The following is a 121,896-nucleotide window of genomic DNA, read 5'->3' as shown; positions in this document are numbered from 1 at the left end:
CGTGTATCCCAAACACTGAGCTCAACTCCATCTGAGATGACATTTCGCTATAAACTCCCCTTAGCACATTCATCAATAACAGTGTGGAATAACAAGTGAAAAACAGAAAGCTTATGGTCAACACAATTCTTCACTTTTGTATCTGGACCCATACGGCTGTCTTTTAAGAAAGCGCCGAAAATGTGCTGTTTTACAGCGATCAGGCACAATTTACGTGAAAATGACTAACAACGGGAAGGAAAAGATTTTGCACATTTAGTTTCATCCTCACACATGGAAATACTGATGTTCATACTTTTATTTAGTTATATACACATATATTGGCACACAAGAATATTGAGTTAATGGGCTTTAATCGATTACAAAAATCACTATATTTATGTTAAAATAGAAATATTTGTCATCTCTCTGTGCTGTTTGCAGTGATGTGCTTTTAAACTAAGCCCTCTGAACGTCACATTTTGCCAGGTATTATTGTAGGGTAGAGTGAGGGATTCTCCCACCTGGCTCTACTCTCCATCTGTTCTTTACATAAGATTCAGATTCAGTTTCGTGATGGAGGTATCACAATGGAGTCAGACTTTAGGTCCTGCAAAATGGAAAACTTTAGTAGCAGGAGAGAAAAAAAGATCAGTGATTGTCAAATGTAGCTTATACACATTTCGAATAACATTACAAAATGGCACAATATATTTAGCATAAACATTTATAGAGCACCCAGATTAATACTATAACGTTTGGACATTGTCCATGTCATATGAAAGTCTTAAACTGGGTATAAGGAGGATCAATAACAAAAGCGGAATGAGGAACTAATTAAATACAGAGTTCCCACATTTTTTGGATGTTTCAGGTACTATCATATACTTAAAGGGATAGTTCACCCAAAAATGAAAATTCTTTCATCAAATTCTCACCCTCATGTCATTCCAAACCCGTAAGACTCGATTTTTTTGATGAAATCTGAGATAGCTACGCAACTAGACGCGTCAAAGTGTTCGTAAAGAGATCGTAAAACTAATCCATATGAATTGAGCTGTTTAGTCCAAATTTTCTGAAGAGACAAATTTGCTTTATATGATGAACAGATTGAATTTAGGCTTTTGTTCACATATAAGCATTCATCAACTCACATTAGTTATGGTAAACAGAAGCTCTAGCATGTTTACTTGATGTGTGAGAACCAGTGAGGTTCATTCTCGTGTAAAGCTTCTGCAAGAACCAATAAGGTTTGTTCTCATGCATCAAGCAGGTTCGGTTGAGCTTCTGTTTATGTTCACTGATCAATGTTTAAATGTGAGTAAAAGCTTAAATTAAATATGATCGAATCGCTTCATAAAATTTTGACTTTGGACACTAAATTCATAGTCATAGTTTTTACGATCTCTTTATGAACTTTTTGAAGCGTCAAAGTAGTAGTTGCGTAGCTGTCAGTGGAGGGACAGAAATATCTCAGATTTCATCAAAAGAAAATTTGTTCTGAAGATGAACGAAAGACTTACGGGTTTGGAAGGACATGAGGGTGAGTAATTAATGATAGAAATTACATTTTTGGGTGAACTACCCCTTTAAATTGTGCAAATGTCCATCAACCAGTGTGGTAAAAATAAAGCTGCATTTTTAGCTGGTGAAATTTTATTTCACATGACTAAATTTTAGTAATTGCCATTTTTTCAAGACTGGAAATCATAACTTTAAAATGTCCTGATATTTCAGGCTTTCCATTATTGTGGGAACCTTGTAAATAAAATAAGAAAAAAATGAAATGTAAAAATGTTTTTTTATTTTTATTAAGCATGCAGTCTATGAAACACTACATTCACTTAAATAATAACCAACTGGTTAGCATCATTCACTACACAATATTTAAAAGAAACAAAAGTCAAACTGTTCATGAGGTTATTAGATATGTCTAGTACTGCATGTGTCAGGGCTGACTGATTCTCGTAGGGGAAAATATAAACAAAAAAGTGAGCCATAAATGTATGAAATATATTTAGTGATGGTAAAAAAAAAGTAGTTAAGTTAGCCAGACCCTGCAAAGACACCATGAATTATACTTTGTTTGCACAAATATTTACTATTTCAACAAACTGGCTGAAACAGATTCTCTTAGATGGGAGAGTAAAGATATAAATCAAACAATTAATAAAATAAACACTTAAAAATGAAAAATAACCTTAAACTGTCACAACATGAAATAAATAAAGCATCTTCTCAATTTTCACTCTTTCTGTTCAGTGCCACACTTTCATTTTTCCTCAAAATACGATTGTAATGAATTCCCTTTTTGAACGTGACCTCACTGTAAAACAGCATGAACCCACCTCAGGCCGTTCAAAAAATAAATCCGTTTCAGAGACATCAGTCAGCCCCAGTGCTGCCTACCAAAACACTGCAATGCTGTGGAATAGGCAAGGTTATGAAATATGGAAATACAGACAACAATGTACCCACTCCAAATCTAGCTTATGCATATCCACAACTTCAAACGCTGTATCCTTCATTCAAGGTAAAAGTAAACATGTTATTGGCTTTTATTTATATCATTTTAGTTCTCTAATAGTTTTCTCAGTCCTTGGTGCAAAAGTGTGGTCTGTAACATCTGGATGTCCATCTTCATATTGCGTCCTTTTTTCGGTCGCACCACTCGCCTGTGAGCACGGCCTGTCATTAGCATGGTTTGTATGCAGTACGCTGTTCTGAAGTGTAAGATTAGCGCTGGTGGGCGTTGAGAGGTGGAGGAGAGAGAGACCGAGGACACGTTCACTCAGTGTAGTGCATGATGGACTCAACGTAGTTTCCAGGGAAGAGTCCCGTAGTGCCGCTCATCACGCCTTCATACCAACCGTCATCATTCTTTTTAATCACATAGATGATGGCCCCCTCATGGAAAGACAATTCGTCTTCCTTGTCTTGCATGTAGTCATAAATTGCCACCACTAAGAGCGGGAAAAACAAAGAGGCCGGCAAGTTACCAATGGCCCATGCAGAAATTTGAGTACCCATCATTCACAGTTCTACACATTCCCACCACTTGTGTGTTTGTGTTCATTTTGTCAGCTTTTTAGTTTTCATATTTAGTCAAGTAAATAAAAACTTCACATTTTCACATTAGAATCATGACGATTGTTTTCATTTGAGAAATCTATTTTTACATTTCATCAGGATTACTGCACTTTCACCTATAGGAACAAATCGAGCGAATGTCAACCCATATGCATGGTTTATTTTACTCGTCTAGTTTCCTGATTTATTATAGGCTATGCCATACATGAAAACTCTGTCTACATTATGAAAACTAGTCAAACAAGAAACTTATCTCAGAAATTAATTTCTAGTAATCCAATAATTCCAAACTACATTAATGTTTTTCTATTAAAACGACAGCAAAAGACTATTTTCACACAGAGGTGCAGTTATTACACAAATATAGTCAAGATCCATGTTTGGATTTATTACAGTTCATCACTGAGAAGGTTTGATCACAGATTTAGTCGCAGCAAACAGCACAAGTGGCTCGTGAAGAAACACAGACTGGCTGTATGACAGAATATCTAAAATGGAGATCGCTGAACTCCAGCTTACTCGTTTGTTGGTGTTTTCAGATCATCTGCGCTGCTTCCGCAGTCTTAGTCATAGAAAAAAAGGTCGTCAACAAGCTTTTTTTCATCATAGATTTCATTAACTAAATTAACACTAGTGTCTTTATTATATATTTTTTTTGCTAATTCAATGATGCTTTCAGTTGTGAATAAGATAATACTCTATCAGTGCCATTTAACACCAACCTTTTACAAATCATGTCAACACTGAGCACAAGGTCCCTCTTTATAACAAGTGTCTTTCAATAGCATGTACTAACATTTAAATTAATCATTTGTTACAATGCACATATTTTGTACTTCTATTTAAAAAATACCTGCTTGGAATTACAGCTGTAATTAATTTCTGTAATTACATCTATAATTAGACCCTGCAGACCCTTCCTTTACTTATCCTCAACCCACTAGACCAGTATCCCACCTCAATAGCAGCACAAGTGTTTTGCAATATAATATGAACACAATAAGTACATTTTACCTAACAATTTCTTTCTTTTTATTTACGCATGCACAAAAGACACCTAATATAAAGTTTAACCGAGCACATTAAATTGTCCTCATGACCATCACTGTTATGCCCTAGTTAGCCAATAATATTGTGAGATTAATCTAACCAGCATCTTTTCAGTGTACCTTTCTCCAGATAAGTTTGTGGAGCCCAGGGTGGGTCTTCTTCAGCATAAGGGTCACTGTACTCCACCACAGAAGACTCTCCTTCCTCATAGTCTTCAGGAGGAGCTGGATTTTGTGTCTCCTCAAACACCGGCTCTTCTGAAGGGGGAGGTGGGGGAGGCGCATCTGAAACTGAGTGAGAGAGTAGAGAAATGAACAGGAGACACACGACTCCAGATGAGAAGGCCATGCAAGCTCATGGATCCATGCAGAGAGAGCAAGTAGTTCTGATGTGATATGGATGGTTTACTGTGAAAAAGAAACAGTGATGAACGTTACACTCCTAACATTCTCAGATAGACAGATGCATACACACATGAATGCACCTGTATTCAGTGATTTACTCATCTGCCACAACGTTGTCAGCTTGAGGGCTTTTTCTTAGGAAATATTGATATTCATTTAATAAAATGTAGATTTGTAATCAATTGACTAACCTAAAACAAGTATTATAGGTATATTTTCATGCTTTCAACAGCAGCTCTTGTGCTTTTAGACAAGCTGCTTTGAGCTGAATGTGTGTATGTGTGTGTCTCTGAATGCTGGAGGGTCTCATTGGAAAAGCTCAAAGCCACTTACTGGTTTCCTGTACGCGAGCCACAAAACCCGTCAGTGGAAGCTGGGGTGTGATCTGCAGTATGGAGGGGGGAGGGGGGGCCACTGAGGCTAGTCCACAAGACCACAAAAAAGCACAGAGGAAGGGGGGAGTGTGAGCAATGAACCAAGATAAAGAAAGTGAATGTGTAAGGGAAAAACAGAAGACAGTAGATAGTTAGTTGAGTGTGCAAACAGGAAGTGGTTACCTCATTGCAGAAAGGATGGATCTACACCAGATAGAGAGGTTCAAACACTAACCCATTTATACATTAAAGTAATACTCTAAACACTCTGTTAATACAACAATGTATCATTAAAGGTGAAGTATGTCGTTTCAAACAACCTTGCAAACGCCTCTTTGGCCCGTTGCGCCTCACCCAACTCAAATCACAAACACAGCTCATAAGGGTGCATGTCTCAACAGGTAAATGTAGGCTACTTTCAATAATATACTTTCCAGCATATTAGGAATACTTCTAGATGTGTTGCGGTGTGTCATGAGTAAGCAATTTAGATAAACACTGTCTAAAGCAAACTTAAGCATCTCGCTTATTATAAACTCAAACACATCTGCACTGCGTGCAGTTTTTGACATGATGTGCCACAACTGTATAAGACTACACTGGACACAAAGAAAATATTATAAACTGGTACATTTGTCATTCAGCATGATGATGATGCTGTGTGGTATTGAAGTGTCCATTAGAATGAGGCATTTATATAGAATGAGGAATTTATATAGCGCTTTCATATGTACTACTGTACACCCAAAGCGCTTTAAAATCATATCAGGGGATGTCTCCTCAACCACCACCAGTGTGCTCACCACACACCAGCTATAGGTGGAGAGAGGAGAGAGAGTGACAGAGCCAATTCAATGTAAGGGGGCCATTAGGAGGCCATGATTGGTAAGGGCCAATGGGTGGAATGTGGCCAGGACACCGGGGTTACACCCCTACTCTTTTTTACGAGAAATGCCATGGGATTTTTAATGACCACAGAGAGTCAGGACCTCGGTTTTACGTCTCATCTGAAGGACGGTGCTCTTTGACAGTATAGTGTCCCCGTCACTACACTGGGGCGTTAGGACCCACACAGACCACAGGGTGAGCGCCCCCTGCTGGCCTCTCTAACACCTCTTCCAGCAGTAACCTGGTTTTCTCAGGAGGTCTCCCATCCAGGTACTAACCAGGCTCAGCCCTGCTTAGCTTCAGTGGGCAACCAGTCTTGGGCTACAGGGTGATATGGCAGCTGGCATTGTAGTGTGTTGCATCACACAATGCCCTGGTTTTTTTCTTCATGACCCTTTAATCTTTGAAGGTTTAAATGCAGTGAATTTTGGCTTGCACTTCTATAACCGAATGTCTTTTCCTATGTAACGCATCATCCATGATCCCACAGCCTAGACACCCTCTGGCCACGCCCCGAACTCTTGCTATAGGTTGAGCTGGAAAGAGATTGACAGATCTGAGTGGACCGCTCTTATTGGTTAGATAGTGCCTGATAGGCTCAATGTTTACACTTTTGGGGGAGATAAACATATGATTGGCTTACTAATAGTAGTCAATGAACTGTAAACTGGGATAAGAGAATGTAATTTAACAGAAAAATCATACATGCTTCACCTTTCAAAACATTGACAGAAATATTACTACAAAATAAAAATTAATGTGCAGAAATATGATGGTGTCAAAGTAAAATGCAGGTGGGGGACTATGAGGTATTCATAATATCAAAGAACAAATTAAACTGCCTTTGACGAATAAGCAGAACTGGGTGTTTTGACATCCTTTCTGGGACGTGAGGTATGAATAGTGAGAGCAGTACCTTGGTTCTGATTGTAATAGGGCCCTCCATTCTGTTGGCTGGAGGGCATGGACGTCTGACCCATGATTGAGGGCGGCCGGCGGTACGGCAGCGAACCTCCCACTGTGGGTGAGATCTGTCTGGGGACGGGCCTGTTCATGCTGTAGAACTGAGGAACACCTGCACGAACAACACACAGTCATGAGGCAAAAGAATGACTGCAGACTGATCATGTTCATTTCTGAGAAACACCACCATAATTCCTTAGAGTTAAAAATAAATGAGAAGAATGTTAGAGGTTTACAGTCAGACCTTTTAAGGACAAGCATTTTTCCATAAAGATCAAATGGATCAATGGTACAAAAGCAAAGTGTGAATGTCATGAAAACGTCATGATCTAAAACCAGGGTTTCTCAAACTCGGTCCTGGAGGGCCACTGTCCTGCACAGTTTAGCTCCAACCCTGATCAAACACACCTAGCTGTGAGTTTCTAGTGATCCTGAAGACATTGATTAGCTTGCTCAGGTGTGTTTGATCAGGGCTGGAGCTAAACTGTGCAGGACAGTGGCCCTCCAGGACCGAGTTTGAGAAACCCTGAAACTGATCTGGTTTTCACACTAGCCACTGGTTTCACAGACAAGGCTTAAGCATAGTAGTCCCAGACTAAAATGCATGTTTGAGCTGTTTTAACTGAAAGAAACTTGCACTGACATTTCTTAAAATATGCCAGTGCCATTGTTTTGACACAAGATGCACACCAGCTTTCTTTGAAAGGACATTTTTACATACATTTGCATGTTTATAAAAGCTCCTTAAATATCCTAATTAAGCTAGGGCCTAATACTGGCTTAAGCCCTGTCTGTGAAACCAGGCCTAGATCATCTTGGTGTGAACCAAAATTGGATTCATTTGGTTTGTGTGAAAGACACTTGTTTTGCTTGACAATGGGCCCTGAAGTAAAGTTTCACAAGGACAGTTCACAATCATTATTTATACGTTTTGGAAATGCTGTACAAATTTTGGTTACACTGATTGTGTTAGGGGTCAAATTGACAACAAGGTAAAAAACAAACATTTATTGTAACTTGTCATGAAAAGTATGAGAACTTTAGAAGAAAAAGGTATGATGTTTATTTTTCTACTTGAGTTTTAGTCCAAAAAAAAAAAAAAAAAATCTGTGAAAGGATTTTTTTGTTTTTACATAAATTGTTGTTACTTCTCACCAAATTGCAGGGAAACCAATGAGGTTTTTAACACAAAAGATGCTAAATTTATACTTGTATACAACAGTTCTTTAACCCGTCACTGTCAGCAAAAATAGTTCCAAAAAGATCCCACAGCCACTTTGTGGGGATCAAGCAACAGAGAAACATGCTGCTAGTAGAAGTCACATTGGTACTTTTGTTGAGGACTCAAATGTACCAAGTTAGAATTGTAACAAACAAACAATGAAAACAGCTTGAGAGACTCATGAGGAAACAATATGAGCAGGACACAAAGACCAAAAATTCACCACAGAATAGCATGATGTCTCAGCAGGTGTGGAATGACACGAGGGTAGAAGGTGTGACTGATGGACTGGAGATGATTCGGACAGTGGCGGACTCACCTGTCCCAGGGTCGGTGTTGGATGTAGCACTAGCTGCAGCTGAAGTGAGGGGTGGCTGGGAGGTAGGAGAGCCTTTCTCTGGGGTCAGAGAGCTCTCAGTGGAGTCGACAGATTCAGGGATTGAGGGTTGTGTGGGGGTTAAGTTAGAGGAAGTGAAAGAAGGCTGAGTGGAGTTAGTTGGAGCTGAAGGTGTGCTGGCACTAACAGCTTGAGGGTAAAACGAGGAGAGAGGAAGGAAACCAAATGAGAAATGCTTTTGCATTTCACATAAAGGGAGGTAATGTGGGGGCATGATTTAAGAAGCTGAGCACAAAATCACAATTCTGCTTTTCTGAAGACTATTTACATCAGGGGTGTCCAATCCTGCGCCTTGAGGGCCACCTTCCAGCACATTTTAGCTCCAGCCCTAATTAAACACTTTAACCAGTTAATCAAGGTGTTCAGGATCACTAGAAACACCCAGAGAGGTGTGTCGCAGCTAAAGTCTGCAGGACAGTGGCACTTCTGGAGCAGGATTGAACAACCCTGATGTTACTGTTGCATTTTTTTAAATGTTAATTTATAGCCTTATTCAGAAAATTCCTTGTTTCAGTCGTTTGAGAGGAAATACAATAGAAACTGCTGAAATACACCAATTCCCACCCCCAACAGAAGCAATTCAACCTGTCATCCAAGCTGCTTTTTCCATTCCTGAAGTGAATAATAAAGTGAAAAGAAGTCTATTTTACATTATTCTACTAACATGTGTTATATTCTACATCTGAAGCTATATGATAGTTTTGTGATAAGACCAATATTATATTTTGTGATATGACCACTGTTGTATTTATGAAAAAAAAATTCTATCAGTCGACACAAAAGAACAAGAACTACAATTTCATTAGTTATTGCTTGTAATATCAACAGACTAGATTTTGAATGCAAGTTTTTCAGTGGAAATTTAACTAAACTCCCTTTGTATTCAAAAAACAAAATCCATAAAAGTTTGGAACAACATGAGGGTATATGGATGAACATTTTTATCTTTTGCATGAAGAACGTTTTCTAAATGATCAAAAAAGAAACGATTTTAGCCAGAGAATGTATGTGGTATATATGTTAGGTGAAGTCAGAGAGGAGATGAAGATGTCACCTGGGAAGGCGCTGGGTGGAGAGGGTGTGGGCACAGCGATGGGAACACCCACACTTCCGCTCCCGCTGTTTTCACGACTGCTACTGCGGCTGCTGGGATGACTGCCGCCACTGCTCCCACTGCTGAACAGATTACACACCACGTGAACATGTGCCTCATGTTAAACACACTCACGTCATGCAAGCGCTCTCAAACACACACACACACAGAGAGAGAGAGATCTCCATACATGGACCAACAAAAGCACACTTGGACACTGTTGTTTGCACCAGCCCATGCCATGTTGCTATGACAAAGAACATGAGATGGCAGCATTTGTGAAACACAGAATGAACAGAAGCAACAGCAGAGACTTTGTGGCCAGAAAGAAGCGCACTCACTAGCCCACACTCAATACTAAAAGGTAAAAGGACACAGACTGCATGAAATAATGTGCTTGAGATGCAGAGAAAAGAGCAAGAAGAAATACACAAGTCAATCAGTAATAAGACTAAGGACTTGTTTTGTAAGAGAGATGAAAAGCAATGCCAGGTGGTTATAGAGCTGAAGCAGCTGAAGAAAAGGAGCAAGACACATGTTACATGGCTGAAGAAAATAATTAATTGTCTGCGTCATTAGATCTAGCAGCAATAATTATTTTGTTAAATGTTGGCATGAAATGGAAATTCACCCATCTATTTTTGAAATGCATATTATTGTTCTGACTGCTTACAACTGATATTTATTTTTTTACCTCATTATTTATCAAAATGTCACGACTTGATCTTTCGGTGAAACAACTGAGTTCTCTCAGGTAATGTATGTCGGACTTCTCCCATCTTTAATCCTCTTAAATCCCCATTTCTTAAGATCCTGATATACTCAGGGCGAAGTTCTTTTTCGTTCTTTGCTTAGAGCAGTGGTTTTCAATCATGGTCCTGGAAACCCACTGCTCTGCACATTTTGTATGTCTCTCTTATATGACACTCTTAGTTCAGTTCATGGAGCTCTCAACTAATGAGCTGATGATCTAAATAAGGTGTAGTAAATAAGGGAGACATACAAAATGTGCAAAACGGAGTATCCCCAGCACCAGGATAAAAAAAACCCACTAGCCTGGAGGTAAAAAGAAGCTTGAAATACCTGGTATACTATTAGCAAACATCCCGAAGCCACCTACACGGCTGAAAGCGGCGTTTAGATGATTATGTAAATATGTGCTGTGTGTTTTCTCTCAATAACAAAATAAACACACACCAAAAATGACAGCAGTGACAAAACAGCAGTTAAGAAAGCATCTGATCACAGATGTGGATATGTTTACATCAGCTCTGCAATTCAGCGCACCAGTCGAGACATGTCATGTTTATTTAGCACTTTATATAATCGATTGCTTTACAGCAAGCAGCTTTAAAGATTAAACGTGTAAAACAACTTCAATCTCTACTATAAAGCAGCTCTTCAGTGCGTTCATGTTTTTACTCACGTCTGACATTAACGGACTGAACAGAAAAAACGAATCGGAGAAGATTTCCACGACAAAGACGGCGGAGTCCCAGAGCCCATCTACAGATTACGTAATCGCCATGGACCATTGGTAGTTCGAAAGGGTTTACCAGCCAGAAAAGTTCACTGTTGTTGCTTATCCACATTGTGTGTACAAAATAGACACTGAACAGCCATCGTGCTAATCATTGATTTGCCCTCCAAAACCAAAAATAGCTGTTTCGCCTGAAAATCTTAGATAGGTTTTCAGTGCATCCCTATAATTATGAGGGGAAATGGGATTAGGACACAACATAAACTGGACTCAAAACCTCCATCCTTGAAGTGCTACAGCTCTAATGTGTCAAGAGCATGTGTGTCTCCATTGTGCCAAGGCTCTGACAACTCCAAACTGTCTGTAGCCTCTGCAAGATTTCTAATGATATTAAAATGTTCTCAAATTTGAATTAAAATTTATATGATACAAATGATCAGTCCCTCTAAACTTTAGGAGGGAACAACCATTGTCATTTGTGTCATAGTCAAGATGTTCAATAACATTTCCAACTAGCAGACAGATGGGAGAGTGCTGGGAAAAACAGCATCAAATGCTGAGTGACAAGCAGTGATCCAGAGCATGTGGGAGGACTCCAGCATACACTCATTGCGCAGGATGAAAACTAGAGAAATGCTTAGGAGTGTATTAAGAGGTGCTCCTGTAGCTAAAAAGTAGTAAAAAATGGGCCGCTAACAACAACAAGGGCAGGGGTTTTATCCTCAGGAAACACCACTATAAAAAAACACTGGCTAAAAGTGTCAGCCAAAAACATAAATGAAGATTTTACAGGCATCCCTGCAGATGGTACAGAGATCAAAAGAGAACAAGTGAGAGCGGTTACATAATTTCAGGCACAGAAGAAAAGGTCGGAGCTTCAAAGACCTTGTTCTGCAATGTACTGGACTTGATCTGAAAAATCCTCAGGAAAAATGAAACGGAGAAACTAAATTTGAAGATGGGAGACATCTCGAAGAAAGCGAGGCTGTGCAGTCATTTGAGAGCATCTTCAGGCGTCTTTATCCTCCATGACTGATGATGCGTTTATGTGAGCGCTGCTAACGTCACTCGCAACTGGTTGCCAAGGTTTCAGATTATGCAATTGTGCAGACAATCAGCGATGCTTGTTTTAGAAGTGCTGGGGGGAAGCAATGTCTCTCAGCAAAACCAACTAATCAATGCTAGCTGATAAATACATGTACATACAGTGACTATAATGCAGATGGAGAGCAGTGCGAGAGAAGCGTGAGATCTGCTTCGACAGAGAGGAGGATGTGGGTAATGGTACCTGTAAGTGCGGTTCCTGTGATTGACAGATGCTGTGCGTACAGGACTTTGCTGCAGGATGGGCACTGTATTGCGTGTGGGGCTCGGGACATAGTCATTAGGCACCACAGGAGGCCTCACTGGCTCAAGTGTCCTGTAGGGGGAGTGTCTCCTGTCAAGAGAAACATATAATTTCCACAAATGTAACAGATCTTTTTTTTTTTTCTGTACTACAATACTACAGACCAATTACTATATTTTTTTTAATCAGCATACATTAAAGTTAGTACAACAAATAATACTTTTTTCTCCACACAATACAATAATCCAGTAAGGAATGTGCTTAGCCACAACCCTCTATGGACAAACTGAAACTTGAGTCGCCATTGGCTAGTAAAAAGGGAAAAAAATTTAAAAACAATTTGTTTTACATGGAATGCGAGAACACTGCAAAAGAAAAACATTCTACATAAATATAACTTCAAATATATTTCAAACACTATTAAAGTCAAGTAAACAGTCTGTAATAAAATAAGAACAAATAATCGAACTATAAGCAATAGCACAAATAAACACAATAGAACAAAGATGAATTAAATTTAAAAATTAAAGTGTTTTTCAGGTTTTTTTTCAATACAAAAAAAATCTTAATGGTCCTAAAAATAGGCTTTGATTTTTTTATGACACTGACAAATATACAGCATTTAATGAGGAAATATGCTTTAGTTGTGTTATGTTGCAGACCTGTCCACAAGTGCACTATCTGGCCTGCAATGACCAGCCATCATGAGGCTACACAGGAAACCAAAAGAGCACCAATCTGCACAGCTAGTGTTCAGAAAACAGGGCAGGACACAGAAATATCAAGCTCCGGCTTAATGAACACTCTTTAAAGATAGCATATCTGATCCGTTTCATAATCAGTTTCACAGTTCTCAATTTTAGATGCCAAAGCACATTTAACACGCTTTTTTATTGACCTAAATGTAAATCTGGCTGTTCACTGGCATAAAAGTAAGCAAGGGATGTGAAGGATAATGTCATCTGTGGGGATGAGGCTGAGTTTTCCCTGAGGACAAAACAAAAGACATGACCCTACACAACTCAACTAGAGACACGTCACATCATGCTGTGTGTGACCTACACTGAAAAACAGGCTTTTACTAGGAAATGAAAGCCTCACTGATGTTGCCCTAGAAAAATCGTTACGAAAAACACTAAATGATCTGATCAGATGAAAGGACCGAGTATAAATTATAATAAACAAATTCTTCAAATGAGTGGTTCACCACCACAATATCAGCGGCCGATTCTTTCAGTCTTGACCCCTAGAGCTACACGGTCCGTACACATACCCTATGGTGCCTTTGCCTGACATCGGCGGGCTGGGAGGTTTCTGTGTGGGAGGTGTGGTGCGAAGAAGGCTGCCCATCTTCATGTTCTGGGTGTTGACCTATGACAAAATCAACATCATAAACAGCCTTCAGCTGTGAAAGATAACATCTCAGTTTCACGGAAGAGGAGGGAAAACCGCATCAAAGTTGACAATGGCCTAGTACAGCCGTAAAAAACAGCTACAGAGAGAAAGACAGTGATAGATAGATAGATCTCATTTAGTTTTTAGAGAAAACAAAGAAAAGCTCAAACAAACAGAACAATCAAACACGCCAAATTCTGAGCCACATGCAACAATTATAAAATGGTAAGGATGAAAGAAGAAACAGGGATGATTGCCAAATGGTTGTTCAATTTCGGACCTGCAAAATTCGCTAAGTCAAACTCCTTCTCGATTTCTCATTAATGTATCTATAAAAAGGATTACAGAATCTCCAAATCAGCATTGACTAGTATTTTTGGATTTCATGACGGCTTAATACCTAAAACGGATCAAATACAGAATGTCAGTGTTTAGGTCATAAGTATGAACTAAGGAATCAAACCTTATTCCTTCTCCATTCATGTCACCTGATCGTAGGACAGCTGTAAAAGCCCTTACCTTGAACTTAAGCAACCACTTAAACCAAGAGCGAAGCAGAGAACAGAGGTGAGAGGAAGCACAGAGAGGTTAGTGACACATCTCAGACACACAGAAAACCCACGTTAGATTTTGCCATTTGTTAGTTCAAAACAAACATGTTAGTCAGAAAAAGGTTTTCTCCAGAGAGCTTGTATCCTACCTTCACACCATGACCAATATCGTCCAGCGCGCTGTAATCGATAGGTTTGCGAATGTACCGCACAGGCCTTTCGGGATTGGCTGGAGCAATGATTTTATGCGTGCGGGAGGTGTTCTTATTGGTGGTGAGGATGCCGATCTCCCGCCTCGCCACCTTTTCTTTATGGATGTCCACTGTCTGAATAGTAGAGGAACAAAGAAAAACGTTTGAAAAGATCTATCAAAACTAATCTGGATCATTCAGAAATCAGGTTTGACGTGATTCACAACTACAACCATATTCACAAGCCAATGCCAATCATAATAGAGGTCATTTCCAGTACATATTCAGAAGTTTTAAAGCTACAGTGGCAAGAATTAAATTACGGCATTGGAGCAGGAACAACTTGAGGAAAAAGGATGGCCTGAGTTTGGCCTCATATTTGTGAAAGCAGGTCACAAAACACAATATGTAAGGCCAAAATATTAAAGCGTGCGGTTGTGAGAGGCCTGAAATCTCTGTCGGCGGAGTACGGTTTCATGTCACACGGCGATTCTGGGAGAGGATCGTGTCAAAAGCACTTCACGAGAAGAGCTGCATTAGATGTTGTGGTGCAGTTTTAATCGCTTTAGAGCCCATGCTGTTGACAGCTGTTAAATAAATAAAAATATGACGAAACACAGAGGGGGATAAGCCTCTGCTGCCGGCATCTCAAACACAGCTAAATGATTTTCAGCATTAAGTGACAGTGATATAGTAAATAGGGCTCGAGTCCAGAGCAGCAGCTGAGTCCACAGATGAGGGCAGTGGAGAGAAGACAGATCAGAGAAATGGAGACAAAAGAAAGCAAGCATGAAAAGTGGATGAGAGAAATCATCCATGAGAAATGTACACTTTCCAAGTTTAGGATCTGGTTTGCATCCATTGCTGCTTAAAAAACAGTGGACCCCGCAACTGTGCAGTGCTACCAAGTAAATAAGTAAAGTTAATTTCGAGCCCTGTATATAAGTTTGATCATGCAATGCATTCTTGTTTTTAAAAACTCAAACTCCCTAACATTCACTCATATCTTTGGTAGGAACAAAACACTACAGCAGTCGCGCTAGAGCCCTGCAGTTACACTGTAGCTGAATTACAGTCCCATGCAGACTGCGAGTCTGTGGGATGCTGTTTAATTACAGAATCAATGAGATCGACCGAAAACTGACTGGACACGGGTGCTGTCTGATCAGCAAACCAAAGACAAACAAAAACAAGACAATCATTAGTAACCGTACATTAAATGTGTGGTCATTCATGAAAACAATGTTTGATCAAAGCAATAGGCCACATTACAGTGATTTACCGTCAACATGTATGATTTGCACAACATGAAGCGGATTTACCACAGTCTAAAGATTTCTACACTTATTTTAGGGTCAGAACCATTTATGACAGATCGTTTTATAATTTCTCTTTTACCTAGTCTTGTGTAGCCAGACCTTCAGACTGACGGCAAAGGACCGGCCAAGAGGACGGCTGACCGACATGTAAAGCAACCAATCACAGTTCGTTTTGTTCCGTGTCATGTTTAGGGCATGAACATGTAAAGTCGATGTCCTAAGATAACAAACCGATGTGCATCTAATAAATGATCAATTCAAGAACGTTGTGCAAGTTTACTGCGACAATGGCACGGTGAACTTCAGATACTTTTGAAAATCCAGCGTTGAACTGATCCTGATAAGCGCTCATTGTCACAGTTGTAAGCATGACAGCTTTCTTCTTCCATGAGGGGGTTTGGCATCACGACGGCTTTGTTTCCAGATGGACTGTTAAAGAATGCAACACACATATCCAGGAACTCTTGTAGAACTCAACCAATCAGATGACGACTTCTAAATTCCCAAAGTGTTTCCCATTATGTGTGCCTTGTGCATCAGACGTTCAGCCAACAGTCCGTGGGCATGACTTCTGAGGCTGAGACTACCTATTACCTAAACCAGGTAACCGTCATTTACTTTTCACCTCTTAAAGCCTTCTTCAGTAAATATAGCCCAGCCTGTGAGACTGTAAAGCCCTATTCGGACGGGATTAACTTTACAAGGATAGATGGAGTAATGTAATTTTACCACAGGACGTCTGTAATATTAATGGCCAATTCGCACGGGACAAGATATCTCAGTAAAACTAGCAGAAGTGGGAGGGGTAACTCGATTTGCGCATCGGCGTCAGCTTCCTGTCGTCATGTGCGTATTACGTTGCTTCCTGATATTACGTGCGCAAACACATATAACCTATATTTATACAATATATTTTAAAACATAAAACTAGAGATGCACCGATTGATCGGCTGGTGACCGGAATTGGCCGATTTTCACGTGATCGGCCATGACCGGCGACCGGCCGGTCAGTCTGACATATGCCGATTTTATGCCGGTCAAATGCACTCGGGCGCCGCATGATTAACCTTTTGAGCGGTACCGTCTCATATATGGTATTTTTATTTATGTGCTCCTGCCCTGAGTAATGTTACGGTGCCACATTTAGGATGTTCAGTGACGTCGCATAACTGCCAGATTCAAACTGTGCTCTCGCGCGTTGGCTGGCGCTGAGCCAGAGTCGGACGCGTTCAGCGCTGTCATCACAACTAAGCAGTGTTTTCAACCTCATAATGTTTATTTTAGGTTTCAGATATTTAAATACACATAAGCACGAGTAAAACAATACATTTGGAGTTTGTAAAATACACACTGATGTCTGTGGAAGCAGCAATAACAATCTATTCAAATATAATTTGCCGACATGTGTTATTCATATCAGACAAACATAGTGAAAGTAACTTAACTATAAAGTTTACTCTATTCTTCTCAGTTCACCGGCCACTTTCTTGCATTTATTTCGGGAGAAACTGATGAATTCACGTGCTGTAAATCCGACTGACAGGACAACATTGCGGCGCCCATCTCATGTTATAGATCAAGATTATTTATAAAGGTTTTTAAACGACCAAACACACTCACTTACACGTATTTGAGAATCGGAATAACAGGCTGATTGATGACATGATAAGCAAGTTTGTGAATATTTTGAATAAAAAAGGAAAAGCGGAATAAAAGCGACACATCTGTCATACAGTATTATTGTGGCTGCGGTGTATCGCGTGACGCATCGCTATGGAAACATTAAAAGGAACGTTCGCCTCGAATGAAAAAACTCACTCTGGGGGTGGGGGTGTCAGTTAGAATATTTTAAACTTACGCGTGAAAGGGTTAAAGAAAAGATCGAAAATAAATATTTGTGTGTGCTGTAAAGTGGTTAGAATTTTTTTTAATCGGAATCGGCTAAAATCGGTATCGGCAGGTCAAACTCAATGAAAAATCGGAAATCGGAATCGGCCTAGAAAATTGTAATCGGTGCATCTCTAAATAAAACAGTTATGTCCGGTCAAACGATGTATTAATTAACTTCAGATTGGATTGTGTTGGTAAAAGGCACATGCGTAACGCTAAAAGATGCCTCTAACAAGTACTTTCGATTTTCTTTCTGATCTGAATTGTATGTGGAAAACACTTCGAGTTTTGCCACAGACTTGTCCCAGCGTCTAGAACGCAACTGAATGCTTTTTCAAGCGTCTACATACTTGAAAAACCGCGGAAAACTACTTTTAAACAGGAAATTACGAAATATTTACATGCATATTAACAGCGGGTCTATTCGCACGGGATTAGTAGCCTATTACCTGAGGTAATTTTTCCATACCTTTTTACTGAAGGTAAAAGTCTCCGTAATCTTTACTGACATTGTCCGTAATGATTACTGAGTTGGCACATTCAGAATTCACATTCTGAGTTGACATATTACTTTACCCCACCTCTCCATGTTAAAGTAGTCCCATCCGAATAGGGCTTAAGAAGGGTGTGGTGTATCGCCAGGTTACCTGGGAGATGTGGTTGATGGAGGATTCCATGCGGCGCAGCTGGGACGCCTGAATGTCGAGCATTTGGAGCACATTGTTGGCAAGCGTGTTGATCAGGTAGGCTACGCTGGCCAGGGACTGAGTGGTGTAGTTCTTGGTTTCTTCTAAAGCGACATGCTTGTCTGGAGACTGATGGAGAAACAAAATAGTAACAGTCAGTGTGCCATTAAATTTGTTCAGCCATTAAAACAGTTTTTAGAGTCAAACTGTGCCACTGGAGTACCTGGAGTGATTTGTGCTGGACAATTAGTCTGAAAGTCTTACTTCAGTGCATCAGTGACTGACTTTCACTAAATATTTGTAGCATGTCTCCATTCCTGTGGATTAACTTGAACTACGCTTTTGCTGAAGCTTTTCTTTTGAACAAATGAATGAACAAATGGCAGGAGCTGTTCTCAACATAGTTGTCCAAAAACCTGACAAAGCAAAATGGGACCTTGTAAGTCAGAATTAAGCCAAATCAAATGGATGAAAAAAAAAAAAAAAAAAAAGATTTGTTCACAAGCTGTAAGCACAATAAAGAGCTGCTTCATTGCTGACAAATGGTTTGCAAGTTTAATTTATTACAATGGTTTCATTTATCTACCTCATCAGTGCTTAAGTGAACTGTCCGGAAGAATTGCAAACAATTCCAGAGCTTTTTACAAAACCGTTTGATCAATTACATCAAGCAACAATTTACGAATTTTGCAATTCTGGTTCTAATTCTAAGCAGCTGATAGAAAACACATGAGATGACTGCTGAAATATTATCAGGGAAAATGATTTGCAGGTCTGTAAACCGTAATATCCACCATCAGACAAGGATTTATCAGTAATATTTCACTGGGACACAGTGCGAGTTGTATGTTACTGTGACTCATGCCCCAGTAAAAAGGGTCTAGCGACGCCCCTGGTGTGGAATGTCAGGATCTAAGCAGTTCTTCTGTGACATCAAGCTGCACAGTCACATGACCCAGGCTTTGATCCCAAGCCTGACAGAGAGAAAGCGTACGTGAGTGTCTCTGAATACAATTCCTGTCTTTGTCCCAGGATGGTACCAGGAGGGAACAGTCACCACACATAACCAGACATATTTTTGACCGTGCACTATATTACTGAGCACATATATATGTAACAGACCACTCAACGAGAGACCACTGTGGAACCCAAACTACCCCAAACAAGCACACAATTATTAGGTCGACTAATAAAGAGTTTTCAGTGCCAGACAAGAAAGCAGTGTTGCTAATGCTTTTATTGATAGGTTAGCAGCAATATTAACCAGTTAGGCCTATTTCATAGTGTAATTTAATGCTATGCCAGCTACCATCGCTAATTTAATGTCGAGAAATGTAAAAATATATAAAAAAAATTTTTTTTTTTTAAAACCTACAAAAGTTGATTTCTTTGACTTTGAAAAAAAAATAAAAAATTGAACTAATAGTCCAAGTGATATGTGAAAATTATGTTCACTTTTTCATAAAAGCATGAAACTTGGTACACATGTACAGTTTGCGGCCCTGGACATTTTCAGAAATGGAGTCCGCCATGAGGCGTTTTTGCGATGACTCATTTCTGAAAATGTTCAGGGCCCCAAACTGTACAAGAGTACTAGGTTTCATGCTTTTATGAAAAAGTGAACATATCACCTCAAATTTTGCACATATCACCTGGACTATAAATCAAATTTTTACCTATTCAGTCCTAGAGTTAAAACCATCACACTCCATTAAAATACACTTTAAAAATTGTGATAACAGCAATATGATTAGACACCCATGCTAAATAGTAATTAATTGTTATTTGCTTATTAGTTATTTTAATAATAATAAAATATAATTTTTTATAATTTAAAGTCAGAACTCTTCATGTATTATATACAAATAACTAATAGCAAATTTGACAACAGATGAAATTAAATTATTTAAAAGAGCAGTGGGCATGATTATAAGCTGATGCAATATCAAAATGAGAAAATATCGGCCAACTTATCAGTCAAGCTAATAAAATCAGTTTATCAGCAAAAAAAAACCTCCATCCACTCATAATCTTAAAGGGGTGGTTCAGGATTTTCGACATCGGACCTCATTTTTAAGTGAGCCTGGTTGTTATTCATCAGTGGAGACAGTTTTCAAAAAAATTCATCCAGTCCTTACTTTTGGATAGTTCACCTATGCTAGGCTAGCACGAGTCAACGGTGCACGCGTTAGCCTGCCATTAAAACAGTTTTACCCACTCCACAGTACACCAAAAGCAAATAAATTATAACGCCAGACTATTGATGTAAATGTCTATTGAGAGAATAATGTTAGAAATCAAAGTACTCTTGTATCTCAATTATCTGCGGCAGGTAATACACTTGCGTGATTGTTATGTGGACCGGCTCTCTCGGTTTCCTAGGTAACCAAATATAACTCCGCCGCTGCTGTAGACTGCTTATAAATACAGGGAACAAATTATAACTAATGCAATGTGATGAAAGGGTAGTTTGATTTCTAACATTATTCTCTCAATAGACATTTACATCGATAGTCTGGCGTTATAATTTATTTGCTTTTGGTGTACTGTGGAGTGGGTAACACTGTTTTAATGGCAGGCTAACGTGCACCGTTGACTCGCGCTAGCCTAGCATAGGCGAACTATCCAAAAGTAAGGACTGGATGAATGTTTTTGAAAACTGTCTCCACTGATGAATAACAACCAGGCTCACTTGAAAATGAGGTCCGATGTCGAAAATCCTGAAGCACCCCTTTAAGGGCTGTTCACGCAGAACACGTTTTCCCATTCCACTGTGCTACTTTTCCATTGTTTTTCAATGTGAGCTAGATGGACATCTTTAACCGTCGCGCTCGTGTCTTTTGCAGCGTCTTGCGCATGACACGGCATTCTAAAAACTTGGCGCTCAAGTTCAAAGCACAAAAACGCGTCTCTAGACCTTGCACTGACGTGCGTCTCGCTTTAACAGCAAAAACGCATTCTGTGTGAACCAGCCCTGATTTGAATCTCTTTTGCTGCACCATAGCAGAGCAGTTAACAAGCAGCCAAACGCATGACACGAAAAATAAATCATTCATTCGCATGGATTAACTTATTTTCATAAAGATTTGCACCACTGCATGCGTTTACTGCACTGAAACACTGCAGGCCCTGAAGAAGCCGTGGGCTTACAGTGGGCAGGCATAGGCCAGGAAGGCCCGTTCTCCCCCAGGACACACAACGACACACTGACACTAATATGCAGACGCAGTGCGCTGACCCACGCTGATGACATCTGAGCAGAGGGAGCGGGGGAGGAGAGACCCTCCTACACAGAGCTGAACCTTCAAGACAATGAGAAGGACACATCTGGAGAGAAAACACATCCCTCACAAACGCTGTAAAGCACCGCTCATGTAGAGACGCTCAGGTGGACAAAGAGACACAGAGGACAACTACTGAATATATTATCACACCTACACTTTTCAGTAGAGATCCGGGAAACTCAATAAAAACACACAGTAGGAACAAAAAGAGAAAAATCAAAATATCTCAGAACAAGTTCCAACTAAAACCATTTTTTCACCACAGTTGGGTATTATTGTCAGGCTGGGAACCATAATGCCTATAAAAGAAATATAAATAATAAATAGTTTCCAAATCCCAGATATTTAGCAGTTTTCTCAATACAAATCGTTCTCGAAATCTAAGCGCTTTCCCCCCACAGGCCCACACACACAAATAGCATTAGATGTCAATAACTTGGGCCTTCTCTCATGTGAGAGATGACAATCGCTCTGACTATTTGTTGCATTATATATGAATCTGGACGACTGGACAGACAGAAGTAAATGAGCATTTCCACACTGGGCAGTCGTTATGACATTCAGTTAGCATTAGCATGTGTGTTCTGTTTATTGGTCCCTGTGCGCAAGAATTAAGCTGCAGAAACACAGTTTCACTGTTTCCAGCAATTTGTGTAAATACTGTAGTCTACACTATGTCTATGCTATTTCTATGGTATATGGCACTTCAGATAAACAAAAGCACTGTCACTGTGTTTATAATTGTATTACCTTGAATGATTTGCAATTGCCTGAGGAGCAAATAATATAAAAAGTGATAGACATTACTTAAACAGGTGTAGTCTTTAAAATCTGTGACCCCTGCACTGACGTGGGTCTGGGAGAGGTGATGGACGTCTGCTCATTGTTTCAGCTGCTTTGATTTGAAATGAACAGCACTGGAAAAGAGAGCAGGTACAACAGGAGTCATTTACTGCTCAGCCCACTAATAAAGTACATCTCTGTTTCTGTCGCACACAAATGGAGAAAGGGCTCGTGGGTAATTACACGGTAGTGTGCGCATTCATTTATGCTCACAGCACTGGCCACAGCAGAAGGACACTGAGTTTTCAGGGATGACTCAAATAATTACACTGAAAATGAACAGGTGGGTAGAACAAGAGATGCTGATGACACTTTTGTTCCTCATGGTAATGCACAGTGCTCAAAGCTCTTTTCACCTCATCAGAGACCTCTTTCAACAGCAAGAGCTTTTCAAACAGGGTGTCAAGACTGCCGGTGACATTACTGACTACGATTTCAGAAGCGTGACTGTAGCTCAGCACAAATGAAAGCAATGAACCTTACAAATTAGCTGAAGCAATAATCACACTGTCAGAGGATGTCTCAAGTAGTGCTGTACAATTCAACTGAGCAAATCTGTTCATTCAGAGGGTTCTTATCAATAAAGCTTTCAACAAAACGCATTTCAGCAAGATGTGTGTCTAAGTGAATTTTATATATATATATATATATATATATATATATATATATATATATATATATATATATATATATATATATATATATATATATATATATATAGTGAGGAAAATAAGTATTTGAACACCCTGCTATTTTGCCAGTTCTCCCACTTAGAAATCATGGAGGGGTCTGAAATTGTCATCGTAGGTGCATGTCCACTGTGAGAGACAATCTAAAAAAAAAAAAAAATCCAGAAATCACAATGTATGATTTTTTAACTATTTATTTGTATGATACAGCTGCAAATAAGTATTTGAACACCTGAGAAAATCAATGTTAATATTTGGTACAGTAGCCTTTGTTTGCAATTACAGAGGTTAAACGTTTCCTGTAGTTTTTCACCAGGTTTGCACACACTGCAGGAGGGATTTTGGCCCACTGCTCCACACAGATCTTCTCTAGATCAGTCAGGTTTCTGGGCTGTCGCTGAGAAACACGGAGTTTGAGCTCCCTCCAAAGATTCTCTATTGGGTTTAGGTCTGGAGACTAGCTAGGCCACGCCAGAACCTTGATATGCTTCTTACAGAGCCACTCCTTGGTTATCCTGGCTGTGTGCTTCGGGTCATTGTCATGTTGGATGACCCAGCCTCGACCCATCTTCAATGCTCTAACTGAGGGAAGGAGGTTGTTCCCCAAAATCTTGCAATACATGGCCCCGGTCATCCTCTCCTTAATACAGTGCAGTCGCCCTGTCCCATGTGCAGAAAAACACCCCCAAAGCATGATGCTACCACCCCCATGCTTCACAGTAGGGATGGTGTTCTTGGGATGGTACTCATCATTCTTCTTCCTCCAAACACGTTTAGTGGAATTATGACCAAAAAGTCATACCACATGACTTTCTCCCATGACTCCTCTGGATCATCCAAATGGTCATTGGCAAACTTAAGACGGGCCTTGACATGTGCTGGTTTAAGCAGGGGAACCTTCCGTGCCATGCATGATTTCAAACCATGACGTCTTAGTGTATTACCAACAGTAACCTTGGAAACGGTGGTCCCAGCTCTTTTCAGGTCATTGACCAGCTCCTCCCGTGTAGTTCTGGGCTGATTTCTCACCTTTCTTAGGATCATTGAGACCCCACGAGGTGAGATCTTGCATGGAGCCCCAGTCCGAGGGAGATTGACAGTAGGGATGGGTATCGTTAAGGTTTTAACGGTATTACTACTCTTACCGATACTCCTTATCGATCCGGTACTTTAACGGTATTCTTATCGGTTCTTTTTGTTATATTAAAAAAAAGGAAAAAAATAATTTAGAACATAATTAATATTGCTTTATATTCTGAAATGTAAAATAAATATCTATAGCAAAAGAAAAAGCAATGCTTTAACAAAACAAATAAAACATGTATGTTATGCAGAAGGGTGCAGGCTTTTGTGCTTTATATACAGAAGACATAGGACACCAAAAACAAAGTACAAACACAAACAGTACAAACAGATGTCTACTGACATTACGGTTCAGGAGTAATATGGGCTAAAAAGACATCTAATAAAGTCAGATGTAAAATAACACTGCATAGTTTATCATAGATAGATTAAAGCTTACAAAAGCCAAAATTATTCATTTAAGAGCTGCGACTGATTTTCTCTTTGCGTTTTGTTGTTTGATTCACATTAATGGAGCAATCGTCAGCAGGTTTATTAGACTGCTGCCTCTTTAAGACCAAATGCAGATCTAATCATTATTGCGCATCATATTTTCTCCCAACTATTTACGCCCATTTAAGACATAAACTGTATTTAAGTGAATAAACTGTTTAAGTGAATCTGTGAAGACGGCCATTTTGACATATTTTTGTGTATATTTGATCATTTAGATGCGCACACGAAGCCCAAAATATACGTTGCTTGTCTCGTTGCGGTGTGTTTCGGAGCGCGCGCCGCATTTGGAACAGCGTCTATTGCGTCAATTTTGGTACTTTTAATAGCCTTTTATTATCAAACGCGTCCCGCAGTTTAGCAACAGTATAGACTACATTTTACAACAATCACCGATCGTGCAGATTCTGACGTTACGTTTGGGATTTAGGGAGAAATGACAGCGCACTGCTGTGAAAGGAAGGAAGTTGCGCTAAACAGAATGAATGCGGCTTTAGTTTTTAATGGTTATAGCCTACCTCAAATATCTTTTTTATAATCATTGGAAGCCAAAATCTAAATCTAAAATAAAATTAGTTTAATATCAAAGATCTAAAGTGTAGCCTAGCCGTTAATGTTTAGTTCTGTCCTCAACGTCACTCATTAAGCAGGGCTGTTGTGTGTTGTGCGCACCGTCGCTCCACGTGAAAGATCTCTCTCTCTCTCTCTCTCTCTCTCTCTCTCTCTCTCTCTCTCTCTCTCTCTCTCTCTCTCTCTCTCTCTCTCTCTCTCTCTCTCTCTCTCTCTCTCTCTCTCTCTCTCTCTCTCTCTCTCTCTCTCTCTCTCTCTCTCTGTATTTCAAAATTCAGCACCGGGGCCCATTTAATACCGGGTTTCGGTACCCATCCCTAATTGACAGTCATGTTTAGCTTCTTCCATTTTCTAATGATTGCTCCAACAGTGGACCTTTTTTCACCAAGCTGCTTGGCAATTTCCCCGTAGCCCTTTCCAGCCTTGTGGAGGTGTACAATTTTGTCTCTAGTGTCTTTGGACAGCTCTTTGGTCTTGGCCATGTTAGTAGTTGGATTCTTACTGATTGTATGGGGTGGACAGGTGTCTTTATGCAGCTAATGACCTCAAACAGGTGCATCTAATTTAGGATAATAAATGGAGTGGAGGTGGACATTTTAAAGGCAGACTAAGGTCTTTGAGGGTCAGAATTCTAGCTGATAGACAGGTGTTCAAATACTTATTTGCAGCTGTATCATACAAATAAATAGTTAAAAAATCATATATTGTGATTTCAGGAATTTTTTTTTTTTGATTATGTCTCTCACAGTGGACATGCACCTACGATGACAATTTCAGACCCCTCCATGATTTCCAAGTGGGAGAACTTGCAAAATAGCAGGGTGTTCAAATACTTATTTTCCTATAAAATATATATATAATTTTATATATATATTAAATTAAATCTTGTTAACTGTGTAATTAAAAAGATAACAGTTTATATAACTGCTTCAGCTTGACTACATGAATTGTGAGTTTGAAAGCAGCACCCACAACACTGATGCGTAGTCATGTGAACGAGCAGTTGAGGATGTATTATCACAGATGTGGAAGACTAAACTGAGACTCAAAGCAGCCCACACCGTCTCTCCTCCTACACACACAGACTCATCTCTCTTTCATCTTCACCAGCATACGAATGCAGAACTGGCCAAATTAATATAAGCATCTGTCTCCCAGCACGATGTTCTCTCGGTATTGCAAGAGAATTATGGTTCATGTCACTATAACTGCTGCCTGTCAGTATATCAGCCACATACAAGACTAGAGCCGGTAATGATGACAAACTCACACAGAGAGAGAGAGAGAAGCAGCAACCAAATGTGGAAAGCAAGTGTGTGGCTTCAGCGGAGTTTATAGGTGATCTGTGTCATTTTTAAATGACTGTTATTGTTATACCAAGCATGAGTTCAGAGAGAGACATGAACAGCACATGGATTTAAATACATGTACAGTACTACAGGTTATGTTTGGTATATGGTTTCAATGCCTCAAATGTGAATAGCCATCTGAGTGTAATTACTGCATCTGTTGTCAGGGAAACAAAGATTTAATGAACCCAACATTAAGCACAGACAATGAACCTGACAGACGACAGACTGGCCATGCTGAAAGTAAAGGATATATGGCACTGCACACACACAACATTTTCAATAAATTTCTTTAAGAAATAAAACTAGGGATGCACAATACAGACATTTTAACAAAACCAATAATTATTTTGTATGTGTACCCTACCATTTTGCGTTTAAGGATTGAAATGTTTCTGATTTAAAATAACTGTTTTGAATATATTTTAAAATGTAATTTATTCCTGTGATGGTAAAGCTGAATTTTCAGCACCATTACTCCAGTCTTCAGTGTCACATGATCATTCAGAAATCAATCTAATATGTAGAGATGGAACAGGCCAATTTTCCACATGAACGGCTCGGACCGGTAACCGGCCGGTCAGTCTCACGTCTTACCGATTTTGAGGCAATCCATTTTGTTGCCAGCGGGCAGCGGCACATGCAATAACGTCAGCTGCGCGTTCTCGCTCTCTTCTCTCCGACGGCGAAGTGACAGACCCGTCTCCTCTCACTCACCGTCACATTTGCTCCAGTTAAATACTGCTTGTGTTGCACATTATTTTAGTAATTCCCGCAGGTTTCGTGCTCACACCACTGATCTATATAAGTGGCGCTCATAAGCCGCCTCATAGGGCACTCAAGCAGCTTGTGAGTCGCAAGTACCAAAATGAGTGGCTTACTGTATTGTTAAACACAGTCAGTTTTGAACCTAACTAGTTGAGAAAGATAATGCAAGATGTGTAACAGTATCTTGTATCCGTGCATAAGCTCTTAAAGAGACAGCAGTCTAATATTCCTGCTGCTGTCTGTCATGTTAATCAAAGAACATAAGACAAAGAAAATCACTCTCTGCTCTTGATAGAATAACTTTTGTTACTTTAATCTGTATTTAATTTTTACAATGAAGACTAACCAGTGTTATTTTACATTTGATTACTTTAATTTCTGTAGTATTTCTTGAATATACTGTATACTGAAAAACTTAAAGCTGTGTTTATTTCATATCTCTTTATTCTATTGCATTTATTTGTGCTGTTGTTTGAAATTAGTATATTTGTTATTGTATTACTTGTCTTTGTACTTGTTTTTTATGAAAATAACATTTTGCATTAAAGAAAAGTCCATATTTCTTTGTATATGCTATCAATTGTAGTTCTTTGAAAGGAAATCATAATCGGCAAAAATCGGTATCGGTATCATCACACTTGATTGATTTTGATTAATAGAAAGTTCAAAAGAACAGCACTTATTTGAAACCTCAATGAATTACTTCGAGATAGAAATTTACTGACCCCAAACTTTTGAAATTCAAAATGATTACATAAAATACATTGAAAATGTAGTTAAAGGGATAGTTCACCCAAAAAATGAAAATTGTAATTACTTACTCACCCTAAAGTTGTTACAAACCTGTATACATTTCTTTCTTCTGTTGATCACAAAAGATCAGAACACAGAAGATATTTTAAAGAAGGTTAGTAACCAAACAGTTGACGGCAGTGGCACCCATTGACTTCCATAGTATTTTTCCCCCCATACTATGGAAGTCAACTCTCAATTTATCCAGAATCGTGTGGCTCTAGCGCATGCTGTATAACAGGTCACGAATCAAACAGCTGTATCAAACAAAAATATCTTATATTTCTCACTGTAAGATTGCGCTCTATAAATAGTCTGAATTGACTTGACTGTGGACTCTTACAAGCTCCCTCCATCCCCCTCTCTTTCTCTCCTTCTTAACATCTCTGTCAGTTTCTTTCTGTGTGTGTATATGTGTGTCTTGCTCTCTTAGCCAGTGTTTTGCCTGCCTGTTCCTGACACTCTGGCCTAGTTGGTTGTCTGGTTTCTCTGGCCTGAGGAGAGGGCAGCACTGCACCATGAAGCTGGAGGACAATTCACAAAGAAACGCCTGCTTTACATCTCACTAAATTCACGAGAGGGGTGAGGGACAGAGTGTGGAGGAGAAGGACGAGACAGTAAGGCCTGACTGCTGAGTCTGGATGCAAAAATCTCCTAATATGCTGTAATCGCTCTCAGATGGTGAATTAATGCACAGTGAAACTGAAATGTGAAACATGGGCCTCGCTGTCCTTTTTCAAATGGCAACATACATCTGGTTCACACTCTAAATGTCTCCATGCCATTAATGATGCAATCAAGATGACTAAGCACTAAAAAGCATGCCTGAGAAGCCATTAAAAAAAAAGAAAAACTATAATAAACAAATTACTCTGGTATGTGATTACTGCTAAAACAATCCAGTGTGAATTATAATTTGCTCAGATAATTACTTAAATAACAACCAAAGTGAAGCAGCATTACTTAAAAAATAAATAAATAATTCAGACTTCGAAACGCACAGCATGAAGACATCACAGCCAAAAAGAAAATAGCCACGACAGGCTCAGGGTGTTTAGGGGCCCAAAATAAAGTCTTGTGTGAAAAAAAAAAACACTTTAATATTCAGTGTTGCTCAATATAGAGCTCAGATATATTGAGCAACACTGAATATTACAGTGATTTTTTCGTACAATATATTGTAAGCATATGGGCCAGTATTCAACATTTGTTTTAAATTTATGTGTCAATCTTAGATGTGTAATTATTCGTGCCCATTTCTTCTGTTTTTACATTTAAATGACCTTTGCCATCTAACACTAATATAAAGTTAATCTTTAAAACGTTACTGATTTTATAATACTGTTAAAAGGAATCTTTAGCTAATCTCAAAAATGAATACTAATACTGTATAAATGTTGTGATGCCTAAAATCAAATACATTTATTTTGTGGGAAAACACAAAACATAGGAGTGATAGCAGAGACATGAAACCAGAGATGCATTGAAATTTTGGCTGCTGAAAATATTTGGCCATTATATAGAGGGCCATCAAAATGACAATTGGTAGGTGCATTAGTAAAATCTGTTGACTTTAGCAATCTTTGTTGAATAGACCTTTCAGCTTGAATGCCACGAAAAACAGACAAAACAAATCTAAAATGGGAAAAAGCTTTGAGGATGACTGTACAAATAGATTTGACAAGAAATCTGAGGTAGGCTATATTTTTACAGACTGCTGAAAGCTACAGAACAGAGAAGCCAATGCATCTCTGCAATTCATAGAAACACTGGACTCCAGGCAGCGAAACGTCATCATCATCATTGTAGTCATCATTTTGTGTCAATCTGTTGAATATTGGGGTAAAATCATACCCTAGCCTATAAAAATAAAATGTATTGTTATTGTGTTGACAACTCATCAATTCAATCATCAACACTGACAAAAACTATACAAGCTTTAGGGCTGGACGATATGCCGATATACCAACCTATATTGTATTTTTATAGAAAGCGTTCACAGGCAAATTTGCTTTATGTATTTTCCCGGCGTCAAAATTAGGCACATATAAAGTCAGGACTTAGGAGACATGAAGCCTGGCTGCATGTCAATATCCATGGATCACTGGATCTTTGGTAAGTTGTAAGGAACACTATAGAGTCCAACCTTTAGTTTAAACTGATAATCTTTGTGTTTTCACAGTTTCCCCTATTAAATCCAGTCATGCAGCAGCTCTTTTGCCACTCCGGCGGGAAAGTGACGTCAATGTATCCTCTTTAATGATCGGATGAATATTATTCCTTACATAACATATGGACTGATTTGATACACTCTGGCCCCCAACAGCACACACAGACACACAAACAATACAAGGAGAAGAAAGTAAGCAGAGCGACAAGCAAATATTTGTTCTCCAGTAAGTAGTCTTAGAGTTTGCCCTCACAGAAAAGAGTCCTGGTGCCAGGAGATGAAAGAAACCAACTGCCATCCTGTCCATAAAAGGAGAAGCATACTTCACGAAGACTCACACTGACATCGACTTGACAAAACTTTCCTTTGGGATAATGTCCTGGTCAGAGTACAGAGTACAGCCAGTGCAGTTCAACACATACAAACCCATTCTTTGAATAATAACAAATCAATCACACATTCGGAGAAGATAAACCCAGGGGTTCATTTACAGAGAGTTTTAACTTGTCTGTCCCTTCTAGACTGAGGGCTGATATTAAAGGGTGCTCCGATCAAGACATTTGGAGACGATCACAGATTGTCGATCACAGGAGTCACATTAATTCAGGGCCTGAAATTCATTTTTTAAAAATGGGGGAAATCCCCGCTTTTGGTGAGTTTCGTGGGGGGATTTTTTTCTCTTTTGGGTCTAGGGCGGGGCAGCAGCAGGATTATTAGGCTGCTGTCACTTTAAGACTGAATGCACGGATCCAATATAATGTTACACATTCATTTTCTATTTTAACTGTTTACGTTCACTTAAGACCAAACCAACTATGTTTACGTGCATAATCAAAACGGTGATTTTGTATACATCTGTGTGTATTTGGACCATTTAAGGGCAATTTATTGCAATTTGGTACTCGCAAGCTGTTTGTGAGGTGGCTTTATGTGTTCATGTTTTGAATGTGCATGAGCGCACCATTTTTAGGGAGAGCAGTTTAAACACCGGCAAGACAACCGAGAAAGTTGGTAGCACCAGTGCAACTAGTGGAAAAGTAGTCGTGTGAGCGAGTAACCCAGTCTGCTTCGAAGCATCATTTTGGAAGCAACAGCAAGGGGCCTAATTTACCTTTAAGCAGGTATTGGCTTCATTTGCCCTTGTCTTCATATACTGTGAAAGATTCAAGAATGTGGTGTTGAAGCACTGTGCTCTTTAGCCCAATGAATCAAAACCTAAATCTGATGATTTCCTCCCAATAAATAAATTCTGTCATTTGCTAACCCTTCTCCTTGGGGGAATATAAAAAACTGCTATTTTTCAAGCGCCTTCTCAACTTGGAAAAGAAACCCAAAGAAAAGTGTGTTACATTATCTCCATGGCTGCCATTAAAACAAACATTTTGGAAGGGCGTCCCCACCTTCCAAGATTCCATTAGGATTCAGAGTGGGCCATTGAGCCAGCTCACATCATACAAACATGGATCCAATTAAAAATGGGACTCTTAATATCGCAAGAGATAATCGAAACAAGCTGGAACAACCTGGAATGGATACGACACCCCACCACAAATAACTTAGATCTAAATACATAAAAATTTGCCGACAGGCCTTTTATCTTTCTATGATGATCCAAGTACTGAAACTTCACACTTCAGCCAACGGCTGATGTTCACAGACACGCAGGCCCAGAAACCTTCATTGAGGGAATGAAATCAAGCATACGATTTGTCTAATAAAGATAAGCAACTGATGTGATGTAGCCAAACAATCAGACATCTCTTTAATTAACAGAGCTAATAATCTGTACAAGCACGTAACCCTGACTCCTTTTTCACTCCTATCCTTCTCTCTCCAGCTCTGGTACAAATCCTCTGAGCTACCTAGGACAGCATTTTTAGGCATCATAGGCTTGTTCCCAATGCAAACTATTCTGAAAGGTAAGAGTAACACTCGTTACAAAGACGTATGTTCAATGTTCAAGTTCAATTTACATCTACTTCACTCTAATCTAAGTCAAAAGTGTGTTACATTATCTCCATGGCTGCCATTAAAACAGACATTTTGGAAGGGCGTCCCCACCTTCCAAGATTCCATTAGGATTCAGAGTGGGCCTTTGAGCCAGCTCACATCATACAAACATGGATCCAATTAAAAATGGGACTCTTAATATCGCAAGAGATAATCGAAACAAGCTGGAACAACCTGGAACATCATAGTGATGAACATCATAACATGGAACATGGATGAACATGGAACATCATACGTCACTCGCACACGGAGAACCTCTAATATGACTACATGAAGATGGCATAAAATACGCTTTTGAAACCAAGGGCAAGATCAGACAAATAAAAAAGTGACTTGTTGCCTGTTCTAATAGGCAGCATTAGGATCACTCCCAACACGAAGGCTGTTACCGAAGGCAGCTAGGACTAAATCATGCTGCTTTGCTTAGCCAAATTCAAAGACACCACTGCGTATATTGTTTAAAAAGAAGCCAGTTCCAGAACGCTCTTAGTGGAGAGCTCTTTTTAACTTTCTATTCATCAAATGCAAATGTATCCCATTTTCCACTAAAATATTAAGCAGCACAAAAGTTTCTTGAGCAGCAAATTATATGATTTCTGAAGGATAATGTGACTGAAGACTGGCCAAATGATGCTGAAAATTCAGCTTTACCATCACAGAAATAAATTACATTTTAAAATAGGCTATATGTGGCCTTTTGAGAGATTAAAACATTAAAATATATTACACAACCCACATTATAGGCTAAACTGCTGCAGAATAAATTGACTTTTACATAATATCTGTATACAGTTTTATATCTACATATAGTTTTATGCTTTTATTAGAGGATGAGATCATTAGCTTAGCAACATGCTAACAACAAACACTACTGAAATCAGTTAGTAGTCTAGTCTCTCAAGTGTGTTTTGTTTGTGGACTGTGGATGCACAGAATTGCTCCAAATGGTCACTTATGACGTGGCATTTCAGTTAGGCTTGTGAGTTAAGTTTACTCATGTAGCCTAGATGGTCAGTCACTGATCACTAATAACCATTTCAAGTCTATAATATCCAAAAGCACAGTTAGTTTATAAGATCAGAAAGTAAAATGGAAAATACAACAGAAGGACCATTAAAACGGCCTTCAGGAACACTACCCTCGTTTCATTCACGTCTCTGTTCTAAAAGCCAAGAAACTAGGCTAAATATTTAAGACTGGGCCTCGCTACTAAGAAAATATTGCCATGAACTGTGATGTATCAGTACTGAGAATCACAAAAAAACTGCTTTAGGTTATCGAGCACAAGTGGCAAACAGCTTCAGGAATGTATTGCAGATGAAGAAAAGATGAAACATTTTGAACACTAGACTAGCCCTTTAACCACATCTTGAAGTCTTTAGATTGTACAAGTCTTCTGTCCTATTTGAACAGTAGCAAAATCGACTTTCCTAAGCAAATAAACTGATTACATGCAATTTTATCAAGGTGTGTACAACCAAAATACCGTATAACCAAAATTTTACACTCACACAAAGTAATTTATAAAAGAATCTAAACATAACGACAATATTCATTATATAAATATGACTTTTTTCTTTACTTCAGTGGCTAGATATGACCTTTCCCCCTAATATTTCCAGGGTTAACTGGTCTCTATTTGAGAAAATATGATTTCCAGTGCACACAGACTAGCCAATCTGTTGAGTCCACTGTTTGTTACAGTGTGTACCTTCTTATTATTGATGTTTTTAACCATTTCTGACTTTGTGAAAAATACTATAATGATTAAAGAATCGAGGTTGACATCTAAGTATCTGGTTTATTTTACAGGTTTGTTTTTTTTAAGTTAACATTTTTTCATATTGGTTGATTTTCAAATTACTTGTCTAATTAAGTAAAAGTTACGTAAAATAAAATAAAAAATACAGCATGTGTTATCTACCATTTTTAAAGGAAATAGAGTGATATATAAATCAGCTTTATATCAGCCGTCGGTAACCCTGCTAAAATATCGGCCCCCCCAAATAATCCATAATGGTCGACGACCAAAACTGACCCTATGCATCACTGTCCTAAAACATGACACTACGTCAATGAAATCGTTACAGCAACATTTATGCACCGATCCAGATATGATAGTGTGCCCATAAATAATAAGAATCCCAAGAATTTATTATCAATTGTGTTCAAGCACAATTAAAATCCCTGAGGACTTTTTTTCTTTCAGAAATCAGAGTTAAATAAACCTATGCCATAAATTACATCAGTATGGAAGCATCCAGTAAGCATCTAGCAGTCTGTCAGATTCCTCCACCACTTGTTAGTGCTGTTGCTATAATGACTAACATCAAGTGTCGTCTGTCTATAAAGCCAAAATGTAGGTGACAAACTCCATTTGAGTAGTTTAGAACTGTAATTGTCAGCATGTTTTACTCGCGTAGAGACAGAACAAAGTTTTTCCAGTGCGTCAGATCATCATGTAACGTTAATCATTACTACCAACGCGCTGCAATCAGTGCAAACCTGAGCGCATCTCTTGCAAAAGTAGCACTCGCTTGGTTTACAGCCTCAGCTACGAGTGCTCTAAACTTTTACGGTATTTCTCAACCAGGAGAAGCCGCAGTTGCGTGTACGCATTTAGTAGTTGGTGCTCAGCTTCAACAGATGACCAACAGCCACCGCAGACACTTCAGCACACATCAACTCCAAAAACAGCGCGTATCAGCATTCCTTCGCAACGCTTCGCCCGCTCACCTGTACGTAGTTACTTTCGCAGTATTCGGCGACTCTGTCGAGGTTGGTGAAACTGTCCAGTAACGCTCTGCGACCCGCTGGAATTTCCTCTTCCAGCAGCATCTGCAGCTCCGCCATCTTTACATCTCTCTCTCACTCACTCACTCCACGCGCGCGCCCGCCCGCACAGCTCAACTATTAGCGACAGGAAGTGCAGCGGCTTCACCTCCCGCTGAGTTTTGGGGAAAGCAGGGAAGCGCGTTTACGAATCATACTATGGTGAAGAGTTTGCGTATTTATGCAAGTGATGTTGCGTTAATATAATATAATATAATATAATATAATATAATATAATATAATATAATATAATATAATATAATATAATATAATATAATATAATATAATACAAAATATAATATAATATGGACAATCATTTTGATAGCTAAATTAACCTCTAATAATTATATGATATATAATATGATAATATAATATAATATTTAATATGATAGCATAGCATGTTCAATAACTATCTTATTTACATGTAAATGTGAGAAAATATATGGACATATGATTTAAGAGTTTCACAATATTTACAATAGCTAAATTAACCAACGATCTAAGCATGATATTATCATAATATTTTTTAATGTTATTCATTATTTTTTCAAAATGCTATCTTTAATTTATTCATAAGATGAAGATGAAACAGCAGATAAACAAATCTGTATTACTAAGCATTTTTCTTGTTTTACTGTTTCTATGTTTTTATTTAAATGGCTAGATCACCCAATGTTTGCTGAACACAAAATACGATATTTTGAATAATGGCAGTAACCAAACAATTGATGGGCCCCATTGTGGAAGTCAATGGGGCCCATCAATTGTTTGCTTACTGCCATTATTCAAAATATCGTATTTTGTAGTATGGAAAATAATAACAACATGGAAGCCAATGCAGTCCATCAACTGTTACCATATTCCTCAGAATATCTTCTTTTGTGTTCAGTGGAAGAAAGAAATTCAAACAGTTTTGGAACAACTTGAGGTTGAGTAAATGATGACAGGATTGAATTTTTTGGGGTGAACTATCCCTTTAAATAATGCCTAGTTTGACAACTATAACGTTTCTTGTTTAAAATGACTTATCACACATAATGAGAATACCTGTAAGAATGCATTACACTTCATCAACTGAATGAAATGTGCCTCTTAAAAATAAAGGTTCTTTATTGGCATCTATGATTCCATGAAAAATCTTTAACATACTATAAATGGATCTTTCCATTGCACTAAAAGGTTCTTTATAGTGGAAACTATTCTTTATATTATTAAATTGTTCTTCACACACACACACACAAATGGTTCTTTTCAGAAGTGTTCACTGAAAGGTTCTTCGGGGAGCCCAAAATGGTTATTCGATGTCATCGCTGTGAAAACCTTCTTTTGAATCCTTTATTTTGCACTTTTCTCTCACATTCCTTTGGAAATTGCGCCCCCTGTGTTGTTATAACGTCACAGTTGTCATCAGGAATTGACTGGTCAAATCACACTTTAATCACTAGTTAAAAATGACTATTAAAATGCTCTTTTGTGATGTGGCAATTTGACTTACAAATTGTACAATATACCTGTATGCAGTGCAATACTTCCATTAAATTCTAATTGTTGCATAAGTATATTAAACATACAGTTCATATGCATACTTTTTGCAGACATGGAATATTTGTGTGGGGGGAATAAGCTAAAAGGTGATTAAAATAGTGATCAGTTACATCTAAAATATAAACTTATAAGACCCAAAACAAACTGAAACCAGAAACTTAAGTAAAAAGTTTATTTATATATGTTATATATATCTATATAACAAGCTTAACAAAGTAATGCCAAAACAAGTAGCACAAAACAATGTTCAATGTTAATTTCTGATTGTTGATAAAGCAAGTCATGTGTCAGTGTGTCAGGCTGCCAGCTCAGTTTTGTCATCGTGACGTGGATACTCCTCCACCTCCATTGCCATTAAAAACTCTGAGAGTAAAGACAGATATTAGGACATATGTTAGGATGTGGACTATAGGGGAATAAGATCATTGACAATAGACACATGAAGAGGATAATACACACACACACTCAAATAGGTTTATTACCTTCAGTGTAGTCCATGTCTGGTCGTGTGGCGACAAACACCCAGGCCAGTCCAACCAGAAGAGCTATGACCAGGTTTACCACGATCCAGGGCTGTAGAATCTGATGCTCTGAACCTGGGGGCCTAAACAACAACCACTGAATGCGATTTAGTGAAGTATGATGAAACAATTCCACTTAAAGAATGATGTGGTGATTGTTTCAATATTTTTTAAGGACATTATGTTGGATTGCATTACGTTAAGTCTGACAAACTCACCAAAGTGTTTCATTGGCTGTGGGGTAGAGATGTATGCGATCACTGGTCATCTGCTGGCTCAAAGACAAAATGAGAGCAGCAAAGTATACTGGGACCAAACAAAAAGAGAAAAAGACAGGAGGTTACCTTATAAATAGTATAGCCCATTCTGTTTTAGCTTGAGTTGTTTTAATACACAGCTAGCCGTGGATTATCCCTTATTTATTTCTGTTAATGTATGGTTACATTTTATAATAAGGTCTCATTTGTTAGAATTAACTAATTTGTTAACTATCATGAACTAACAATGAGCAAAGTTTATTGATTTTCACTCACAGAAGGAAGCAAGAGCCGCTGGATCAAGAGTGAGAAATCCTCGTAGAGCCATAGAGGCTTTGGCCAGATTCACCCTGATGTGAAGATGGTACAGAAACTTACTTTCACAACTCAAATGGCATGAGCTACATTTTCAAACACTCCAAAAAAAAAAAAAAAACCTATACAGTTTTGAAATATTCTCTTAGCAGTTGTCTTTTATTGTATGTCAATGATTTGATCTTAGAGCAGGTTTTCGAGTTGATGAAAGGCAAATAAATAATTAAATAATGAAAATGTCAAATGAAATATTTTTCACACAAAACATTCAAAATAAAACACTTTACTAAAAATGTTTTACATTTTATTTGTTTACTGCACGTCATGTGACCATTAACCGACATCAGAGAACCATTAACATGAAAATGTATTGTTAATGTATTGTAATATTACTATGGGTGTACTTCAAATAAATATTTTAGATTTTAGGCTTGGCTGACAAAAAAATGTTAGGAAATCGCTGGTGGAAGGACAAAATTGAGTAGAATGGAATAAATTGCTAAATTAAATAAAATGTTAAACTGACTGGAGTTTGATTACTTATTGTATGTACTGTTGTCAGTTACATTCACACTTCTCTTATTACAGGTTCTCTTCCACACCTGTCGAAGGCAGACACAGTGCTGATGGCCAGCAGGAGGTAGAGCAGAGACTGTGCTGGGTAAGCCAGACTGTGGTACTGCTGGAGAAGGTTGGGTAGTGTGGTCATCTGCTCTCCAGCTAACACATACACAACAATGATATTCCACACCGCATATCCAGCCAGAAATCCATGAGAGAAGAGTCCAATGATCCTACAAGAACAACAGTTGAGCTCCGATTTGGAATTACTACACATTACATGTCATTAAAGACGCCATTTTATGCCGTTTTACAAAGTCTTGATTTTGTTTTCAGGGTCTACAAGAATAGGTTTTCAAGCTTTAATGTTAAAAACATTATTTTTCATATATTTCACAATGTTGCAGCACCTCTTTTCCCAGTCTGTCAGTAATGCTTTGTTTAGTTCCGGTCTCTATGAAGCCCCTCCTTCCGAAAAGCACAGTGTGTTTCAGAATTGGTCAGCTGGACAAGTGTGTTGTGATTGGTCAACCTCTTCGAGTGTGTTTCAGAAATGTCACTGTCCTTACCATAACTGCGAGCTTCAACACACTACTAACGCAACTCAACCAGACCTCGCCCATTTTGCATTTGCCTTGGGCAGGAATTTTTAAAATGAGGAATACTCTGACGTGTCCGTTCCAGGAAGAAAACTCAAGACTACAATGGAGGCGTTTCAGGGAGTTCAGAAACAGTGTGCACTGATATAGAGAATAACTCCCTTTGGAGGGACTTTGTGTTTTGTAACTTTGCAGACTTTTTTCATGCTCAAACAGCAACATCACACACTAAAGAATGTTGAAAATAAAAAAAAAGCACCTGAAGCTGAAGCATTAAGCTCCACAACATGAAGAGGCAGGGTCATGCTGAGTACTGGACAAACTAACTTTAAATCAAACTGAAACTAAAAAGTTAAATGATAAAATAAAAGGCTGTTTGGAAACTGAAACACATTTGGTTGAATTAGCGTTGACAAGAGCTATAAGACCGTTTGAGACCATCTCCCAACCAAACTCACCTGAAGCCGCTGTGGACCCTCATGGCAACGTCTCGTGTATTCCACGTGGGTCTGACCTCCATGTACTCCTCCAGATGTTCACGGGATAAGTTCAAACGATCAGTCGCCTGGAAGCGGCCTAAGTTGGATGTCATATTTCATTGGTTACATTTATGTATAATTTATACATAATACTTGATATTATATCTGCAATAATAAAGAATATAAGATTTTTTTCTAGAAAGTAAGCACACTCATTGTCTCTTAATTAATGTAAAAACTAATTATTGTTGGCAAACTATATCATTGTTAGCGTATATTAAATGTATAATGATAGTATATACACAAAAAAAGGGCCAAGCCCAAACGTCTTAACCACAAATTACTGGTCAAGAAACGAGCTAAATTTAAGCAAATGAACTACTTAAAATGCCATCGCTGTCTCAGAAAAACATCAAAGACAGAATGAAGTTTTTGGCAGAATATGGGAAGTTGTGTGTGAAGTGATGAATCACAATGAAACATGAGTTGCATGGTGATGCTCCAGAGCGGTGTCTTCAAAAATCTGCTAAGGAATATAATAATAAATGCATCTCTACCACAGTGAAGGAGGAAGATGTCATTGTGTGGGAAGACTTTTTAGCTGCTGGGATTGATGAGCTACTTTACTGTGAAAAGTTATTTAATGCTTTGGAGTACAGGAGAATATTGCAGAATGGCTTGTTTCACACAAATAAAAAAAGTTGTTAGAGGAATGATCAAATGTGATTTTTTAACAAGACAATGCTCCTGCTCACACTGCAAAGACAACCAAGAAGTTGCTTGAGAACAAGGCCATTAACATTGAGTGGAACAACACTGAACTCTTCCTGTAAAAAGCTGTCTGCAAGTTGGGGAAAGCTATTCCAAGTTACTTTATCTACAGTATTTGTGCAATTCTTGCTAATTTCCTGACCAGTGATTTGTCATTAAAATGGTTAAGATCACTAAATATTTTGCCATTTTTGGCTTGGCCCATTTTTTTTTTGCCCTGGAGTGTACTTCAGATATTTCCCCCATCTCAAAATGAAACTCACGGTTCTTTTCGACAAACACTTTTCCCATTGGATGACTGTGGCCCAGAGGGGCTGAGAATAGAGAGCGCTGAGATATGGGTGCGTGCACATCAGTGATGATGTCATCTTCCTCCACAGCTAGCTCGTTATGAGTCTGGTTTTCCATCGTCTTAGCCTTCCTTCAAAAAGAAGGGAACATTACTCCCACTAGAAAACAATACAATCACAATTGCCACGAAACTACTGCTTTTAGTTCTATTCACTTTCTTTTCTAGAAGTTTTTGCCTCTCACTTTTTTCTCTTGCTTTTTTTGGTGACTTCCTCGCCATCTGTATGGGGCTCTGGAACATCTCCATTTGGATGGTCTTGCTGCTCACCCTCATGGTCTTTTAAAACAATGAAAACAAGAACATCTAAAAAAGTAAAAAAAAAAAACATCCATCCCTTAAATGAAAAGTGAATATCATACAAATGAATGAATTACCCAAAGTATGTTGTGCCTTCTTTTTCTTCTTCTTCTTCAGTGGTGGATTGTCTGGAGGCTCAGGGGTCAGAGGCTCTCTGCTTTCAGACTGTCTGCGACTCTCCAGACCCTCCATTTCTATAGCTGCCTCAGGCCCTGCTGTTGCTTATTGGGCATTATACAAATATAAAGGAGACAAATGCTGTAAGGAAACAAAATGGCTAATTACAAAATTGATCTCACTTTATATTAAGTGTCTTTAACCATTATTATATTTACATAAAAATAAAATAATAATTGTTAGGTAAAACGCACTTACTTATTGAGTTCATGTTGTATTGCAAAACACTTGAGGTGGTGGATACTGGTAAGGTTAGGGTCAGGTTTGGTGGTATTGGTAGGTTTAGGGGTGGGTTAAGGAGTAATGGAAGGGTCAACGGTGTACTGTAAATTATAGATGTAATTACAGAAATTAATTACAGCAGTAATGGCATGCAGGTTTAAAAAAATATACCTATAAGTACAATGTAAAAACATACCCAGTAAGCGCATTGTATTCAGTACACAGTGGTTAAAGACACTTAATATTAGATGGGACCACAAAATGTACTAACATCACTAAGCCTGTGTGTTTTGCACAGGTATTTGAACTATTCCACTGCCTTCCCTGCAGAGGTTGATGTTACACATAAATGAGCTTTCATAAGAATGTTTTTGCCCGGCAGTGTAAATAAAAATGTACAGTATTTGATCCGACATCACTCATGATAAGAAATGCCATCTTGTTAAGATCGAATAAGTAGTTTATCATTACCTTCTGGTTCCTCGACCTCATTGATCTCCTTCTTGATTTTCTTTTTCTTGGCTTTGACACTTGGCATTTTGTCTATGTAAAGGGAAGAAATAGGACAGTCTGCTTAGTCTACAACACTAGTCCTATATAGTAATTCGATTAGAAATCTATAGGACTCAACTCAAGTACAATAGAAACTGTTGTCGAGTACAGGCTTTGAGGATTTACTAGGACTAAGCCAAATAATTAAATTGATTTTATTAAAACTTCCGGTTCAACAAGAATAACTGACCTCTGGTGTCTTGACGTGACAGACCCGAAAATCAGGACTGAATGGAAACAAAATGAAGAATATGAGACTCATTTCACTTCTTCCAATTGAAGTGTGAGCAAACAGTGAGCATGTTCCTTTAAATTAGCCTCATGCTGGATATAGCTCTTTACTGAGAGAAGATTATGAGGCCAATTAGGTAAACAACATTGAACTGCTTCTTTCTGCCTGACTTAAGCTCTCACTTTTAACCAGTTAGCTAGTCAATGACACTAAAGCTCGCTGATAGCACACGCACATCTCTGAGACATTTATTTGATGTGCGTGTTTTCATCTGCAAGATTTTTTTAAAGAATGTTTGCTCATCTGCAATACGTCTCTAAGACATTTCCTGTCAGATGTTAAATAGACATTCAGAAAACATCTTCAAGATGTTTATGATTTAGAATGTATGTAAAACTGACTTTTTAAAGATGTTTAGACTTTTAGATGTTTGCACACAGCAGATACTTTTCATATGAACTGCTATTTAACAGATATATTGAAGACATATGTGTGCTATCTGGAAATCACAATAAAATATTATGATACAAATAATATAAATTAATAATACAATCCAATTATTAATTCAAATAATAAATATTATAAATAAATAAATAAAAATAGATAGGTCTATCTCTCTCTCTCTCAATAATACAATGAATAATTAAAATAAATAAAATTATAGGAAAAAATAACATCAATATCTCAAATAATAATAAAAAAAACTATAGGCATCTCTCTCTCTCTCTCTCTCTCTCTCTCTCACTCCCTCCCTATATATATATATATATATATATATATATATATATATATATATATTAGGGCTGTCAAAAGATTAATCGCGATTAATCGCATCCAAAATAAAAGTTTGTGTTTACATAATATGTGTGTGTACTGTGTATAATTATTTTGTATGTATATACACACACATGCATGTATATATTTAAGAAATATTTGCATACATATACTGTATATATTTATATATAATTTATATTATATATAAATATAATTTATATATATATATATATATAAATTACACATTTTTCTTAAATATATACAAGCATGTGTGTGTATTTATATATACAAATTTAATTATACACAGTACACACACATATATTATTAAAAACAAACTTTTATTTTGGATGCGATTAATCGCGATTAATCTTTTGACAGCCCTAATATATATATATATATATATAAAGAGTTCAGATGCAAAAGCTTCTAAATGCCATCTGAAATTTTCTTATATATAATGAATATTCTATTATATAGAATGATCTTTTTTATCAAGCTCGTATATTTAAATTCAATAATTTCACTTAAATGGCAATGAAGATTACCTATTAATTGTCATTTAAGTGAAATTACTGAACTTAAATATACAAGCTTGATAAAAATGATCATTCTAGAAGAAAATTTCAGATGGCATTTAGAGGTTTTTGCAACTGAACTTATATATGATATATATATATATAAATGCCTCATTCATTCTCTCTCACTCTCTACACACACACACACACACACACACACACACACACACACACTATAGGCTATGTTACAGTTAAATCTTCAACACGTTGAAGTGCAACATCCAGACAATGCAAATTCAACAGGTGATTTGTAATCACAATTCAGCGCAATGTCTAATTATACCACATAATAAGCAGGTCACATGGTCACACGATGTAAACACATCAGTATGTAAACACATCAGCCACATATTAAATACACAGCCCAGTTAACAAATGACCAAGATTTGTTAAAGAATAGGAAGTGTTAAATGGGACTGTCGTTGAAGTCCATTATGTGTAAAAGTAAACAGACCACTCAACTAATTCTGACAGATTTATATTTAGGCTACTATTAAAACCTTATACTAATATAAGTTTACAAATAAATCCAACACATCTCGCTCTTATAATCAACGTAAAGAAAGACGAATTTTACACACATTAGTTTAGAATAAGGCTCAGCACGGAGCACGAGACACGTTATCCAGTAGGCTACTCTTTGTCTTTATCATGTTTACATATCAATCAAAGCTCACGCTGCTTGTCATAATGACTGATGGTAGGATCTGCTATAATCGTCGGTGGCATAACTTACTGTTTGTTTTCTTCCCATTCTTCTCTGGCTGCAGTCGTGTTGCAGGAGCTGATGGTGTGAGAGGAGGAGAAAAGTCTTGGATGTGTCGTCAGGCTGTCTAATCCTGGGCTTAATCCTCACAGACGCGCATCGGCCAAGGAGGGAATTAGTGTGGCATAGATCGGTGAGTGGGACACCCTGAGACAACCACACACACACACTGTGACAAAACCTCTTATATACACACCATTAGTCACTACAACTGTTACATCATACTCATTTATCCAGTATGTTCAATTAATTCGTACAATAAAACACATAGGCTACACAAACAAAGAGATCGAAACAAATAAGTACACTCAGTGTTCCTTTTTAAAATGGATTTATTTTTGAAAAGAGAACCATTTTTCTCAACATATAAAATTGTTAGGATGACATGCCAACAAAATAGGTATAGCCTAATAATGATATGATAAGAAATGCTTAAAGTCCCTGTAAAGTCAAAATTAAGTAGGCCCTATGTGTTCTGAGTTTGTCACACCACAGAAAAATGTGTTATCAGCCACCCAGCCAAATTTGAATGATAAAAAAAAAAGCCACCAAGTAAATAAAAGAAGAGCAGATTCATAAATCTCTCTAAAATGAGTTAAAATGTCTTTGGTATATTCTTTAAAACATCAAAAACAAAATCTTTTCCTCCATCCAGTAGTTTTAAACATTTTTTATTTTTTTTTATTGAAAATCAAGGCTTCTGTTTATAAATAAAGACATAATCTACCACACCACAAAATGTTTATTGGAAAAGGCTAAATGATTAATCTAGATCAAAAATAAAGTTGGAGAAACAACCACATGTGACTGTTCTTGTTGGACAAAAATTAATTGCATTTGCATTTCTTCATGTAGCTAACACTTTTTTTTTAAATTCTTCTACACCAGTGTAAACAGTTTAAATCACCAGAATAAACCTATAAATCTCAAGATACAATTTAGATCTAGTGAAACCATTAAGGCCTAAATGTGTGTTTACCGCGATAATCCAAATGATTACTGGTGACCAACAGGATTTTACTTGAGGACTACAGTAAACTACACACAAAAGGCATTGGCTTTTTTGAAATTCAGTTATTTTACATTCGTTATAACGATTAAAAAATTCCCTGCTTTGTTCTAAAGTGTGTCATGGATGAACAGGAACAACCCAGCTGGCAGGAACCCACTGTGGTTCTTCTTGAGCATGTTGTATAGCTGTGAACAGATCCATGCATGAATCTTGCAGATCATCGTTCACAATCACGCAGTCAAAGAACTGACGGTACTTGCCCTCCATGGCCCTGCTTGCTTCCTCGATCTCCTCAAAGTCTTTATCCTGAGAAAACCAGGAGGAAAATGTTGCATTACAATCAAAATGCATGAACACACTCTTTTCCTTCTGTACGTACTGTAGCAGCTTATCGATCTATTATCAGAAAGAAATGTACCACAAGAAATCTTACCTGAAAGCATCTCTTAATGTAGCTGTTGGCAAGAAAATGTGGGTCTTTTCTGGTTTGCCTCATGCATTCAGGGGACGGAGGCCGCACATATATGATGTAGGGCATCAGCTTCTTGGTTCTGACTGAATTAATGCACTGGAATAAACAGAGACGTGCATGTGCATTAGCAACCTTACTAATGACAAAAACATAAGTTTGGTTTTGATAAATAAATGACACTTACATTAGGTTCAAGGTCAATAACACATATTTTCCCATTGTCCAAAACATCTTTGACTGAGTCTAAGCTGGTGCCGTACATGTGTCCATTATCCTCTCCATACTCAAGGAATCTTGACATAGTTAAAAACACACACACACAAAAAGTTAAATCACAAGAACAGATGAACAATTACATGTGTTTTTTAAAGTATTTAAAACATAAAAGATCAGATTACTTGTTATTAACCACCATGTACGCAAACATTTCCTTGGGCACAAAGTGATATTCACGGCCATTCTTCTCACCCATATTTTGGGGCCGTGTTGTGTCTGGAGAAAAACAAGAGACATGTTGTAACTTCAGACTGTTTTGTTAAATAATGCAAGGTGCTGTAAGCAATTTCAGGCGATCACGTGGCCTCTCTCCAAAACCCAGCCCTCCAAACTATGGCTGAATCCAAAATCGCCCCCTATACCCTCAAATAGGGCGTTATTTGAGGGGACAGCCATTTGTAGTGGTGTCCGAAACCATAGTGGACGTTATTGAGTGCACTTATTCAATCCCACATTGCACTGCAAACAACCGATGTACACGCAACGAATGTCCGAATTCGCGCACTCCTTCTCATTCACTCCTTCAAGTGAGCAGTATTAGTGGACTAACGTAGGGAATAGTGAATTAGGGGTTTAAGGGGCAATTTCAGATTCAGCCTATACGTTTAGATTAGCGAACTGCTCTTTGTATTTCTGCAATATATGTTTACTGTGCATACACAGTATGCAAACTTTCTATATGCATGGAATACCCAATGACCTACTATTTTCACCAAAATGAGATGTGGTATACAACATGAAATGCTGTGTGACGAATGAACTTAACTTTTACAGTTTTTACTATTACATCTGCCGAGACTAATTATCAAAAGTGTTGATTACAACATTATATTTAGATCTATTCCCATTGCATAATAGGTTTCAGTGCTGAGCATTGTAACCGATCAGTCAAGTCTGTTGAGCACAAGAATGCAATGATCTTCGCCATTGCAACTAATCATTGCATTGCAATTTCATCATATCCAGCACAGTGCAACACAATGCAAATAAGATGTCCATTGTGCAGCGTAGACAGCTTCAGTGATTGATACAGGAGTTTTGAGTCAATTCATGACCCCTTTAAAATAATGGCAGCCACAGTTTTTATTTTGACATATCAGTGATATTTGAGAGTAGTAGGGACATTATTTGCATTCCCAAAAACTTGTTTATAACACCTTTAAGTCATAGATAAAAGGGACCAAATAGGCCACATACGAGATATTGGTCCCTGGTACGTATTAGGGTTGATTTTGATTAGCCTCCTGCGTAATTCATTTACACCAACTCCCGATGGACCTGTGGAAAACATGGAAAAGCATTAAGGCACATGTATAAAACTCCGGCCATGGAGTGCCACTGTCCTGCAGAGTTTAGCTCCAACCTGCTCCAAAACACCAGCCTAGAAGTTTGCCTGGAAGTAATCCTGAAGACCTTGATAAGCTGGATCAGGTGTGTTTAATTAGGGTTGAAGCTAAACTCAGCAGGGCTGTGGCCCTCCAGGAACTGAGTTTGACACCCCTGCATTAAGGCATTAATGGGTCAAACTCTGATCAATCAATCCCAAATGATAGTTATTGTCAGTTCATCTATAGGTATGACCGTGTATAACTTAGGGGACCCTACCAATGAGCACAATGAGACGAGGGGGATCGTCTATGTGGCGCTGGTAGTGGACCACCTCTTCATAGAGGTTGGCTGAAGTGTCATGGCAGATGCCGACTCCGCAGGAATAACACGACGGCTTTCGTCTAAGGTACGATTTCCTCCTCCACACACGCAGACTGTGCCGGAACCCCGCTGATTCAAACAATTCACTTTTCATATATGTGTATGGGTTTATATGATCCAAAATGGAAATTTACCATGTACATTCATTTAGATTTCATACCTATGTATAAGCCCTGCATGTGTTCACCATTCTCACCCTCCTCTGAAACTGGACAAAACATACAGTTGATCAATGAAAAGACAAAAGACAAGGACTACACGTCATAATAACAAATCAGAGATCATAGAAAGGTGATTTCATCATAAGCACGTTTCATTATTTGTCAGTTTTTATCAACTACTGCCAATGTCAGTAAATAAATATGTATTATGCATAATATATACATAGGTAAATTTCGTGGTAGACACAACCCCCTTAAAAGGTAACACTCCACTTTAGACATTCTACTAACTATAAGTAACTTTGCAACTACATGTCAACTAACAGTCATTAGAGTATCAGTAGACTGTCTGCTAAATATCTGCTAACACTTTATCGTGATGGTCCCCCAATAAAGATTCTACTGACTATAAGTTACTTTGCAACTACACGTCAACTTAACAACAGTCTACTAAAACTCAAATGAGAGTTAGTTGGCATGTAGTTGCAAATTAATGAGAGTAAGTTGACATGTAGTCTCAGCTGTCAGACGTTTGATGCATAAGGCACACAAAATGGGAAACACTTCAGGAGTTTCAAAGTTGTCATCTGATTGGTTGAGTTCATTTTTTTATTATGCGACACGAATATATAAATGATTCATTATTTATTAGATGCATATCGGTCTGTTACCGTAGGCACTTTACATTTTCACGCCACTAAACATGACACGGAACAAAACAAACTGTGATTGGTTGCTTTACATGTCGGTCAGCCGTCCTCTTGGCCGGTCCTTGGCCAATGAAAGCTGCGATGGAGTCCAGACCTTCTGCCGTCAGTCTGAAGGTCTGGCTACGCAAGACTAGTTGACATGTAGTTGCAAAATTACTTGTATATAGTAGAATGTCTAAAGTGGACCATCAAAACAAAGAGTAGCCATTCTCTCATTCAATGAAATGCTCTTTCCTCAGAAAAGACTTACCTACCGAACTCAAAATCTTCATCTGTAAAAACAAATAAATGAAATGAAAAATTGTGCTAAAATTGTTCATACAGCCCATATTTACTAATTGCTATTTATATAAAAAAAATCTAACTTTATTTCTTGAGATTACAATTTAGAGTTAACATAGCAATTATTAGTTATTTCTCAGAATTGCAAGTTTACAATTCAGAGTTTTGTGCTCAGAATTCTGAAATGTAAACTCATAAAAGTCGCAATGAAAGTTTTTATTTTTTATTCCAAGGCAGAAACGGGCTTTCATATATTTCCACACAGCATAATGAGTTAAATAAATGAAGATAATCACCTGTTTCAATGTATTTGATCTCATCTGTTACCTCCTCTTCTCCTTTAAAACAAAGAGAGTTACTCTCAACACACTCACCCAGCACTACACACACTCTCAGAAAAAAAAGGTACAAAAGCTGTCACTGTGGCAGTACCTTTTCAAAAGGTACACCTTTGTACCTAAAGAGTGCATATTAGTCTCTCAAAGGTACATATTGGTACAAAAAGTGTACATATTAGTACCTAAATGGTACATATTAGAACCTAAATGGTACATATTAGAACCTTTTTGTCCCAGTGACAGCTTTTGTACCTTTTTTCTGAGAGTGCAGTTAATACAAATGTTTACATGTGGTTAACCAATATAATTAACATGAAATCACTACTGGTCCTATTTACAGGGGTTGGGAAGATGAAACTAAAACTAATTTATTAGTGGTTTGTCCTACGTGGCAGGTGGTATGCCAACATTACCCTGCATACCATAACTCCTGATACACCACGAAGACTTGCTGTCCTGGTCACAGATGAGTCAGCGAGACACGTACTTACAATTTGTCCTTTTTTGAACTCTGAAATGTCTCCCACTATGTTGTGTGGATTGCAATATTTTATGTATAGCTGTGTTATTGCTCTGCTAATTCAACCTTCACACTCTGCTCTTACTAATAGAATGTAAAATCAGTGAAGATTGGCCACCAGGCCTTGCATATATATGCCAGTGTTTAAGTTTCATTGTCCAAACCCTGTACTTCATGCACATCCATTTCTCAATCCAATCAATTTCCAATAAATAGAAACAAGCGACACCCTTGATTTTTCCTTGTTGGATATTCTGTTTCATGCAGAAATCCATCACATATGGAACATTGAACAATTATGTTCAATAATAGTGAAGATTTTATCTTTATAGCAATATCAGTGACATATGCATCATATTTCAAAGAGCTTAAAGTATATTAAAAATTGAACACATGGTCTGAACTCTGACTATAAATTAAAACACACTATAAACATAAGCTAACACAAAAAAAACAAATGGAAAGACAGAAAAAGATACATACCAACATCACCCGCGCTCACTTTAGATGTCAAATAAAAGAAAACGGCAAAGAATTAATAATAATTAATAATATGAATGCAACATTGTGGGTAATCATATGAAAAGACCACTATTAGTGCATCATACCATTCTTTCATACTATTTTTTTTTTTCCCTGGGGTCAACTTAAACATGACTTTTTAAAATTTATGATGACTCTCTGACTCTTAGATAATATAAAAAGGCTGTTTTTGCTACTGTGCATTCAAAACATCTCAAAACACTTGTTGTCCTAACATCTGGTGTTTAGAAATAATAGCATCTAATACTTCTTAATTCTTCTTAATTGTTGAGCGTAAGGAGGACAGGACTAGTCAATCGTCACGAAGGAAGGATCATGCCAAGAAAAGCTCACTTTCAAGCTTCTTTACAGTAATTAGATCAGGGTGAAGAGAGGGCAGGGATAAGAGGCTTATGATGCCAACCAACATCTTAAAGAGAGCACAGAAGTTCAAACATATGTGTGTGTGTGTGTGTCTGTGTGTTATTTACATACAGGGTCTGATGCAGGTGTGAGCTTGATAAGGTTGGGACCACCACAACTCCCTTTGCTTACTGCAAAAAAAGGAAATAAAACTTTAATCTTGCTAAAATTGATCAATGACATCAATTTGAAAGAACTTTAGCAAAATTCCAAACTGACGATCTGAATTGGTTAGTGGAGGGGATGAGGCCGCAACACAATGAGGCACTGTGGAGTTTCCTGGCCTGCCACCATCGGATGTCCCTCTGGTCTACAATCTCCAGCAAGTCTCCTTTACTGAAGGCCATTCCTGCATCTGGGCAGGGGATCGCAGGGTCCTGCAGAGGACTGTAATCCACCATGGCTCTCACATACAGCTAATGGGAGACAGAGACAATCACTTCATAAACTTTTGTAATACTTTTTTAATAAGCCATATTTTTAACACAGAAAGGGAATTCACTATACTGTATATAGTGAGTATTTATTAAATGCATTACAATGCCAGTCAAAAGTTTGGAATAATTAAGATTTTTTTTTAAATGTTTTTGGAAAAAAGTCTCTTATGCTCATCATATTTGAATATCTTTTAAAATGTTATTTCTGTGATGGTAAAGCTGAATTTTCAGCATCATTACTCCAGTCTTCAGTGTCACATTGTACTCCAGAAATCATTCTAATATGTTGATTTGATGCTCAGTTATTAATAACTGTTCTTATTATTATAAATGTTAAAAAATTTTTTGCTGCTTGATATTTTTGTGGAAATAGTGATGCATTTTTTAGGGGGATTCTTTGATTAATAGAAAGTTCAATGACCAACATGTATTTGAAATATAAATCTTTTGTAACATTATATATGTTTTTACTGTCAATTTAATGGATCATTGCTGAATAAAAGTATTAATTTATTTTTTAATTATAAATATTTAAAAAATATATTAAAATAGAAAACAGTCATTTTAAATTTGGTATAATATTTCACAATATTACTGTCTTTTTGATCAAATAAATGCAGCCTTGGTGAACATAACAGACTTCAAAACTTTTGACTAGTAGTGTATTTAATTTTATATATTTGTTTAATATTATAAATATATTTATTAAAAATAATACTGACATTTTGGGGAGTTAATGTTTTATGCAAATATTTACAGTGCACTTACTGTTGCTCGGCTGTTGATGGGTTGTGGTGAATTAGGGATCACTTTAAAATGAATATTTCTCTGAGATCTCACCTGTGAAAGTGTGGAACACTGCATGAATGGACACGATCATTATAAGAGTAAGAATGGTTTAAAAGTCTTAGATATTCTGGAATGGGGGAGAGTGAGGAAGGTTATAAGAAACACAAAAGAAGATTTGAGTTTACCAGAATCTGAATGACGTGCTCGGGCTGCAGTCCTTGCACTTTCTGTCCATTCACTTCCACCAGCTTGTCACCAGGATGAAGAAGTCCTAAAAGACAAGCACACGCGCACACACACACACACACACACACACACACACACACACACACACACACACACACACACACACACACACACACACACACACAGAGAGTCTACTATTAGAGTCTAATACTTTCATACAACATCAAAATGATACATTTGTTTTAAAGGATTAGTTCACTTCAAAATGAAAATTCTGAAAACTCTTCAAAATATCTTCTTTTGTGTTCAGCAGAAGAAAGAAATTCATACAGGTTTGAAACAACTTGAGGGTGAGTAAATGATGCCAGAATTTTCATTTTAAAGAGAACTATTCCTTTAATTTTTCACTAATGGCTCAGAAGCACACACTTCACCTTTAAAGTAGGCGTGAAAAGAAAATTCTATTTTTTTTAATTACCTTATTGTGAACAATTCATCCATGCTGTTATGTTTCCATATGCTTAAATTTTAAAAAAATTCAGACCTCATAATTCTTAAACAACTTGATCTTCCGCTAAAACGAAAGGTAAACTATGCTGGACTTCTCAATTCATTTAGTCAACTTAAACTCCGCCTGTTTCTTACAATCGACTGCAAGCTTGCATTCAGATCTGCATCCATCCAATCAACAACCGATGGGTAGAGCCAAGTCTTTTTTGATAATCCATTTCACTCAGATGTATGCCTCAGTAAGGAAGAAATTACCTGACTTGAACCAACTCTTGCTAAGTATGAGCTCAAAGAACAAAAATTGTATGACTACCAACCGGTTACTCACCACTGCGATCTGCCAGTCCTCCATGTATCACCCTTGCAATAAAGATGTTCCCTGTTTTCTCATCCTTCCTAATAGTTGCCCCCTAAAAATGGAAAAACAGACAAGAATGGTCAACCAGTTTGTTGTCAATGACTGCAGGTGTCACATGGTGATTCACACAGAGGATGTTACAGCTGCACATGAGTGGAGGAAGGCTGTGGGTGCAATGGAGGTCACGTTATGATGAAATATTAGCAAGACGGACACTACAGAAATGAGATTGCAGAATGCAGTCAACTCAAACAGAAACATGCCTGACTTGACCTAAACTAAAAGTTTGAAAGAGGTCAAAGAGGAACTTGAAAGTTTCAGAAGTTTAGGGAAAGACAGGTAGGACTGATAAATAAGCTTCAGATGAAGAATGAAGTGAGAATTAAGTGTTTACTTTGAAGGCAAGGAATCTTGGTACTCTTGAACAATGTTAACAAACACAAATGAATGAATCGTTCCATGGGTCTTGAGTGTAGATGGGATGAACAAGAGATACAAATGAGAACAAGATCAAGTAATTGCCTGTTTGTTGTGTAGTTCCACTGTAGTGAACAATTTCATCGCCCCATTCAGTAAAATCAAAACCAGCAAATTCAGCAAAGAGCAATGTTAGGAGAGAGAAGTGGGAACACAGTCACTCTTATTTCCTCATCTTTGACTTTTTCTTCTTGCTAGAGAGGCAAAGGATTTTTTCACAGTCATCATTTGGACTGGAGGCGGTCAAACCATTTGATAGGGAAGTCTGTCCGGTTTTACTTCTTGGTGTTACAGACCTGTTTCTGGTCTGGTTTGATGAAGACTTGCACGATGAGTTGCACTGTGGTGCTACATGAGGAACATCCATGCTACAGCTGAGAGAAGAGGAGGAAAACGACGATGCGGTTGAGGATGAAGACGACGAGAAGGAGGATGAGACACGAGGAGTGTTGCTGAAAGATTTCTTGGCTGGCAATATCGTCTGGCAGGATGAGTAGGTGCAGGCTGTTTTTGAGACATGTTGGGGTCTGAAAGCATGTGCCACTTCGGGAGACTTGCTGGTGATAAGACCCTGCAGTTTGTCCACCACTTCCACCAACAGACTCAACGCCTGGGCGTTTTCCTCCACGCTGTCCGTCATTCTCTCCGTTACCGCCACCATCTTCTGCCTGAGATCTCGAGCGTCACTAGTACTAGGGTCTATACTGCTGGCAACAGTATGGACGGTGGACCTCAGCTCATCCAGGCTTTGTTGCTTCGTGAACACCGGAGCTGGATGAGAAGAGCGGGTGGCGTCTATGGAGTACTGCCGTTGAAGCAGAGGGCTGGAGGGGGCTGTCTGGGAATGGAGGCCACATCCAGACGGGCAGCATGTGCGCGGGTACACTAGAGATGAGGCGGTACAAGCTGTGCGTGTATGGTGTTGATCTTCAACTAGTCCATCTGTACAGTTCTCTTCAAGTTATGAAGGACAAAACAGGATAGATTAATTTGGTTTCAGAATTAAAAAGAGTAACACAGTGTTTGGCCTCGTCAGGCCATCAGTACATGATGACCCTTACCCATAATCACAGAGTCATACACAGCCGGAGCGGACAGGTTGAGACCTCCTCCCGAGAGATGGGCAGTTTGGCAGCACAGGTTGCAGCTCCCGGTGGACTGATACCTGGGCAGTGAGTGTGGCTGTCCTTGGGGTACGGAGGACAGCAGACCTGTGGAGGATGACAGGCCACCTGCAGACCCCAGGAGACTTTGTTCCCCTGAGCCGAAACGCCTGGCTAAAGCCCGTTTCTCCACTGTTAGTCGCCTAAGGCTGTTCCAGTAACTGGGTTTTCCCTCTCTGACACTCTTATAAGTGAGAGAATGGGATAGAAGTGTTAACCAACAAACATTAAACCAGGAAAAGCTTGGGGATCTTACAATATAGATCAAATAAAAGTCAAGTAAAACCGCATTAAGGTGTGAACCGAAGCCATTATCTGTATATGTATCTGTTACAATGACAAAATGATCTGTATCTTAATTTAGATGGAACCAGATGTAGGCAGGGTTTAAACCTAAAGTTAAAGATATATTTCTTGTTTAAAGGGCTAAAGGGCTTTATTTTGCCATAACAACCACCTGGATGTACGTACATTATACCAACTATTACGTATCTATCTGCCACAAAAGTGAAAAATTGGATGCAAAATAAAACTCAAAGCTTAAGTGAAGAAAAACAGCAAGCAGATTTGAGCCTAGGTGATCAAACAAGTATAAACAAGATGAACATGGGGTAATGCACAGTCATACTACTTGTTACACTGCTTTTCACCAAATAAATAATTACGTGGTCATGGAATATTGATTTGAGTTGAAATACATAACAATCCATTACAGTACACTAAACAATCATTCTGGCAACAGGGCGGACATTACAACAAGTTTACAGTACTAATAATACTGAAGACCTCTTGATTTCATTCATAATGTCCACACTTTAGTCATATTGGTTTTATAGACTCACCATAGCATATTAATCTTAAATATGGTCATTAAAAGCATTGCTCTATCCTTGTGCTTGTTGGACAATCAGTCGAACAAATTTTTTTTTTCCTTTTATTTGCTAAAATTAATTATTCAAGTCATTATTCATGCCTTTAAAAGGATAGTTCACCTAAAAATGAACCAGACAGTTGACGGCACCCATTGAGTTCCATAGCTTTTTTCCCTACTATGGAAGTCAATGGGTGCCGTCGACTGTCAGGTTACCTACATTCTTTAAAATAACTTGTGTTCAACAGAAGAAAGAAACTCATACAGGTTTGGAACATCTTGAGGGTGAGTAAGTAATGACAACATTTTCATTTTTGAGTGAACTATCCCTTTAAGAACAAGTATTTGATTTCCGCCACATCTCCAAGGAACACCTTTCTCCCAAGCTTAATTTTAAAGTGTCCTTGTTGCAGTGTAAATATACATCTAAAGGCCAATTGACACTGCACCGACAGACACAGACAACTACCAGATTATAGTATGTCACTTCTCAGACATCCCACGACATGACAAGCACCGATTTAACATGCTCAAAAACTCTGAAAAGCTCTAAAAGACGCCAATAGATAAAGAAAGGGGTAACACAGTGATCCAACAAAACCCGTCTGTCGGTGCAGTGTGAATTTGCCTTAAAGCTACACTGTGTAGGATTTTCTCCCATCTAGCGGTGAAATTGTTTATGACTAAAAACTGAATATTACTTTCTAGCCCCTCCCATTCCGAGGGCCTTTTAACTCCTATGGTGGCCGTATTATTTCAAATCTGCCGGCAGTCGCGAGTAATCTCCCCCTCGCATTCGTCACGGTGCCACTGAGAACACGAAAAAACACGAAAGGCGAAGCTTGAATTTCCAGGTATGTCCCTCTTTGGCTAATGTATATTCAAGATGGAGGCGCAACATGGCTGCCGCCATTCGAGCGACTCGCTCGTCTGTATTCTAAATGGCAAATTCTACGCTTATGAGAATACTTGATTAGTTGGTATAAGTAATTACACATTAATGAGCACATATCATTTTGAAAGAACAAAGTGTTTTTTGTAGGGCTGTCAAAAGATTAATCGCATCCAAAATAAAAGTTTGTGTTTACATAATATATGTGTGTGTACTGTGTATAATTATTTTGTATATATAAATACACAAACATGCATGTATATATTTAAGAAATATTTGCATACATATACTGTATATATATTTATATAGTTTATATATAAATATATATATTTTTTATATATAAATAACACATTTTTCTTAAATATATACATGCATGTGTGTGTATTTATATATACAAATTTAATTATACACAGTACACACACACATATATTATTTAAAACAAACTTTTATTTTGGATGCGATTAATCGCGATTAATCTTTTGACAGCCCTAGTTTTTTTGCTAAGAATCAACTTAAAAAATTACACAGTGTAGCTTTAAGTACTGAATAATATTTATTGACAACATGTACTTACTAAAGTGTTAGGATTAGGGTTTGGTTTAGGGTTGGTTGCATGTAATATTTCCAAATTTACTGTTATTACTATAGTGAGTACATGTAACGTGACAAGGACACTGTAAAATAAAGTGCTGACCCTTTTCCTTTCACTACACTACACTGTAAAATAAGCAGAATTGTAGATTACAACACATCACCGTCATCATATGAACACAGTGAAGTCCAAAATCAAGGGTAGGACTGGAAGGATTTGTATGTTTGTGCTAAAATAAGACTCAAACATCTGAGTTCAATAGGTTTCAAAAGCCCATTATTACGTAACAATACAATACAACAATACAATACTTAGATAGACTACACCCAAAATGAGGCAAAATACATTTAATGCCACGTACACTTTACATGATACTGCATTATAGTACGACGAGGGACATTTAAGTGGGATTACAGCTAAGCTGTTCGCTTAACATATCTGAAATTGCATTGCTATTTATGAGCTGATCCTCACCAGAGGCTGTTTGTTCTTCACAAGGCAAACAATCCTCATGGGCTCCTCATTGTCAGGCAGTTTGTCAGGAAGGGGCGGCAACACTGGACCATAGTCCCTCTGAGCCACAGAATCATGGGCAGAGAGCAAAGCCTGGGGAGAAATGCATAATAAATGGTCAAAAAGAGTGGCCTAACAATAATACATGTACCATATTAGCAATAAATGCAAGCTGAATAAGACTCTAACCTGCATATGAGGGTATTTCAGCAACATATAAAGTTCCTGTGCTTCAGAGGAGGGAGCAGCCAGTCCTCGCACACTGGCCATAATCTGTGGGACAGGAGAATAGAGGATGATAGGATTACTTCACCCGGAAATTAAAATACTTTCATCATTTGCTCACCCTCATTTATGGCCTTAGAAGACTTTTAATATACTATAGTGCTCAAATAATCATCGTCTTAACCTCACAAATGGCTCTAGAAGTATTTTAATATACTGTAGTGCTCAAATCATCATATACTCACCCTCATGTAAGGCTTTAGAAGACTTTTAATATACTGTAGTGCTCAAATCATCATATACTCACCCTCATGTAAGGCTTTAGAAGACTTTTAATATACTGTAGTGCTCAAATCATCATATACTCACCCTCATGTATGGCTTTAGAAGACATATCTACTGTAGCATTCAAATCAATGGTTTCACAGTAAATTATAGAAGGTTTTATATGACATGGAAGGATCATAGATTTTCAATATCCCTCTAATGCAAAGTCAGTAATAAAAGGCAGACACTGACCTCCTGAGATAGTCTTGAGGAGTAAGGCATGTATGGTCTTGGGGCATCTTGACTGTGCAGCACCAGACACTCATATACCTATGGGAATAAAAACAAATCTTTCACATGCAAAACAGCTGCAAACTCTATAGATACAGCATTTCAGAGTCCAATGATCTGCCTGGTGTAATGTCTAATAACTGTTTATTGGGGAAATCTAGTGTAAAGCTGTTTGAAAGAGCATGTCTTACCCTGAGAAGAGAATAGAGCCAGGGAGCACGGAGGAGACTGTACAGAAGATCAGCACCATTAATATCTCTGTCTATGGACAGTCTCACTTCCTCTACCACTTCTGCCAAGATCTGAGCCAGACCTACATCTGAGAAAGAAAACAAGACTGAACTAAGAACGAAAAATGTATATAGAATGTGAAGGGGCTTTCAAAGGTCTGAGATTTTGCATGAATTTCAAAATTCTGTAGTATTTGATTTGCTGCTATAATTTGGGCATGCAAATACACTCCTTTAATCTAGTTAAGAGTGATGTTGAGCCAACCAAGGCGCACCATTGTCCTCATGTCCAGGGTGAGTCATTGGCTCCTCCTCCATTGATTCCCGCATGACAAGCTTCTCTGTTCATCAGATCAGTGCGGCCCTATGAAACAAATCAATGTCTAGAATACAAAAGTATACAGTAATCCGCATTTCTGTATAAGAATGATAACTCATGAATTATGAGTGCAAAACCGGCAGAACCATCACACTTAGTTGGCTGCAATGTTTTAAAGAAGCAAAAAGATTACAAACATTTTAGGTTATAGCTTTAACCTATCATTTTAATCACTTATTCATAACACCTTTAAGTGCCCCTTAAACATAGTTTAGTTACCATATAAACTTTATTCTGGAGATATAAACAATAATGGTCAGTCAGTCAGTGTCATTTGTTACAAAGGTTATCTACAACAATAGAATTAAAACATCTAAAATTGAAGTCATCTAGAAATTTAAGTGTTTACTTAATTCATTTAAAGAATGACATTTCACATTGATTGTGATCTCTGAGCTGGAGTGACTCGGTATTACGAAAGCAGGTCAAGAGGCCGTCATGTGAAGATTAGAGTATGATGCCACACTTACCTTCTTACACTCCTCTCACGGTCTTCCTCCAAATCACACTGTCACTTCCACATCCCACGTTGAGACCAGGAGGCTATGGAGCATCTTGTCAGTTGAGCTTTATATCAAGGTGATCTTCTGCTTCTGGCCTGCCAACATGCATGTGATTTTACTATCAAATGTCTCTGGAAACTCAGATTGTAATCCTTTTCTATCTCACTTAATCCTGCGAGGGGCCGGCCTCTCTCGGTGAGCACTTCAATAGGACCGCCTGCCACTCAAAGCTTCTTATCTCCGCCTGCTTTTAGAGCTCGATAGACACACTCACACATACACAATACGGCCCTACCAACTTTACAGCTAAAATGGAAAATAAGACATGAAAAACATCACATAAATCCAAGACTTAACTCAGCCGGTGCCACAGATTTTCTCCTGACATTATTGTTACATAATAGACAAAGATAGACACATTTGACAATGCCAGAGACCTAAAAATGGCAATCAAATAAATACATAGCAAATAAGAAATGTGCATTTTTTTAACAGTAAAAAATGTCAGAGCTAAAAAGCTAGGACATCACATTGCTAATGGCCACGGGAACTACAGGTACATTAACCAATGATAAATGCAATGATAATGGTCTTAAATTGAAATGTATCAACTTTTCTATATTATTATAATCAATTTATAACTATATAAGCTAGGTGACAGAGAGGAAAACCACAACATAAGTTTCATCTCCAAATTATGCAACATTTATTAAAGTAGTCTGTCAGATAATTGTTAAAAAAAAAAAAGATTTTTTTTTCATATGAACTCAGTTCAAATGCGTTGAACAAACTAATTTTCAAGGTGACAGTAATAATTAGATCAACAATGACAGTGCAAGTAATTTATCAAAACCAGTAACCTTCTGAAAACAAAACCAGGCTTTGTAAGTATAGCAGTAAAGCTCATGTCGTATTTATGATCTTTATAAGAAATGTTTTATTAACCAGCCTAGTGATGACAATGACCTTACTTGTGACAGACCGAAATATTGGGTAGGCAGATTAATCAGACAAATTTTAGTCAATTTGTGATAAACAGCACCAGCCAACAATTGGTTGTTTTTCAATGAAAAAAACATTAACTGTCATTAAAAATTTGATCACTATCTCACACTAAGGCTGTGTGACATATCAGCAAAACTTTTTCAGTGCATGTTCAAATGTACTGTACAAAAAAAATGCATTTAGAGGAAAACACACAAACACACACACAGTATTTTCACACAAGTGCTTGATCAGTTTGTTCTTTAAACAAGTTGAAAATGTAAAGCATATTGCTAATATTTTTAAATATTATTCCCTTATTGCATAGTGTAAAAATGCCATGGACTGAAAAAATATTACTCAAGACTCCAGTGTATAAGCTATAAGTAAATAAATTCACTCTGGTACACTTTAATAAGAGTATCAAATTACAACTAAATCAAATTTCATATAGTGTTTTTCATGTCAGAGTGCTGTCATATGCTGAAATGCAAACCATTTCTTTCAGAATATCAGCTGTTTCAGTTACACAGATTATACAGTTAAAATACATCACAACATTATCTGACTTCAATTATGTCTTCACTACTGCAAGCCATCTTTACACGTCAGTGCTTCAATGACATTGTTCAATCTCTGCTTACGATTTAGAACGCCAACATCACAACACTTCAAATGTATTTAAAAACACAGCAACCCTGTGTAATGTGCAAAATCACAATAGAACCAGTAACCCAAACAGAAGCTGGTTAATAATAGGGATGCATCTATCGGATTTTATAGGATTGTTTACAAGTTTAAAGTAGCGTCTACATTTTTCAGTAACGTGACTAACTCTGTTTTCAAAGTTCATTCAGTAACAAGCTATGTTTCCCCAAAAACCAATGGCACTGCTTTGCAACCATGCAAACTAACAACTTAATCATACATTACATACTCTCCTCGAATGTTCTTTCTCTTAAAAAGCATTGGAAAGTCTGATTCATTTTTAGTGAATTTCCTATGATAGTGAAGTTCCTTCGGATGGATCATTTATATACACTACCATTCAAAAATTTGGGGTCAGTAAGATTTAAAAAAAAAAATTAATAGTTTTATCCAGCAAGGGTGCATTAAAAAGATCCAAAGTAACAGTAATTTATAATGATGCAAAAGATTTGATTTTCTTGGTTTTCTTTACACTTTCTATTAATCAAAGAATCCTGAAAAAATTTTATCACAAAAAAAGTAGCATATTTGTTTTCAACATTAATAATAATAATAATAATAATAATAAATGTTTCTTAAGCAGCAAATCAGCATATTAGAATGATTTCTGAAGGATCATTTGACACTGAAGACTGGAGTAATGATGCTGAAAATTCAGCTTTACATCACAGAAATTCATATTCAAATAGAAAACAGTTATTTTAAATAGTAATAATATTTGACAAAATTACTGTTTTTACTGTATTTTTGATCAAATAAATGCAACATTTGTGAGCAGAAGGGACTTCTGTCAAAAACATGAAAAAATCTTAATGAGCTTAAACTTTTCATCAATGCATCTATAGCAAAATATTATAAATGCTGTTGTCCATTGCTATATGTTCCTTATATAAATAAGGGTGTTTTAAGTTTTATTAGTTCTATATAGTGTAAATGTTGTTCAAGTTGCTGTCACTCTGAGGTCATTCCGTCAAACCCCTAGGTATCTTAGTCCATAGGTACTGCTCTGATACAATTATATAGTTTCTTCTGATTATATTAAAATTAGAGCATTATCATTAGTTGGAGTATCAGTACACAAGTCAGTAACAGTCTGATACCAAATAATATATTTATAGCAATGAATGTCAGTTGTTACCAAAACTGGTATAAAATATTGAGACATGGTGAGTGCTTGAATAATTGTAGTTGTATAACGATTTTGTACATGACGTGCCCAGTTAATATGGACGTTTCTCCAAGGTGTAACTTTACTGTCCGTCAAATGGTCAGTGTGAGAGTATCAAAACATAACAATCTAAGTCATTTCTGTAGCACAGTGCTTAAGGGAATGCTTGAGTTGAATGTGAGCCTCTTCTTGAGGCCTGAAATAAATGAGCACATCTTGACTTTGACCTGTAATCCGTGTCTATTTAAACAGCACCTACTCCATAAGAATGTGCGCAAGTTAGGTAAGCTGCGGCCGTGCTGCTCACAAACCAACCCATCCCTATGTAGTCTTCTCAAGCTGAATCTGGTTGTAGCAGGCCTAAAAAGCAGAGATAAACAGATTAAAAGATGGAAAAGAATGAAAGGGGACTAGTGATTGTGTGGGATAAGATTATCCTTAAAATTCAGCTTTTCAAATAAAACAATTGGTTCATAAAACCAGTGTAATGTTTCTTGTCCCTAAATATGTGTGGAAAAAAAGAAAATGTCATTTCATTCTCACTTTGAGAGTTGTCAACATGAACCCAAGCTGTCCCAGCTGTAGACTGGAGTCTGTAAGGTCCTCTATCAGACTGACTTCAGAGCCCAGGTTTCTGATCCTACACGTTCACAAGCAAAAGGTTATTTACGTGGGCAGACAAACTGAATGTTTCAACTGATAACTTCATTGCCGTGAGGTCTATATGCAGTGAGAGGTTTGGAAAAGTACCGTGCGCGGAGCACCACATAGAGGAAGATTGGAAAGAGGTCATCCATGGACCATAGAAACTCCAGCCCAAGCAGAGCCTGCACGTCCTGGGTGACCTCCTCAAAGGTCAGCTGTATCACCTGCAACTTGTCTGAGGGAGTGAATGCTGTGCTGTAGAAGCAAAGACAACAATGAATATATAAGAAAGCTGCTACTAAAGTGTTGTTGTTGCTGTTTTTCTATCCATGTTATACACAGACAGTCTTTACCTGATCTGTTGCAGGGTTTCAACAGCAGTGGCAAAGCAGGCGTCTTTAGTACTTGGCAAGACCTGTCCAATAAATCCAATTGAACCATTTAAGTTATTTATTTTACCACGAGTTTCATCACTGATTATTTTCTTAGAAATGACAGAAAGGTTCACCTGCTTTATCTCTCCCAATTCAGAGATAGAAACTGGCCAGAACTTTCTGGAAAACAAAGAGACATTCATCTAAAAAATGTAAAAGCCACCGTGCTTCCTGGACTGAGGCTTTGATTAGTCATTATTATACTGTATACAGAGACAACGGAAAGTATTTGGACTCTTAAACCATGCATACAATATAAACATTTAATTGCATAAGGAACAAAATATTAAATACTGTATATCAAATATAATATTACATTTTCGTAGACTTAATGATACCACTTTTCTATATTTACAGTATAATGCATTATAAGGGTATTCTTAATGCATTATATGCAAGCATATTACAATATTTATGTATCATCTCATGAATAATCGTAATGACAGTTATAATACATTATAATCAGGATTTGAAATTACATTTTTCAAATCACAAACCAATTTGACTTTTACCTGCACATAGCAATAGACACTAGGGCGCTTTTTGCCCTCTTGGACATGTGGCATATATGAGAACGGGTTGGAAAAAGTGGCCTGTTCATTGACTACTAGGTCTCTGGTAGAGCATTTACCGGTCGTACACCGGACGGGAAGCACCATTCTGCGCCTCACAGACAGGCTTAATGCACACCGCTCGCATCATTCTGTACTCGCATTCTTAAGTTCAAGAGAACAGTGAATCTAATCACAATACAGGCAAAAGTTCACTCCAAGAATGAAGGAAGAATGAAAGTGGTGTAAATGAGTTTGAATGAAGATATTTGAAAAAAAAAAACCAGCAGAAATGGAAAGAGAAAGTGTGATATGAAGCATATATATTCAAGCCACAAAAACAAACCTGTTACTGAAAAATGCACGATACACAATCTCCTAAGGTAAAGTCAGTACGCACATACATAGTACAGGCATGAAACTAAATGAACGCTGATTGGTTCTTCCAACGCACCAGTCAATCACCAGTCAATCATGGCGCGTGGCGCAATTATGAAAGCTTCTGTTATCCCTCCTCCTCCCCAGCACCACCTGTAGAGATCTGCTATGGGGGTTCTACCATTTTTTTGCAGCAGCCTTTCCCTTTTGTTTGTTATTTAGACTAAGCTGAACAAATTATTGTATTTTCTCTATTGTATTATATCTTGTCCGCCAAAATCAAGCTACGTATATTCCATGCCCCATGTCAATAAATGCTGATTGATTTAATTCATCTGAAATATATTTGTCCTAAATCGTTGTATTTTAATTGAAAACTATGTGAGTGATGCTGTTGTGCACCAGAGTTGTAGATGGGGGCCGTCGGTGTGCTTACGGTCATAGAATTTTCAGGACAATTTTTGAGGTCTCAGAAAAAGCGCTATATAAATGTAACAAATTATTATTATTATTATTATTATAGAAAACAGTGTTTGAATTTTAAAGACGTGGCACTGCAACGCCCATTCTCTAAATGTGCGACCCTCTTTACTAATGTTTGAGGCTAGTTTTAGGGGAAGGGCTCTGATAGTGATGCCATGCAAAGTGATAGAAACATAATTTATGAATCATAACCTGCCAAATTGGCTAGTATGTTGATATGCGTTACCCGCCACTGTGGATTTTCACCCGCAATTGACGGGTGTTAATTTCAAACCCTGATTATAATACGTAACCACTATTAATGGTTACACCTTTTAAGAGTATTATAATTACCATAAGAGGATTATAAATTCCATTTGTATTGACATTGTCATGATAATATTCTCTTAAGTTTAATTAAGTTTAAAACCACTTTATAATATCTTATGGCTGTTTAAGAGGAGACCTAGTCTTTTTTACTTTACTTAAAGCAGACAAGGAGCACTTTTAAATGATTATGAGATGATACAACATAAAATATTTATTTATAAGGCATTATGCATGCATTATAAATATAGGATTCATAGAGAGTGTAACCGAATTGACCTCTACTGATGCATTTTTGCAATGTCTTTGAATTAATTACCAAGGACACGTGTCCAAATATATTTTGTCTTAATTTTAAAGAATATGTCAATTGATTTATCAATTAAAAACTACAAAACTATCTACCAACTGTCCGTTGGCATAGTGTGAATTGGCCTTTAAGCATCCAATCGTTTTTAGGGCCACTATAATTGCATCATACACACTGTAATAGAGTAAAATTTTATCTTGTACTCTTCCTTTTGTCACTTACTGTTGTACTCCAAGGAAGGCTAGGAGGGCGAGATCAGGCTGTTTGTTGAGTCTTAGCACACAGTTCCAGTACACTTCCTCCTCTCTCTCTTTCTCTAGTGTGTAGAGGGTGAAGAGAGGAGGGTAAAGCCTCGGCAGCAACACCGGCAGGAGAAGACTTGAGCTGCTCACTAACCAACTGCAGAGCACACAACATACACAAGCCTGTTTAATTGTTATGACATCTACAGAACAGATACATTTGGGACAGATGCACTATTTTCATGTTTAACAGTTTCTGAGTAAATCTAGTAGTGATGCAAATCTGTAGTTCAGTCATAGTGGTGCTGTCTTACCCCTGCTGTGGAGTTTCTGAGTGTGTACTGCTGTTAAAAGAGTCTGTGCCCTCATCTGAGAAACTGGAGGAATCCAGAATAAAACCTCCGTCCGCAGGAAGACCAGGAAACAGAAACCTACAGCAAATATTTATAACACTTGAAACACAACAGCTTTTTCAGGAAAATCAATGAATGCAGTGGTCTATGAGAATTGTAATGAAATCAATGGTATGTCCCATTATTACATTTAGCAAAGTTCATTAAGTAATAAAGGAAAAATAATGAAAGAAGAACAAAGCCTTCCCTTTAAGGAAAATTAACTTTGCAAAACACTTCACCAGCTTTTAAAGCACTGGGGTATGTGGGAGGTCATCATGACGCAATTACAGAAAAGCCTGAACTTGTTACCTGACTATTTGGAATATACGTGTTAGGTATGACTGGATCTCCTCCACTGCCTGCTGTAGGAGACGTCTGTTGGAGCCCACGCCAACGTAGGTCATCCGGTACACAGTGACGAGGGTCTCCAGCAGCCAGCCCAGTGGGTGCAGCGGGGTATCACAGGCCTAAAGGGAGTTATTACACCCCAAAAAAGGTATTCAGACATTTAAAAATTTATAAATGTACAGTACTGTTCAAAAGAGCGGGTTTTTAAAAAGAAATTAATACTTTTATTCAGCAAGGATGCATTAAATTAATCAAAAATGACAATAAAGAATGTTACAAAAGATTTCCATTTCAAATAAGTGCTGTTCGTTCGAACTTTCCATTTATCAAAAAAAATATATATCACCATTTCCATAAAATATATAACTGTTTTGATAATTGACAATATTGATAATAATAATTTCTTGAGCAACAAATCAGCATATTAGAATGATTTCTGAAGGATAATGTGACACTGTAGACTGCTGAAAATACAGCTTTGCCATCAAAGGAATAAATTACATTTAAAATTGTCATAATATTTCACAATATTTCTGTTTTCACTTGGTAAGCATATGAGACTTCTTTCAAAAACATAAAAAATAGTAAAAAACTGTTAAAAAACAGTAGTGTAAGTGCATTTTATAACAAAATATTTAAATACATTGCATTTATTTTTAAAGACAAATATCAAAAGCACACATTTCAAAACATCAAAAAGTATTTGGACACTTTATAGCTGTTAAATGTTAGTGGAACATGTCTACCTGTAGTTGCTCTTTATGGACACCTGTATGAACTCAGTTCTCCACTAAAAATAACCTTGACACCAGTTAGTTCAAAGAATATATAGAAAAGTAGGTAACACTTTATTTTACAGTGTCCTTGTTACATATGTTACATGTAATTACCATAGTAATAACACTAAATTATGCATAATTACATGTAACTAACCCTTAACTAAGCACTAATCCTACCCTAACCCTATAGTAAGTACATGTAGTTAATTAATATTACTCAGTACTTAAATATGTAATTACACTGTAACAATGACACCTTAAAATAAAGTGTAACCGAAAAGTATATTCGTTTTGAAACAAACAAACAAAAAAACCTCTAGCATCATCCGTTTCCACTTGGTTTGATATTTTTATCTATTGCAGTGACACGTCCAATTGTCCAATGAGTGTCCAAATGCTTTTTTGAGGCATCTGTACAGTTCTGCAGACTTGACGTTAATAAGCTTTAGGAAGTCTCACCTTCAAGAGATACCGACGGATGTTGCTGAAGGAGTCTGCAGTAACAGGGCCCACATGTTGAGGAATCACCTCAAGACTCTCCAGCATCTTAGTCTGAGATCGGCTCAGCTCCCCTGGACTAAAAGACATACATACATCACTGGTGATTTCGTCACACATTAAGATGCTCCATTCACTTACATTCATGTGCATATGAACAAAGAAGTTGTCTTTTGCGTACCAAAGTTCAAGTTTGGTGAACTATTGAATCAGTATTTGTTATTTGGTATATATATATATATATATATATATATATATATATATATATATATATATATATATATATATATATATTTTTTTTTTTTTTTAAAGAAGGTGACATCTTATCCTTCATTATTTGTTGTAAGGCATTTTTGTGTGTTGTGTGCACCTTTACTCGTTTATCATGCGTGTGTACATACGAATCTCTCTGTTGTCTGCGTCTGGCAGTGAGGGATATGGCGATGTTCTCCCAGGCTTTCTTATACACTCCCTGACCAGGAGTTTCACAGCCTAGTCGACCCCAGCACTCCTCAAACACGGCTTTCCACTTTTCTTCTGCAGGCACTGCATGTTGACCAGCCACACTACACACACACACGCACACAGATGTAAAAATACAGTACAAATAAATATACAGTAGGCCAAAGCATTATTCATGACAAACTTACGGCATCTTTCTTTCTCTCCTCAAAGATTCAAAGGGTTTTGTGAAGGTTCCGGCCACTCTCAGACCGGTTCCCCAGTGACCATCAAAGACCCCATCCAATGAGTCACCATTAGGCATGAAAAGGACGCCCTTCACATCCAGAAAATTACAGGAGTTTCAGACAACCACAAATGCAAAAATCACAAATATGGTTTCGACAAATTTGCTGTCACAGGAAACTGTCACATTGTTTCAAGTTCACCTTTCCACACAGAGTCCAGTCTTCTGAAAACTCGCCCTCAAAGACTGTGTCATCATCACAGAGAAGAGTCCCATTGCCCTGTATCAGGAAAAAAGACATACTGTAGTATGCTACTTAAATAATATAAAATAATAATAAGTATATATTCAATATCAGCAAATGCAGGCATTTATGTAATATTATAGTGTCCCCAGCTCAACTGACCATCATCTTGTTATTAGTGTGATTCCCTTCATAATACAATCCAAACTGAGTGATAACGACCCCGTCTCCATGTCGCTGGTCATCAAGCCATATTCCCATGTATTTCTCTCCTCTGAGAGATATAGAAAGAAGTTGATGAATTGTTTATGGCAGGAGGATGTTTACAATCTCAAATTTGCTAAATACAATGCGCATACCTGCTGAAGTCATCACACACACCGTAGCCTGTTCTCTTCCCTTGAACCCACTGACCCACAAACACACTACTGGAGGAAGGAGAGGCCAACTTCCCACTCCGTAACATGCCGTGACCATGACGCATGTTCTCCCTGAATGAGCCCTCGTATACCTCACCTGAAGCATGCCTGCAAAGACAGAGCAATCAGAACATGGGTAAGGTTCAAGATGTTCGGGGTCCCTGATAAACTGATAATGCCCCAAAGATATCATTTAACACACACACATTTATATAATTATTACCAGTATGTGCCAAAGCCATGCATTTTCCCTTCCTTCCAGTGACCTTGGTAACGCTCAAACTTGTTGAGGGTTGTGTTGGGCATCATATAATCTCCAAATCTACACAGAAAAGTATAAAAGGCTTATATTTTACTGTTCAAAAGTTTGGGGTTGGTAAGATTTTTTGGAAGACTTCTTTTATACTGCATTAATTTGATCAAAATACAGTAGAACAACAGTAACACTAAAAATATTATTACAATTTAAAATAAATGTTTTCAGCAGCCATTACTCCAGTCTTCAGTGTCACATAATCCTTCAGAAATCATTGCTCAAGAAACATTTCTTATCATTATCAATGTTTAAAACACTTGTGCTGCTTAATATTTTTGTATAAACCGTGATACACTTTTTCAGGATTCTTTGACGAATAGAATATTCAAAAGAACAGCCTTTATTTACAAATGTGTTTTTTGTAACATTATAAATGTCTTTACAGTTACTTTTGATAAATTTAATGTGTCCTTGCAGAATAAAAGCACTAATTTCTTTCAAAAAATATATATCTTACAGACCCCATCTTTTGAATGGTATTGTACATTCCAAAGAATCTGCAAGCACAAGTATGTTCATCTTTAACAGTGTGTGTACTGACCCATCCTCCAACCCGTTCTTGAATGTGCCACAGTAAACTGTCCCATCTGGCCATTTCAGAATCCCTCTATTTAAGGAAAAGGAGAACAGAAGGCACATGTATCACACATAAACCGAGGTAAGACTCAAGAGCCACTTTCATTTGAGCTACTACAACATGATCACAGTGAATCCACAGTGGATTAAAAAAAAAACACCTTACAATGCTGTTCACTCGAAAAAACAAATGCATGACAGCTCTGCTTAAGTGGTTGAGAGAAATTATTGGATTATTGTATAGACTGCGAATACAAACAGTCAGCATTGGCATGTACTCACTTGCCATGAGGTTTGCCTGTTAGCCAGCGGCCCTCGTACGAAGCATCCTTGAGTCGGCCCTCTTTGCTGAATGTGTAGGTGGAAGTACGTGACACAGGAGGATCTCCATTCTGGCTGCTTCTAGACACATGTGTCCTCCTATTCAGGCCTGCAGCAAGCACGTCCTCAATGGTCTGATTAATGGCTCTCAGCCACTTTCCCTAACAGATAGGAAGAAGGCGGCAGAATTAACGCAAAGCAGAGAAACTTCTCAATCAAACTCTGACTGCATCAGTGCATTACCTTTTCCAGAGGGGAAGATGCCAGAACAACAAAGCTTTCTTCAGGTGTGGTCAGCTTAAGGGCAAGTCTAGCAATAACAGTTATAGGTTAAACTGGGGCAGAAATGTTTTTGTATAGGCACAACAGTGTCCTTGAAACTCCCATTTAGCATGTGCGAGAGCATTCCCAACGGCTTAATATTTAATGAAATGTCATTAAACTACACTAAAATGAACTACAACTGTTCAAATTAAAGATAAAAGATGCTCAGATGAGTAACTTACATGCCCAGACTTTCATCTGAGATGGGCTCCACCCACAGTGTAGCAAGTGGGTAGATGTAGTGAGATGAGAACTGTAGGAAAAAAAGAGAGTTTATTCAGTTACTCAAGCAAACCACTCCCTTATCTACAGGAATAAAAACTAAAGCCTTTGCATGCTGTGCTGCTGCTGCTGTTGCTGCAGAGTCAGGAAAGAACAATTTGTAAATATAACAGGTTTGCCTGAAAGAAGAAATACATTAGCCAGATTGAAGACTTTCTCAAGAAGAAACTTTACCCAGCCATTCACACAAACACACACCCATGTACCTACATAATTCAGAATAATGACATGCTCTAGTGCACAAGGGAAACCACACCCAATACCCAAACATTTCACAACAAATAAAGCATTAATCAACAAAGTTGAAAAAAAAAATCATTTTGTGGAAATAAAAAGTATGCAATGACGCAATATAATGTGATGTGAAATGTTATGATGTGCTATGACATGATATGATAGTATGTGGGTCTTTGTCTAACTTAATAAATACATCGGTCACACAACTCTACCTCTTACAGACTATTAAAAGTTTATGCAGACAAAAAAGGAATTGAAACATTTAAATGCTGGATGTTTTCAAGACGCTGGCATAGGACCAAGAAGAAATACAGACCAACCAAGCAAAATGTCACTGCATACACAGTTCAGTTTCAAAAACCACAAGGCAATATAAAGCAAATTAAGCAATATGCCAGCATATTTGAAAATAAACACACACACACACACATTCTTGTACATCTATCTTTATGCGGACATTCATTGACACGATGCAATCTCTAGCCGCTTACCCTAACCTTACCCATCACAACTAAGTGGCTAACCTGAACCCTTACCCTAAACCTACCCTTAACCTAAGTATAACCTTATCCCTAAAACCAAGTCTTGACCCTCAAACAGGCCTTTAAAAGGGTCTCAGAAAGTGAGGACCGGCCAAAATGTCCTCACTTTACTCTCTTTGTCCTCACTCCAATGGTCTAAAACTCAAACTGGTCCTCACAAAGATAGTTGTACAAGTACACACACACACACACACACACACACACACACACACAGATACAGACATACAATGAAAACAATGGCCCTGTCCCAAATGGAACAGTCTTCCTACGAGTCCACATTTTTGTGACGTAACGCTGCTTTGACTGTGAATCAGTGCAGGCTTGGCAAAAGTGTGCATCGAGGTCACATATCGACCGCAAAGGGGGAGCTTGCGAGCACTAGGGCTGAACGATACATCGAATTTTCATCGTCATCGCGATATGAACTCGCGCGATGAACACATCGCAACAGACAGCCTGGCACGATGAATAATGCCTGGTTCAGATTACAAGATTTTTGTGTCTGTTATGATAGTCACGGTGTCAGATTACACGATTTTGACTTCTAAAATCTTGTCATGTCGTGGACAAGAAACATGTCAGACTACACGTTGCTTTCCGACCAGTCATCGCGTGCCGTCACACGCACGCATTTACTCGCACAAACACACACACACACACACACTCGCTCACTCGTGCGCGCACACACACACTCACCCTCGCTCGCTCACTCTCTCTCTCACTCACTCTCTCACTCACTCACTCACTCACTCTCTCACTCACTCACTCTCTCACTCACTCACTCACTCACTCACTCTCTCACTCTCTCACTCTCTCACTCTCTCACTCTCTCACTCTCTCACTCTCTCACTCTCTCACTCTCTCACTCACTCACTCACTCACTCACTCACTCACTCACTCACTCACCACACAGACACACACACACACACACACACACACACACACACACACACACACACACACACACACACACACACACGCACACACACACACACGCACACACACACGCACACACACACGCACACACACACACACGCTCACTCACTCACTCACTCACTCGTGCGCACACACACACACTCACTGTCCCTCCCTCTCTCACTCACTCGCACGCACACACACACACTAGCTCAGGCTGGTAATAAACGTTTGACCTAACACGCAAAGAACCAATTAAAGCACTAAGACATGGGGTATAGCTAACACATATACACTATCACATTTGAATATTTATCGCAAGTCATATCGTCATCGCAATATTAAACAATGTTATCGCACATCGCACATTTTCCCCATATCGTGCAGCCCTAGCGAGCACCCTTCTGAAACCTAAAATGACATATGGGACATGGACGCACGCGCACGCGGCAGCCATTGTAAGTCCACAAGACCAAAATGCATAATTATGAAGTGTGCCATTTGGGACAGGGCCAATAATTGATTTATTTTTATAGTTTCAATAAATGTAGCTTCATTGTTAATTTAGCTTTAGTTGCTCTGCAAATATATTGAAGAGTAACAACTATAAATTATGTAAATTATTAATTTACTAATCCTTAACCTATAGTAAGTACATGTAGTCAATTAATATTACTTAGTACTTAATGTATAATAACACTGTAACAAAGACACATTTAAAAAAAAAAAGTGTAACCAAATGATGTCTTACAGGTTCTGATTTTTTTTTATTCCAGTTTTGGCCTTGTTTTAAAGTTTAAAGTATTTTAAAAAGATTCCAAGTCAGAGCAAGGTGTCACATGCACGCTATCATCTCTGTTGCCTATTCTTTCTGTACATCAGATTTCATCATAGCATAACTGAACTCGCATTTTTTTCTTTTTGGCAGAATAATGCACTTCAGTTAAAAGTAAAAACAGCAAAAGATGCCAGCAGATAACTAGCTCGGGACACGTATATTAGCATATTTTAAAATATCCAATAATTGCTCATATCAGGCTTTAAAAGAGCAAAAATGCATTCAATGTCTCAAGTCAAGCCCTAAAGAATACACTGATTCTGTGCAGGCAGGAACTTAAACACACAATACTCACAAGCTTCTTTGAAGGTATAGTGCCCTAAATGAATGAAGAAAATAAAAAAGAACATGAATGACATGAAAAAATGAGTGTAATGACAATTACAGGGTGGTAAAATTTGTGTTAAAAATGTATTAACCTGTGCATGAACCAAGACATCACTGAAGAGGATGAACCAGCTGGCAGAGAATCTTCCAGCGTTTTGCAACGTCAGAGCTTTATTACTGCTCTCACAAACCAGACGACGAGACGGCTTACGCAGAGATTCCTGAGAAAGAAAGAAAAGATCAGGTAAAGAGAACTGCACACATGGAGACACATCACATGTGCACATCCTTCTGCCCAGCCACCAACAGGTTTGCACATAAACTAACCAGAAAACGTATCTGAAATTCATGTGGTCATATCTGCTGGCATTTAGCCCTGCAGCTTGCTGAGCAATTCAATTTCAATTAAAGGAAATAGTAAGTAGGTCAACTAAACCACATTATACAGGGGAAGTAATATACATTCACAAGTACTGTCTGCCAGGGTGTGAAATTAACACCAGCCAACAACGTGCTGGTGATTATTTTGCATTATGTGCTAGACACTATAGCAGGCTAACATTTCTTCATCTTTTTTGAAAACCATTCTCAGATTGATCTTTGACAAGAAATACTGTTGCTTAGTAATGACGACACATTTGGTATGGTAAGAATGAAAAGTTCATTTTATTTGCTATTTGTTTGGACCTTAGTAGATTGTTGCAGCTCAAATCCACAATGCAAGTACTCTTGACACACACTCATGCTAATGAGGTGTCATTTCTCACACCCTCATTTCTCAAAGCAAGAATTTTGTTATATATAGTATGTGAATGCTTGATGCATCAGCTGTTAGAACTTCATGCTTTGTGTGTTTCATTCACGTGTGAATTATTTTATAGTTTAATTGAAACATTTAAAATAGCTGCCGGGCAAATAAGCTAATTTTCCAACCGGACTGCAGTGTAAGACCGAAAGGTTTGTAATGAATTAACAAGCGAGGCAGTGCTACATTGGGAATCTAGCTAAAGGGTTCGATGTGCAGCAGGAATTTTATTAAGCATGTTCATTAGGTACATCTTATCAAATTTTAATTAAGTGAACCAAATTCACTTCAGCCAGAAGAAACACTATGGTTGAAAATAGGGATGCACCGAAATGAAAATTCTTGGCCAAAGCCAAAACTGAATATAATGAAACTTTCACTTGGCTGAAGGCGGCATACCGAACACGTTTTTTTTTGCCTTTTTTCGGTTTATTTTGCCAATTCTTCACCACTGCATAAATTTAATAAAATGTTTTTTACTATTTTGTCTTGCTTTTCCAAAGAAAAACTAAATTACAAAACTACAATTTAAAAATATTTACTTATTGCTGAACATTTTTTTAACATTCCAGCAGACATTATACCAACAAAGCACAACATAACTTAAAATTTTTTTTTATTTTATTTGAGCCTCCCTTCTTGAATAGCCTATTAGCTGCCTATTAGCCTATTCGTTTTTGCAGATGCCCCCCTTCTAGACAATTCAGCAAATCAGTGTCTGTAAACCGCCATTTTTGAGTCTTTCTCGGACAATGCCTCCACACTGCCGACATGTTAGCTGCATTTATAAAGCGTGCGCGCCACTCACTCTACACTGGTTACTATTTGATTGCGTCATCAAAAACATAAAATTGTTGTTTGCCAAAATGTATTCGGTCTTTTCACTTATTCGGTTATTTCGGTTTCCGAACATTCTGTGTAATCCTAGTTGAAAAGTTTGAGTTCAGCAAGGATGCATTAAATTCATCGATAATGTTACAAAAGATTAAAATAAAATAAATGTTGTCTATTTATCAAAGAATCCTGAAAAAATAATGCATCACAATTTCCACAAAAATACAAAGCAGCAAAACTGTTTTCAAAATTGATAATAAGAAGAAGAAAGGAGAAAATCAGCATATTAAAATGATTTCTGAAGGATCATGTGACACTGAAGACTGGAGTAATGATGCTGAAAATTCAGCTTTGCCATCACAGGAATAAATTATTAAAAATATCTCAAATATATTTAAAAAAAGAAGACAGTAATTTGAAATTCTAATAATATTCCACAATATCACTGTTTAATTATATTTTTTTATCAAATAAATGCATCATAAATAAATGATCAAATAAATGCAAATCATATTCTGTCCCATACCGAATTCTTTCCTTTGAAGGTCTTCCAGAAATTGAAAGTGGCCTCAGCATCTTTTCTCTGCTTGCTGACAAAGCGAGCTAAAGCTTCATATTTGGAGCAGCCATTTTGAATCCACTGGTATTCCTCAGTGTTCTAAACAATAAAAGATTAATGTCATATATTTGCATGCCACTTTCATTCCATTTAAGAGCATAATGAGAAATGGATTCTTTACTTACCACTTCAAAGCAGTTGGCTAGTTTCAGAAGTAATCTGTTATACCCATGCAGGTGCTGTAAGGGCATCCAAAACAAGTTGACCAACAGATCACAGGGTGATGGGTTCTTCTCCTTGGACTCTACCAGAGACTGTATCAACTCCAGTTTCTTCCCAAATAATTCTCTAAAGAAACAGGTCATGCATGAACAAAGAGTACCTCAGACAATTAATGATAGTGTATATATTATCATGATATGTTAATGAGAACGCTGGCTCAGATATGACAACGCACTGTGAGGGTTTCAGCAATGACTGGAATCCTCCCATAACAAGAAAGTTTCCCACTGGATCGCTGTACCTGAGGATAAAAATCATCTTTGGTGTTATTATAGAGATTTTAAAATATAAAAGATGCTGTTCTCTTTTTGAGTATGAATAGTATACTTGCTCTTTATAGATGTCAATGAAAATAGCTGTGTTCTTGATCAAGACCAGTGATTTGATCGCTTTGCCTCGCTGCAGGAAGTTGGTGAGGGATACTGAGTGCTGTCCTGTCAGATGGCAAAGCTTGCTGAAACTACTAGCCATCCCTTGAAACAGCAACATGGAGGACTGACCCAGAGACGAGGCCAAACTCGCTACATTACAAGAGAGCAGATACAATCAATATCCAATTATAAAACCCAATAACAATCCACAAGATCGAAACGAAAAGTGCAATGAGTAAAAAAGAATCCGTTACATACCACGAGCTAGCAGGGGGCTCAGGATTTGGCTCTTCACCTTGCTGAGGATGCAGTAGAACTTCCTCTCTGCCGAAGCAAGCTCGTGGACTGTCGCTATGAAACCCATTGCGTTCTGATCGGCCAAGGCCAAACAATTCAGTCCTCCCCCAAACACTCTGCTCACATAACCAATCTTCACAAAGGATTCAGCAAAATTAGAATAAACTGATGCTTTACATTAAACAATTAATCACAATCATTAAAACTAACACAATTCCCTTCCAGTAATATTATACATATCAACCAATCACTGATACTTGCTAGCAAAAGTATGTATTCAAGTGCAATTAAATTAATGTTTTTATAATATAAATATACATATATATAGGGCAAGATTTACTAAACAGGGCAAATTAGCATGAGAGCGCAATACCAAAAAAGCACAGATGAGAGTGGAAAGTTTTGTGCATGATATACTTATGACACACAAATTAAAGAACAAAGATGCAGCCGGATCATTTCCACAATGACCAACGCAATTGCAATCTACAAGCGGCGCAAATTAGTGTCTGGTTTAAGAAGTGTTTTTTTGGGTGTTGAATAATGGCGCAAATACCAGTAAATTGATGAGTCAAAACCTTAGTAAATCACCTTGCGTGATTCATTTAAATACTCTCCTCCCATAAATTTAGTGTCTTCAAGGAAAACCCCTAAAAAAATGCATAAGCAATAATGTCAGCCGCAAAAATAACTGTGTCCACGCCTTTTCAGCATTCATTTTTGACTGTGTCTTTAGTAAATCCTGACAGTAGTTTAACGCCTAAAGAAGGTTTGCGCTGGCGCAAGCTGTTAGTAAATCTGGCCCATAGTGTCTTGTGGAAAGTCTACTTTGTTTTAGCACATTTTTTATGTGTTATTATTTTTTATTGCATTTTTATCATTAATATTTTTTTCTTCTTCTTTGTCACTGATTTTGTATTTTAATGATGTACGATGTTTTGATGTATGATGTTTTGTATTGTAATGATGTACTGTATGTATAACAATCTTCACTGAAGAAGAATGGAATCAACTAATTTAGTTTGTTGAGTTTGTCATTTTACTACCAGCCTATCTGCAGCAAAAATAATTAATTGTAAAAATAATTAACTGTTAAAACAATGTATACGAACATTCATGCAGAAGGGCAGAAGGGTGGGCGTCTGGGTGTAGGTCCCGGAGAGGGGATGAGCGCTGTCAGTGTTCTCCATCACCTGCTCTCCGCTGTAGTAGAGAATGGGCTGATAACAGTCTCCATCAGCCAGCAGCAAAGTGTGCGTTTGCCCTGCTGCCACGTCCCACACACGGATACCGTCAGAGATCTATCGACACATGCACAACTGCACATTCATTTTTATACAAGGAAAGGAATGCCTTAAAAGGGAAGGCTTTCAGAAAAGGTGACTGCACAATCACATCATGAAAAAATTAAAGGATGTATACCATGGTGAGATTAGGAACTGTGCAGGGAGCATTCATATGACCCAGCTGCCCAAATTTGTCACTTCCCCAGGAATAAACCTGTGAGAGAGGAGAAATACACACTGATTGTTATTAAGAAAAGGTGAAAAACAAACTGTGTAGGGATCTAGAAAAAAAGATCCCATTAAAAATATAAACAGACAAATAATTAATCATTTTAAACCAGTGTTGTTATTGTTAACTAAAACGATTAAAAATCATATCAGTAATTGAAATAAAAATGAAATGAAATGAAATATAAACATCAGAACTTTTGAAATGTTGCCTTGGAAAGTAACTGAAATGAGTACTAAAATTTCAAAAACCTGAAGAAATTTAAGCTATAAAGAAATATTTAATAATAATAATAAAAATGACAAAAAAGTAGTTTTTAAGTACTAAATATAAAAATAAAAACAACTTAAAAATACTATAGTAGTATAGTATATATATATATATATAAAAAAATACTAAAATAACACTGGTTTAAACTTTTCAAAAAAAGACCTTCCAAAAGCACCAAGGTGTTTAAGCATAAGCAACTTTATTGTATTTCACAGCCAAATTCTAGATGCACTACACTGTCCACAAAATTGAAGCAAAATCCACCAATAACAGAAGTCGCTGTTATCATAACAATGGCAATGACAAGCAGGATTGTGTTGGCGATCTGAAAGCTGGTAAGGTAACGTTAGCTAGTAGCTACCTACTTAAAGTTTGTATAAAGCAAGATTTCTGATAAGAAAATCATACATTAAAATTCACAATGCTTTATGGGATAAAAAATAATATCCTCATAGATATACAGTCTTGTACCTTGCATCTTTTTTCATGTATATAGCCTACATTTTTGCTATGAATCAAACAAACTCTTTGGAAAGAATTCTACAGAATCAAATGGAGAAATATTCTGAAGTCCCTCCTTACCTGACACTGAGCTGTCAGTGCCAAGGAGTGATTTGCTCCAGCTGTGATCTTGACAACTTCCTTTTTACTTAAACTCTTAATGCAGAGAGGCTGTAACCTGCAAGGAGAGAACAAAAATGTTTCCAGTCATGCACTGTGGTCAAAGAATTCAACGGTTAAACATGAACAAAACACGTATGTGTTTATGAGGGCTCTATTGTACCTGGGCAAATAGTCTCCATGACCTAGCTGACCTTCCTGGCCCCTCCCCCAACTCCACACCTCGGTGTAGAGGGAAGGAAGGAGATTTCTGGATTCTGAGGTAGAAGTTGTTGTCACTGCACCCACTACAGCTCTCAAATTGTTGGTTCGATGACTGTCAGAAGGCGACACTGCAATTCAACAAGACAGTGTAATAAAATGTTTCTTAAATAAGTAGAATTTCTACAAGAAGTTCTTTAAGGGTTAGTTCAACATGAGGGTGAATAAATATGACAGATTGTTTATTTTGGGGTCAACTGTCCCTTTAAAGTAATTTTTATAATTTCAAGAGTTTCAACAGTGGTCTTGGCACTACGATTAACATCGATGCAGCATCATGCAAAATAAAAGCTTTCAGTAACTGATGCCATTGTAGAAATACCCTGTGTGCAGTAAGCCATGACTCATTTCTTTTGCAAGCAAATGGGTCCCATAAAAGGGGGTTTCCATAAAGTAAGTAGTATTCGACAGGACATGCTTTACTATGTTGGCTGGCCTCAACAATAAGCTTGGCCCGCTGAGACAGAGTTTCAGGCCTTTTAGGCCAGTGCTGCATTGCAACTGAAAATTTTAAATGAATTTTTATGCCTTGTAAATTTAAAAAGTTATTTTCTGTGATGCAAAACAAAAAAAAATTATAATTTTTTGGTGATGATTAGCTAGTAAAAATGTTGGCTTGATGAAATTCTGAATGAAAAGTGAAATTCTAAACTAATGGCCCAACAGTTGGGCCATCAGAAAAAAAGCCGTGATTGGTTGATTAAGACAACGCACTTTATAGCGACGTATACCTGCAACCAAATAATCAGTTAGTAATTAATCAAATTACTAACAGTTTATTGAGCCATTAGTTAAAGGCTCAATCAAACCGAAAAGCCTTCAAATAAACACCTCAATCGATCCGATTGAGCTCAATGCCTCAATTCAAAGAGGTGGTGCAGACCTGAAATAATCTGATCAATAGAAAAAAGTAAGCATGTAAATGCTTGAATCTGAATATTTGGATTCCAAAATATGGTATACACATTAGGGGTCGACTAGCCCGAACCTCGAGCTGAGACTCGAACGTGGGTTGCCTTATGCACAGCTATGGCATATGACACAGCGCTGCCCACAAGGCTATTGCTCCTACATAACAGCTTATTTTTATCAGTTAATTTGTCTTTGGGTCTGAATTCGAACTGCATTCATTTGGATTGGCGGAAATTAGTGCATGTAAACATACTTATTGTAGAATAAATAAAATGGTATAGCCACTGATATAACATTTTATAAAAACATATTTTAAAAAAGCCATGAGGTTTACCTGGAGAGAAACCCGGTAAAGACCCTCTGCGATCATGTGCTTCAGTGTCCTCTAATGTGATGTCCATAAGACTGATGCTCTTCTTACTTTGCAGAGAATTGGCTGGACAGAAGTCCATTCCAGCAGTGTCTCCGCCCTCCTCACAGGACTCAAATAAACATCCACTGCTGATTAAAAGGTCACTGATGCAAATGCCTCCATCCACACTTGAGTGTAGTGAAGAATCATCAGAAGTGGAATCCAATATTGGTAATAAACTGAGAGAGTGTTTCCGGTCTGTGACGGTATCTGATGCACTGCGTTGTCTGGCAGAAGCTGTGATCCTATCAGGTCTGCTCAGTGTCGGTGAAGAGGGACGTAGTGTAAGCTCATCACTTTGGTCTGATCGGAAAGGACACGTGAGAGATGTCTGACGGCTCGGAGGATGGGAACCTCCTACTGAGGTGGCCTCGGCCTGCTCAGCGAGGGTCTGGTCCGAAATCCTTTTGAGGTAGTCTTTCAGAGCCTGCTTATCAGGGTAGGGAGTGCTTTTGGTTCGTCGCAGACGTACAGGCCCAGCCTCAGATTCAGCAAGGTCTAGTTGAGTCTCCTGGCTTGTGGTATTTTGCTGAGATCCGAATGAGGATCCCTGGCCTGCACAAATGTTATTCGAGGTCAGTGGGGATACTTGGGAGTCGGGCGAGGAGTTTTTGGTTATTGGTGTCTCAGCTGGAGAACTTTGTCCTGATCTTCGACCTTGTTTAGAATCAGCCAGTTCCACTCCAAGTGGACAGTAATGCTCATCGGAAATAATAACATGGTCATCCTTTTCAGTCATGGTGAAAAGGCTCTGCTTACACTGCCCACATCTATCCCGAGTTTGCTGACTGGCCTCTGGGGAAGGAAGAAACTGAACCAGAGCCAGGCTGTGGAACCCACCACAAGCAATCTGAATCACATATCTTCCCACTAAATGCTCCACCTTCTGGGGTGTCCATACCGGGAATACGCTGGTAACCAGTCCCAGCTGGCAGCCACTACCCCAGGCCCACACCTCATGATTTCTTGACAGGGCCAGAGTGTGCTGCGCTCCGCAGGCCACGTTTAGGACTTGGACCAGTTGTGGAGGATGGGTCTCACCATCCACCACACTGACGGGAGTGGGATTGGGTACCTGCTCCTTTCCAGAGATACCACACTGGCCATGGGAGTTCTCCCCCCACATGTGGACGAGGCCATCCACTGTTACAGCAGAAGAGTGATAGCTGCCCGCCGACACGGAGATCACATGCTGTTCCTTCAGTGCGCTCTCTAAAACAGGGCTGGCAGGCTGAGAACTGACTCGTTTCCACGGCTGCTCGCCAAAACTATACACTTGCCCATCTGAGAGAGGAATACGTTTGACAATTAGAGTGTGTCCAAAAGATTTCATGAGAAATCTCTTTATCTTTATCTCAATCTATCCACAGTTTTTTTGGCATTTAAGAACCCTTTTGAAATAGCAGTTCTAACGTTCATAATGTTAGATTCCTAAAAGTGCTAAAAAATGTACTGTTTACAAGCAGTAAAAATGGCTTGAAATTATTATTCCCGCAGAAGACAATTAGCCTATATAATTAAGGGGTCAGAGAGAGGGTGGAAAACAGCCATGAAATTTTTTAATATTACTGATTTATCGCCATCAAAAACTCGACCAGTACTGTAGTATACAGTAAGTGAATCTCAGGAGAATAATATATATATATATATATATATATATATATATATATATATATATATATATATATATATATATATATACATACATGATGAATTTTATCCTATGAAATATATATATATATATATATATATATATATATATATATATATATATATATATATATATATACATACATACATGATGAATTTTATCCTTTGAAATATGATTATAGTTGCGGTCACAAGTTCATTTTGCACTGTCCTTCAGAAACTAAATAAAATACTTGCATGTTTCCCAGAAAACAAAATAAGCAGCTCTGAAAATAAAAAAATTTGCTATGATCATTGTATTCAAAAAAATGTCTCTTATTGCATAGCTTTATTGAGCACCAGTCAGAATGTTTGACCCTTTTATAATAGTTATGTATGAGTCAATCAATTGTCCTCGATGTGAAAAGATTAATCTCAAAATCATACAGCGACTGCTGAGAAAAGTTGTTCAAATATGAAGAACATGCTGGAAAAGCAAAGAATATGCAGGATCTGGCTTCTCAAACCAGAAAAAAAAAAAATTAGGGCAGAAGGGAACTTGATTTTAGGAATTGTGGGATGGTTGTGGTTTGCTATTACTGTGATCTCATGTGAGTCTCAACACTTTAGAGTAGAGAAGAGATGTCAATGCAAGAGGGAGAGGAAGTTATTTTGATAACATTTTACAAAGATGCATGAATTATTGAAAAATAGTATGCACAACCATGGATAAATTATTTATAATAAATACTGCAATATTCCATTAAAAAAATAAGTTTAATTTCATAGTACTTAAAATGCTCAGGACAACCAAAGGACTCAAAAACAACTCACAATCATGAAAACTGGTAGGCCTAAACAATCATGGATCATCCAGGCAATGGCATAGTACTAAGAATCAAGTAGCCTATAACTTTGAAATGGGACGTTTGTATAGATTTAGTTATTCTTTTGGTCTTGTGGACTATCTGCTATGTGAAATAGCTTATTCAAGGCAGTACTAAATAAAGCAAGCATTTTTTTGTTAAAATGAATACAATTTTGCAGATTCTGCAAAGTGCGTGTAAACTTATGACCACAACTGTATGTAACTCGTCGTTTCATTCTCATTTCAAGAGAGATCTGACCTTCTGTCAGCAGAAGTCCATGTAAATTCCCCAGGGCAGCATGAAGCACAGGCCTGGACAGAAGCAGTCTCTCTGGGGACACACCGCAGAAATAGCCCTGCCATCTGTAGAGCACACCTTTCTCTCTAGAGCCCTCATCTTCTCCAGAGCTGGGACGAACAAAAAAACACATTCGTAAAGAGTCAATATCTTTCAAAAATCAATTTTGTGTTCAACTTGGTGGAAAAATAACAGCATGCGTGTTAGTAACGTCAAGAGGGAGAGCAAGTAATGACAGAAAGACCATTTTTAGAAGAACTTTTCTTCAAAAAGTGACACTTTATAACAGAAATGAGTACGCACCTGCGCTGTTCCTCCATCAGCATTATTCAATCCATTATTTTCGACGGTGTGACAGCCATTCCAGTAACTAAATTCAGATAAAATTGTGAATTAAACGGACTTCACAAGCGAAATTTGCTCACATAAACGTCCTCACTCACGCATTTACTAAGTTATCTGTCTCGAAATCACACTGAAACCGCCCTACAGAGCATTAAAAGTAAACAGTAGTTACGCTCGCTTAAGTTCAATAAGTCTACAAAACTTTGCAGTATGTTTTTCGTGAAATGTGTGACATTCTGCAGAAGTTTAAGGGAGAATCGCTGTCGGCTTTTGATATCTGAAAGTAAAGTGAAAGCTCGCGACTGAAGTTGACAGCTCTAAAAATTTGTTTTGGGAGCTACGGAAAGCGCGGAGGGTCAGTTTCAATGTTCAGATTTACGTAACGCGGATGTTTGCTGAAAATCCTGAAACTCTGAAGTAATGCAACTGTGAAAATAGTTACTGGGAATCTGTTGCAGCAAAGCTCATTTGAGCTGCCCGGCCGCCACTCGATTGATCACTCTAATTTTGAAGAATTGTCTATTTGTAATAGTATGCTAATTGGCTTGTTGAATATTTAATTGTATTTAATTGTATTTTTATTGGGGTTTTGGCAATATTGTATGAAAACAATCCTACCAATAAAGTGCTTTAAATCGATCATTGTTTATATTGTATTTACATGTATGCTACATGATAAAGTCCATAGGCCTATCTAAAAATAGGCCTAGCCCTAGCCTATAGGCTATATACTGTATATATATATATATATATATATATATATATATATATATATATATATATATATATATATATATATATATATATATATATATATATATAATGTATAGGCCTAAACATTTTCGTGTAAATGTAGGCTTACGTTTTTCATTTATCTTCATCCTTTAACTCTGTAAGTACCTGTATCTGTATATCCGTACCTTTAGCCTACTTGTCTCTTTACCTGTAGCCTATCTTTGGCACTGTAAAGCTCGACATATGAAATAATAGTCAGAAAAATCTTTTTTTAAAGAAGAGCAACATATTTTAAGTAATCTAAAAAAATAAATAAAAAAAGTTTGTATATGTGTCTTGAGTTTCGTATTTTATACGTCTTTTATTGCTCATATATAGCCTATGGTGAGAATATGGAGCTCATAAGGAGGAAAAAACACCTGGTGAATTTCTGATGTAGGCTAATGTAAATCAATTTAAATCTATAACAGTATAGCACTTACAGAAAATGCATATAAACATCAGTTCAGTTGTCAATATCTCCCAATGATATGTCTTATAAGATAATATTTAAACGCTTAGTTTTATGATCAAAGCTCTGTAGTTTTAACTTTTCCAAATAAGTGCAATACAATGACAATGGAGAGACGTACAAATAAACAATCCTCTATCTAGCCTCACGTATATATCATATTTGATACTTACATTTTAACATGATTAAAAAAAAATAAAATAAATTGATGTATGGATAATCAGGTAAACCTAAGTTGCTTCTGTATAAGTGTTCATCTTGAAATATTGCCATATTGAAATATGCATGTTGATCACTTAAAGGCGGCCTTAGAGATTTGCATTGGGTTAAGACATTTTCTTCATCCATCCTTGTCTACAACATTTAACCTGTATATTCATGTACATTTTACATTTTATCAATGAGACCCTGTGTTAAAATACAGTTCATCTCATCTTCATGAATGGCACCAGATCTGCCAGTTCTTGCTGTGAGACGTTACTCCACTCTTCCACCAAGGCACTTGAAAGATCTCAAACACGTCTGGGACATATGGTCACACGTGGTTCGGCACTGCAAGGACGATCAGCTGTCCTTCCTGTCTCCCTGTAGCACAGTTTTAGGCATTTTACATTATGGATATTGTAGTTTATTGCTCTGTTCACATCTGCAGTCCGAGTGATGCCTCCTGCAGAAGGTCTATAGCATGTTCACACAGGTGATCAGGGACCCTGGACATCTTTCTCCTGGTGTTTTTCAGAGTCAGAAGAAAGACTTCTTTAGTGTCCTATAAGTTATTGTAACTGTGACCTTAATTGTGTACCACCTGTAAACTGTTACACTCTTGGGCAAAAAATGGGCCAAGCACAAAATGGCAAAACACTAAACTTTTAAGTGTTTAAGTGCCACAAATTATTGGTCAGGAAATTAGCAAAATTTATCAGAAAAACATTAAAGACTGAGAATGAAGTTTTTGGCAGAATATGTGAAGTTGTGTGTGTGAAGTGATGAATCACAATGAAACATGAGTTGCATGGTGATGCTCCAGAGCGGTGTCTTCAAAAATCTGCTGAGAAATATAATAATAAATGCATCTCTACCACAGTGAAGGAGGAAGATGTCATTGTGTGGGAAGACTTTTTAGCTGCTGGGATTGATGAGCTACTTCACAGTGAAAAGTTATTTAATGCTTTGGAGAACAGGAGAATATTGCAGAATGGAATTTCCAATACAAATGAAAGAGAATGGTCAAACTGCAAAGGCAAGTCCATCATGCTCATGTTTGGGCCTGGTCCGAGTCCAGATTTGAGCCCTATAGTGAATATTTGGACATATTAAACTCAAACGAACTGGGAGAGATTTTTCAACTTCTCATGAACTGTTTAAAGCCATTAAAGGATTAGTTCACCTCAAAGTTGAAAATTGTGTCATCATTTACTCACCCTCAAGTTGTTTTAAAGCTGTATGAATTTCTTTCTTCTGCTGAACACAAAGAAAGATATTTTGAAGAATGTCGGTAAACAGACAGACTTGGGTCCCATTGACTTCCATAGTAGGAAAAAAAAATACTATGGAAGTCAATGGGACCCAAGTTACAGACATTCTTCAAAATATCTTTCTTTGTGTTCAGCAGAAGAAAGAAATTCATACAGGTTTGAAACAACTTGAGGGTGAGTAAATGATGACACAATTTTCAACGTTGAGGTGAACTAATCCTTTAACATTGAGTGGACCAACACTGAACTCTTCTTCCTATAAAAAGCTGTCTGCAAGTTGGGGAAGGCTATTCTGTGCTTTATCTACAGTGTTTGTGCAATTCTTGCTAATTTCCTGACCAGTGATTTGTGATTAAAATGGTTGAGACCATTAAAAGACCACTTTTTTTTTCTATGTAGAAAAATCCAAATGTGCATATGCAATAATTGTTTATGGCTCATTGACCAAGCATGAAAACATTGAACCATTTCCAATAAAGATCTATAAAGCTTATTTGTATTTTACAACATTATCTTTATCCTTTTGCTGAGTTTACTTTAGAGAATCGATATCATGATATTAAAAAGTGTGGAAACTGCAATTAGTTTCACTAACCAGCAGAGGGCACAACAATACTGGTAAATTCACATTAGCTGGAATCTCCTTCACATCAAAGTTGATCATGAACTATCCTGTAATGGCTTCATGGCTAATAAAGTTCCTCTGTGATTTTGTTGGTCTAAAGGCGTAGCACCTCACTTGAAATAGTGATATGGTGCTCCACACAATGCTAAAACCTACTTTGTCTCATGACTTCTAAATGACCTCAGTTTTTGCTCAACAAACCAAAACAACAGCAACAACAAAAAAAACGTAACGATCTGTCTCATAGAACAAGACTCAGACAACCGCACTGTGAAAAACCATAATGTCACATAAAAGTTGGCTTGGAGGAGGAAAAAAGGTCAACAGCAAGTAAAATAAAATAGAAAACAGTAAAACGTCTTGGGTTTGGGCAGGAGAAACCACGAGTAGTAAAAAAAAAGCCAGCGAAGGATTGGCAGGTATAAGATATCTCTGCAGGACACCCGCAGGAGCCCAGACTCTCACACGCACACCCTCCACATCTCCTCCACGAAGCTCTCCTTCGTGATCTCGGCTTGTTTTCGCTTTTAGTGTTTTCTATATAAAACACACAGCTTTGCCCTGTGGAACTTGGCCCTGCATTTTAGCATGTGTGGTCATAAACACTAACACGAAATGGTGGGAGAAGAAAGACGTGTGTGTAAGAGGGAGAGAGAGAGAGAGGGCATGTAGGTTGAACTTCATAACACATTCATCCTGGTTCTGTAAGTGAACCCATCAGGCTGTGTAAAGACTCATGCATGTGTAATGGTCACCTTTTCTGTTTGGACCAATTAGTTAAGTCTGTCTGTCACTCTCAGCATGTGTCAGGCCTTGTTTGACCTCTGCATCTGTTCTTTTTCAGGCTGTGAATGGAGATATGATGAGAATTAGATAATTCATTAACAAGCATTTGATGGGAATTTTAGGAATGTTTCACACTCATTGCCAAACATTTCTACTATACAAGTCTTGTAAAAAAAAAAAAAAAAAAAAAAAATTACAATAAGGGTTTTTTATGGAACTTTGCTGTATTTATTATAAACGATTTATCCATGCACATATATTATTTTTTTTTAAATGAATGTGCCCTTGTAATGTTTAATTAAAATAACTTCCCTCACCTCTTGTAATGTCATCTCTTATCTTCTCTGATGATGCGTTTACTGGCGTGAGGGCGGATCAACCTGTCACTCACATGACATCACTGCAATAGCAAACCACAACCATCCAATCAATTTCCAATGGATAAAATCAAGTCCTGCCCTACATTTTTTCTTGTTGGAGAAGCCGTTTCACTACATCACAATGGCGAAGAAACGACTTTCGCAACTTCAATATCATGCTGACTTTAAATAATTATATATAGCCTATATAGTTCACTAGTTTTCCAGTTTAAAAAAAATATACAGTAGATTTACCTGAAAAATGGCCTAAGATATTAAGACTTATTTTCAGAAAATACATCTTTAAATTCATCTTGAATAAAGTTTGTTTTATTGAGAAAATTCAAACAATGACTTCTTTTCTGCCTTGTTTTCCAGTAAAATAATAACCTAAACATTGTTAAAACGAGATGAATTTACTCATGAGGAAGATATTAAGACTTTATAAAATTATTTATCTATACAATAAAAGTAGGCCTAATTCAAGACAAGTCTTATATTTTACATATTTGCTCATATTTTCACATTGTAAAAATGACTGTCGCATTGTCTAACGGATTTGGGGATAGTAGATCCCTGCTGTGATTTTAAATGTTAAACTGTTGCTTTATGCTGCGACTCCATTCATCAGCTATATTAAGTCACTCAGTGTCTGTCGTCATGCTCTCCCACAGCCCTTTTCTGTCCTTTATACCATCAGCATGTGGTTCTAATACAGCCCCTGTAACAGGGCTTATCTGCAGCTGGTCTCCTGTGCTGTGTGATCATCTGTGTGGGAACAGAATGTGTGTTCAATGTGTTTCAGCATTAATGGCTGAGTGTGAGCTGCAATAAACTCATGCACTGACTGTGGTCCAATCTAACAAAGACCCGAGCCAGTGACCTTGCATGAGCCAAATAAAGCACTTAACCAGTACTGAAGCCCACCTGCGCTGTTTCGTGTATATTTACTGGTACTCTTTTGATGAGACCTCAGTTTCGCTACATTTCCAGTTTCAGAGAGCTAGATGAAATGGCCCACTGAGGAGACGAGTGATATAAGCACAACACCGGAGAAACTTCACATTCTCTCTAACAGGAAGCAGCTGTGGTTTATCAAGGAGGTTTTTGACAATAGAGCCCGGACATGGCTGGTTTAGCTGGTAAACCTCAAAAACGATGTGGTTTACCAGCACAAAAAAACAATGCAATCAGGTTACTTTAACCATTTTCTTCATTTACTTTAAAAATTGCACAAAATGGGGCAATGTATACATTCATACAGGGTTTTTTTTTTATCTTAGCCTATGTTTTACGTATTTGTTCAATGATTTTACCAAATTGTTTAGTGTTTTAGAATTAATATTTTGCTCTCGTTTTCAGAAATTTGGCCATGACACAGACAAAAAGATTTCACATGACACGACGGACCAAAATCATTTGAAAAATGACTAAAATACAGACTTATTTACAAGGTTCAAAACATGGCATATTTATCACTTCACTTGATTCCAGTTAAAATTCTCTTGTGCGCAAAGCATTTAACAGCAGCATGATGCAATAACCACGGGAGACATCAATTCAACAAACGCTGCTCTAAGCAAATTGGTGAGTGATGCGCTGAACGCTCTGATCCTGCTCGTTTCCATCGTTCTGCAGGCAGAGGAAGCAGCTGGGCTGAGGTCTCTTTGGGGAACCAGGGGGAAAGATCCAGGCCTCTACACCCATCACAGTCCCACAGCGGCAGCTCAGTGATCAAAGCCAGACATGTGGGGTGGGTGTGATGGGCAGAGGGAAATGAGGTGGGTTGCACGGTGCTGATGGGGGTGGATGATGTACCTTGGATTGAGAGGGGGTTTGAGGGAGTGTAGGAGAGCCGGTTGAGGGATGAGAGCATGGGGTAGAGGGTGAAACAGGGGCCTCGGTGCAACACTGAGGGGACAAATGTGAGGACATGGCTGTAGTATTAATTACTTAAACATGGTTTAAGACAAAGGAAAGAGATAGGTCTTTGCGTCTGTGTGCGTGTGTGTCTGTGTGTGTGTGTGAGAGACAGAGAGAGAGAGACACTTAAGTAACTGAGGCTAAGGGTGTTTATATATGTGAGTTGAGCTCTGGTTGGGACACTTTTCCTAGAACAAATATAGGAAGTTTACGGTTGAGTTTGTTAAAATTAGTCAATGCATAAGTTATCATCAACTCAAAACAAACAACATATTTACAGGACTTTTCCACTTATGTTACCTTATAAATATACTATCATTGTTGATTCATGTTTGTTCATAATACATTAAGTAAAGTTAATTTATACGACCTAAAATATTAAAATGGTAACACGTTTCAATGAGGTTCCCTTTGCTAACGTTAGTTAACATGAACTAACAATGAAAAATACTTCTAAAGCATTTATAAATCTTATTTAATGTTATTATTGAAATCAAAAGTTATCTGTTAAATATCATTTAATGGACCTGAGCTAACAAGAACTAACAATGAACAGTCAAAAAAAGATGATTAAATACTCTTTCACATGTATTGCTCATTGTTAATGGCATTAACTAATGTTAAAGCTGCAGTCCGTAACTTTTTTGGGTTAAAAATTATCCAAAATAATTTTTTGAGCAAGTACATAACCAGCCAGTGTTCAAAACTATCTGCTTGCCTTAGCTCGATTCAAAACGGTAAGCTTGTAATAATGTTTTTAATTCCAGTGGTACTGGTGGATTTCCGCGGGAAATTTGAGCATGTCTTTGCGTCATTATGTCACATCTGTACACATTAAGGAGGAGTCTCGGCTAGTATTGCGTCATTACGTCACATCTGTACACATAAAGAAGGTGTCTCGGCTAGTAGGCTATATTGCGTGTGAGGATGTTGGAGGTGGAGATTTATAATTAAACTTATCAATTCGATGGCGGATTCAGAAAGGTTCAAACGACAATCACCAGTGACAACTAGAGATTCACCCGAACAAACGCGAAAGACTTCGGACTTCAGAGAAAAAAGAGACTGCAACCGGGCCCATGCGAAAACAAGGATAATATCAGAAGGGCATTAAATGTAGTCATGCAATTCTGATGTTGTTAACAACAATTTGAGGACAAAGTATAATTTGCATAGTTTGACGTGATACGATAAGCAATCGTTAGATTTAATCGGCGCGATTTACTGCAATGCTTTTTTCCCTTAGTTGGTCAGACTCAGAACAAAAGTGGATGTTACTTGTTCAGATGACATTTCCCGGTGAAAATTCTTATGTTGGTCATACTTCCAAAAAGTAGAATCTGTGATTGCGAATGACAGTATCCACACCGCCAGCGCGGTGATTGACAGCCGCATATTCTCCTCAAAACATTGTATTCATCCGCGCTCTGCCATGCCGAGGCACAACGCACGTAAAGTTGATAATTCCGCAAATAACTGCAGTTGCAGATTTCGAACAGAGATGGCGACAAAGAGGGAAAACTACAGACTGCAGCTTTAAAATACATTACAGAGCTTGTAAAGTGTTATGATTTAAAATCAGCAGTATCCGAATATGCCTAGTTTCCTGCTAAATGTTTTGACACGGCAGATGGAGTATGTCCGACACATGTATTTTATGAACTGGCAAGAAGTAAGTTCTTCATCAAATGCAGTACTTACTCTGACAGTATGCATTAACAGTGTTTCCACATTTCGGGTTTTCTTACTCTATGCAGTAGTTGTTTCTGCACATTAACCTGATAGGATACATTGAAACATTACACATTACTTTAAGCAACACTACTGGCTTTTACATCTGTTTGTTTGAGCAGCCAAAACAACATTGACTTAATGCGGTGTGTTTGTCCAAACAGTGGAAGACGGACCTGTGATTTCGGAAGTGTTGAAGACTTGTTTGAAAACATTATTTGTTGCTATTCTTTTTGGTGCCATTATTGGCATGGAAATGACACACTTTACCTTTAAGAGTATATTGGGCACACTCTTGGAGGAAGGCAGAGGGATCGTCTCCTGACGAATACTGACAGCCGTGCTGGACGACTCTGACTGTGCAGCCCTCACATGCCTGACCAGGAAATAAGAAACAGGTGCACAGATGAAAGAAGAGAATCTACAGAGGGGCCCCAAAAAGAGGAGGCCTCAACCCTACCTCTCCTTCACTCTTTCCCCCACATACACACATCTCTCTGAAACACGGCTTTGTGAAATCACCTGTCATACATACTATGTCTCTCTTGCTGAGCTGTCATGTAACCTGAGCACACCGAATGATGCCCCATGGTTTGGTCTTTTTTTTTATTGGAAGTTATTGGACTTCTCACCAAGAGAGAAAAACTTCCCGTCTCCTGTTGCCTTCTACTACCTGCTTTGGGTACATTACTTTCTGTTTGATTCATGCCATATGTTCTCTGATTTCGACTGCTTGAGGCACAGTCATACTTCAGAGTTTAAATGATCCATACTAAATCAGCACTTCCTGTAAAGCCAGAGTTTCCTACCGTTCAGTCGTTGGGATATTGGTCAGGCTTTAGCCTTATCTCATCGGCCAGCTGTCGTGAATCACTGCCAGGAGCTCAATACGTCACCTTTTTAGTTCTGGTTGTGACATCACACATTCATATATTGAATGTTGATATGATTCTATTACCAGTGGGTGAACCTTACAAAACCTATCAAGAACATGCACAGTCAAAAATGAAAAGGAAAAATAAAACAAGCACATCTTGACAAAAATCCAGACAGTGGCCATTGGTCTTCAGTGCACATGCTACACTGTAAAAAAAAATATTGTCTTAAAAATGTAAGTTACCTGGTTACCTTAAAATATTGAGCTCATTGAAATTAAAAATTTGAGTTAAAACAATGTAGGAGATTTACTTAATCAATAGAAACTCAAAATATTATGTTATCTGAACCATATTAATTAAGTTGATTTGACAAAAGAAAGAATTTGTGATAAATCATGAAAATTATTTGTTACACGTACACGTACAGTGTACACGTAACTCTGTTAAAGACGCAGTTCACTCCGTCTCACCCAGAAAAAGCACACAAGTTGTGAGAAATCAAGATTAACAAAAAATGAGAGACGAAATACAATCCATGTACCTTCTTCTTTGAGGTGAATATATCCATTGTGTTCAATAAGTTATCGCGTTCACATCTGTCAACTGTCATTCTGACTGTCATCAGACAAACAGCGAACTCAGTGAAGAAAGTACATGGATATCTATTCCTTGAAATACTGAAACACTGTATTATAGTTATGATGATCATGGGAAACAGCATTGAAAATAATTTGAATATTTCAAAAATCGTTAAATGGTAACATGTCTAGAAAACTTATTTTTATATTTTTTAATTAGCTTTTGTGATGAAAATGTTATCTGGATATGTTTTTGTGAGATTAACCCCCCAGTGTCATCCCTTTTGAATGTGCTGTAATTGTTATGATGAGATGCGAATGATTTTTAGCAATGTAAGGTCTGCATGGTCTAAGTGTAAACCAGTAAAACACACCAAGGTTCCCTCAGAGAGGTTAAAAAAAAAATTCTGTTCTGTCCATCTCATTATTTTCACATTTGGAATGCACATCTGTGGTTGATGTGACTTTTAGACCTGATTAAAGCTGAGGTGGTATGAGCAGTACTTCCCTCATGCTCCAGTGACCCGCAATGCTCGAGAATTCCATCCAAACTTGTAAACCTCCAGTCCAAACCCTCTTTTGCCTGAGTGCATGGGCTTTACGAGGTTGTCAGGTGGTGTGTGCGCTGTGTGAGAGCAGTAATGTGCCAGCAGGGATTGAACCAAGCCCAGCAGGGAACGGTCTTCCTAAGGCCAGGCACAGGGCAGGCGACGAGTCACGAAGAGGAGACGATGCCCTGCGAATGAAGAAAAATGGGCCTATCAGAGAAATGAATATCTCAATGCCAAGCATTCAGTCATTAGTGGCTCTTTTTTATCCTGTGAACCTCTCGGTCTAATGCAAATATTGTAGAATTTTGATATTTCTAACTAATAGTTGTCTGAGCATTAAAAGCATGGCAAATGTGCCTCTGCAGTAGCTTATCATTCATTCTAAATTCTTAGTTACTCAAAGTTTGCTTTAAAAATGGCATCGGGCCAAACACGATGATTCAACGAAGACCGTTCACAGGATCAAAAACCTAATCAATCAATTAATTGAACTAAAGGTAAAAGTAGCTCTTTTGTTACAGACAGTCTTGCTGCTCAAATAAAGAGGCTGCTTTTGGCACAAGTACACATGTACTCTCTTTTTTCAAGTACATTGAAAACACATGTCTGGAAGCTGATGAAAGGCACACTTTTTCTCCATAAATTGGCAGAGACTGTACATTCGCACACATATATAAATTAATGGACTAAGCATTGCAGTAATGTCATCAAGAACATTACTCTTATTTGGATAGCTGTATCATGACCTTTCCAGCAACTGCGTATTTATGGGCCCTTCAAGATCCCTGGCCGCAAGAACAAATGATGAAGATAAGCAAATGCGTGGCGTGCATTCAATTCATTCCTCCGGCTCTCCTATATATGTTTACGACTGTCCGGCCTAATGACAGCTACGCTGTTAACCAACTGCATCTCAGTTACACACCATAAATCAAGAAATTTGGTGCTCAGGAAAACACCTCCAGTCATATTCTAACAGCAAAGGATCATTAAAGATTGTATACTGTTGGATTCACGTCAGAGTTTAATTTTATTCCTCACAATTAAAGCAATGCTAGGTAAACTTCCAGCGTATCTTTGTACTCTTCTTTGTGTTCTGGCAGTTACCAGCTACGCTCTTCAAAGTGTTTGCTTTTAAATGTACCTAGAGTTTTTACAGAACTGGGGAAAACTACATCATGGACCCCTGGGCATGGAATAATTTGCAAAAAGATTTAAAACTAGACAAATTGGTGTCTATTGGTGAATTTAAAGGCATCATAAAGACAGTGGTAATGAAGGCTTGTGGTTGTTTTCGTTGAGAGGATACTATGTTCTAATATTTCTTTTTATTTTGTATTTGTTGTATTTTAACATGTTGTCCAACTGTATGCTACCTTGGCCAGGTCTCTCTTGTAAAAGAGATTTTAATCTCAATGAGACTTCCTGGTAAAATAAAGGTAAATAAATAAATAAATACAATTATTTGCATATTAGTCAAACAACCCCAGCATAGAATAAAGGCAGCCTCTCCTTACCCTAGAGCAAATTATGTTTGTTGGGTAGTGTTTAAAATGGCATTCATGAAAGATATTTCATCAACAACCTTTACCATACAGTTTTATAGCCAAACTGATATAATAATACTCTTTTATGCTGTCCTAAAACTTTCAAATGCAGCACTGAAGTTGCATCTGAATCCGCATACACATTTAATGGACAGGACCTTTAGCTGGAACTCGAAATCGTGCCGTCTGAGGTGCAGTTATGCTTCGATTTCGATGTGCTCTGATAAAGGTTTCTCTAAGCTCATACTAGGTGGTGATGTCTCATTTAGGTATCAGCTCTGTCTTCAGATGTCTTCAATTTTATTTTAACATGTTAACATGTTAATTTTTTTCTTCAGTATTGTAAATACTGAAACTGTCCTTTAAATAGCATTATACATTTCAGAATATCAAGGGTTATAGTTTAAATTTATCTTCAGTGACAATGCATGTATATTGTGTTTGAATGAAATGGTGTGGATGAATGAGACTGAGACCACCCAAGGAAGAAAAATAAAAAAAATGAGATCTCTAACATCTCAAAAGTTTCTCCTGGACAGAAACAAGGTTACAATAACATCAAATAGACTTTTGCATGAGTCTTCTGCTTCTCACACTGTGTTCAGATTTTTCTGTTTAGCTAGACTGGATCTCTCACATTTGTCTTCTCTAAAGTTTCAGAAGAGACCTCAACATTACACACTAGGCTCAGAATATTATCGTTAGTTAGAGACTCTCACATTTGTCTCCTCTAAAGTTTAGAGAGATAAAAAAATCATAAATTCAAAGCCTATAGTGAAATGTAGAATTACTCTTAATTGCTGGCATACAATACAGTGTATGTGCATATAGGGCACATCATTTGTTCTTGGAAACAGGAATGTACCTGATGCTTTTATCAATACTGACTTACAGAAGTCTTACAGTAAATGTAACCTTGGAGCTTTCTTTGCTGGAAGGCACATTGAATCTCTTATGACTCAATCCTTGACCAATTTTATTATTAATATATATTTAACTCGATCTCACAGCAATTCGAACGATTTTTGCTAAATCGTACATATTTTACGAGTTGCCAAATTCATACAAACCCCTGACCCCGCCCCTAAACCTACCCATCACTGGGGTTTAGACAAATCGTACGAATTAGCCAGCTTTTAGTCACTTGTACGAATTGGTCGTGAGATAGTGTTGTATATATTATATGGTAGAAATACTTAAGTTCATATTGAGATCTCTTCTGAATTTAGGAGGAGACAAATATGAGAGCTTCAAAGTCTCTAGCTAAGGAGAAACATCTGAGCATAGCATGTGATGTTGTTTAGATCTCTTCTGAACTTTAGAAGAGAGAAATATGAGATCTCCAAAGATGAAAAATCTTAGCATAATGTGTGATGTTTTTAAGATCCGAAACTTAGGAGGAGACAAATATGAGACCACCTGAGTCTTTAGTTTAGATCTTTAGTTTTAAAATCTGAGCACAGTTGGTGATGTTATTGAGGTCTTTTCTACATTTTTAAAGGAGAAAATTTTTAGAGTTGCAGTGTCTCTAGCTAAGGAAGCAAATATGCTCATATCTTAGATACTCAGTAAAACTACAAAGTAACCAAAAAGAAACTTAAGTACAGGAACTAATTACATTTACTCAAATACTTTACACCGCTGTGATCAATACTGACTGTTTTATACTGCAAAAAGGTGCCATAAATGCATTTACATCATGTCCAAACCAGACACTAGAAACTAACTCTTAACCACACCCAAAGTGAAATCACATTGCTCCAGAAAACAGCTCAACATGTTTGAATGAAATTTGAATAAAAATATAATACGTATAATAAATATAATTATTTTCAAAAACAAAACAGAACATGAGATTAGCATTCTAAAATGTAAACTGTTGTGACAGAATGTTGGAAGTGGGGTCATTTGAAATTGTGCAGACTGGAACAAATATATATGTGTGTGCAACCCGGTATCACGACAAGACGTGAAATAATCACGTTGGTCCCCTTTGGAAAACGTGTAGATGTCACAGTTTAACGCCCTCAAACGTGAATCATACACGTTTGCCATATATTGAAGATATCTGTACAATTTCCTATACCATTTTATAAATTATAAATGTAAGATCCCTTAACTCTACTCCCACACCTAAACATACCCATTTTATGGACAATATTAAAATGATAAAACGTATGGACAGATATGTGTATGAAAATGGCATTTTTATGAACAATATGGCATTAAAAGATAGTTTGAGCCACGATCCTACCCCTAAACCTAACCATAACCATTTCTTAAAACTACCTAGGCAACAATTATAAAGAAAAACAACAGACAGACGAATATAATCACAATAATTTATTTATGGTTCCTAATAGAACCATAATATACTAACCTTACAACACAACATCGATTCACAAAATACATAAATTTTATTAGCTTGATGTAATCCAAACCTTCAGAATCCATATATTATTTGCAAGAAAAAGATCCAAACTCAGCCCTTTATCCAGTAATCGTCATCTCGACCGTAAACGTCAAACCCCGTTTGTTATGAATTCAAATTCAAAAATTGCGCCCTCAAGAAGCGTTACGACAGGTTACTATGGTTACGGCAATATCAAACGCTCATTGGCTCTCCCCTCTCCTGCTTCGTCACAGATTGCGTCATGCACATTCACATTTGAAATGAAGCGCGCACTGTGCCGCGCAGCCCTCAGCGAACCGAACCGAAGACGGATTAACATTTTCATGGATTTGAATTAATAACTTAAATTCTGCTCTGTTACGTCATACAAAACCACTGCCAGAGAGGACTGCCACACATCGTCACGTGAACAACTTTTGGTACCGATTTTGACATTTTCTCATTAAATAAATTATTGTGATTATACTTCTGTCTGTTGTTTTTCTTTAAAATTGTACCCTACGTAACTTAGTTTTAAGAAATGGTTATGATTAGATTGGGGTAGGATTAGCAAACGTCCCGGGATAATGGTACGTGTAAGATTCACGTTTGAGGGTACGTGAAAGATTCACGTTTGAGGGTACGTGTAAGATTCACGTTTGAGGGTACGTGAAAGATTCACGTTTGAGGGTACGTGTAAGATTCACGTTTGAGGGCGTTAAACTGTGACATCTACACGTTTTCCAAAGGGGACCAACGTGATTATTTCACGTCTTGTCGTGATACCGGGTTGGTGTGTATATATATACAGTATATATATATATATATATTTTTATGGCTCACTAGAATTAGTTTTTTTTATTAAAAATTAATGATTTGAAAGCCACTCCACTGTTTTTGTGGTCCTTATTCTCTCTCTCTCTCTCTCTCTCTCTCTCTCTCTCTCTCTCTCTCTCTCTCTCTCTCTCTCTTTTTTTTTTTTTTGAGCTTAGCCAATCACCTGTTTCTAATTTTTTTTTTCTTCTTTTTTGGGATCAGTGGAGCATCAGGACTGGAATTGAGAACCACTGCTTGATTTGCGTGTTCAGGCGTACTTCTGCAGTTAAGTGGATCTTGAGGGCCAGAGTTGGCCACCCCTGCTTAAGTCTACTCCAGTCCAATACATTTTCTTGAAGCTCAGGGGCAGGTTGCACTTGCACAAGCTGTGTGTAAGTAACAATTTAGCTTAGTTTTGACGTAAATGGGCACTAAGTTACAACTTACGCATTACTAAATATTTTTGCACCATTACACTTAGCTGAAGTGTTACTTAAAATATTTATGGAAGCCTCCGATCAGGAGTAACGGTTGGGATAGCAGTCTGACTGAACTGCATCAATAAGCTTATGTTTTACTTGAGTCTTTAGACATATATAATAATGCTGACGTGTACTAGCTTACAGTTTAGGAGAGAGAACATTATAAAGATTACTTTGTTAGCGGCTCTTAAACACAAACCCGTCTCAAGCAAAATGCACAACACTGAAAATTATGTTTTTCTGTGGAATATCATTGAAAAAAGAAACAGTACTTCTTACAACATCTTTTCTTGCCGTTCAATAAATGTTTTATTTAAAAAAAATAAAAAAATAAAATTACTATTTAATTTCACAATTTAATTTTTTTTAATTAAAACTCAATTTTAACTATTTTTATATGCCGCTATAAAAATAATTTTCATGTAAATATCAAGTTTTGAACCAGTCATGTTCCAAGATGTGCTGTAAGGTGGTCCATGACTGCATCTCGCTGACATTTTCTAATAAGATCCTGGCATTCTGTAAATGTTTTCAGAAGAGATCTGACACCATGTGACACTCAAAAACAGATTTTGGGTTATGAAGTTAATGTAAACATGACATACATTGCATTTGTTGTTGTTATTGTGACATTTCATACAAATCATTGTCAATCCTCCACAATGTTTTACATTGTGCTCAACTGTCATCTTGATTTAAAATATACACTAATAATTTTACTTTCACTTGTGTCGTATACTTGAGAAGTTATCTTAGTTGAATGTTTTTTTTTAAACCAATGTAATTTGCATTTTGTTCTTGTTAATGGTCTCACCATTGGACAGGCAAACTTCTTTCCTTACATCAATGCCTTTCACCAGCACTTTCAGCACATCACCTATAGACCAAACTGTTAATGGTACCACAGACTTTTTCTTCACCAACTTTGGAGCAAATTTGTCTATTCCTGTAAATGTCCACTGTTTAGCAAACATCCCTTATTTAAATTTCATTTGAACAAGTCATCAGTGAACTGTATTCAAAAAGCCAACTCACGTTTATCTTCTGGGCTGACTTTTCCTGAAGACAGAATGACTGCTGCCTGGCTAAAATCTATCAGCTTCAGCTGCATGGTGTCTATTTTTATTAGGATATTTTTTAAATGTATGTCACTATGTAAGACACCACGATCTGTGCGGTGTTGTGCAGCAAGTATGAGTTGCCGCATTATGTCTTTTGCTACTGTTTCAGTGGCCTGACCTCCATTTTGTAAGATGAAATCAAGCAATGTAACGCAGGGATCTGGATATTCCATTACTATGATGCATTGATCTGCCTCAACAAACCAGTCATATAATTGTATGACACTCACTGATTGGAAGTTTTTGGACTAACAACATCATGGCTACCTCTAGACTCTGAGGTTTGGAATACCCTGGCTAAACAATAGAGATTGACAAAAGGGTTGTTGGCTCTGCGTAAGGGAAATTAAAAGCAGTGCACTTTACACTGTCTAATCACAAATGCTAGACAATGATTATCGATTTCAGTTATATCTTATACTGCAGATTTATCAATTACCAAATGTAATTTTCATAAAACAATTCTAAATAAAGATTTTCATAAAAAGTCTTTTCAACTTACAAAGACAACAAGCTTATCCCTCTGCCCTGAAAAATGAAGGTAAACTCATATTAAACCATCTGACATAGCACATACCCTTAAGAGTTTGTGTACATGACAGTATTGATCAAAACTGTGGAGATTGATTTTAATGTCAGGACTCACAGTTCTCAAAAAACTGAAAGACGGAAGGTAATAATGGGCAAAAAGTTTGGTGTAAGCAGTAAGAGCAATGCACCTTTTGGCCATCAGATTTACGAGTTCCTAGACACTGCCATAGTATCCCGATCCCAGTTTATTTCCCACTTCATACAGAGATTCAATAGATACTGGACAATACATACAACAAACAATGAGACTGGACAGGCATGCAGTTCAGGGGAGGAACCAATAAAAGTAGAGAAGGACAAATATATATATTGGAATTATATATTACAGAATTATTCTGACAATCACAGCTGCCTTTTCTGTTGCTATTTTGATATTCACTTATGTCATTGCAACACTGTTATTTACCTATTGGGCTGTTCTCCACAGCGCCTGTAGCAGAAGTCAATTGTTCAGGCTCAGTTGTCATGTAGGATTACTCAACATCGGTTGAGCATCTTCTACTCGGCTGCTGCTGCTCTTCAGCTGCGCTGTCTCCAGTGCTGGAGAACTGTTTGTCATTATGAGTGCTGCTGTGTGTATAAGTTGTGTTTCTACACTGTATACTGTTTATATCTGTAGACTGCGTTTGTACACTGTAGTGGAGTGTGATTCTATAATTCACAATTGCGAAGGAACGCGACCACTTCTCGCGACGCCATCGACGACAGTAAGCGCTCCATAGAGTAGCTACGCGCACAGAACGTCACACCCGCGGAGTTTGTCTTTTTCAGTTCAGTTATTATCAGAGAAGCTGCTAGATTCACTGAGCGATTGACTCGAATACAGAGTGTGTATAACAGTTTATAGATATAACAGAAGATAGCCTATAATACAGTGTACGAGCACCGTCTACAAATATTAGGCTAGTAGAAAAAAAATATAGAACGCAGTCTGCAAAATTATAATAAACGGTAGATAAATACAGGGTAGCCTACAAACAGCTGCCTGCATGCATGTTTAAAACGCAATCCATCTAGGCCTATTTGTTGTTTACATGTGAGTAGGGCTGGGCGATAAAACGATAACGATATGTATCGCGATAGACACGTAATCAATATCAATAAAAAATGCGTTCGATAAAACGTTCGATAATTTTTTTTTTTTTTTTTTTCGTCGGAAGAAACCAGCAAAGCAAGTTTGATTGCATGAACAAAGGCACTCACTCTCTAGTAACTAGATAAAACAGGAAAAGTCAGCTCGCCTGACTTAAAGTCTGACCGACCGTAGTCAGACCAATGTCATCTGCAGATTATGCAAGACCGTCGTCAGTTTCTCTGTTATTCGCGTGCTGATGCGCTGTTCTAGCGTGTGCGTTTCTCAGCGCATACATGTGAAGCTCACATGCACTAAAAGCCTGTCTACCAGCGCCTGAATACTAAGTTATCTTTCGAGTCTTATTTTGCTAATACTGTTATGGGTAATTCCGCGCAAAACTGTCACATCCATAACACCAACACAATGCCATGGTATTTAGTTGGCGTTATGGATGTGACATTTTTGCGTGGAATTGCCCTTATATACACACAAGGTTTACATAAACTAGTCGGATATGTCTAAAGTGAAAGCAAACTTGAGAAAATTGAGAAAAAAATCTGCTTGTCAAATGCGTGTATAATAGACGCGTCGCGCGCAGCTCTTAAAGAGACAGTAGTAATAGTAAACACGCTGCCGCTTGTCCTTAAAGGGATAGTTCACCCAAAAATAAAAATTATCTCATTATTTACGCACTCTACCTGTATTAATTGCCTTCTAATATTTTCTAATATTAATATTTTGAAGAATGTGGGTATCCAAACAGTAGCTGGTCCCCATTGACTTCCATAGGAGAAAAATATACTATGGAAGTCACTGGGGTACATCAACTGTTGGTCATTCTTCCAAATAACTTTTATTTTCAACAGAAGAAAGAAACTTATTCGAGTTTAAAACAACGTGAGAGAGTAAATTATGAAAATTAGAATTTTTAGGAGAACTATCCCTTTAATGTTAATAAAACAACAAAATGTAAAGAGAAAATCACTCACTGCTCTTGACTAATAACTTTATTAATAGCTTTAATAAGTATCAATGTATAATTTATAGAAAATAGAAAGAAATAGATTTATAGAAAGAAATCGTAATATTATATTTTTGCCATATCGCCCACCCCTTTATAAAGCATTTCTTACGTATTCTTTAATTTTGCACCTTAATGTTAAGAGATAATTGTTAAGTGTTCATTGTGATTTTAGACTTTTGAGTTTTCCATGGTCGTGTTGACATGTCTGCCTTTATAACTGATGGGATTATAATCAGAGGTAGGTTAAGTTTAAAATAAAAAATCTTTAAATGTAATATATTTGTCTCCTGGACTGGTCCTTATTTTAAATATGTTATAAAAAAATTCAATAATTATCGATATCGACCGATATGAAACACTTATATCGTGATACAGTTTTCAGCCATATCGCCCAGCCCTACATGTGAGCAACATGTTCAGGAAGAACATGTTGACGTTTGAATAAAAGAGACGGAGTTAATAGAGCAGGATTACATCACATTATAGAAGCATAAAATAAATAAATAAGAATTGTCCATTTTGATTTTCATGTTGACTTTAAAGGGATAGTTTACCCCGTCATCATTCATTTACTTTCCCTAATGTCAAACCTTTCTGACTTTATGACCCCCAGGGCCCGCTCCTGGAGCTGACACTGATTGAAAGTAGGCCTATATTTAATTAACATTTTCAATCTTCAAAACGTTCTTTAAGACATCGTAAAATAAAATATGAATCAAAGAGTTTAGTTCAAGTCTTCTAAAAAGACATGATCGCTTAATATATAGCAGACTTAATGAACAGATATAAATTCGGTCTTCAGCCTAAACATAAAGCACATCTAATAAAGTTAACGGAAGCTCAAACATGTCTTCATACATGTCATGTCAACATGACATCATAAAAATAATTTGCCTCTTTGCACTCTATGCAAAACTTATGGATTGTGATATGAATTAATAGCCTACTGCTATAGTGAAAGCATTCAAAAATGTGTAATTGTACAGTTCAACAGGAGAGGGCAGAATACATGTGACCACTGGTACACTGAGCAGTTGCAGAGGTCAGTTTCAGGAGGGAGCTGTGATTGAGCCCCCTGCTGTGCACCAGTGGAATACTATATATATATATATATATATATATATATATATATATATATATATATATATATATATATATATATATATATATATATATATATATATATACAGTGAGATTACATTACAGTTCAACTCAAGCTCAGTACAGTAATACAGATGTCCATTTATCTGTTGTTGAAAGGAAAGCATGCTGGTAGTAAAGCAATGTTTTCTCTTTGGTTTCAAGTTTAGAGAACTTGTGTTAGCTTGTTCTCTTTCTCTATGCCTTTCTGTCATTCTCGAATCTGTCATTTACGTTGCTATGTGTGAGCACAACACATTAATCATACAGTATGCTTTTCTGCTGTTTATAATTCTAGGTGTTGACAAGAAGAACGCTCAACAATACAGAGACTTTTCAGATCAGCTTAGGGTGGATGTTTTTGTCTCATTCCTCCTCTTACCATGCATATGCTTATGTTTTTCTTAACGGTAGAGGAAAAACAAGGACTGATTTCACTGTTTTCTCTCGCCAGATCCCTGCCTCGTGTTTTACTGTTGCTGCAACCACAGAGGATGGGTGTAAGTCGACTGTACATCCATATATAATGAAACACCTACAAGAGAACACAAAGGAAAAAACACTGAGAGCACAGAGAGAAAATACAGCTTTCTCAATAATTGATGACAAGATTCAAATGTTAAGTCATGAATATGACAGGTCTTGCATTGTTCAAAATATATACACATGATGAAAACAAGCATATGATTTATAAATGTGTAGTTTTTTTTAGTAGACTACGAGTGTGTGTTTGCAGGAGACAGGACAAAAGTGATGCATTTGTCCAGTATGATTTGTACAATATAATAATAGCCATGAAATTCAGACCAACAGCACAAATGCAAATGTCATACTGCTTTTATATAAAAAAAAACATCAATCAAAGTTCAAAGTAGTAACATTTACTTCATTACTGACATTGTATTTTGAGTGTAAAGCCAGCAAGTTTTTCATTCATTGCCACAGTTATCTTTGGTTTGCACAATAGGGGAGTCGGGGGCTAAAGATATTTTGTATTATCTAGTTCTATGTATTATGTATAAGTACTATGCCATGACTTTCCATTCACTTTTCAGTTAATTTGATTAAGGGTGGGTGTGGGTGATACAACCAAAGTCTTAAACCCTGTCGTCGTCATTTAACAGAGGAAGGAATACACATCACCAAATAGTAATTAGGCTTGTTACTATATAAACTGCTACTATATAAATTGTACAAAACCTTGCAGAATCATAATCCTCCATATCACCACATAACACTCCAAATCACAAATATTATATCCAATTTTATAATCACCACATAATATTTATTTTATAGCATCATCTCAACTGCTTGATTGTTTATATCATCATCTAATGTGAACTATACTTATCACCCAGCTCTAAACTGCTAACGCGTGAAATTAGCCATTACCATCATGAAACTCTGCAAAGCTGATTTTAAACAATGCCTATTGTGAAAAACGCTACACAAATAAATTTAATTGCTTTTTTTGCCCCGAGAATGTAAAGTTACAAAGCAGAATTAATACACAACAGTGGTCTCACTCATGAAAGAATCTTTTTTTTTTTAAATCATTTAAGTGAATAATTCAATGACTCACTCATAAAGATAGTCATTTGTTTCTTTCTTAATGGATTTGGCGCTTAATGGCGTTTATATTTGGCATAAAAAGCTGCTTTCCTTGTGTCTACACAATGTAGGTGATTTCAGGTTTACTGTATATGTTAAGACATTTGGTCCTGACTAGTAAAACCTGCACACACACGCACACACACTAGCCTCTCTGTGCCCCGTCTCTTACAGAGTGCCTGGCACGGCTGCGGAGGATCTCGGCACAGCCACAAGCATGTGTGTAATTTTATACAGGCGTTTTGTTCTCATTGCATGCCAGTTCACACATCCGCCATTTCAAACTTGCTTGCCCTGTAAAAATGCATAGGGACTCTGGATACCACAGAGCGTTCACTTGGCACGCAAACCTCCGACACAGTGCGCGCACATACTGTACATACGCCTGTCCGTATCTTGCCCCTGCGTTTTCTCACTTACCGTAGGCTTGATCTGGGCCAGACATGCTTTCCATTTTATTCGCCATGACATCACAATTGCCAAATGAGCAGATGATGTTTCTGGAGGAGAGGTGAATGAAGAACAACTGGGTTTGACATATAATGATATCCTGTTGAAATGAAATTCATCAAATAGTAATTACACTCTTTCAAAAACAGACCAAACATTGAACGGTTCAAAGTTCGTCACTGGAAATTGGAGGACTGAAATTAAAACTGATTGAAAATACAGAAGCTTAGGAAAGAAAAACACTACACATTCATTTAGTCATGCAGATTTTGCCATGAACTATAGCTAGCTGCATGCTAGAAGTTTGTCTGCTCTATGTAGTTAGATATCAAATCTTAATCCCCTCAAGAATCCTTCCAGTCTTGTGGGAGAAGATATCAGAGGAGTTTATTTTTATAGCTCAAGTATGATTGAGCGAATAGTGAAGCTCAATGCTCCTCTCATCCTTTCAGCCGTTTCGTAAAGAGCTTTGACTGTCTCAAAGGTTTCTTAAACACAAACTAACTGCATTTGTGTTTGGGGTCGTGAGGAGTGTGTCTGTAATCATATAGTATGAGTATTAACATCAGGTCAAAGAGATGTCGGAATGTGTGGCGAGGAGCCAGGGAGGACAGAAACCGTTCAGCACACAAGACAGGAAGTTGTGTTACCCACAGATGGTCTTGGGAATGTGAAGCGTGTGAGATGGCAAGAAGAGAAAATACATGGCATGCTGTACAGAAATAAATGTACACCAACAAACATTGTACAAATCATTAACTTTACAATAAGGTCCTACATCGAGCTATATTTATAATTCATTGTTAACGTTAGATACAAATTGTCATTGTTAATTAATGCTAGCCCTGGTCCATTAAATAATATCAACAGATACTTTTGATTTTAAAAATATATTAGTAAATATTGAAATTAACATGATCTAAGATCAATAAACGATTAAGAAGTATTCATTATTAGTTCAAGTTAACCATAATGTTAACAAATGGAATGTAAAGTGTTAATGCAATATGCATCTAGATATAAAACGCTCTTTCTTAGTGTCTCCATTCTCATGCAACATGATTAATTATCTTGTGTGTGATTCATCCGTGCATGTTATCCTAAAGATTAAAAATCTTTCATTACATTACTGTACATTCACAAATGTAGCTAAAATTTAAATGAAAAGAAAGTAGGTCCTACTTTATATACCTCCAAAATGATTGTTTTCTTGTAATGAAGGCAGGTTTGTCAGATAAAAATAATATTAAAGCTGAACTTCAAATGATTTTCTAGGTTTTAGGTAAAAATTACCTAAATGCCAACAACAACAAAACTAATTCAGGGCTGTTATTGCATTCAATTTATATTTTAGGTGGTCAGTCCAGATACATTTACATTCATTCTTGTTCTGTTCTAGTTGTAGGACTTCCTTCTTATTGTCAGTGGGTCTCATTCTGTTGAATGACAGATCTGCTCTGATAGAGTGACAACAGGCAGCCAAACTATCTGAATCATTCTCGTTGAAAAGCAGTGCGAAAGCACAACTGGAGTTTAAAAAAAACTTTGCAAGTAACTTGCAATTTTATGTTTCAACCACAGATGGCGACAGAGAAGCCAAAGTTTTAAGAAATAAGGTCATTGCTTAATGTGCTTCACCCCTTCCCATTTAATCAAATCCCATTATGTAACAATGTAATTAATTGCATTGTCAACATTACAGAAGATAAAGTAATACTTATAATTTACTCACCATGTCATTCTCACCCTGTATTATTTTCTTCCTTCTGTGAAACACAAAAAAATAAACATTAGGCAGAATTCAATTGCTCTTTTCCAAAGAATAAAAGTATTTATGCTGTAAAACAGAAAAAAAAAATTATTATACAAGTTTGTATATTTATGTGTTATATTTCAACTTCTGAAGCTTTGTTATGTGTCATATACCGAAATGTAAGTTCAATTCAAAATTTGTGCCTTTTGGACACGTTAATTTCAACAAACATGTTCCTGCATGTATGGTCAAGTCAAGTCAAGTCAAGTTTATTTATATAGCGTTTTGGAACGTCCACGTTTGGTAATGCTGATCAATAGTATCGTTGATTGATTAATTAAATTAAATATCCCCAAATATCCCCATGGATATTTGGAAGCTTGTTTCCGCCACTGAATAATAAATAAATAATAATAATTGCGACTTTTTATCTCACAATTCTGACTTTTTTTCTCACAATTGCGATATATCAAGTCAGAATTGTGACTTTTTTTCTCAGAATTGCGAGATATAAAGTCGCAATTGCGAGATATAAAGTCGCAATTCTGATAAATAAAGTCGCAATTGCGAGATATAAAGTCACAATTCTGAGAAATAAAGTCGCAATTGGGAGATATAAAGTCGCAATTGGGAGATATAAAGTCGCAATTGCGAGATATAAAGTCAGAATTGCGAGATATAAACTCGCAATTATGTGTTATAAAGTCAGAATTGCGTGATATAAAGTCGCAATTGCGAGAAAAAAAGTCAGAATTCTGACTTTATAACACGCAATTCTGACTATAACACGCAATTGCGACTTTATTTCACGCAATTCTGACTTTATATCTCGCAATTCTGACTTTATAACACGCAATTGCGACTTTATTTCACGCAATTCTGACTTTATATCTCGCAATTCTGACTTTATAACACGCAATTGTGACTATTTCACGCAATTCTGACTTTATAATACGCAATTGTGAGTTTATATCTCGCAATTCTGACTTTATAACACGCAATTGCGACTTTATTTCACGCAATTCTGACTTTATTTCACACAATTCTGACTTTATATCTCGCAATTCTGACTTTATAACATGCAATTGCGACTTTATTTCACGCAATTCTGACTTTATATCTCGCAATTCTGACTTTATAACACGCAATTGCGAGTTTATATCTCGCAATTCTGACTTTATAACACGCAATTGCGACTTTATTTCACGCAATTCTGACTTTATATCTCGCAAATTTCTGACTTTATAACATGCAATTGCGACTTTATTTCACGCAATTCTGACTTTATATCTCGCAATTCTGACTTTATAACACGCAATTGCAACTTTATTTCACGCAATTCTGACTTTATATCTCGCAATTCTGACTTTATAACACGCAATTGCGAGTTTATATCTCGCAATTCTGACTTTATAACACGCAATTGCGACTTTATATCTCGCAATTCTGACTTTATAACACACAATTGCGACTTTATTTCACGCAATTCTGACTTTATATCTCGCAATTCTGACTTTATAACATGCAATTGAGACTTTATTTCACGCAATTCTGACTTTATATCTCGCAATTCTGAGAAATAAAGTCAGAATTGCGAGATGTAAACTCGCAATTGTGAGATAAAAAGTCGCAATTATCTTTTAAAATGTTTTATTTTGTGGCGGAAACAAGCTTCCATATGCATGTCACTTGACCAAAAAAGCGACTGCAAATGAGGACAACACTTAGTGCTTTTGGTTCTGTTTGGAGCTTGTCTGTGTAAATCATCATCCACTTTCACAGTATGGCAAACACAAGCTCAAGTTGTTTTTGGATTAACTAATCCTTTGAATGTGTTGCAAAAGCTATTCCATGTTTCTCTGAGCTACAGAGGATTTGCCATTCATTGCACATGTGTGAAAAGTGTTGCCTACAGATTTACATCAGAAAATCAATGGATACAAAAAAAAGTCCAAACATTGTCTGATGCTCATATAAACACACAAAGAAAAAGAAAAAAATGCACGGCTTATGTCCAGAGGGGCAGTAATCAAACATTTAACAATAACGATTCTGTAAATAGCGTCTGGCCTGTGTTTTCCCTCAACATAAGACACCCTGTGTATATTTCATACAGTTCGTGCAAAGGTAAAATGGAGTGTGTGTGAATGATACGAGGGCGTTTGGGCTGTACAGCTGGAGTCCTGGTGTAAGACGCCTCAGAGTTCCTGTCCAGCTGAGCAGAGGGAGGAGAAGACTTTACACCTCTCTGACACACACAAACAAACCAGCACTCTAATGCTCTCAGACAAACAAACACAGAGGCTCAGGATATCATCCAAAAAAAGAAAACTGAACCGATTGCTTTCAAGGGTTGAGCTCTTTTCTGTCTTTCACTGCCTGTCTCTGTATATATATCACTCACTCCATCTGCCCACATGATCTGAATTAAGTTCAGACTGACCACCTCTCACCGAATGAGGCCGGCTGGCCATTCGATGGAAAAGTTGACACACCGAGTGACTGTGTAAATAAGAGACTGTTTAAGTATTTAGATGTTTGTGAGTGTGGCTGGACGGTATGTGTGAACAAGTGTGTGAATATTAATAAGAGAATATTTGTGTGTTGGAAAATGTGGTGCAGAAAAAATACTTAGCAAACTAAATCATTTGCTGAATCATAAATGAGTTTTCCAGCATTTGCTTGAACACCAGATCATAAGCTGCACGCATGTAAATGAACACAGCGCCGCTTCCCTCTGAATCATGCAGCACATTTATTTATTTAAATAAATATCATCCTTTGCGATTTGATAATCACACATATAACAATGTCCGTTACTCATTTGTATATGATAAAACAGCACAAGATGAGCAAACTGACGTTAGTCAACATATAAAATCTAAATATTTCTTAATACTTATACATATTGTGCACAATTTATCGGTGCATGCTATTATAAAAGAACAAAATATTTTTTGCCATAAAAAAGAATGGCTTCTTCTTCAGCTGATGTCATTTTAATCATTCTGTAGTGGCCATTTTCACAATGATGATAGCAAAAGTATTTTGTCCCATTTCACGCTGATATGCTGAAGTAAACTGTCCTGCAAATGCTATTTCATATTAAACCATGAATAATACACAAATTCCTCCAGTGGTTTCACACCTGATCCATGGAAACAGAAGGACTGTGCAAATGTTTTTCTGGTGTATAAAGTTGTTTATAAGTGACTCCACAACATTGGCATGTGTACAAATTTTAGAGCCCTCAATATAGACAGAACAATCCGGAGTAAGTAAACAAAAGTTCAAGTCGAGGATAACCACAGAGACATTACAGAAAACCGACCTCTTGTGTCTCCTGCTGTCTCATTGATAGGGCAGCATAGCGATTACATTAACCATCAAACAGAGGGTGTTTTTGCTCTCTTGTTTGGTGTCTAGTGGTTTACCTCAATTTGGTGGGATTAACTTGATTAATGGCACCAATAGTCTTTGCACTGTACGTCAGAGTTCTGCAATGCAGTATTTCTCACCATTATCTTGACCAAGTTATTTTGAAATGATTAAACACAGCCCCTCTTGCCAAACACATATGAATCTGTCTTCTCAATAAGGTTCTGGTTTTATTCAAGGGCTACATTATATTTGATTGTATAGGCAAGAAAAATCTGAAATTCGATCTCTTTACATTCATATTTATTCATTTTGCTGACACTTTTTCTAATCCAAAGCTAACAAAAGGGAATAATACAAGCAGAAGCTACAGATAAAGGTCCTTTGACATCTCATGTGTCTCCTCTTGAGTTTTAGAAGAGATCTAAACAATGATTCGAACTGTGCTTTGATTTGCCAAGATATCAATGCTGCAATCAAAAGTCAGAAATCTCAATATGAACTTTCGGTAGCACTTTATTTTACAGTCCTGTTCCCCATGTACATACTATGTACTTCTAGTCATCACAATAACTGGTTAATAACTAGGCACTAACCCTAAACCTACCCATAAACCTAACATTAACCAATGTATTTACCTTACATTACCCAGTACTTTCTTAGGTAAGTACACTTTAAGTACACGCAAGTGCATGCACTGTAAAATAAAGTGCAACCGAGCTTTCTTTTGAAGGACTTTCTTTATACATCATATACACCATTTTGATACATTATAAAGGAATGGTTTACCTCTAAATTGACATTGTTATCATTTACTCACCCTCATGTCACTCCAAACGTGTGTATGAGGGTTCGTTTACACGACAACGATGTACTTTGTAAAGGGTTTTGCCTTTGCATTTTTTCACGTACAGACGACAACGATGTCAAAACGATCCCAGTTCACATGGATCCGCGAAAACGATTAAAAACGTTGTGTAATGCATGCCAGGCCAGTACTTGGCGATGTCAACTTGTAAAGAAACACTACATGTCTATAGACTGAACATGTAATACGCATGTATTTGCGTTTTTGTAGTTTACACAGAGACAATAACGGTGTAATTTTCAAAAACTTGCACGTTGAAACCCGTTTTCAAAAGTTCGCATTTTCAGGCCCCCAAAACGCTTTTGTTGTGTAAATGAACGGCCAAAACACATAAAAAGTGTTCCGCTTTTTGTTGAAAACGGTGTCGTGTTACCGGCCCATAAGTTTCATTCTTCTGCAAAGGAAAATATTACAACGAATGATACTAAACAAGCAGTTTTGGTGCGCATTGACTTCCATTGTAAGGACAAAATAAAAGAAACCAAAACAGTGAGACTTTCCTCTAAATATCTTATTTTTTTGCTCCACAGAAGAAAGAAAATCATACAGGTTTGGAATGACATGAGGGTGAGAGTTAATGATGACAGAATTTTCATTTTTGGGTGAACTATCTCTTTAAAGTCCAACTGAAATCAAAATTGACCCTATTTACTTTGTTAGCGCATATTACTAGTCGTGTGGTGAAAAATTAATCCGTGCAAGTTAATACACAGAAAAAAATTGTTTGCCGTCATAATCTTTAATCAAAGTCTGAAAAGTTACTTCCGGTCTGGAATGGCGTTCCTTCTCTGATGATGTAGGTTTGACGGCTTGGGTTGGGAAACGCTTAACCACTCCCCTCAAACCGTTAGTCTGATATGAGTGAGAGATGGAGAGGAGGAGCGCTAGAGTAAAACCCTGCCCTCTGTTCAATATTCCTTTTCACTGGGAAATACGTCACAACACTGGAGAAAAGTCGTTTGCAACTTCCGGTTCACGCGGACTTTAAGCAATTTGAGCAAAAACATTTAAAGGTGCCCTAGAATGTGAAATTGAATTTATCTTGGCATAGTTAAATAACAAGAGTTCAGTACATGGACATGACATACAGTGAGTCTCAAACACCATAGTTTTCCCTTTCTTATTTAAATCTCGTTTTTGAAAAACACCCCTGAAAAACAGGCGAATCTCCACATAACACCGACTGTGACGCAACAGTTGGGATCATTAATATGTACGCCTCTAAAAATTTGCATATGCCAGCCCATGCTCAGTGCCAGGCGAAACTGCACAGCCGAATCATCGGAAGTTCTGCAGGTGAAGAAACAAGCAGGAGGAGGATCATAGGGAAAATGGCAGATCTATCTATAATCTGATACCGCTACAGTTTAATTCGAAGTTGTTAGTTGCTCTGCCCGTTTCACCACGGACTGTTTTTCTAACCTGGAACAATATCAAGCAGCCAGGCATCTCTTGGCGTCTCAAACGGACGAAGGGGGCAATTTCAACTAACGTTATATTCCCGCAAGCGGTAAGTAGTGATTTTATTAACGATAATTTACACTGTGTTATCTAGATCCAGCGCGATATTGTTTTTTCCTCGAGAGACATCGTGGCTTGCAAACGAGCGAACGATGGCAGTTGCTCAGTGTTTGGATGTACAAATGAACACAAAAGTATTTTTTTAGTTCCTTCATCCGAGCCTCTGGAGAACCAGTGGGTTATGTGAATTTCTGATGTGTAATTGTTCAAGTTCAGACAGATAATCTTTCTCTCAAAGTCGTTCAACACTGTTTATGCATCAGTAGATCGCGTTGCAGTGATAAGATCTTCATTCACGCGATCAACAGGCTGTCATCTGCTCAATGCTGGAATAATCTAAATACTTAAAAAACTTCTCATGATTCGTTAATCCCGATAGCTGTAATAGTAAAAACGTATAAAAGCTGTAATAGTAAAAGTTTTCCAGATAGCTCTACATGTAATGCCAGATATTTCATATGCAAGCATGTCAGCCAATCACAGCAGAGGGCGTTTACACTGAAGTCTCACAGCAGACACGCCCCTTCAAACAGAGTGTTCAATCCAGGGAATGAAATCAGGCTAGGAAATATGCCTTTTATTTCTAAATTATAACAAATTTTGATCTAAAAAACATACTAACATTATAAGGGCACCCCAGGAAACATTATAAAATAATAAAATAATCCATTCTACGGCACCTTTAATAAACAATGTATATTTAAATGAAACATTGTCTATTAAGTCTAAGACTCTACTCGCCTACAAAAATGTCATTTGGGCATGCATATGGTCTTGGGGTATGTGTGGATGTATATGAACTTCCTCTTTCCCAAGTTCTCTTTGTCTTTGGGAATGTGCTGTACTGCTGGAATCAGAGGGGATGGAGTGTGCTGTGGATCATGTAACAGAGCACATCTATCACTTAGCCTGTATTTGTGCAGGCCTCGACTCTGAGCACATGGAGAGGGAAGGGGAACGCGAGGGAAGGTGGGAGAGAGGAAAAGAGGGGGGTCGGAATGAACAGGAGCGTCTTTGTAAAGCACCCGGGCATTCCGTGCTCCGAGTGCTGTGACATCCAACCCCTCACAATGGGGCTCCTTTAAGACTCCAGGAGCGGAGCTTGGGGAACATGGAGGGGAAATGAGTTAGTACAACTCTACAATCCCACATCAAATCCACTGTCATGGCCTCCGCAGGGAGCCGCGCAGCCTGGGCCTGGGCCCGAACGTCACCCCAAATTCACCCAAATCTTCTATTTTCACATACCATTAAAGGCAGTGGCCTGTGACTTTATAAACTCGTCTGATGTAAACCCTCATCCAGAGCTCAGAGGGTGGTAATGGAAACTTTATTAGAAAGTTCAAGACTTGAAATTTCCGATCATTTACTTCATCCTGACCCTCCTGTAACTAAGAATTACCACATGTATTTTTTGGCAGATGGCGATTTCAAAAGTGTCTGATTTTGACCTTGTAGAATGACTTTGTATTTAGAGCTCATGTTAACCCACTCAATGATCCAAGACTAATAAATGCAACACCCATCTTATAAAGAAACATTAGTTGAACTCTATCCCGACCACCAGATTGAGTAAGTTGCATACTGATCAAGTTGGTCTCTGTGTCTTAACCTGAACCAAATCTAGTTATTCCTCGCTCATCTTCCTATGAAAATGGGTTAAAGGTGAAGTATGTAAGATTCTCTTAAAAACATTCTCTTAACCCAGTTTTTTGTTTATTGACTACTATTAGTTTGCCAATCATGGGTTTACCTCCCCAAAAAGTATAAACATTGAGCCACCCAGGCAAAACACTGAGAGCGGACTGCTCAGATCTGTCAATCTCTTTCCAGCTCAACCTATAATAAGAGTTTGGGGCGTGGCTATTGCAGCAGGCGGAGCCAAAGCCGGTGTGGGACCATGGCTGACGTGTTACATGTTCACTTCAGTCACAGAAGTGCAAGCCAAAATTCGTAAAAGATTAAACAGGTCATGAACACTTCAAAGCGATGCAACGCACTACAATGGACACTTCAATACAGCATGCACCCATTCAGAATGACAAATGTTCCAGTTTATAATGTTTGTGTCCAGTGTATACCTAGACCTTAACATATTTACTGACATATTGCTTGAGACAAACTTATATAAATATTAAAATTAAACTTTATTTGGAGTGCTTCTTTATTGCACAATGCACATTTCTTAATATTAATCCTAAAATGTGTTTTAATATCACTATTAGTAAGGATAGTATGATCTCTGTATAATACCAATCTTTAAATGCAGTATATTTAAAGTGTATCTAAAGTATACTTGCAATAGTTTTACTTTAGCACAATCAAATATACTTAAGTACATCTTTAGTTGAACTTCAATATTTCTGGATAACTAAAGTGCATAAAGTACAGAATTAGTTGTTCCAATTTAGCAGACTTTAAGTATACCAATTTAGTATACCAAAAGTACAATTGCAGGGTATTTATATTAAATACATAAATATGTAAATGTATTTGTAGTATACTTAGCATAAAATAAATGTATTTCAAATAAATTTTAGTATATTTATTTTTCACTAGGGAGGTGAGACATACAAAAGGGGCGTTTGCAAAATATGCTTTATATTTTAAATTCTGCTAGGTGCCACAAGTGCCAGAGAAACTGCATACTTTACCTTTAAAGGGGTTAGTGCACTCAAACATTATTATTCTGTCATCATTTACTCACCCTCATGTCATTTCAAACCTCAGTGTTTTTGTCCATACCATAAAAGTAAATTGGTACTTCGCGGTCAAAAATCGCGGTGATGCGCTGCCAAGATGGCGACGGCCGGCTCCGCCCACTTTTGGCTTCAAAAATGCTCTTCAGAAACTTACGGGTGATGTCACGGACACTGCGTCCATATTTTTTTTAACAGTTTATGAATATAATATAATATTAAAATGTTTTTGCTAGCATTTCGTTTGTCAAATATAAAATAATATTTTAACTAGAAAAATTATATAGAAACTAAGGTGGTAATTATGGTGGATATAGCATCAGTCTGCTTTTGCTTCATTGGATGGTAAACATATTTGGTTGGAATAACTGAAGCTCAGTGTTCAAGTCTCTAACCTGACCATGGAACTGCTGGGTTGTGTTAACCCAATTTTGGGTCAAATATGGTCTCACCCAACGTTGGGTTAAAAATTCAATTTAAAAATGGACAAACCCAGCCGTTGGTTTACATTTTTAATGTAACCAATGCAATTTGTCCATTTTTAAATTGCATTTTTGTCCATTTTTGATTTTGTCCAAAATGCAATTTGTCCATTTTTAAATTGCATTTTTTAACCCAACGTTGGGTGAGACCATATTTGACCCAAAATTGGGTTAACACAACCCAGCAGTTTTTAGAGTGTGCACCATTCCATAATTCCATGGTCAGGATGCTGAAGTGGAAAAAGGAAGAATTGACTATGCAATGTCAATCTTAAAGTCAGCACGAAGCAGAAATTGCATCCATCTTTCTCCCCTTTTTTGATGTGAATTAATTATAAATCCCTTATAATAAACATCTCACAAAAAATAAGAATTGTCAGTTTTGAATTTAATGGTGAATTTCAAAGGTGCACTATGTAAGATTTGGCTCTCTAGTGGTTGAAACATTGTGATTATTTATGTGCTTGTTCAATAATTGATTTTTGCAAATTTTTAACCGTCCCCCCAAAAAAATCTTCTGTAGAGCAGCTTTAAAAAAAACGACCTCAATCCTGGCTATTTTACTTGACTGGTGGAATGAGTTGAATGTCCAGAGGGCAGAGACACTCATAAACATGCTGCTGGTGTTTGAAATGCCGTGTTAACATTCAAAACTCCATCGTGACTGTCCTTTGGGGCAGAGAAATTCAAATTACTTTCATTTTAGTTTCTACAGTGGCAGCTGGAGCCCAGAGTCAAATCCCAATACAACCAGATGGCACGGCGCTTGACAGTACGTGGATGTGTGTTCGTATTTGTATGTGTGTGCGGCTTAATGTGTGGCCTTCAAAGCTCTTCTGACTGCTCAGAGACGGCGAGAGATGGAGGGCAAAGAGAGAAAGACAGAAGAAGAAAACGAAGGAATAAATAGCGCGGAGGATGAGAGGAGGGAGAGGGATAGTTTTGGATTTTGAACACAGGTTGTTTGAGTTTGATTAATAGGACGCTTTCTCCCTGTTTTCGTATCCACAGTTTTAATTAAAGGGACCCCCTGGAGAAAGGGAACACTGCATACCCTGACAGATATGACTGGTGAGAAAAGAAAGGCAGTCAGTTACAGAAATGTAAATATAACAGGGCTCACAAAGGAATATGCAGACACTTAGCCTGCCCAATTAATGAGCTCTAACTATGATTTCGAGCTTCTTTGTTTGTTTCCATTGCTCTATCCATGGGCCAGTCCTGTGTAAACAACAGCAAACTAGCATAACTAAAAAAGCATAGGCCTATATACATATTTAATATTTTAAATAGGATAGTTTCCTCAAAAAATAAAATTGCCACTATTTACTCACCTTAATGAGAAATGAGGAACAAAAATTCATATGAGCTGAAATTCCAACAATGACCAATTAGTGAGTAAAAGGTGGCTAATTCGTGCGAATTTGTACGACCTTACTCGTACGATTTGTCTAAACCCAGGTGATGGGTAGGCTTAAATGGGTAGGTCATTCGTCCGAATTCATTTGAATTGGGCAACTCGTAAAATATTTAGCAACCTCGTAAAATTCGTACAAATTGCCATGAGATCGGGTTGGATATTCATGTGCTCAAACTTGTGTAAAGTTACCAATATGAACTTCTTTGGGTTACACTTTATTTTAAGGTATCATTGTTACAGTGTAGTACTGAATAATATTAAGTAACTACATGTACTTACTATAGGGTTAGGGTATGATTAGGATTTGGTTGAGGGTTAATTGCATGTAATTATGCATAATATACTGTTATTACTATGGTAAGTACATGTAACATATGTAACAAGGACACTGTAAAATAAAGTGTACCTTTCTTTGTTTTATTACATTACTGGCAAGATCCTTAGTCATGTGACCATGTTAACATCAGAAGAGCCATGTACAGTTCACTGATACCAGAAAGCTGTAAAACCCCTCCTCATTAAAGCACACTTGGTTTTCTTTCCCCAATGCCTTATTTTTCTATTTAGCTCCTTATTATTATCCTCTTTCTCCTGCTCTAACGAGATGAGAAAATACTTGCTCAGTACGTGATCCTTTGGGAGAGCAGAGCGGGGAAAAAACAGCAGAATGGAAGCAGGAGAGATGGATAAGCGTAGGTGAAACGAGATAAAAACAGCAGAGGTGAAAGCTCAGATTCACAGTGAATGCGGGAGCTGTGAACTGTGCTCTATAAAATATCTTTTTTATATATATTCTGGAGACGAGATGTAAGAATGCAAGGAACAGACTGCACTGCTGACACATTAGTCATATCTCATAGGGCTGATTATTTGATTATGACTCTGTTTGTGGCTCCAGTCTTTGTAGAATATTTCTCAAGCAGCTGAACCGTATTTCAAAAACTTGCAAAGATGTAAATTCCATCATGAGCGATTCACGTTTCAAAGGATCTTTCCCTTTATGACCGCAACATTAATCATCGGTGGCCTGGCTAACGGTCAGGACCACAAAATCGTAAGAACAAGCAAGCAGACAAGGAAATTCTGATTCAGCTTTTCATAATCCAGACTTCTGAACTGCACTAGCTTTTGCGAATCTTACCTCTGTAGTTTATTATACGGAAGCCTAAAAAAGAAGAAGTAAAGTCGCACTGTGAAGTACATATTTACAGTTACGAGAAATAAAGTCACAAGTGCGAGACACGGTCACATTAGGCATGTTTACATGTACTAATTTTCCTAATTTACGGAATAAATCCATTCTGATTTTGCATTCTGAAAGTTGTTTATTTGAACCCTAAATGTTGCATTGTGATTCACATATTGGTTTACATGTGCAGTATTCTGAACAAAACATTCACACATATACAACGTCCAGAACTGGAGAAAGCTACCGCGAAAATGTCACTGGAGCACCTGTAAGTATAACTGTCGTTTTTGCCTTGATGACATCTCTAAAAAGAAAGCTTACATATATCAGAAGAACACATTTAGTAAATATTCGGTCTGCTCAGACCAATTCATAAATAATAAAACACATGTTAACATACATGTGTGCAAGGTATTTTGAAACAGACAATTATCAGATTCAAGTGTTTATGGCTAATTTTTACACCACCCTCTGATCAAATTTAATTTGGATTGAGCTCAATCAGATCGAATTAGGCTTTTCAATCCGATTAAGCCATCAATTCAATAATAACCTGATTATTTGGGTGCATGTATACAGTCACATTATGAGCACTAAAGTCACAATTACAAGAAACAAAGCTTCAATTTCAAAATATTATTGCGAAAGTCTATTGTGAAATGAGAAATTGTGATTCATGTGTTTGCACAATGCTAACAATTCATATCTTGCCTCGCACCTTTTGAAGATTATACAGTATGTGAAGAGATCAAGTTTTGTTTTATTACTTAGAAAATCTGGAAACCGGGATCATCGGTATTTCTGGTAAGATCATTAGTGCTGTGGAGAAGGATCAGTAGTTGGGGTTATGGGAATGTGACCATGTACAGTTCTCTGATACCAGACAGTCATGTCATTATTTTTTCAACTCCATTTTGAGGAATATGTCTCCACTATATGATTGTGTTTGTCTTCTCATGCACCATTGACAACAATGATCTCAAGTCTGACCAGCTGATGAAGTAAACATTAACCCAATGGTGACAGTGCAACTTGCTGCAAACCTGGCACCCTGCTGCAAAGCGCATCTGCCTGACACGCATACTCACTCACACACTTGCTACAGCTGGGTATACACACTTGCTCTACTTTGATGTTCACGGCCTCTGCATCTGTGCTCCAAAAATAAATGCAAGAGCAGTTTGCCACTCTAGAGACACATATTCCAATGAGTCACCCTGTCAATCCCCAAAGAGCGTACGGCAAAAAAGACCCCGAGCAACAACTGACAGAGGCATGTTTACATGCAAAATTCTTATGTGTTTATGGCCACGGTTTGATCCCGAAGAACTTTTCAAGGGTAAATACAAGTATCCACAGGATACAGGTCAAACACTGACTTACAATGAAAAATAATTGCAACATGCAAATAAATAAATAAATTAAATTTTAAAGCTGCAGTCTGTAGTTTTCCCTCTTTGTCGCCATCTCTGTTCGAAATCTGCAATTGCAGTTATTCACGGAATTATCAACTTTACGTGGGTTGTGCTTCGGCACGGCACAGCGCAGATGAATCCAATGTTTTGAGGAGAATGTGCGGCTGTCAGTCACCGCGCCGGTGTGGATACTGTCATTCGCAATCACAGATCCTACTTTTTGGAAGTATGACCAACATAAGAATTTTCAAGCATTTTCAAGTACCATCCACTTTTGTTTTGACCAACTAAGGGAAAAAAGCATTGCAGTAAATCTCACTGATTAAATCTAACGATCGCTTCTCATATCACGTCAAACCGTGCAAATTATACTTTCTTCTCAAATTGTTAATGTAAACAACATCAGCATTGCGTGACTACATTTAATGCCCTTCCGATATTATCCTTGTTTTCGCATGGGCCCGGTTGCAGTCTCTTTTTTTCTGTAGTGATCCGAAGTCCGAACGAAGTCTTTTGCGTTTTACAACGGGTGAATCTCAAGTTGTTACTGGTGACTGTCGTTTGAACCTTTCTGGATCTGCCATCAAATTGATAAGTTTAATTATATCAAGTGCTGAGAGAAAAGGCTATAAATCTCCACCTCCAACATCCTCACACGCAATATAGCCTACTAGCCGAGACAAAGTTACGGACTGCAGCTTTAACTAATTACTTACTACAGTTCAAATGTCTAGGTTTGGTAAGAATTTTTTTTAATGTTTTTGAAAGTCTCTTATGTTCATCGGGAATGCATTTATTTGATTAAAAATATTGTATTTATATAGTAAAAAATATAGTAATATAGTGACAATCTTCGGTGTCAAACGATACTGATAGTGTTCAAAAGGCTTTTCTTATTATCATTATTGCTGCTCAATATGTTTTTAG

General features: G+C 37.5%; 5 protein-coding genes across 25 annotated transcripts; all 5 read right to left on the bottom strand.

Annotated features, from left to right (window-relative positions):
- Positions 1-279: 279 nt before the first annotated feature.
- On the bottom strand, positions 280-35,295 carry abi2a (abl-interactor 2a). 16 transcript variants are annotated; one of them, XM_079880841.1, is made up of 12 exons: positions 35,107-35,295; positions 18,282-18,449; positions 14,384-14,560; positions 14,203-14,220; positions 13,562-13,659; positions 12,229-12,378; positions 9,422-9,543; positions 8,290-8,496; positions 6,702-6,860; positions 4,857-4,943; positions 4,239-4,409; positions 288-2,942 (listed from the first exon to the last, which is right to left on the bottom strand). In XM_079880841.1, exons 1-12 carry the CDS (start codon positions 35,221-35,223, stop codon positions 2,767-2,769), a joined length of 1,650 nt encoding a protein of 549 aa, XP_079736967.1. In that variant the 5' UTR covers positions 35,224-35,295; the 3' UTR covers positions 288-2,766. The 16 variants fall into 16 exon arrangements, with proteins under 16 accessions (XP_079736974.1, XP_079736978.1, XP_079736972.1 ...); XM_079880849.1 differs by having other exon boundaries at positions 9,422-9,540; XM_079880854.1 differs by lacking the exon at positions 288-2,942 and adding an exon at positions 3,570-3,631.
- Positions 35,296-36,278: 983 nt separating this feature from the next.
- Positions 36,279-44,249, bottom strand: tmem237a (transmembrane protein 237a). 6 transcript variants are annotated; one of them, XM_079882383.1, is made up of 13 exons: positions 44,168-44,246; positions 42,041-42,077; positions 41,770-41,841; positions 41,275-41,399; positions 40,977-41,157; positions 40,785-40,878; positions 40,514-40,671; positions 39,459-39,576; positions 38,443-38,634; positions 37,802-37,875; positions 37,487-37,574; positions 37,230-37,351; positions 36,279-37,110 (listed from the first exon to the last, which is right to left on the bottom strand). In XM_079882383.1, the coding sequence occupies exons 5-13, from the start codon at positions 41,089-41,091 to the stop codon at positions 37,043-37,045; spliced, it is 1,029 nt and encodes a 342-aa protein (XP_079738509.1). In that variant the 5' UTR covers positions 41,092-41,157; positions 41,275-41,399; positions 41,770-41,841; positions 42,041-42,077; positions 44,168-44,246; the 3' UTR covers positions 36,279-37,042. The 6 variants fall into 6 exon arrangements, with proteins under 6 accessions (XP_079738509.1, XP_079738510.1, XP_079738507.1 ...); XM_079882384.1 differs by lacking the exon at positions 41,275-41,399 and having other exon boundaries at positions 36,297-37,110; XM_079882381.1 differs by lacking the exon at positions 41,275-41,399 and having other exon boundaries at positions 36,297-37,110; positions 40,977-41,120.
- Positions 44,250-44,520: 271 nt separating this feature from the next.
- On the bottom strand, positions 44,521-59,482 carry mpp4a (MAGUK p55 scaffold protein 4a). The gene is made up of 21 exons (XM_079881286.1): positions 59,274-59,482; positions 58,700-58,788; positions 58,386-58,513; positions 58,156-58,233; positions 57,601-57,684; positions 57,373-57,504; positions 52,874-52,955; positions 52,035-52,120; positions 51,829-51,900; positions 50,843-51,039; positions 50,696-50,754; positions 50,162-50,179; positions 49,117-49,158; positions 48,793-48,810; positions 47,828-47,875; positions 47,563-47,736; positions 47,155-47,235; positions 46,080-46,173; positions 45,866-45,974; positions 45,643-45,777; positions 44,521-45,515 (listed from the first exon to the last, which is right to left on the bottom strand). The coding sequence occupies exons 2-21, from the start codon at positions 58,752-58,754 to the stop codon at positions 45,327-45,329; spliced, it is 1,881 nt and encodes a 626-aa protein (XP_079737412.1). The 5' UTR covers positions 58,755-58,788; positions 59,274-59,482; the 3' UTR covers positions 44,521-45,326.
- Positions 59,483-61,667: 2,185 nt separating this feature from the next.
- Positions 61,668-84,179, bottom strand: als2a (alsin Rho guanine nucleotide exchange factor ALS2 a). The gene is made up of 33 exons (XM_079881285.1): positions 83,802-84,179; positions 83,460-83,608; positions 80,626-81,987; positions 79,282-79,450; positions 79,080-79,176; positions 78,135-78,212; positions 77,825-78,013; positions 76,674-76,845; positions 76,376-76,565; positions 76,220-76,285; positions 75,948-76,110; positions 75,730-75,861; positions 73,657-73,785; positions 73,533-73,556; positions 70,606-70,676; positions 70,343-70,409; positions 70,061-70,260; positions 69,744-69,809; positions 69,110-69,208; positions 68,827-68,994; positions 68,630-68,741; positions 68,426-68,503; positions 68,186-68,313; positions 67,937-68,101; positions 67,497-67,614; positions 66,220-66,377; positions 65,830-65,946; positions 65,496-65,672; positions 63,320-63,365; positions 63,165-63,226; positions 62,917-63,066; positions 62,710-62,806; positions 61,668-62,526 (listed from the first exon to the last, which is right to left on the bottom strand). Exons 1-33 carry the CDS (start codon positions 83,822-83,824, stop codon positions 62,488-62,490), a joined length of 5,061 nt encoding a protein of 1,686 aa, XP_079737411.1. The 5' UTR covers positions 83,825-84,179; the 3' UTR covers positions 61,668-62,487.
- A 4,807-nt stretch (positions 84,180-88,986) lies between these two features.
- Positions 88,987-93,434, bottom strand: LOC307163945 (uncharacterized protein; the record flags this gene model as incomplete). Its single annotated transcript, XM_079880292.1, has 4 exons — positions 88,987-89,102; positions 90,153-90,245; positions 92,259-92,409; positions 93,408-93,434. 4 exons carry the CDS (start codon positions 93,432-93,434, stop codon positions 89,068-89,070), a joined length of 306 nt encoding a protein of 101 aa, XP_079736418.1. The 3' UTR covers positions 88,987-89,067.
- Between the last annotated feature and the right edge of the window lie 28,462 nt (positions 93,435-121,896).

The sequence above is a fragment of the Squalius cephalus genome (assembly GCF_949319135.1).
Source record: "Squalius cephalus genome assembly, chromosome: 9".
NCBI classification, from domain to species: domain Eukaryota; kingdom Metazoa; phylum Chordata; class Actinopteri; order Cypriniformes; family Leuciscidae; genus Squalius; species Squalius cephalus.
This window is presented reverse-complemented; position numbering and strand designations above follow the sequence as displayed.

Excerpts from the sequence above, each read along its gene's own strand:
- mpp4a (XM_079881286.1), bottom strand. The coding sequence starts at position 58,754 with ATGCGGGAATCAATGGAGGAGGAGCCAATGACTCACCCTGGACATGAG. Across the intron at positions 57,505-57,600 it reads TGAAATACCCTCATATGCAG|GCTTTGCTCTCTGCCCATGA; the intron begins GTTAGAGTCTTA and ends ATTTCTCCCCAG. Across the intron at positions 52,121-52,873 it reads AGGACTGGCAGATCGCAGTG|GACTTCTTCATCCTGGTGAC; the intron begins GTGAGTAACCGG and ends CTTGTCTTTTAG.
- abi2a (XM_079880841.1), bottom strand. The coding sequence starts at position 35,223 with ATGGCGGAGCTGCAGATGCTGCTGGAAGAGGAAATTCCAGCGGGTCGC. Across the intron at positions 12,379-13,561 it reads TCAGGCAAAGGCACCATAGG|GAGACACTCCCCCTACAGGA; the intron begins GTATGTGTACGG and ends TTCTCTTGACAG. Across the intron at positions 2,943-4,238 it reads ACAAACTTATCTGGAGAAAG|TGGTGGCAATTTATGACTAC; the intron begins GTACACTGAAAA and ends TCCCGCTCTTAG.
- als2a (XM_079881285.1), bottom strand. The coding sequence starts at position 83,824 with ATGCTGATGGAGGAACAGCGCAG. Across the intron at positions 70,410-70,605 it reads TCAGATGAAAGTCTGGGCAT|ACTTGCCCTTAAGCTGACCA; the intron begins GTAAGTTACTCA and ends TGTTATTGCTAG. Across the intron at positions 63,366-65,495 it reads GCCTTCCTTGGAGTACAACA|AAAGTTCTGGCCAGTTTCTA; the intron begins GTAAGTGACAAA and ends TTTGTTTTCCAG.
- tmem237a (XM_079882385.1), bottom strand. The coding sequence starts at position 41,836 with ATGCCAAGTGTCAAAGCCAAGAAAAAGAAAATCAAGAAGGAGATCAAT. Across the intron at positions 37,876-38,442 it reads ACTGTGTCTGCCTTCGACAG|GGTGAATCTGGCCAAAGCCT; the intron begins GTGTGGAAGAGA and ends TCTTCACATCAG. Across the intron at positions 37,111-37,229 it reads AGACATGGACTACACTGAAG|AGTTTTTAATGGCAATGGAG; the intron begins GTAATAAACCTA and ends CTTTACTCTCAG.